The sequence below is a fragment of the Sarcophilus harrisii genome, chromosome 4 (genome assembly GCF_902635505.1).
Source record: "Sarcophilus harrisii chromosome 4, mSarHar1.11, whole genome shotgun sequence".
Taxonomy (NCBI): domain Eukaryota; kingdom Metazoa; phylum Chordata; class Mammalia; order Dasyuromorphia; family Dasyuridae; genus Sarcophilus; species Sarcophilus harrisii.
Genome location: NC_045429.1, coordinates 243087172 through 243231350, shown reverse-complemented (window position 1 = coordinate 243231350; position 144179 = coordinate 243087172).

The window sequence follows — 144179 nt, the reverse complement described above, 5'->3', positions numbered from 1 at the left end:
GAAAAAATTCAAAGACATGCTCCTTTTCAATATTTAGGATATGAAGGTGCTTAAAATTCAAAAACTGTCCTTAAAAATAGAAAAGCTAAACACATTTAATGATTTTCAGAAATTGATAGGAGATATCCAATGGATGTGACCAGTGTTAGGTTTGAGTACCTATCAGTTACAACCGTTATATGACATTTTAAGGGGAGACGGTGCTTTAAATTCACCACGCCAGCTTACAAAAGAAGCTCAAAAGGCTTTGAGAGAAGTTGAACTGGCTTTATCCAATGTGGTTGAAAGAGTCACTCAAAAACCCTTGGAGATATCAGTTTTTTGTCACACAAGAGGCACCCACAGCAGTCCTTCATCAAGGAGACCGTGTGATAGAGTGGGTGAACCTCCCGGCACAACCAGAACTAAGCCTTACACCCTATCCAGTGCTTGTGGCTAGAATTTTATTAAAGGCCACTAAGCAAGCAGTACAATTATCTGGGACAAGACCTGACAAAATATACACCTTTTATACCAATACACAATTTAATGTGTGTTGTGAGACCATCCCAGAGTGGCAAATTTTATTAGCCATGGGTCCAAATTTTTTACATGGGTCTCCATTAAAGATAACTAGACTATTACATAATTGGCAATGGATTCTTGAAGAAAAAGTTTCTAAAGTTCCTCTTAAAGGACCAACTATCTTCACGGATGCATCCAAACATAATATTTGTGCTGTGTACTCTCATGATCTAACTATAAAGAGAGTAGTCAGAACTCCTTTTCAGTCCACTCAGCAGAATGAATTGTACGCGATCATTCTAGCTCTTACTTATTATCCAGGAGACATAAATATAATATCTGATTTGGCCTATTCAGTAGGTGTGGTACAAAGAATTGCCAGAGCCCAAATAAAATTTGTAGCCTCTAATATATATTACGTCTTTAAGAAACTTCAAGAGTAAGTGAGAAAGCATCCAGGTAAGATCTATATATTACATGTCCATTCTCATAGTGGACTTCCAGGTCCCATATTTGATGGCAATTCAAAGGCAGATAGCCTTCTAACTATGTTGGTCAATACCCCTTTGTTCCAAGAAGCTCAGGCATCTCATTCTAAATATCATCAGGAGAGGAAGCCCAGGCATCTCATTGTAAATATCATGAGGGTGCTCGAGCTTTTCGTTTACAATTTAGAATAACAAGAGAGGAAGTTAGGAGCATAGTAAAGGCCTGTATGGCTTGCCTTCCTTTCCACGCTCCTACACTGCCTCCAGGGAAGAACCCTCGTGGTTTGAGACCCAATGAAATCTGGCAAATGGATGTGACCCATTATAAATCTTTTGGTCATCTGTCTTTCATCCACGTTGGGGTAGACACATTTTTGGGATTCACTTTTGCAATACCAGCAGCAAAAGAGACAGCCCGAGCGGTCAATGAATTCCTCATACAAGCATTTGTCATTATGGGTGTGCCACAAGCAATAAAAACAGACAATGGTCCTGCTTATACTTCAAAACATTTTGTACACTTTTGTGCACAATATAAGATTTTACACACCACGGGCATACCTTTTAATCCTCAAGGACAGGCAATAGTGGAGAGGAGAAACAGAGATATTAAGACGCTCCTCCAAAAACAAAAGAAAGGGGGAGCCAAAGGTAACCCTAGAGAACTTCTAAATCTAGCCCTTTTTACTATTAACTTCTTGATTTTTGACAAAGATGCACTGGCTCTGGCAGACAGGTTTTATAACCCACCAAAAGTCAGTGTCCAGTGCGAGCAACTCCACTATCTTTAGATAATCGCCAGGTGATGTGGAGACACCCAGAAAGTGGTGAATGGAAAGGGCCAGATAGGCTTACTGCTTTGGGGAGAGGGTTTGCTTGTATCTCTACAGGTGCAGAAGGATTCAGATGGGTGTCAAATGAGCCATATTTGCCTTGTCCATCGCAGAGAGACGGAGCAGACCCTTGAAACAAAGGAGATGACCCAAGAAATATCGGGTCGTTCTGTTGCTGATTGTGCTCACCATTGAAAGAGCGTGGCAGTTATGGCGTTTGACTCATGGACATCAAAGATTGTTGGACTTGAAAACCCTCAGGAATAATTGGATTCTCTGAGACACAGGACTTGAAAACTCTCAGGAAACATTGGATTCTATGAGAAATGATAAGACTGTTACAGGACTTCAAAATCTGGTGGAATCATTGGATTCCCTAATACATAAAAAGACTTTTGCAGGAATTCAAAAACTCAGGGGGATCATTGGATTCCCTGACATGTGAAGCAATGGACAATAGATAGGATTTGGACTATCTCTTGGCTGCTGGAAAAGGTGTATGTGTGACTTTTGTTTGCATACCCTCCTTCTAGAACTTCCGGTGATCTTTTCCAACACCATGTTGATTTATATTGTTTGCTATCCTGCTACTTGTGTACAATTCATGTTTGTTACACCACATCGAGCCTGCACTGACTATGGGGAGAGTCATCCCTAATAGCCTCTGTGTTATTGCTATGTGCTTGTGTAATACCTCCCATGCTGATGGCTTTGTGCATAATAAGACCCTTCAGCCCAGAAACCCACTAGCACCCCCCACTTCCTTTTGGTGCTTTTCATCTTCCTTCCTGAGATGTCAGGGAGGGCATGATCATCTCCTTTTTAGTGCTTTCACTGCCTTTCCTGAGAATTCAGGGAGGCTGTGATCACCTCCTTTTCGGTGCTTTCACCTCCTTCCCTGAGAAGTTAGGGAGGCTGTGATCACTTCCCCTTGGGGACTCTGATCTCCCTGAGGAGTCAGGGATTGCATGACCACCTGTGTTCTAAAATAAAAGAAAGCAGGAGATGTAATGGGCTGAGGTTTGAGTTGATGCACTGAGGTCCCAAGTACATGAGGCTAAATAGTAATTGGGCTATACTCTATTAATATACATGATTAGATAAAGAAAGGTCCCTGCCCATTCTCTGTGCAAGTCCTGATGTGTTGTTTAGGAAATGACGATTTTGGTGGGTGGAGGTAGAGAGAGGGACAGGAAGAGAAGCTGGAAGAGATTGGGCGTGGGTTCCATACTCCTAGCTGCTGGTCATGTGGCTGCTGATCTAGCTAGCTTCTTGACTCAGTTGCACACATTGCTATTGCCGATTATCTTCCACCTCTGATCCTTCTTCACTGAGAATAAAGACTGACAATTTTCCCTAACCTGAATTCCTGACTCCTGCTGATTTAAAAATACACGGTCTTCACAATGAACAAAATTGAAAATGAGAAAAATATTGAATTAATAAATAAACCTAAGAGTTGACTTTAAGAAAAAACAATAACAAAATAGATAAACCTTTAGTTAATTTGATTAGAAACAGGAAAGAAGAAAATCAAGTTGTTAATCTCAAAAATGCAAAGGAAGAATTTCCAATAATGAAGATGAAAATAGAGCAATAATTAGGAATTATTTTGTTCAGCTTCATGTCAATGAATTTAATTATTTAAGTGAAATAGAGGAATATCTACATAAGTATAGATTACCCAGATTAACACAAGACAAAATAAATTTCTTAAATAGTGAAATTTTAGTAAAAAATAAATAGAAGAAATTATTAATCAAGTTGCTAAGAAAAAATCTCTAGGGCAAGATGGATTTACATGTGAATTCTACAAAACATTTTAAGAACAACTAATTTCAAAAGTATGAAAATTATTTGAAAAAAGAAGGAAGGAAGGATTTCTGAAAAATTCATTTTATGGGCGGAGCCAAGATGGCAGAGAAGGCACACACGACTTTCTACCTCTTCTCTTACCCTCTTTATCAATCTTATATCGAGCCTCAAAAATAGTCTTGGCTGCTACAATTCATAAAGATAAGAAGTATAACAACTCACCAGCTAAAGAAAATCTGCAAAAAGGGTTGTTCTGGGGCTATGGGGGAAATCAGCATACACTGGGAGAGAAATTAGGTTCCAAAGAGAGCCTCAAGCCGAAAGTGAATGCACAGATCTCAGCACAAGCTAGCAAGTCCCAACCTGCAGTACAGGGTTTTTCCTTGGGGCAGTTGCAAACCTGCACTGCAGTAGGGCACAGCCCAAGTTAGCCTCTAATCTGCACAGTGGGGGGCTCAGCTTGGGGCCATAGAGCTTTCCCAGGGTCAATTTGTTGGGCAGAGACATTGGGGCAGAGACTTTGGAGCAAAGACTGCCAGGCAGAATGCCGGTAGAATCTGCTGTTTGTGGTCAGCTGCTAATACCCAAAACGCCACAAGAGGCTCTGGCCTGGGGCAGTGACACTTTCACCTCTTAGTCTCTAGCCTAGGGCAATTGCTAACCCACACAGCCCTACTGGGCACTTCGATAGCTAGGCCAGTGCTGAATCCACCTCCTGTTGGGGGAAGGGAAAACTCTCACTCAGAGAACACCATACCTCAGAGCCGGAAACTGGTTTACATCTCTCCTGTTCTGCAGAGGAAGCTGGTAACCCCCTTGCCTAGGAGGCATACACTAAAGGTTTTAAAACATGAATAAAAAGATGAAAAGAACGATTGACAGCTTCTATGTAGAAAAAGAGCAGGTCAGCAAAGCTGAAGAGACAGCAAATAGCAAACATGCACCAGACTGTCCTCTTTTACATGATGCTCTCATAGAAGAGCCCATTAAAAGTCTCAAAATAGAGTTAGAAGATAAATGGGGAAAGGAAAGAGAAGCCTTACAAGGGAGCAACAACTTCCTGAAATATGAATTGGAAAAGATAAAAAATTCCTAGGAAGCGCAGGGAAACAAAATTTGTGAATTGGAAAAAGTAAAAAAAATCTAAGGAAAGTAAGAATTGTGAATTGGAAAAAATAAAGATTTCACTACAAAGTAGGATTTGTGAGTTAGAAAAGACAAAGAACTCCCAAGAAAGCAGGATCTGTGAATTGGAAAAAGAAAATAATTCACTAAAAAAAAAAAAAATTAGTGAAATGGAAAACAATTCCATAGATAAAAACAATTCATTTAAAAACTCAGTTGGACATATACAGAAATAAATTTAAAAAGCTAATGAAGAAAATAATTCTTTAAAAATTAGACCTGAACAAATAGAAACTGATGATTCATTGAGACAGCAAGAATCAATCAAGCAAAACCAAAAAAATGACAAACTGGAAAAAAACCATGAATTATCTACTTGCAAAAACAACAGAGTTGGAAAATAGATCTAGGAGAGATAATCTGACTATTATTGAACTTTCTGAAAATTATGATGAAAAAAATAGCCTAGATACTATTTTACAAGAAATCATCAAAGAGAACTGCCCAGATATAATAGAATCAGAAGGTAAAATAGGCATTGAAAGAATTCATCGAACACCTTCTGAAAGAGACCCTAAAATAGAAACCCCAAGGAATATTGTGGCCAAATTTCAGAACTATCAAATTAAGGGAAAAAAATTTACAAGCAGTCCAAAAAAAAAAAAAAAAACAATTTAAATACCAAGGTGCCACAATAAGGATCACCCAAGATCTGGCTGCCTCCACATTAAAGGACCGAAGGGCCTGAATCTGATATTCCAAAAGGCAAAAGAACTTGGAATGCAGCCAAGAAGAAACTACCTAGCTAAGCTGAGCATTTTCTTCCAGGGAAGAAGATGGACATTTAATGAAACAAATGAATTCCATTTGTTTCTAAGGAAAAAAAACCAGAACTAAATAAAAAATTTGATCTCCAACCATAGGACTCAAGACATGCAGAAAAGGTAAAAAGAACTCTTGAGAATTGTATTTCTGTTGTGGATATACAAAAAGAATACATGTGTAATTTGATTTTACTGATATAACATAAAAAAGGGAAGTAGATATGGAAAAGGTATGATGGCAGAATGAGGTGGGAAGGAGGGATAAAAAGAGGGAAACCACATCACACAAAGAGGCAAAGGAAACTTATCATATCTAAGGGAATTTAGAGAAGGGGAGGAACATTGTATGAATCTTACTCTCATCAGAGTTGGCTCAAAGAAAAAATAATTGACATTTATTTTAGAGAAACTTCTCTCGCGCCTCATTAAAAAAAAGGGGGAGAGGAAAAGGGAAAAGAAAAAGAGTAATAAGGGAAGGAAGGGGAAAAGACCAAAGGGGGGAAGAGGGATTATAAAGAGGGCAAGCATTGTGAATCAAGTGGGGTACATAAGTTCAAAGAGGGAGGCAAGAAAAAGTAAAGCATAATCTGGGGTTATTAAGATGGCAGGAAATACAGATTTAGTAATTCTAACCATAAATGTGAATGGGATGAACCCCCATAAAGAGGGAGGCAGATAGCAGACTGGATCAAAAAGTCAGAACCCCACAATAGTTGTTTACAAGAAACACATTTAAAGCAGGAGATACATATAGAATAAAAGAAAAAGGCTGGAGAAAATCTATTATGCTTCAGCCGAAATCAAAAAAGCACCGGGGTAGCCATCCTTATCTCAGATAAGCAAAAGCAAAAATTGATCTAATTTAAAGAGATAAGGAAGGAAACTATATCCTGCTAAAGGGTAGCATAAACAACGAAGCAATATCAATATTAAACATATATGCACCAAGTGGTATGGCATCCAACTCTAAAGGAGAAATTAAGAGTTGCAAGAAGAAATAGACAACAAAACTGTAATAGTGGGAGATCCTCAACCTTGCACCTCAGAATTAGACAAATCAAACCACAAAACAAATAAGAAAGAAATTAAGAAGTAAATAGTATATTAGAAAATTAGGTATGTTAGATCTCTGGGGAAAATTGAATGGAGATAGAAAGGAATAACTTTCTTCCAGCAGTTCATGGAACCTATTCAAAACTGACCATATATTAGGACAATAGAGACATAATTAAAATGCAAGAAAGAAATAGTAAATGCTTTCTTTTCAGATCATGATGCAATAAAACACATTCAACAAAAGTTAGGGGTAAATAGACCAAAAAGTAACTGAAACTAAACAATCTCATCTTAAAGAATGATTGGGTGAAGCAGCAAATTATAGATACAATTAATAATTTCACTCAAGATAATGACAATGATGAGGGTCATTTGTGGATGCAGCCAAAGCGGTAATAAGAGGGAATTTTATATCCTAGAGGCTTACTTGAATAAAACAGAAAAGAAAAGATTAATGAATTGGCTTGCAAACTAAAAAAAAAAGAATAAATTAAAACCCCCAATCAAATACTAAATTTGAAATTCTAAAATTAAAAAGGAGAAATCAAAAATATTGAAAGTAAAAATCTATTGAACCAATTAATAAAACTAAGAGTTGGTTCTATGAAAAGCCAATAAAATAGATAAGCCTTTGGTAAATCTGATTAGAAAAAGGAGGGAGGAAAATGAAATTAGTAGTCTTAAAATGAAAAGGGAGAACTTTCCACCAATGAAGAGGAAATTAGAGAAATAATAAGGAGTTATTTTGCTCAACTTATGCCAATAAATGATAACCCTAAGTGAAATGGATGACTACCTCCAAAATATAGATTCCCAGACTAAAGAGGAGGAAGTAAATTGTTTGAATAGTCCCATTTCAGAAAAAAGAAATAGAAAGGCAATTAAACAACTCCCTAAGAAAAAACCCCAGGACCAGATGGATTTATACGTGAATTTTACCAAACATTTAAAGAACAATTGGCCCAATGCTATATAAATTATTTGATAAAATAGGGAATGAAGGAGTCCTACCAAATTCTTTCTATGACACAGACATGGTACAGATACCTAAACCAGGTAAGTTGAAAATAGAGAAAGAAAATTATAGACCAATCTCCCTAATGAATATTGATGCTAAAATCTTAAATAAGATATTAGCAAAAGACTACAGAAAATCATCCCCAGGATAATACACTATGATCAGGTAGGATTTATACCAGGAATGCAGGCTGGTTCAATATTAGGAAAACTATTAATATAATTGACCATATTAATAACCAATTAATAAAAAAAACATATGATCATCTCAATAGATGCAGAAAAAGCATTTGACAAAATCCAACATCCATTTCTATTAAAAAACACTTCAGAGTATAGGAATAAACAGACTTTTCCTTAAAATAATCAGCAGCGTCTATTTAAAACCATCAGTAAGCATCATATGTAATGGAGACAAACTGCAACCATTCCCAATAAGATCTGGAGTGAAACAAGGTTGCCCACTTACCGTTACTTTTTAATATTGTATTAGAAACACTAGCTATAGCAAAGAGCTGAGAAAGATTAAAGGAATAAGAATAGGCAATGAGAAGCAAATTATCACTTTGCTGACGGCATGATGGTATACTTAGAGAATCCCAGAGATTCTACTAAAAAGTTATTAGAAATAATCCACAACTTTAGCAAAGTTGCTGGTTATATAATAAACCCACATAAGTCATCAGCATTCTTATATATCACAAACAAAATACAACAATCAGAGTTACAAAGAGAAATTCCATTTAATTTAACTACTGATAATATAAAATATTTAGGAATCTATCTGCCAAGGGAAAATCAGAAACTTTATGAGCAAAATTACAGACCACTTTTCACACAAATTAAATATGATCTAACCAATTGAAAAATATTAAATGCTCTTGATAGGGCAAGAAATATAATAAAGATGACAATATTACCTAAATAATCTATTTATTTAGTCATACCAATCAGACTCCAAAACTATTTTATGACCTAGAAAAATAACAACAAAATTCATATGGAAAACAAAAGGTCAAGAATTTCATGATATTAATGAAAAAAAAAATCAAATGAAGGTGGCTTAGCTGTACCAGATCTAAAATTATATTATAGAGCAGCAGTTACCAAAACCATTTGCTATTGGCTAAGGAATAGTTTAGTTGATCAGTGGAATAGGTTAGGTTCAAGGGACAAAACAGTCAACAACTATAGCAACCTATTCTTTGACAAACCCAAAGACCCCAGCTTTTTGGATAAGAACTTACTGTTTGACAAAAATTGCTGGTAATTTGGAAACTAATATGACAGAAATTAGGCATTGATCCACACTTAACACCGTACACCAAGATAAGGTCAAAATGGGTTCATGATGTCGGCATAAAGAATGAAAATATTAAAAAATTAGAGGAACACAGGATAGTTTACCTCTCAGACCTGTGGAAGGGGAAGGAATTTATGATGAAAAAAGAACTAGAGATCATTATTGATCACAAAATAAAAAATTTCGATTATACCAAACTGAAAAGTTTTGTACAAACAAAACTAATGCAGACAAGATTAGAAGGGAAGCAATAAACTGGGAAAATATTTTTACAGTCAAAGGTTCTGATAAAGGCCTCATTTCCAAAATATATAGAGAATTAACTCTAATTTATAAAAAATCAAGCCATTCTGCAGTTAAAAAATGGTCAAAGGATATGAATAGAAAATTCTCAGATGAACAAATTGAAACTATTTCTAGTCATATGAAAAGATGCTCCAAGTCATTATTAATCAGAGAAATGCAAATTAAGAAAACTCTAAGATACCACTACACACCTGTCAGATTGGCTAAGATGACAGAAAAAATAATGATGATTGTTGAAGCGATGTAGGGAAACTGGGTCATTGATGCATTATTGGTGGAGTTGTGAACAAATCCAACCATTCTGGAGAGTAGTTTGGAACTATGCTCAAAAAGTTATCAAACTGTGCATACTCTTTGATCCAGCAGTGTTACTACAGGGCTTATGTCCCAAAGAGATTATAAAGAAGGGAAAGAGACCTGCATGTGCACGAATGTTTGTAGCAGCCCTCTTTGTAGTGGCTGGAAACTGGAAACTGAGTGGATGCCCATCAGTTGGAGAATGGCTGAAAAAATTGTGGTATATGAATATTATGGAATATTATTGTTCTGTAAGAAATGACCAACAGGATGATTTCAGAAAGGCCTGGAGAGACTTACACGAACTGATGCTAAGTGAAATGAGCTGGACCAGGAGATCATTATATACTTCAACAACAATACTATATGATGACCAGTTCTGATGGATCTGGCCATCCTCAGCAATGAGATCAACCAAATCATTTCCAGTGGAGCAGTAATAAACTGAACCAACTACTCCCAAAGAAAGAACTCTGGGAAATGACTAAAAATCATTACATTGAATTCCCAATCCCCATATTTATGCCCACCTGCATTTTTGATTTCCTTCACAAGCTAATTGTACAATATTTCAGAGTCTGATTCTTTTTGTGCAGCAAAATAACGTTTTGGTCATGTATACTTATTGTGTATCTAATTTATATTTTAATGTACTTAACATTTACTGTTCATCCTGCTATCTGGGGAAGGGGTTGGGGGGTAAGTGGTGAAAAATTGGAACAAGAGGTTTGGCAAATGTTTTTTTTTTTTTTTTTTTTTTTATTAATAAAACATTTATTTACCCATAGAATGGGACAGATGTCCAGAGTAAGGAAGGGACATTATCATTCTAGATAAAACACATTGAGCACAGCACAGATATTGGTCCATGGGGTCTTAGTCTCTGCTGGTCTGAATATTTTGTATATAAGTAACCAGAAAGCTGTATCAGCGACATAAGCCTTAGTCCCATGAGCCAATGAAATCTCAAAGACAGTCACAACTGTCTTTTTTTAAAATTTATTTATTTATTTATTTTATTATTATAGTAACTTTTTATTGACAGAATCCATGGCAGGGTAATTTTTTTTTTTTTACAACATTTTCCCTTGCACTCACTTCTGTTCCGATTTTTCTCTCCCACCCTCCACCCCCTCCCCTAGATGGCAAGCAGTCCTATATATGTTGAATATGTCCTAGTATATCCTAGATACAATGTATGTGTGCAGATCCAAACAGTTTTCTTGTTGCACAGGGAGAATTGGATTCAGAAGGTAAAAATAACCTGGGCAGAAAAACAAAAATGCAAACAGTTTACATTCATTTCCCAGTGTTTTTTCTTTGGGTGTAGCTGCTTTTGTCCATCATTGATCAATTGAAACTGAATTAGGTCTCTTTGTCAAAGAAATCCACTTCCATCAGATTACATCTTGATACAGTATCATTGTTGACGTATATAATGATCTCTTGGTTCTGCTCATTTCACTTAGCATCAGTTCATATAATTCTCTCCAAGCCTCTCTGTATTCATCCTTCTGGTCATTTCTTACAAAACAATAATATTCCATAACATTCATATACCACAATTTATCCAACCATTCTCCAATTGATGGGCATCCACTCAGTTTCCAGCTTCTAGGTTTGGCAATTGTTAATGCTGTAAACTTACTCATACATATAACCTGTAAATAAAAGGCTATTAAGTAAAAAAAAATTCATTTTATGACACAGCTATGCTATTGATAACTAAATCAGGTAAGATAAAAACAGAGAAAGAAAATTATAGACCAATTTCCCTAATGAATATTAAAGCAAAATCTTAAATAAAATATTAGCATATCATCCCCAGAATAATACTATATGACTATGTAAATTGGTTCAATATTAGTAAAATTATTAGCATAATCAACTATATCAATAGATGCAAAAAAAAAAGCATTTGATAAAATCCAATACCCATTAATATTGAAAACACTGGAGCAAGGAATAAATGGACTTTTCTTTCAAATGATCAGTAGCATCTATTTAAAACCACCAGCAAATATCATATGTAATGAAGATAAACTAGAACCACACCCAATAAGATCAGGAGTGAACAAGGTTGCCCACTATCACCATTACTATTGAATATTATATTAGAAATCTTAGCTTTGGCAACAAGAGAAGAAAAAGACATGAAAGGGATTAGAGAAGGTAATAAGAAAACCAAATATCAGTCTTTGCAAATGATATGATGGTATACATAGAGAATCCTAGAGTATCAACTAAAATCTCCTAGAAACAATTCCTAATGTCAGCAGACTTGCAGGATACAAAATAAATCCACATAAATCATCAGCATTTTCATATATTACCAACAAAGTCTAGCAGCAAGAGATACAAAGAGAAATTCCATTTGAAATAACTCAGTAATATATAATAGTTGTAAGCCAATCTGCCAATGCAATATCACAAACTATATGATCACAATCAAAAAATTCTTTGTTCATACATACATAAAGTCAGATCTAATCAAATGGAAATTGGTATACTGATTTAAAATAACAAAAATGAGAATACTACCTAAATTATTCTATTTGTTCAGTGTCATACCAATTAAACTCCCAAGAATTTATTTAAAATATCTAGAAAAGAATAACAAAAGTCATCTGGAAAAACAAAAGATCAAAGATTTCAAGTGACTTTATGGAAAAAATGTAAGTGAAAATGATCTATTTGTACCAAAACTAAATTTATATTATAAAACAGTGGTCATCAAAACCATTTGATACTAGCTACAAAATAGAGTTTTAAATCAGTGGAATAGGTTTGGTAGCCAGGACTAAATATTCTATAACTATAGTAATCTAGTGTTTGACAAACCTAAAAATAACAGTTTTTGGTTTAAGAACTCATTAATGTACAAAAACTTCTTGGAAAATTAGAAACATATATGGGAGCTTTTCTTTAAATTATAAGCAGTATCGCTGGGTGGATTCCTATGATCAAGGTTGAGACAAGGCTGCTCATTATCAACATAATTATTTAAATTATTACATTAGAAATTTCTTCATGAGAACATTGTGCTAGAAGTGTTGAGTTTATCAATAAGGAAATAAAAAGAAATTAAAGGAAATAGAACAGTTTCTAAAATATATAAAGAACTATGTCAAATTTATAAGAATACAGGCCATTCCCCAATTGACAAATTATCTAATAATATGAACAGACAATTTTCAGATGGTGAAACTAAAGCCATCTATAGTCCTAGGAAAACATGTTCTTCTCAGTGATTCATTGATTCAAAATAATCCTAATAGACTTTGTATAGAAAATGCCATCTGCATCCAGAAAAAGAATCATGGAAATTGAATGTATATCAACAAATTTTACATTTACTTCTTTTTTCTGTTTTTTTTCCCCATATTCCATTTCTGACTTTTGATCTGATTTTTCTATCTTGTCATGATTCATAAATTAATATGTGTATTAAAAAAAACAATAAAAAAACAAATTGATTGAGAAAGGTTAACCAAAAATAAGAAACATTTGGAGCTGAGAGATACATACAGAGTAAAGGTAAAAGGTAGAATCAGAATATATTGTACTTGAGCTGAAAGAAAAAAAAAAGGAATCAGGAGTAGCATTCCAGATTTTAGATCAAGTAAAGGCCAAAAAATAGTGTGTATGTAATTTAAATATTCTTATCCAAAAAATTAATGAATCAAACAATAAGAGAAACAATCAACAATTTCAATCAAGAAAATGACAACATCAAAACAACAATCTAAATTTATGAGATTATGAGAACAGCAAAACCAGTTAGTAAAGCAATTTTATATCGCTAGATGATTATTGAATAAAATAGAGAAACAGGAGATGAACAAATTGTCCATTCAACTGAAAAGCCTAAAAAAAGCACAAATTTTAAAACCCCAACTAAATATCAAAGTAACTAAATATCAAAGTATAAATTCTGAAAGTCAAAGGGCAGATTAATGAAATTGAATATAAAACTACTGAATTAGTAAAGAAAATGTCATTTTATGAAAAAAGTCAGCAAAATAGATATGCTTTTAATTAATTTGATTAGAAAAAAAGAAGGAAATAAACAAAACAAACCACCTGTATTAAAAATAAAAATGTTGAATTTACCAATCATGCAGACAAAATTTCAGCAATAATTAGAAGCTTTTTTGCCCAATCATATGCTTATAAATCAGAAAACTTAAATGAAGTTAATGAATATTTACAAACATAGAATTCCCAGATTAGTGAAAGAAATCAAGTTCTTAAATAGCTTCATTTTAGAAAAATAAATTTAATAAGCCATCAATGAATCTCCTAAGAAGCAAAACTAAGAGAAATCATGATTATCTCAAGGCATACAGAAAATGCATTTGGCTAAATACATTTTCATTCCCATTAAAAGCATATGGAGTAGGAATGAATGGAACTTTCCTTAAAATTTTAAATATCCAAAACCATCAGTAATATGTAATGGGGATAAGTTAGAAGCATTTCCAGCAAGATCAGGTCTTAAACAAGGTTGCCTATTATCACTACTACTTTTAAATTTTGTACTAGAAATATTAGCTATAGCAATTAAAATAGAAAAAAAGAAATTCAAGTATTTAGAGTGGGTAACGAGGAAGCAAACTAATAATCTGAAGATGATATGATGGTATATTTAGAAAATTCTAGAGAATCAACTAAAAACTACTAAAAACAATGAATAATTTTAGCAAAGTTGCAGGGTTTAAAATAAACCCATATAAATCATAGGCATTTCTATACCAAGAAAGCCCAGCAGGATAAGAAAAATAAAACCCATTTAAAATAACTGTAGCAACATAAAATATTTGGGAATATATCTAGAAAGATAAAACCAGAAAATATATGAACACAATTAAAATTTTACAAATCAAACTAATAAAATTATGTCTAAACAGTTGGAGGAACAGCAAGTGCTCATAGATCTGAAATTAATATAAGAAAAATGACAATTATTTTAATTTAATATACTAAAAAAAATTGTGTCAGCTTTTCTTGTATGGGCAAATAACTGGAAATTGAGTGGAAGCCCATCAATTGGAGAATGGCTGAATTAAATGTAGTATATGAATATTATGGAATAGTATTACTCTGTACGAAATGACCAGCAGGAAGATTTCAGAAAGGCCTGGAGAATCTTACATGAGCTGATGTTACGTGAAATGCGCAGGACCAGAAGATCATTATATACTTCAACGATAATATTATATGATGATCAATTCTGATGGACATGGCTCTCTTCAACAATGAGATGATCCAAATCAGTTCCATTTGTTCAATAATGAATAGAACCAGCTACACCCAGAAAAAAAAAAAAAAAACCCTCAGGGAAATGTGTGTGAACTACTACATCACATTTCCAATCCCTCTGTTTATATCTCCTTGTATTTTTGATTTCCTTCTGATGTAAATTTTACCTTATTTCAAAGTCCAATTTTTCTTGTGCAGCAAAATATCTATATGTATATGTGTGTATACTATTTGAGATATATTTTATTTAATATGTATTGGTCTACCTGCCATCTGGGGGAAGGGGGGGAAGGTGGGAAAAAATTGGAACAGAAGCTTTTGCAAGGGTCAATGCTGAAAAAAATTATACATGCATATATCTTGTAAATAAAAAGCTATAATAATAAAAAAGAAAAATCTAATAATAATAAAAAAACTAGTCTGCTGATCTACTGTCTTGCAGCCAGGACAGAATTGCCAACACTGCTGCAGATCCCTCCTGGTAGTTTCTTTGCCAGAGGAGCACAGACCATCCTGGGTTTGTGCACTTCCTGCACTCCACACTTGTGCTCAGCTGCCTTGTGCTCAACCCAAGTGCACTTGACCTGCTTCCCTCTGTACCTGATTGAAACAGACCTTTCCTGTAAATCTGCAAAGTTATCTTCTGCTTGTGTTTCTACTGGACTTATATCCCAAAGAGATCTTAAATAAGGGAAAGAGACTTGTATGTGCAAGAATGTTTATGGCAGCCCTCTTAATAGTGGCTAGAAATTGTAAACTGAGTGGATGTCTATAAATTGGAGCATGGCTGAATAAATTGTGGTATATGAATGTCATGGAATATTATTGTTCTGTAAGAAATTACCAGCAGGGTGATTTCAGAAAGGCCTGGATAGACTTACATGAACTGATGCTGAGTGAAATGAGCAGGACCAAGAGATCATTATATACTTCAACAACAGAATTATAGGATGATCAATTCTGATGGACATGGTTCTCTTCAACAATGAGATGAACCAAATCAATCCTATTTGTTTAATAATGAACAGAACCAGCTATACCCAGTGAAAGAACTCTGGGGATTGAGTGTGAATCACTACATAGCAATTCCAATCCCTCTGTTTTTATGCACTTGCATTTTGATTTCCTTAACAGGTTAATTGTACATTATTTCAAAGTCTGATTCTTCTTGTGCAGCAAAATAACTGTACATATGTGTGTGTTTGTGTATTATTTAACATACACTTTAACATATTTTACATGTATTGGTCAACATGCCATCTGGGGAAGAGGGTGGGGGGAAGGAGGGGAAAAATTGGAACGAAAGGTTTTGCAATTATCAATGATGAAAAATTAATGTATCTTGTAAATAAAAAGCTATAATAAAAAAATAAAAATGAAAAAAATTATCTTCTGCTGGAAATTTGTGATACTATCAATATTCATGGTTTCTGTCACTCCAAAACCAGTTCAGAAGCTGGATTTGCTATTAATTTTAGGGTCACAGGGAGACTTCAGAAAAAGGTACGCTTCCTCTTTGCCATCTTGCCTCTGTACCGTCCCCCAGTTATAGTTTTAAAAAGCAAAAACAAGAAACAAAAGCCCAATAGTGTCAAGAGTAATCCTGTAATTTTAATTGATAAAATTAAATTGTTGAAGCAGCTCTCAGCAAATGATATAAGTATCTAGTTGAGTTGTTTGTTTGTTTTTCTTCCTGGAAATTCATCCTATGTTCCCTCTTTCTAAGTATATTCTTTCTTCTGAAGATCAGAATCATGAAGAATTTGTCTCAAGTTTTGTGAAATAAACTTTTTAATGCTCTGGAATTAAAGTCAATTTTACATTTTATAACTGATGACCCATGCCAGTTATATAGAGGGTAAAAAAAAAATTGTGTGTTTATCTGCTACACCTGACTTGTGAAATTCCCGGATTTGAACATTTATCTGATGTATTTTTTAAATTATCATTCACAATTTCATAAACATGGTCAAAGGTTCTGTTTGATTTTTACAATATATCAGGAGAAAAAAATCATTTTTATATACTTCTTTGGCTTTACAAATTACCTAGTATGCCTGCAGTGATAGAGACCTTGATAGGTTTTTATTTAATTCTAAATATGAACTAAAGTCTTTAAATTACATATTGGTAATTATATTGTGAATCCAGGAGAGTATGGTTTGATTTAGCATGGTTTAGAAAGGGCTTTTCATCCTCGATTATTATATTGATGTATTTTATTTCCTTCTTTCACAATGTTATGATCAAATATAAACTATAACTATCATATAATTTCAGCTGAAATAAATATTGGAAAGAAGAATGGGGTAGTATTTTCATAAGTAGATGAAGGCAAATGTTATAATTCTGAATAAATTTGTAATAAACCATTTGAATATATTTTGAAACTTCATGGGGAATAAAACATAGGAGAAACGAATGGGAGAGAAACGTTGGTTAAAACTCATTGTCAGAGAAAGTCTTATGACTGGCAGAACAACCTTTGGTTTTGGGTAAGGAGAATATGTGCAGGGATTTATGAATGAGCTGACAATCCCTGATTCTCATTATTGTATCAAGTAACCAATCAACACCAATATTTAGTGGTTGTTATCTGTTTCTACCTTGAATTCAGATTTTAGGTTGATTTCTATGTTAATTGAGATAAAAATAAAAGCATAACTTAAATTATATAATCCAGTGATATAATCAATAATGTAAGTTACTTTTCAGTGTAATACATTCTCCAAATAGATACTTTTATCAACAAAACAGTTACTTTTAAGATGTTTGCTGAACCTCCTAGGCCTTTTACCATATGTTTTTAAAAAACCCTATGTTCACAAAAAGTAATATAATTTTAAAATGCTATATTTTGTATATGTAGAAAGGGAAATTCCTCTAAATATACATGTCATATATATATATATATATATATATATATATATAAATTAATTAATGTCATAGATGCTATAATAAATACCCTTTGAAATGTATGTTTAATTCTATTTAGTTTCCAGAGAAAATAAACCTTAAGAAAAAAATTAAATATGTTTTACATATAGGGCACTGTGCTAGGCAATGGGGGTATAAGGACAAAAAACAAAACAAAACAAAAACAAATTAGTCTGCCCTCAAGAAGGTTACCTTCTATTAAAATAATTCAAACAACTCTGCAGTTGTAATAGTGAAAAGAGTATAGAGCAGGAAGTACATGCTTTCTTGTCCTTTGAAAGGATTAAAATAAGTCTAAGTGATGAAGTAAGGTATTTCTGACTCTGAGGACAGCACAGTCAAATGACAGAGAGGAAATGGAAAGGTATAAACAAAAATTAAGATTTTGACAATATACATTAAAATGTGATAAATGCATTTAAATGTTGTATCCCTTATATTCTTGAACTCAAAAAAAATTTTATATAAAACAAAATTATGTTAATTACATAGTTATGTATTATCTAACTAATAATAAAAGATTAGTCATGACAATGCAAATTCAACAAGATTTGGCAACTGATTGGAAATTGGAGATAAAAGAAAAATAAAAATCAAAAGTAATTATTGGCAGAAAGTGTATGAGATTTCCAGTGAAAATAGTCCAGAAATAAAAGAGAAAATACTCCTGGAACCCTCTTACTCAAAAGAAAGTTGGTTTTTCAGAATGGAGACTACAAAGGAATTTTATTTTTAATTTTATTTGATTCATTCTAATCATAACCTTAAAGACAAACTGTTGATAACTATGCCTTTAAATTTAACTGAATATCAAAATAATTAAGAAGTGGTTAATAGCACAGGAAGGCAGATGATGAAGGAATAGAAGAGTCAAAGGAACCAAGGAAGGATTCATAAGGTGGGGTGATCCACAAAAGCTACAAAGAAGACAAGTCAGAAGAGAACTGGAAAAAAAAAAAGCCAATGACTTTAGAAGTTAAAAGATCATTGATCACATTAGCAAGGGGATTTATCTGCAAAAGGGACAAGAAATTTCCAGGCAATTACTTAAGATTTGCAGGAAGTAAAAATATTTTAATAAATAGATTATGTTTATAGTTAAACTAGGTAGAAAGGAACCTAAGAAAATGTGAGGGCTTAATGAAGTCATATTTCACATATTTATAAATCAACTCACAATTAAATTATTTCTTTTATCACCTCCTGACAAATAAAATTAATGATTTTTCTGGACTGGCAAAGTAAAGAAGAATAAAAAGGCAAAATATGTTGCTGAAGGAAGAATCTGTCATTCAGACAGAAGGCAATCCAAATTTGCATGTTGACCATTTACCTTTTCCAATTCATTTTACACACAACAAACCAGGCTTTGTAATTAAAACACTAATAAAAAGTCTAATCAATTTGCCAACTCCATAATGATAAACTAATATTGAATTCTCTGATCCATGAATTAGAGACCAAGTTTCCAAATCAATCCTGGAAAGCTGTCACAAATATCGAATTCTAGTCACTTCAGTTTCTGGCTTGGGTAAAGAGGGGAAACAAAGGGGAAATTTCAGATATAAAGAAAAAAAAAGAAAGCAGAAGACTCTTAAATAAATTACCAATCAAAATACAATCTGAATAATCCTAAATAAAATAAGTCACAAAATGGGCCACAAATGTATAATTATATGACTGAGACTTGGAGCTGCAAGTCTTAAGAACAAGCTGAAATACTCTTATTAAATACATTTGTCTTATAGGCTTGAAATAGATTTGAGTATTGCTGTGGAGGCCAGTAAGACATCAACATAAATTATAATATGAATTAAGATTATAAATTTTCAGATTATATCATATAATATTTGGCATAATACTCCTTCTGCATCAATATTAAAAAGAAACATGATCTTCAAATAAACTGATATATTATTTCTAAAAAAAAGCATGTTGACTTCATGAAAGTCAGGGCTAGTTATTGACAAATTAATGAAAAATATTTTTCATACTTTAATATGACACTTTGCATCCTGCATTATTTGTATGATTGTAAACATTGACCTGATTGACAAAATAACTGACAATATGTTCTCATTTTGTAAATAGAATTTAGTCTTCCAAATATTAAATTGTGTATTAAAAAGTCACATACATACAAATATAGAGTTCCTTCATATTCTGAACATGCAAGAATAATATTTTAAAATACAAATAATAATAGTTTATACTTCTGAAATAAGAGTTATAAAGCACTTTAGAAGGAATAAAGGGCAACATGAATGGTGTGTGTATGTGTGTATGTATGTATGTGAGAGAGAGAGAGAGAGAGAGAGAGAGAGAGAGAGAGAGAGAGAGAGAATATATTGAGAGAAACAAGCAGGGAGAGAAAGAGAGAGGTGGGGGGGAAGGGAGCAGGAAGGGAAATACAGTAGCAGAGAACTGGAACCAAATGATCTGTATTCAAATTAAAACTAAAACTAATTAAAACTCCCTGGTCCTCAGATCTATGAAATACAAAAGTACAAAAATTTTCCCAACCTCTCAGAGACAGTCTTTCCTATTTTACCTCAGTCTTACATTAGAGTGTACTGAGATTGAGCAATTTCTAAATAATATAGGTAATGACAAGTTCAGGTATTCTATGACCAGTAAATGAGTCTTGTTTGTCTGAGTCCAGAATGTGATTTTTTTGCTCTTTGTTCCCATACTAGCTGTAAAATGAGACCTTAACTTGAACTCTAACCTTTCAAAATTCAAAAGTATAAAGTCCACTAGATTAATCCTCTTCACCTTAAATGTCAAAGAACAAATGGTGAGGCAAAAGCATCATGACTTATTTTCACAGGGATCTGCGATGAGAATAAGTCCAAGCCATAAACTTACAGCATTATCTCTCACCATGTAAGGAGATAAACCCAAACAGAACATCTGATTGGTCCTATTTTTTTTTTTTGTTTTGTTGTTTGTTTGTTTTTAAGACATTCCCAGTTATCCATGGCAGGATAGCATCAATAATATATATTTTTGTATATTCTAATGTCTCTCCTGACATCACAATTCTCTCAAAAGTAGGCTGCCCAATATCTCTGTGTAGGAAGACACAATCAAAGTGGTTCTATACAAAATATGACCCTTTTACACTGCAAATGAAGATTATGTTCTGAGACTTTAAGAGTTTTACTTAAAGTCAAATAACTTAAAAATAGTAATGATTTGTACCCAGGACTTAACAAATTTTCTATACCATATTGTCTATCAAGATTATAATATTGTAATATTCTGGTTATTATTGCAATGTTTTGCTGATGGCATTTATATGAAAGCAGTCATTACAATTTATGCATCATATATGGTAATAGTAATAACTTTCAAAAATGTGAATGCATCATATAAGAATTGAGAAGAGAATGCTTACAGATTCCTTTTTAGTAGATGCCTAAAATATAAGTTCCTTGAAATAGGAACTAATTACTTTTACTTTATATTCTCAGTGACTAGCAGTAAAAGAAAAGGAACAGACAGTGTAAAGTTGAACTGATTAAATATAGCATAGCATAGCAATACATGGATTGTAAAACATTTAATAAAAAAGTTCACATGACTTCAGAAATTACAAACTTTTATGTGATCAAAATAATGACTGAGAAAAGAAAAATAAATTAATATTATTTTAAATATATTTATATATAAATTACAAGATTTATTTCATTACAAATAGCCATATTAATTATTGTTTTGTCTTTACTATTACCTCAAATTAGCATATTTTAGAGTTAGTATATAACATGGCATATATGAAATGTCACTATTTTGAACAATAATCTACAAACATTCCCAAATTATAGGACAAAATAATATATATTTATTGAAATTTTGTCTAAACAACTTCCAATGTGTTTCTTTCATATTCTTCTGGCTATATTTCTGAACTAAAAATTCAAAGACCTTGTGAATAAGACCTCTTTTCTTAGGCTTTGTTCAAGGATAACACTCGTCAGTTAGGAGTTTCAAATAGCTTTTAATTCTTTTCTCAATGAGTTAATGTGACTACCTACCAAAAAACAACAAGAATAACAACTAAGCTGTTGTAAACTCTATTAAATAGTAAACTCTATTAAATAGATTCCGGTATCATTAATTTTTTGGCTTTTTTGTTTTTAGGGGAAAAAAAAGGTCAACTACTTTCACTATTATTACTTTTAACTATATTAGGGAAAAGTTTCTTGCCACCCCTCCCCAATATTCTCAGAATTTTTTGGAAGGTGCTTGAAGCTATCTCATGCAAACCATATCTCCAAATAAAGTTATTCACTAATAATAATATAAATGTAATTAACCAGGTTCTCCTTGAAAAACAGTGAGATGCAATGAACGTAGATATTACTCAGTCCTGAAATATCTTGTTTCATTTCCAGATAGTTCTGTTTGTTCATTTGCTTTTCCCCCTCACATCTCTAACTTAAATTTGTTCATTTATAATTTCCATTTTCTCTAAGTTGTTTTTGTTTGTTTTCAATTCTGAGATAAAAAAATATATATATATATTATTTCTTTTTTATGTGCCTAGATCAAATAGTTCAAGGCAGTTTTCATTTTCTTCTTGAGTCCTAAGATTTTTTTTTGTTTTCTTTTTATAATTATTGTTACTTTTCACATTGAATCCAATGCATTATAGATACAACAAAATTAATATTCCTACTGGTTTCCTATGGACATTTTTATTCATGACAATATTATTCTTTAAATTGAATGTTATGTTCCCAATATGGTCTGACCATAATCATACATATGTGATCAAATTTCAACTTTAAAACATTTGCAGATCTTCAATTCCTTATCTTTTCTAAATAATTAATTCGTATAACTTTCTAAGTTGCTTCTCTAATTTTCTAAATTATGAGTGCTAAGTACAAGTTAGCAAATTATCAGGAAGAAGTACCACTGAGGTTTCCCCTGAGGGAATTACACAATTCTCTAAAAAGTATGGATATAGATATAGATATTGATATATAGGTATATGTGTATATATGTATGTAAATGTATATTACATATGTGCATATATAAATGTGTATATATGTTTCTCTATATGTGTGTATATGTGTATAGATAGATAAAGTGTGTGTGTATGTTTAGTAGTTTAGCCTATATAGAAACATACAGAGGAGAAGTCTTTCTGGTTAGAAGTATTTAGTGAAAGCTTTGCAGTTTAGGAAGTAAATGAAGGTTTGCCCATGGAAGCCATCAGGTCAATGTCTCAGACCAATACATAGTGATATGACTTAGACATGAAGCTGGAACACATGCAAATTGTGTGAGAAATAATGAGTTATGCACCGTACACCAAGATAAGGTCAAAATGGGTTCATGATCTAGGCATAAAGAATGAAATTATTAATAAATTAGAGGAACACAGGATAGTTTACCTCTCAGAGCTGTGGAAGGGGAAGGACTTTATGACCAAAGAAAAACTAGAGATCATTACTGATCACAAAATAGAAAATTTCAATTATACCAAACTGAAAAGTTTTTGTTAAAACAAAACTAATGCAGACAAGATTAGAAGGGAAGCAATATACTGGGAAAATATTTTTACAGTCAAAGGTTCTGATAAAGGCCTCATTTCCAAAATATATAGAGAATTAACTCTAATTTATAAAAAATCAAGCCATTCTCCAATTGAAAAATGGTCAAAGGATATGAACAGACAATTCTCAGATGAAGAAATTGAAACTATTTCTAGTCATATGAAAAGATGCTCCAAGTCATTATTAATCAGAGAAATGCAAATTAAGACAACTCTAAGATACCACTACACACCTGTCAGATTGGCTAAGATGACAGGAAAAAATAATGATGATTGTTGGAGGGGATGCGGGAAAACTGGGACATTGATGCATTGTTGGTGGAGTTGTGAACGAATCCAACCATTTTGGAGAGTAGTTTGGAACTATGCTCAAAAAGTTATCAAACTGTGCATACCCTTTGATCCAGCAGTGTTACTACTGGGATTATATCCCAAAGAGATTATAAAGAAGGGAAAGGGACCTGTATGTGCACGAATGTTTGTGGCAGCCCTTTTTGTAGTGGCTAGAAACTGGAAGCTGAAGGGATGCCCATCAGTTGGAGAATGGCTGAATAAATTGTGGTATATGAATATTATGGAATATTACTGGTCTGTAAGAAATGACCAACAGGATGATTTCAGAAAGGCCTGGAGAGACTTACACGAACTGATGCTGAGTGGAATGAGCTGGACCAGGAGATCATTATATACTTCAACAACAATACTATATGATGACCAGTTCTGATGGACCTGGCCATCCACAGCAATGAGATCAACCAAATCATTTCCAATGGAGCAGTAATGAACTGAACCAGCTACGCCCAGAGAAAGAACTCTGGGAGATGACTAAAAACCATTACATTGAATTCCCAATCCCTATATTTATGCCCACCTGCATTTTTGATTTCCTTCACAAGCTAATTGTACAATATTTCAGAGTTCTTTTTGTACAGCAAAATAACGTTTTGGTAATGTATACTTATTGTGTATCTAATTTATATTTTAATATATTTAACATCTACTGGTCATCCTGCCATCTGGGGGAGGGGGTGGGGGATAAGAGGTGAAAAATTGGAACAAGAGGTTTGGCAATTGTTAATGCTATAAAGTTACCCATGCATATAACCTGTAAATAAAAGGCTATTAAATAATAAAAGAAATAATGAGTTATATTCCCATAGTCGAGCAAAGCCACAAGTCTGGAGCCAGAAATTGTCCAGAGAAGAGGGTCAGGGAAGCTCATTAAACCAATTGAAATTAGGTAAAAGTGCATAAAATTGGTTAAGTATTAAAAGTATGAAAGTAGGATAAAGGCCATAGCTTAGCTCATTTTAATCATCATGCAATATTTGTATCAGGAGGGGTGACATATAAAGGGGGTTGTATGCTATAGGAAAGAATATGTCGGGAAAAAAATGTTAATCTCAACTCCCCAGCCGTTGAAGAAAAAGAGAGGTGGCAGCATTGCAGCCAAGATAAAGAATAAAATACTATGATCTTGCTCCTGAAAACAATACCAAAAAAATTTGCTCATTGTGTGTTTTCACACTCATTTACTGCAGGAATGTGTTAAAAGTTTAAATTGCTTCACTCATCCTGAGGTTGTCCATTTACTATACCATTTTTGGATGCTCAGAATTTTGTTTCGAACAATTGATTATAATACAGGGAATAAAGAGGAACAGGCCACTGCATATGGATAGCAGTTCTACACAAGAAGAGTAGTATATCCTGGGTTATATATTAAGTGAGGTTAACATTATATACAGGTAGTAGTCTGACAGTTAAGAGGATCTTTTCCTAGTTCAGTTTGCATTCTGTAGCAAAATCACTTGGATAGGAAGCTTGAAACAAATAAGATCTTTTTTTTTCTGTCATTTTTGACAGACATTTTTGAGACATCAGAACTTTTTAATAAAAAAAAAAAAAGACAGTCACTGCATCACTGTTTATTGAAATGACCATCAGCTTCAAGTCTGTATTTGAGTGTATTTGACCAAAACCCAAATCAGGAGTTTTCAGTCTTCAGACAACATTCTTCTGTTTGATTAATCCCTTTTAGGTCCCTTAACATCCTGTATTAATAAATATACAATACCCAAACAACAGAATTACAGGATCCAACAGTTCATGAAACAGATACAACCACATATTCTAGCAATAGCACAAGCCTAAAGTCAGGAAGAAAGGTTAAAAGAAACAAATAAACAACAACAACAACAACAACAACAAAACCCTCTACTATAAAAAGACTATTACATTTACAGGAGTGAATAAAACCCAAATCATGAAAAGAATTACTGTAAAATTTCTACAAACTATGTTTAAGAGAAATAAAAGTTTGGATACAAATCAAATTTCTGGAAAAGATAAAGAAAACTTAAAAAAAAAATACTTTTTGAAAAGTGGTTCAGTGGATAGAGCACCAGCCCTGAAGTCAGGAGGACCTGAATTCAAATGTGGCTTCAGACACTTTCTGGCTGTGTGACCAGCCAAAGGGCAGGGAAGGTCACTTAACCCCAGTTGCCTCATTTAAAAAAAAAAAAAAAAAAAAGGCAACACCAAACTGTGGTAGAATGAAGAAATGCAAGAAAACACAAAAAAGGGGGGAAAACATTAAGAAAAAAAAAAAGACTTTCTTAAAATGATTTTAAATGAGATGTAACTTCTTGTTATTAGAGGATAGTAAACTTTGCTCAAGGAACAAAATCATTGAAAAAGTAAATAAGTAAATGGAAATGATATTTTCCATGTGAGTTGAACTATTAAAACATTGTCATTGGATTTTTGTGTCATAATGACATTGGTAAAACAATTGACCTGGAAAACATTTGAAGGAGCAATAGTTTCAGAGTCACTGGACTACCTGGAAATAATTACCAAAAGAAAAATACTTAGACATCTCATTTCAAGAAATCATAAAACTACTCCAAATGACTAGAACCATAGGAAAGATCCACCTGCTACTTTCTGAAAGAAATCCCAAAATGTAAATTCTTGGGATCATAATTGCCAAATTTCAAATTTCTGGTCAAAGAAAAAATTATTCAACTAGCCAGAAAGAAGCACTACTTCCTGAATCAAAATTTATGAGCCCCTGTTGTCAAGAAGCAAAGAACTTCTGGTAGACGTGGCTCTTTTTTTTAAAACCAAGGTGATTCAGAGGCCAGCTCTTATGATCTTGTAATTGCACCCAGATAGAAAAGGGGCAACTTTAGGTAATGGAATCATAGCTGTCTATGGGCATATGAAAAAAAAATGATTTTGCTTAGAGAAATGAAAATTAATTAAATAAAACAACTCTAAGATACCAAATAACACCTGCTGGATTGGCCACTCCAAAAATAAAAAAATAGGGGACTAAGCATGGAACATGACATAGCATTTTGACTTGTTTTGTTGTTTGTTTGCATTTTGTTTTCTTTCTATTTTTTTCTTTTTGATCTGAATTTTCTTATGCAGCATGATAATTGTAAAAAAAATATATAGAAGAATTGCATAGGCTTAACATATATTCCAATATATATGTTGCTATCTAGAGGAAGGAGTGAGAGGAAAGGAGGGAGAAAAAATTGGAAGACAAGGTTTTGCAAGGGTGAATGTGGAAAACAATGCAGATATTTTGAAAATAAAAAGCTTTAATTTTTTTTTTAAATTGCATGAAACAAAAGAAGCAAAGAACTTGTAACATGATATTTCAGGAGGAAAGACGTGCACTCCTGTAAGAAAGAACTTAATTGTAATCTGACATGATAAAAAATGGTTCTTTAATTAAATAGAAAATTTTCAAGCATTTCTAATGAAAAGTCCAAATCTCCATGAAAACTTGCTCCTACAAACAAAAGTGGAAAAACATTGAAAATAATAAACAGGAAAATAACATCAAGGGTCTAAGTAATGCTACACCATTGGTAATGTAATAGGCATACATGACATAATTTTTTTTAGAAGATTATCATCATCAGAGGATATACGGGAAGACTAGAATTTTTATCTTTTGATAACTTCAAGTGAACAAAATTAACCAACTGGAAGAGGGAGAAGATTTTAATGAGGAAAAGAATGGAAAGATGGAGAAAATTATCTTACAAAATGCCTAATAGGGAACTGATATATAAACTACCAAAATAATAAGACAATACTTTGAAATCAACTAAGCCAAGGTGAACTTATTTTATGAGATGGGGGAAATATTGGCAAATATGATTGAATTTTCACTGTCACTGATTGAAAGCTATACTTTCTAAATTGAGGAAATGTTTCCTTTAAAAAACACAGGACATCTGGAAGCTACAACTCAGTGAACTTTAATCTTTACTTAGAATATCAAAATATATGTGTGTAACATGAAATAAATTCCCCCTAGAATCTCCTGCTCAAAAGTCAGATAGGTAGCATTTCATTATTTCTTCCCCCTTCCACTGTTCAGTAGTATTTTTTTAATTATATTTATTTATCCCCATATTTTTTTCTATATTAATCACACTTAGGAAAGAAGAAAAAGATAAAAAGGAAACAAATGAAAAAGATTAAATAGACAAAAAGTTACTTAAGTCTATAATCAGAGTCCATCAGTTTCTTATTTAGTTAGGGATAGGATTTCCCTTCATGAATACTTTGTATTTGTCCTGGGTCCTTTCTCCTCACTCTAATGATCTCTTTGGGATAGAGATCTAGTAGCAGTATTGTTGGGTCAAAGGGTATGCACTGTTTGGTTTTTCTTTGGAAATAATTCCAAATAGCTCTCCAAGAGTTTTGGATTTGTTCACAACTGTACCAACAATTCCTTAGTATAATGATTTTCCCATATTCTCACTATCAGTTTCCTATTTTTTTTTTTTTTTGCCAACTTGGCCAATATAGTAGGTATTAGTTTGTATCTCAGTGTTGTTTTATTTAATTAATTTTCATTTCTCTAAGGAAAAGTGATTTAGAGCATTTTTTTCATATGCCTATAGACAGCTATGATTCCTTCACTTAAAACACATTTATTTATATTTTTTGACCATTTATCAATTGGGGTATGGCTTGCATTCTTGTAAATTTGATTCAGTTCTCTATATGTTTGAAAAATAAGGCCTTTATCAGAGAAACATGCTGTAAAAAATTGTTCATCAGCTTGCTACTTTCCTTCTAATCTTGGATACATTGATTTTGTTTGCACAAAAGCCTTTTAATTTAATGTAATCCAAATTTTAAAATTTGCATTTTTAATGCTCTCCATCTCTTGTTTGATAATTTTGTTTTGTTTGTCCCAAAGATCTGACAAATTTTTCCTTGATTTTATTTGTTTCTAAATCATGGATTCATGTTGAATATATTTTAGTATATGATATGACATGTTAGCCTATACTGAGTTTGTATACTTTGGTTTTCTAGTTTTCCCAGTATTTTTTGTCAAAGTGCTTTTTTAGACCCCAAAGCTGGTTATTTTTTTTTGTTGTTGTTTACTTACATCATTGACTACTGTATCTTGTGTAATAAGTCCCTTCCACTGATCCACTACTCTATTTCTTAGCCAGTACCAGAACGTTTTGATTACTGCTTTGTATGATAGATCTAGACTTAGTAGACAACCTTCCCTTAAAAAAAATCCCTTTAGATTATTGACTTTTTGTTCTTCCAGTTGAACTTCATTTATTTAGGCAGAACTGTCCTTTTAATTATATTGGCTCAGCCTAATTGATATAATTGATATATTTCCAATTGTTTAGATCTAACTTTCCTTTTTGAATACTGTTTTATAATTGTGTATATGTAGTTATTGGGTTTGTCTTGGGAGACAGACTGACAGATATTTGTTATTGTTTACAATTATGTTAAATTTAATTTCTAATTTCATCTCTTGTTTAAAGCTTTGTTGATCATATAAAGAAATGCTTATGATTTTGTAGATTATGTAGATTTATATCTTGCAGCTTTGCTAAATATTTTAATTATTTTTAATTAATTTTAATTGATGTTCTATGTCAATAGTATGTCAAACAGAGATAGTTTTGCATCCTCATTGCCTAACCTAATTTTTTGATTGGCTTTTCTTTTCTGATTGATAAAGCTAACTTTTCTAGTGCTATAATAAATGCTAGGGGTGATAATGGACATCAATGCTTTATCACTGATTTTACTGAGAAGGCTTCTAGCTTATCACCATTTGGACTTTATTTTGGCACGGGGGTGCGATATAGGTCTATGCCGAGTTTCTTACATAGTGTTTTCCAGTTTTCCTAGATATTTTTGTTAACATTTCTAGTACAATATTGAAAAATGGTGGTGATAAGGCCATCCTTGTTTGATCCCACATCTAATTAGTAGTGTTTCTTTCTTATGCTTATTATATATGAATTTGGCTGATGTTTTAAGATAATTTCTACTTAACATTTTAAAAGAAAATGGCATTGATTTCTATGCACTCTATTGTTTTTATTAGAAATGGAATGATATTTTGTCAAATGCACTTTCTACATCTATTGTGATAACTATGATTTCTATTAGTTTTGTTATTGATATGGTTAATTAAGCAGATGGTTTTCCTGATTTTGAGCCACCTGTACATTACTAGTATAAATTTTGTTTGATCATAGTATAGTATTATCATGATAACTTGTAATTTCTTTGCTATTGTTTTATTTAAGATTTTTGCATTAGATACTAAGACATTGTTGGTGGAATTGTGAAATGATCCAAGAATCTTGGAGAATAATTTGGAACTATGCTCAAAGCTCTATAAAACTGTGTATACCCTTTGACTCAGCAATAACACTACTGGGTCTATACACCAAGGAAATCATTTTCTTTTCTTTCAATAGAATACACACTTATGGAGGCCAGGGAATAGTTTTCTTTTGATTCTTGTATTCCTAGTGCCTGACACTTGGCAGATATTTAAATAAATATCTGTTGACACTGATTTTGATGTTTTTCAATTATTTTATTCATTTTGTCAATTATCCTTCTCAAATATTTCATCCCAAATATATGTCTCCATACAAATCAATATGCTTCTCAACCATTCTTTTTATTTTATTTTTTTACTTAAGCTTTATTTTCAAAACATATGCATGGAAAATTTTCAACATCCTCACTAGCAAAACCCTGTATTTCATTTTTTCCTCTCCCTTCACCTTTCCCCTTTCCTAGATGACAAGTAATCAAATCTATGTTAAACATGTGAAATCCTTTTATAAATATTATAAAATAACTACAATTTAAAAACCCTCAATGAAATAAAAATATGAAATTCTGCAAATAAAAGGGGAGATTAATAAAATTGAAAATAAGAAAATTATTGAGTTAATAAAGCCAATATGAAAAATCCAACAAAATAGAAAAACCATTAGTTAATTTGAATAGAAAAACTGTAATGTCTGGGCTAGCTCCCTGGAGGGCCTCAGAATCAGTCAAAGTCAGGATAATTCAAAGTTCTTGGTCTTCAGAAAGAGAAGTGAAAGAGGCAGGCAAGTTGCCATGCAGCTTGCCAAATATGCATCCTGGATTCTGGAATCCAGATTCTCCAGCCTCTTGTCCTGCAGCCAAGTAAGACTGACTTCTTCCCCCCAGTTTTCCAATCCTTGCCTAAGATTACTTTACCACCAAACATTCAGCAAGCGCCAATCATAAGGAGAGCCATCACATTACCATATAGACCCATTATCTCACATCGAATAATTAGCCTTAAGTGTTCTGCTGTCTGATTCAAGCATACTTTTTCAGAGTTTCACTCCTCTACATCTCCTGCTTTATTTTGTTTTAAAACACAGTGGTCGTGCCCTCCCTGAGTTCTCAGGAAAGCAGGTGAAAACACCAAAAGAAAAGATGACCATGCCTCCCCTGAATTCTCAGGAAGGGAGATGAACACTAAAAAGGAGATGATAACGCCTTCCCTGACTTCTCAGGAAAGCAGATGAAAAAAAGCACAGGGAAGTGGAGAGTCAAGCCAGATATTGTTAGTAGGTTTCTGAGATGAAGGGTCTTACTAAAAAGAGGTATACATAAATCCACCAGCATGGGAGGTATTAGCCAAGCACATAGAAATAAAACACAGGCTGGTAGTGAGACTCTCCTCACAGCCAGATCAGGAGTGAAACAAGTGATAGTAATATCACTATTACTATTGGTAATATAGAGAAGAAAAAACAATGAAAGGAATTAGAATAAGTGATGAGGAAACCAAATTATCACTCTTAGCAGATGATATGATGGTATACTTAGAGAATCCTAGAGAATCAATTAAAAACTACTGGAAACACTTCTGAACTTTAGCAAAGTTGCAGTATACAAACTATATCCACATAAATAATCAGCATTTTTATATATTACCAACAAAGTCCAACAGTAAGAAATACAAAAAGAAATTTCATTCAAAATAACTGTCAATAATATATTTGGGAATCTATCTGCCAAGGGAAAGTCAGAAGTCATACAAATGCAGTTACAAAGATCATTCCACACAAATAAAATCAGACCTAATCAGTTGGAAAAATATCAAGTGCTCATGGGTAGGCCAAGAAAATATAATAAAAATGACAATACTACCTAAATTAATCTATTTAGTGCCATTCCAATCAAACTCCCAAGAAATTATTTTACAGATTAGAAAAAAATAGTAACAAAGTTCATACAGAAGAACAAAAAGTAAAGAATTTCAAGGCAATTAATGAAAAAAAAAATGGTCATGAAGGTGACCTAACTGTGCCAGACCTAAAACTAAATTAGAAAAGGGGGTGGTCATCAAAACCATTTGGTATTGGCTAAGAAATAGAGTAGTTGATCAGTGAAATAGGTTAGGGTTACAAGACAAAATAGGCAATACTATAACAATGTAATGTTTGACAAACTCAAAGACTCTAGCTTTTGGGATAAGATCTCACTATTTGACAAAAACTGCTGGGAAAATTGGACATTAGTATAGAAGAAACTAGGAATCCACCCATAACTAATACCATGCACTAAGATAATATCTAAATGGATTCATGATTTAGCCATAATAAATGATATTATAAGTAAATTAGAGGAACATAGGATACTTTGCTTCTCAGATTTGTGGAGAAAGAAGGGATTTGTGTCGAAAGAACTGGAATTCATTATTGAACAACAGATAGATAATTTTGATTATATTAAGTTAAAAAGTTTTTGAACAAACAAAACTAATGCAGACAAAATCATAAGGTAAACAATAAATTGGGAAATTATTGTTACATTTAAGGGTTTTGATAAAGACCTCATTTCTAAAATATATAGAGAATTGACTAAAATTTATAAGAATTTAAGCTATTCTCCAATTGATAAATGGTCAAAGGATCTGAACAGACAATTTTCTGATGAAGAAATTAAAACTATTTATTCTCATGTGAGAAGGTGCTCTAAATCACTATTGATGAGAGAAATGCAAATTAAAACAAATCCCTACCCTCACAGTGATAGGTTACTGTTGGAGTTTAGTGACTGAAGATTTGACATGGTCAGACTCATACTTTATTTTTCTTTTGTTTTTTTCCCATACTTTAGAAAGAACATTTTACAGCAGCATGGACATTGGCCTGGCATTGGGATACACCAACTAACTGGTTATTTTAATAGTACATATGTGGGCTGAAGGTGATGACATCCTGCCAGAGGACAAAATGGAGTAGAGAGAGGCTAGAACAAGTTTTATCAAATGCCTCTAAGATTTGCTAAGTTGATAGGAAAAAAACAAGGATGAATATTCGAGGGGATGTGGGAAAACTGGCACGCTGATACATTGTTGGTCGACTTGTGAATGGATCCAGCCATTCTGAAGAGCAATTTGGAACTATATTCAAAAAGTTATCAAATTATGATCCCTTTGATCCAGCAGTGTTTTTATTGGACTTATATCCCAAAGAGATCTTAAAAGAGGAAAAGGGATCCAAATGTGCAAAAATGTTTGTGACAGCCCTTTTCGTAGTGGCAAGGGACTGGAAATTGAGTGGATGCCCATCATTTGGAGAATGGCTGAGTAAGGTGTGGTATATGAATGTTATGGAATATTATTATTCTGTAAGAAATAATCAGCAACATTATTTCAGAGAAGCCTGGAGAGGCTTACAGGAACTGATGCTAAGTGAAATGAGCAGAACTAGGGGATCATTGTACACAACAACATCAATATTATATGATCAAATCTGATGATCGTGACTCCTTCCAATAATGAGATGTTTGATGCTAGTTCCAATGTTCTCATGATGGAGAGTCCCATCTACACCCAGAGAGAGGATTGTAGGAACTGAATGTGGATCACAATATAAAATTCTCACTCTTTTTGTTATTATTCACTTACATTTTGCTTTCTTACTCATTTACTTTTTTTTATCTGATATGTTGCATATTTTTTTTCTGGTTTTGCTCACTTCACTTGGCATCAGTTCATTTAAGCTTTTCTAGGCTTTTTCTGAAATAAGCTTGCTCATCATTTCATATTAAAGAATAGTATTTTATTTCTTTCATATATCATGACTGATTTAGCCCTTCCCTACTTGATGTGCATCTATTCATTGTCCAATCCTTTGCTAACACATAAAGAGCTGCTACAATATCAGAAGTGTCATTGTTGCATCAAAGATTATGAGCAGCTTTATACTCCTTTGGGCATAATGGAACTAATTTTTAATCTAACCTTTAGTTTCCTCAACTAGAAAAAGGATCAGTGATATCCCTTTACATGACTTTTGTGTCTTATATAATAATATTTATAAAGCACTTAGCATAATAACAAAAATAGAGAATATTTCATTCATGAAAGACTGCTAGTGAAATTGCTTGTAGTTGGAAGATGGAATATCTCCTTTTGACTAACACAATAGAGAAAAATATCCCTCTCTTAGACAGAATTTTTGTGTTGGGCAGGAGGTTGGTAAGTTGGAAAAAGTCTGAGAAACTTAAGGGGATGGAAAACTATATAGGATTTTAAATACTGAATTAAGAATTTTAGATGTGATCCTCATAGTGATAGGGAACTGCTGGAGTTTAGTGACTGAAGATTTGACATGCTCAGACTTGTACTTTATTTTTCTTTTGTTTTTTTCCCATACTTTAGAAAGAACATTTTGAGAGCAGAATGGATATTGGCCTGGCATTGGGATACACCAACTAAATGATTATTTTAATAGTCCTTATGTGAGCTAAAGGTGGTGACATCCTGCCAGAGAAGAAAATGGAGGAGAGAGAGGCTAGAAAAAGTTTAATCAAGCTAGGCAACAGATAGGATATCAAGTGGGACTGGAGAGTGATGATGTAAGAAAGGAATCTTGATTAATGGTCTCCTTATGGTCCTTTAAGGTGTTTTTTGTTTTGTTTGTTTGTTTGTTTGTTTACTTGTTTGTTTGTTTGTTTGGTTGGTTGGTTTTGCATTCTTTATGCAGAATGCATTGTTTTGCCAAATATAGCATCTTAGAATTATTATATAGAGTTAGAACTCATTCTACGTAAATCTAAGGGAAAACAAAATGAGTCAGAGCAACATGATATAGTGGGCAATTCTTCCCTAGATTACATGTTTTCCCAAAGCTTTTAATTTGTTTGTAAAACCTTTTGCTTTTACAAACCAAAAGTTTGAGATACTGTGTCATGGAATACATTCATCAAATGTATTAAATTTTAGTTATAATTTTTATGATTGTTTAGAATTTGGAGCAAATCACACATTTTTTTATTTATCCATTTCAATCATGCCTGATGCTTTGTGACCCTATTTAGTGTTCCTTTGGCAAAGATACTGGAGTGGTTCCTCTTTTTCTTCACAGCACATGTTATATATGAAGAAACTGAGACAAACAGGGTTAAATGACTTGCCCTGGGTCACACAACTCTCTCAATTGGGTTTGAACTCATATTTTCATAACTCCAAACTTGAAACTCTATCCACTGGACAATGTAGCACTTTGATACACACATGTCCATACATATATTGTAAATTGACTAACATAAACATATATAACATTAAAATATTAATAATTAATAAATCATGCTTCTTTATTAGTATTTTCTTTAGTACAACTGAAGCATAGAACCATTATACAAATGATTACAAGAAAAGCAAGTCAAATGGCTTTGTCTTATTTTTTTAAGGTTAAAATTATTATTCTGAATGGTACAAGAGGCATATATTAGAGAGGATGGTGAAATTCCAGATCAAAATAGTCACTAATACTTAATAGTTTTCTTAATTTGGGTAGTTTGGGCAGATGGGTAGTTTGTCTACAAGGAAAAACTTTTTTAGAGTAAGTAAAAGATAATTTATTGGAGGGCAACACATCTCCTTTGGATACTCATGAAGAAGGAGTTTTTCTTTTCTTTTTTTTTTTCTTGTCATTCTTTTCTATGAGGGTGGGATAAATCCCTCTAGATATTACCTTAAAAAATATTGAAGCCTACAGAGGTTATCTTCTATCATGGTTACCAGAAGAGCTCTTTTTCATCAATGTTATAAAATAGTTTAAAGCACTGGTCCCTCAGCATTCAGCAGTTGAAAGTTTAGAGGCATAATCATTTTTGTTCTCTTCCAAAAGAACTGCTTTCATGCTAAAATATTGCCTTTCATTGCTATTATCTCTTGAGTATTAATTGTATTGTTTTGTTTTGTGTTTTTTTTCCATGTTCACAGAGATTGGTAGTTGGAGAATTGAATTGTTCATAAGATTGAGTCTCCCAGGCTACATTATACAGGGACACATGCCAGTTTATTTGTCTTTGACAGGAGCAATTTCTGAAAAGGTTTTTAATGGTGGTATCCAGTGGCTTTAAGTAAGGGTTATTGTGAAATCCCACCTGGTGTTTAGAATTATTCTATACACAGGAGTTTGTAATATAATTCACTGAATGTTTTTCCAAATAAATAATGATAAATTCCTATCAGCAGCCTTGATTTAAACACAAATTACAAATGTTTCAAAGTGAGACACCTCTCCCAAAAAATAACCCTAGAAAATGATTACAGTAATTCAAATAAATGCATTTGATGCCATAGTTTATTCATCTATGTTTGAGTAAATTATGCTTCATGTTTTAAGAGCTGTCTATCACATCGCTTAAAACTGGTAACAATAAAATCAAAAATTTGTTCTAAACACTCACCAAATTTGAACAGCAACCTTTTTATTAAGGAAAAGTAGTGCTTTGAATTATAAAATTGTAGATTGGGTATAAGAAAGAAGATCTAGAGTTATCTACTCAAACCTCTTAATTTCAATAATGAGGAAAGTGAGATCCAGGGACTTTTATTTATTTAAATTCACAAAGTTGAATGACTATTTGATACAGGGTTTAAACTCACATTCATTGACTTCCCTGTCAATGTTCTTTCCATTATACTGAAATCCAATTGTTCTATTACTTCATTTACCATCCTTGAGATTTTATAGATGAAGTATCTTGATTGATGAGAATCTTCTTCTTTTATCTTTTATTTTTAAAGAGAACCATTGATATGAAGAGGATCATGCTTTGACTTGCAGATGAATTGGATTTAAGTAAGGCAGGATTGTGCAAAGTCATCAGCCCCACCTTCTCCAGACTCATCAGAGTTCAGGGGCAAGACACTGTTGATTTGCTCCCTCTCAATAGAAAATGAGATTAGTGAAGGAAAGTACAGATTCCTCAATTTCTAACCTTAATGTATATAGTGCCTCATACACTGTAAGTAATCACCTCATAGATAAAGAATAATTGAATCTTCAGCAAGAAGCGAACTTAAAACAGACCTCCTATATTCTATTGATTTTATAGATGAAGAAACCAGTGACCTAGGTAGAGTAAGTGACTTGTCCAAGTTCACATGACAGAGTCACATGATGGGTTGAACATTTTTATTCAGACTTCAGAATAAATAATCCTTTTACTGCCTTTTCAATTTGCACATAAGTTGTAAATTTTCTATTAATCAAAATAGAGAGAAAATTTGTTTGGGTACTAAAGCTGCCAGCTTCTAAATCACTTCCTTGCTGTTATAAATTTGAAGTAGAAATTACAAATAAAGTAATGGATTATACCATGTAGATAGTGTCTAAAAAATTATGGAGAAAGCTTGGCATATTGTACAGGAGAAAACAATAACATTAAACCATATCAAAGAACAAAAGAGCAGTATCACAAAATGGTTTTCTGAATTAAAGTGAATTAAAAATTAGCAGAGTTAGCAATCCTGATTTCAGATGAAGTAAAAGCAAATATAGATTTAATTAAAGGAGATAAAGAAGGAAAGTATATTTTACTAAAAGGTACCATAGATGAAACAATGTCAATACTAAAGATATAGGCACCAAGTTGTATAGCATCCAAATTCCTAGAGGAGAAGTTAAGACACATGCAAGAAGAAGCAGACAGTAAAACTGTACTAGTGGGGAATCTCAACCTGGCTCTTTCAGAACTAGATATTTCAAAGCACAAAAATAATGAGAAAGAAGTTAAGGAGGTAAACACTATGTTAGAAAAAGTTAGGTATGATACCTCTTTGAAGAAAATTGAATGGAGACAGAAAGGAGTTTACTTTCTTCTCAGCAGTTCATGGAACCTATACAAAAATTGACTATGTATTAGCACATTAAAAACCTCATAATCAAATGCAGAAAGGCAGAAATAGTAAATGATTTTTTTTTCAGATCATGAAGGAATAAAAATCACTGGCAATACAAGGCCAGGAGAAAATAAACCAAAACTTTATTCGAAATTAAATAATCTAATCCTAAAGAATGAATACAGGAAACTACAAACCATAGACACAATCAATGATTTCATCCAAGAGAAAGACAATAATGAGACAACATACCAAAATTTGTGGGAAATTAAAAAAAAAAATTAAAAGGCAGTTATAAGGGGGAATTTTATATTTTTTTAATGCTTACTTGCATAAAATAGAGAAAGAGAACATCAATTAATTGGGCTTACAACTAAAAAAAGCTAGAAAAAACAAATTAAAAATCATTAAATAAATACCAAATTTGAAATTCTGAAAATAAAAGGGGGGGGGTGATTAATTAAATTAAAAATAGGAAAACTATTTAATTAATTAATAAAACTAAGAGTTTATTTTATTGGAAAAAAGCAATAAAATAGATAAACCTTTAGTAAATTTGATTAGCAAAAGGAAAGAAAAACCTCAAATTGTAAGACTCAAAAATGACAAGGCAGAACTTTTCACCAAAGAAGAGAAATTAGATCAAATATTAGAAATTATTTTGCCCAACTATATGCCAATAAATTTGATAATCTAAATGAAATAGAGTAATATCTACAAAAAGATAAATGGCCCAAGTTAACAAAAGAGGAAATAAATTATTTAAATAGTTCCACTTTAGAAAAAGAAATATAACAAGGTACTAATCAACTCCTAAGGGGAAAAAAAAATTCCAGGGCCCTATGGATTTACATGGGAATTTTACCAAACATTTAAAGAACAATTAATTCCAATAGTAGATAAACTATTTGAAAAAATAGGGAAAGAAGGTGCCCTACCAAATTCCTTTTATGACACAGACATGGTGCTGATAACTAAACTAGGCATGGTAAAAACAGAGAAAGAAAGTAATACACCAATTTCCCTAATGAATATCAGTGCAAACATTTTAAATAAAATATTAGCAATGAGATTACAGAAAGTCACCCCCAGGATAATATACTATGATCAAGTAGGATTTATACCAGGAATGCAGGGCTCGTTCAATATTAGGAAAACTCTGTATAATTGGCCATATTAATAACCAAATTAACAAAAATCATATGATTATCTCAATAGATGCAGAAAAAAAAAACATTTGATAATCCAGTACCCATTTCTATTAAAAACCCTAGAGGGTATGAGAATAAATGGACTTTTCCTTAATATGATCAGTATCATTTAAAACAATCAGCAAGCACCTTATGTAATATGGACAAACTAGAACCATTCCCAGTAAGATGAGGGGTGAAACAATGTTGTCTGCTATCATCATTACTATTCAATATTGTATTAGAAATGTTAGTTTGACAATAAGAGCAGGAAAAGACATTAAAGAAATTAGAGTAGGTAATGAAGACACCAAATTATCACTCTTTGCAGATGATATGATTGTATACTTAGAGAACCCTATAGAATCAACTAAAAATTTTACTAAAAACAATTCACAACTTAACCAAAATTGCAGGATACAAAAGAAATGCACAGAAATCATCAGCATTCTTATATATTACCCCAAAAGTCCAGCAGCAAGAAATACAAAAAGAAAACCCATTTAAGATTAACTGTCATAGTATAAAATATTTGGGAATCTAACTGCCAAGGGAAAATCAGGAACTATATGAACACAACTATAAAACACTTTCCACAGAAATGAAGTCATACCATATCAGTTGGAAAAATAATAGCTGTTCATGTAAGTCGAGGTAATGCAATAAAAATGTCAATTCTATTTAAATTAATCTACTTATGGGGTGCCTTATCAATCAAACTCCCAAGAAATTATTTATAGAACTAGAAAATTAGTGACAAAGTTCATCTGCAAGAACAGAAGGTCAAGAATTTCAAGGGAATTAAGGGGAAAAAAATTCCAATGAAGGTGGCCTATCTATGCTAGAGCTAAAACTATATTATAAAGCTGTGGATTAAAAAAACAAAATAAAATAAAACAAAACATTTTGTTACTGTCTAAAAAATAGAGTAGTTGATCTGTGGAATAGATTAGGATCACAGAACAAAATAGTAATTATATATATAATTGTATTGTTTTGGGAATAAGAACTATTTGCAAAAACTACTGGGAAAATTGGAAATTAGGAAGAAACCAGGCATTGACCCACACCTAATAGCACATACCAAGATAAGGTCAAAATTGGCTCATGATTTCAACCTAATGAGTTATATTATAAGCAAATTAGAAGAACATAGGATAGCTTACCTCTCAGATCTGTGGAGAAAGAAATGAATTTGTGTCCAAAAAAGAACTGGAATTCATAATTGAAAACCAAATAGACAATTTTGATTATATTACATTAAATTTTTTTTGTAGAAACAAAAGTATTGTGCTCAAGATTACAAAGGAATCAATAAATTGAGAAATATTTTTACATTCAATTGTTCTGATATAGGCCTCATTTCTAAAATATATAAAAGAGTGACTGAAATTTATAAGAATTCAAGCCATTTCCTGATTGATAAATGGTCAAAGGATGAACAGACAATTTTCAGATGAAGAAATTAAAACCATTTCTAATGATATGAAAAGATGCTCTAACTATTGATCAGAAAAATGCAAATAAAATTGCTTCTGAGATACAACTACACCCTCTCAGATTGGCTAAGATGACAGGAAATAATAATAACAAATGTTGGAGGGGATGTGGAGAAACTGGGACACTGATACATTGTTGGGGGAACTATGATCAAATCCAACCATTCTGGAGAGCAATTTGGAAATATGCTTAAAAAGTTATCTAACTTCACACCCTTTGACCCAGCAGTATTTCTCCCAAAGAGATCTCATAGGAAGGAAAGGGACCTATTTGTGGAAAAATGTGATAGCCCTTTTTGCAGTGGCAAAACAAAACAAAACAAAACAAAACAAAACAAAAAACTGGAAACTCAGTGGATGCCCATAATTTGGAGAATGGCTGAATAAATTATGTTATAAGAATGTTGTGTAATATCATTTTTCTATAAGAAATAATCAGGAGGATGATTTTAGAGAAACTTGGAGATACTTACATGAACATATGCTTAAGTAAAAGGAGATCATTGCACAAGGCATCAATATAATCATCAACATTATTGACTATCAATTCTGATGAATGTGACTCTTTCCAACAATGGCATAATGATGCCATTTCCAATGATCTGGTGACAAAGAGAGTTATCTACACCCAGAGACAGGACTATGGAAACTGAATGTGGATCACAATATAACATTCTCACACTTTTTGTTGTTATTTGCTTGCATTTTGTTTTCTTACTTTTCTTTCCTTTTTGACCTGCTTTTTCTTGTGTATGAAGAGAATTATATAAATATGTCTAGACATATTGGATTTAACATATATTTTAACATATATTGGATTGCTTGTCATCTAGCAGAGTGGGTAGAGGGAAAGAGGGAAAAATCTAAAACACAAAGTATGCATGGGTCAGTGTTGAAAAATTATCTGTGCCTATGTTTTGAAAATAAATATGATTTAAAAATAAAAAAAAAAACAAGGAAAGTAGGGTGGCAGTACAAGCAGAGAGATATGGTGAAATAAATGCTTAGATTAAAATAAAAGAATGTAGTTTCACTTTCTAGCTCCAATTCTCAGTAATTATGAAACTGTAGAATGACATGTCAATTCCCTGAACCTCAGGCTTTTCATCCATAAAACGAGTATATTTGCAATATCTATAGAACAAGAATATTATAGGGACAATATGTCATTGTAAATGTAAGCTACATTGTTATTCAGTCAGACCATCACTGTTCAAATTTCATCCCCGTTGTTTTCTACCTTTGTGACTTTGGACAAGACATTTTCTCTGAGCTCAGTTTTACCATACATAAAATGTGAGAGTTGTAATAGCTGTTTTGAAGGTTCTTTCCAGATCTACATGTATGATACTAAAATCCTAAATGTAAAAGCATCATGTATAGTTCATGCTGTTATTATGTATTAGGAGGTAGAAAGAAGGAAGGGGAGAAAAAGGAATAAGCCCTTTAAGTTCTTCCCTTCCACAGTTATCCTCAATGAAGACAAAATAGGTGCATAACAAGTGCTACTCAATTAATTCTGCCAATTTGTAGATGAGAAAATTGAGGACTAATACTCTTTCTGCTAAACCATGCTACCTAAATATTCAAGACCAACCTGAATTCCTTTTCACCATACCTTCCAACTTACTGGAATAAAGTAAGCAATTTCTTTTAAACAAACAAACAAAAAAGAATGAGATGAATCAGGCCAGTTCTAAGGATCTTGTGACAAAGAGAGCTGTCTGCATCCAGAGAGAGGACTGTAGGTCCTGACTGTAAATCAAAACAGTATTTTCACTCTTTTTGTGGTGCTTGCCTGAATTTTTTTTTCTTTCTCTTTTTTTTTTTCTTTGTCATTTGATTTTGTTTGTGCATCATAGTAATTGTGGAAATATGTATAGGAGAATTGCACATGTTGAACACATATTGAATTGCTTGCCATCTAGGGTAGGGGGTGGGGGTAAGGGAGGTAAAATTTTTGAGACACAAGGTTTTGCAAGAGTGAATGTTGAAAATTACAGCTGTATATGTTTTGAAAATAAAAAGCTTTAAAATGTTTTTATTTTTATCTTAAAGCAAATGAGGCCAAGAAACAACGGACAATAAAATCAATAACTATTCGTTTTTATCTCATTGATTTGCATTGTTCATAGAGTTATGTTGGGCTTTTTTATATATCATATTCCTTTGCTCAACATTGGCACCATAAGTATACAGTCTATGGATCATAACTGAAGAAAGACAGGCTCAGCAACCATGTTGTTGATGCAGCTGGCAAAAGGAGTGAATTATTTGTAGTCATCTGATTTACAATTTTAACTAACATTATCAGCATAATTTCACAACCACAAAATGATCAGATCAAGAGAAAACCATCAAAACTAATGATGACATTATCTATCATTTGTCAAGATTTTGAAATATAAAATTTATCTTCTCAATTTCTTTTAAAACTAATGTGAAAAGTAGTTATGTCCTATGAATTAAGTGTATTAATTAGGGTCTTGTCTTTTTTCTTTCTTTTCATTGATTTTGATATCTTTTGAATAAGATGGTCTATGGAGAGTGAATCTCTACTGTAATAGGATTTGATATTACTTTTCTACTCAATCTCTAAAAAAAATATCCTTTTAATGTGTATATTATCTCTATCTTTCTAATTAACAGGGTTTGTAACCTTGCAAAAAATTCTTTCCTGCTAAGTGTTCTTCATATGTTGTCTTGTGATCTCACATTAAGCATTTTATGGAGAACAATTAATTTTTAAATTTAATTCATTTCATTCGCACTCCCAGTTGCTACCAATAATTTATAAATCAGGGACAGTTACTAAATAGAGTAAAGCTATGACTCACCAATAAGCTGAAAATTAGAGCTCTTAAAAGAAATTGAAATCTGGGGAAACAATACCATTTAGCATTGTATTTTTTGTTGATCATTACAAAATTTAATCCAGTATCTATCTTTGTTTTAACTGCTTTAACATTCACATGATTGTCATCCATGTGACTATTCACTCTTATTATTGAGATCACTGTTCATTCTTTCCTACTCATCTGAAACTTCCTTTCTTTATGTCCTTTAAAGAATTCACGATTTGTTTTCTTTCCAATTTGTTCAAGTCCTTCCATGGATTTTCTTGACATTGTGTGTCACATTACTGATACAAAAATAAATCACCCTAATTATCTTCCTTCTCCTTTTCCTTCTTTGCTCTTCTTCTCTTCTTCATTTACTTGCTTTTCCTCCTCCTCTTAAAGATTTTCCTCCATCTGTAATCAAACGTTTTGTTGATTTTCAAGCCAGTTTTTACACTCTCCGTTTCTTCCCCCTCAACAAGAGGCTTCTTAAATTCCACTACATACTAACAGCAGAGTTGTAATCTCTGCTTAATTGAGATTGTTCACATTTTTGTGGCAACTTTAATTTTGGTTATTGATTCATCCAGGCTGTTATTTCATATAATATGCTCTGCATATGTTAAGTAAGTTAACAATATATATTCTTGCTATAATCTTTTTCCAATCTTAAACTAATTACTTACATGTTTTGTTCTAAGTGTTGCTTCTTGACCCAGATGGAGATTCCTCAAGAGACAAGTAAGATGATCTGATACTCCCATCTTTTTGAGAACTTGTTACATTCTCTTCTGATCAAATAAAAGGCTAGATATTGGCAATTGTTGGAATACACGGGGAGCTGCTGGAATACATAGGAGCCACCTGACAGTGTGACAGTATCACATCCTGTTGTGAGAGGATGATACAAGGAGACTGAGAGGCAGTTGCTGTTCTCTGACTTCTCTGACTGAGAGGCCGTTGCGTTGTCTGACCTCTCTTTTCTTCCCTCTGCCTCCAATTTAATCTCATTCCCAGTCCACAATACCTGTGTCAGCAAAGACTGACCTGCAACTCTTTCAGATGCTATGATCTACAGCTGTGGAGGCTCTTAGAGAATCGACAGAGAATCTTAGAGAATCCCCTAACACCTTTTCCCATTTTTCTTTTCACTTTCTTTTAAGATTCTTTATGCAATCATCTAAGAAAGCTTTGTGAAATGAGGACCAGCTCATATCTCCCTTAGGGCTTCACTTGGAGTTGATTTGCCTTTCAGAACTTTTGGATTTGAGGTCTGTGCTTCTCTCTCTCCATAAAAGTTGTCTATGGTGAGAGGTGTTTTGTTTTTTTGTTGTTGTTGTTGTTGTTGTTGTTGTTTGTTTGTTTTTTTCCCCTCAATTTATTTAAACATTGAAGTCTGCTTTAGTTTGCCCTGGAACAGTTCTGCTGATTGACTTTCAATGCCAGGTAATCATGGCTAGGACTTTTGTTCTTCCAGCGTGGTTTACAATTTGTTTTTTGTAGCAAATCTGCCAAATCACCTACTTGCAACCAGTCCATAGTAGCCTAAGAGGCTCACAGAAGATTCCCTAGTGTTTGGAAGCTGCAATGCTCTGATTCCCTGTCCCAGCTCCTAGCCCTAGTTTCCCTATTGATCTGGAATCAGTGGACTCTCCTTCTGACCGTTAAAACAGACCTGTTCTGAATTCCTTCCAAAGTATCTTCTTTTGGAAATATGTTGCACTTCAAATATTTATGAGTTATTTGACTATAAAACTAGTTTAGAGCCTTAATCTACTGTTAGTTTGAGAGAAGACCAGAGGAGGAATGAAAGTCATGTTTGCTCTCTGTCATCTGGGCTCTGCCTCCTGTTTCATCTCATTCTTGAAGAGTCACATCCTTCAAAATTGATCATCACATAATCTTGCTATTGCCATATATAATGATTACTCATTCTGCTCACTTCACTTAGCATCAGCTCATGTAAGTTTATTTAGACCTCTCTGAAATTATCCTGCTGATCATTTCTTAAAAAACTATAAAATTATATCATGTCCATATATCATAACTTATTCAGCTCTTCCCCAACTGATGGATATCCACTCAGTTTCAGAAAAAACTAATTTTTATTGACTCCTAATTAAAGTCTTATAGATGTTTCAGGAACATTAAGTATAATTCCTATCATCATTAGCATTAGGGAAAGTAGCAAATTGAAAACAGAAGAAACTTTTTAAACTTTTGTGAAGGACCTCAATGAAAAAAAAATTCATCTTCATTCATCTCTCATAAACTTATTTCACTTCTCAAACAAATCTTTGTTTTTGAACCTTCTTTGTGGGCTAGTCACCCTGGTCTTCTCATGCCTTAGTGAAGTGATAAAAATGATTATAATTGAATATTCTAGCATACTAGTTTGTAAATGTCCCCTGGGAATAAGAATAGAGAAAGACGTTCCAAAAGGGACCAAAAGCAGGATAAAATTCCCCATGTTTGGATTTGATGGTTTGTGGGATTTTTTGCTGCTTCCCCCCCTAACACAATGAAATATTGTGAGAAAAAGAAAGATTTATCATACTATCCAAGGAATCTTGACTGTCCTTTTCTGAAGATATTAGTATGCCATACCAAATAAAAATACAATATGAAGAACAAGTGGCATGGACATTTCCTTTTAGAGCTTCTATATATTGTTTGGTTAAGATCCAATTCCTGACTTTGAATATAAATGTTACTTTTTAAAGAACTTAGGCTTGGGAATCAAATGTCCTAGATGCAATTACCTCTCTTCTTCCAACCTTCATGACAAATCCTTTAACCCTTCTGATTTTGTTTCCTCATATATAAAGTAGTTGGGCTATATAGTTTCTTGGGCTATATAATTTTCTACAATTGCTAACACTTCATTAAATGTTTTTCATGTAGAAGTTTGATAATCACTTGTTGATATCGTGATACAGGACAAAAGAGGTTTTGAGAGTTTGGGGATTGTCCAAAATACCCTTGGGAACCTCTCCTAATTAACATTACAAAAAAGAAAAGAAAAAAAAAAGCCCTTAATGGTCACAATTTTAAAATCTAACATTTATAACATACTTTCAGTTTTGCAAAATTTTGTACATGTTAATTCATTTGTTTCTTAAAGCAACTCTTTAAAGAAGGAGACATTTTAAAGAATTATGCCCATTTTACAGAAGGAAAAAATAACTGAGGTTAATAGTAGTGAAGTGACTTTTCCAGAATCATATAGCTAGTAAATACCTGAGTTAAAATTTGGACTTAAGCCTCCTCTTTCCAAGACCAGATTTTTCCCCCAATTTTTTAAATGTTTGGCATGTTCCTAATATTTTGTTAAGTATTATTGATATAGATACAAAAGATTATCAGTCTCTGCTTAAAGGAGCTTATTTTCAAATTTGGTGTTCTTGTTCTATAGTAGTTTTAGTTATGTCTGATTTTCATGACCCTATTTGGAGTTTTCTTGGTATAAAATACTGGAATGATTTTTCATTTCCCTATCTAGTTCATTTTAGGAGATGAGAAACTGAGCAGACATGTCAAAATACCCATTCCTCATTGTTACTCTCCTAAATGTATTACTTCTCTCTTATTTTTAAAAATGAAAAGCATGGATTTAATTTTAAAAAATTAAAATAAGGAGAAAATTAATTCAGGGGAGTAACAGCCATGAATTTTTTTTGATTTGTGAAGTCACAGAAATAGTGGGGCCAAAGGAAAATCAATGGACATAACCTTTACAGAAGCAACAAAATGTTTCAAATGTATATTTGCTTATAATTCTCAGAAAGAGAAATGGAAGGGGAGGGGTAACCTATGGCATATCAATAAAATGTCATGGAACTCAGCTTGATTTGTTGGTAGAACCTACATATATTTAATTCATCAGACAAAATAACAAGGACTCATAACTAGAAGCTGACATTCAGGGGATAGGAGGTAAAGTTGTGGGCAATAACAGGACAGTTTAGCTTGAAGAGTTATGTGAAGTTTTAGAACTGGGAATCAAACCTACATTTAATAAATTTAAATCTATGATTTTTCCCATTACACTTCATTGTCTCAGGAAAGACAAGCAAAATATTCTAATTTTTTTTATTGCTTCTATTCTCTTCTGATATATGTTCCTTTTCCTAGAATTAGTGATGATGGGAATTACATTAAAAATCATATTAAAACCAATGCTAAATATTTCCATGGTATGTAATTGGGAAAAATACTATGAAAATATTATATTGTTCTTGATATACTACACAAAATGCCGATTTAAAATTAGTTCAGGTGGTAGAGATGTTATTTTAGCACAAAGGGCCAAATTGTGATATTATAGCTATGAAAAGACTAGTGTTTGTATTTATGTTTTATGTTTTAACATGTTACATAAAAGAAAAAAGAGGATGAAAGAAGAGAAGCATAAATCAATTAGTAAATATTGAGGTTTTATTTACTTTAAACAAGTTGCTGAAATTCATTGTGATTCCATTATACCATATCTGCAAAACTAGAGTAGAAATTATCAATAATCACTAATAATAACTTTAGAACTAACATAGAGTTACAGATGAAAGAGTTACAGATATAATTTTCCTATCTAGGGTAAAACAGTTTAATATTAATAAATATGTATATATTATATTACATATATATTACACATGTACATATGTATAATATTCACATACATACTTTTTTTCCTCTGTTGACCTTTCTATGATACTCTTGAGTCCTGTGTTTGTAGATTAAAATTTCTGTTTAATTCTGCTTTTTTTTTCAATATAAATGATTGAAAGTTCCTTACTTTATTAAGGTCCATCATCTCCCCTGAAAGATGATACCCAATCTCACTGGACAGTTTATTCTTGGTTGTAACCCCAGGTCCTTTGCCTTCCAGAATATGGCATTCCAGGTCCTCAGGACTTTACTGTAGAAGCTGGCAGATCTCAGGTAGTCCTGACTGTTGTTCCTTGATATTTGAAGTGTTATTGTCTAGCAGCTTGCAATATTTTTTTTTTTTTTTGAGATTGTAGTTTTGGAGTTTTGTAACAATGTTCCTAGGGTTTTCATGTGAGATCTCTTTCCAAAGGTGATCAATGAATTCTTTCAATGAGTATTTCTCCCTCTGGTTTTAGAATATCCAAGAATTATCTAATTAAGATAATTAAGCTTTCCTTAATTATCTAATGAAGAATGAATGGTATCCTGGCTCTCTTTTTGTTCATGACCTTCAGGTAGGTCAATCATTTTTAAATGTCTTCTGGATGTAATTTTCTGTTTGGCTATTATTCTAATGAGACATTTCACATTTTCTTCCATTTTTAATTTGTTTTAGTTTGTTTGGCTGATTCTTGCTAATTGAGTTTTTAGCTACCATTTATTCCATTCCTGCTAACTAATAGAATCTTTAACTACCATTTACCCCATTCTAATTTCAAATCTGTGATTTTCTTCAGTTAGCTTTTGTATTTCTTTTTTTCCATTTGGTTAATTCTACTTTTCAAGTTGTTTGCTTCAGTGGATTATTATTATTATTATTTTGTATTTGGTCAATTGTATTACTTTTTTTTTGTAACTGAGACAATTGGGGTTAAATGACTTGCCCAGAGTCCCACAGCTAGGAAGTGTTAAGTGTCTGAGACCAGATTGAACTCAGGTTTTCATGACTTCAGGGCTAGTGCTCTATCCACTTCACCACCTAGCTGCCTCTGGAATCAATTGTATTTTTAAGGAGTTGTTTACTTCAGTAATTTTTTTCTTCCTTTTCCAAGCTATTTTTTTAATGCTTTTCTTTCTTTCTTTCTTTCTTTCTTTCTTTCTTTCTTTCTTTCTTTCTTTCTTTCATGGCACATATTGCTTTATGAATTATGTCAGGAGAGAAAAATCAGAGCAAAAGGGAAAATCCGTGGAGACATTAAAAAAAAAAAAAAAAAAAAAAAAAAAAAAACAGAAAAAAAGAAATTAACTTAATACATGTTGATTAACATTCAGTTTCCTTACTTCTTTTTCTGAATGCTGATGGCATTTTCTGTCCAAAGTCTATTGGGGTTGTTTGAATCACTGAACAACTGAGAAAAACCAAGCCTTTCATGGTTGATCATTGCATATTATTGCTGTTATTGTGTACAATGTATTCCTGCTTCTGCTTGTTTTGCTCAGTATCCATTCATGTATATCTTTCCAGGCCTTTCTAAAATCAGCTTGTTCATTTTTTGTGGAACAATAATATTCTATTACCTTCATGTATCATAACTTGTTCAGCCATTCCCCAATTGAGGGATGTCCATTTATTTTCCAATTCTTTGATACCACAAAAAGAGCTGCTACAAATATTTTTGCACATGTAGGTCCTTTTCTTTCCTTTATGATTTTCTTGGGATACAGACCAAATAATGGCACTGATGGGTCAAAGAGAATGTGCAGTTTTATAACCCTTTGGGTATAGTTCCAGTTTGCTATCCAGAATGTTTGGATTCTCCCTTTTGTTTTTTTAATTCTACCTCTCTTACTTGATATTTTTATGTCTTTTATGATCACTTCCAAGGAGCCTTTCTGGGCTTGAAACTAATTCATGTCACTCTTTGAGATTTCCTCTGTGGACATTTTGTCCTTGTTTGAGATTGTGTTTAGTCTTCCCTGTCACCATAGTAGCTTTTATGGTCAATGTTATTTTCTGTTTCTTGCTAATTTTTCTTTCCTTTGGATATTTACTCTTTTTAACTTTTATGGTTGATCTCTTCTCTTGGGGTGAAGGGGGCACTGTCCGAAGCTTCTTATGCAGCTCTAAGTTTTGACTTGAGCACAGGGGCCCCTAATATTTGCCAGGTAGCGTTGCATACTCTTTTTAGGAAAGTCTGTTTTCCCAGTTTGCCTTCTGACCTGGAACTGGAGGTGATCCCTCTTATCTACTCCTCTACTGAACCAGGACCAAGGGTCTTAGTTGCTGCTTTTCTGTGATTAATACCCTCTCACCAGCTTTCCCAGAGTCTCTCTGAGCTACATTGAACACCCTTTGTTAACCCAGTAACCAGTAAGACTGATATTTCTTGAAATTTTTCTAATTTATCTTGAACTGGAGTGTCTTCATTCCATCAGACTCTTTTTATAGGTTTGTTTTCATGTAGTTTTTGAGGGAATTTGTGAGAGCTCAAACATCTTCCTGACTTTACTCCACCATCTTGGCTCCACCCCCTCCCTTTGTTTGCTAATTCTTAGCAAAAGCAAAAAGAGCTATTTATAAATATTTTTGTACAAGCAAATCCTTTTCTCCTTGTACCAGAATATTTGGAATTATTTTTTGGGAAATCACTTTATAAATTTCAATTCAGAACATGCTGTATTATATTTCTTTCACTAAAAGAATGAGTCAAAATGTAAAAAAAAAAAAAAAAAAAAAAAAAAAAAAAAAAAAAAAAAAAAAAAGACATAAAGATATGAAGACAATACACCAATAATTTTAGAATCAAATTTGGATTGTACAAATACGTCCTTAAGAAAAAAATGCTTAAATCTGAATCGATAAATAAATCAATGAAATTGTATTGTGTCTACATTTTCCCAAAGCTGTATAAAGATAGAAAGAAAAGTAAAAAAAAAAAAGTTTCTGTCTTCAAGAAGCTTATAATCTAGAAGAAGAATCATCACACACACACTTGCACACATACAGTTATATACATATACATGTGCCAAAAAAAAGACAAAGAAAATACATATAGACTAACCTAAAGAAATTGTGTAAATTATTAAAAACAAGTTTAATGTCACAAGTAATGTTGTAACTAATATAGGTCAGTGAAGTGATTTTATTCTAATTTTTATTTTATTGATCCATGTTCTTTTTTATAGTTATTAGTGTATAAGCTCCTTAAATATAGGGACCCAGACTTCAATATCTTTATGACTCCTCTGTTATAGTGCAATTCATATGATAGACATTTAAAAATTGTGTCATGAATTGAGATTAATAGACACTTTAAATTTAGGGATGTCTGCGTGGCACAGTGGTTAAAGTACTAGTCTTGTAATTGCAAGATATAGGTTCTTATACATTTCCTGTATGAACTGCCTTTAGTACATATTTTCTGTATAATTGTAATCAAATCACTTAAACATTCTGTACTAAAGATAATTCACTAAAACTATAAACTATAGTTAATTGCAATTCTTGATTTATTAAAAGTGTCTTTATTAGAGAATTATCATCTTGATGAAATGATACCTCTGGACCTAAGTAGATAAAAATAATAACTAACATTTATATAGTGGCTGCTACTTGTCAGGCACTGTGTTAGACAGATAGGCAAAAATCAATAGATAGATGGATAAAAAGACAAATATATGATAGATGGACTGATAGGTGGTAGAAAGATCTATATCTTTACTCACCTATCTGATACTGTTTCTTCCTCTATCATCTCAATCACCTCTATCTCTGTCACTACATTTATATCATAGAAGTGTAATATTAAGCTTAAATGGAAGTCAGCAAAGATGCATTCCACTATATAGTGGTAAAAAATTTAAGTTGCATAAACACTTTCTATCCTTTGATTTACTTTTTATTTATTAATGGATTTATACACTCACTTAATTTATTAGCTTATTTATTATGTGCCAGTCATTGTGTTAAGCCTCTTGGATATATATACCACAAGCAACTAATAAGGCATTTGATCTCTCATATATGCTATGCATTGTGGTAGGAATGGTCACATAAATAGAAAGAACATAATCCCTATTTCCATGCCGCTTGCATGGACTGGAACTTTTATGTGTATTATACTTAGTTTTTATACTAAAAGGACTAATCAGAAAATATCTGAGGAATGTTGAACACATCTTTTAGAAGTTCATTCTCACAATACATTGACCCTCTCATGCTTTTTCAAAGTATAGAGATTACCCTGTGTTCTAAAAGTAAATGCTAACAAAGGGCTACAATGCTGGAAAAACTTCAAAGATGGGGCTGATGACAGACAATATGTCATCTGGGAACTGGCCTAGTTAGATGACAGAGAGACTGTCTTACAAGTGAAGATTTTTTATCCCCATCACAACAGCTTATTGGGGCAACATAGAACAATTATAAAAGGGATTGTGATCTTCCCTGGCAGTGGTATATAGATAGATTCAACTCCAGATGATTAACACATATTTTAGAACTTACACTGGAATCTCTGCATGTTTGAGATAATTTTTCCCCTGAGGCAGAATGGAGAGAACATTTGGTTTGGAATTAGGAAGATTTGTATTCAAATTTAGCTTCAATCATGTATTAGCCATGTGATTCTGATCAAGTCACTTAAAGGTTTATTTGCCACAGTTTCTTCACGTATAAAATTAGAAACTTACTTTAAAAGGCTTCTGTGAGGATCAAATGATATAATATTTGCAATTAATTAGCACACTAGCTGAACAAATGTTTGTTCATTTTCTCTCTTTCCTTTCCTAAAGAATCTTTGTAATTAAAGTTTATAATCTTTTAAAAATAACCCTGATTTTATCATGATTGTTCATTCCAATGATCCTTTTTTTTTTCCTTTTATTTTTCAAAATTGATTTCAATCAGGGGGACATGACCTTTCCATGGAAACAAAGACAAATGGTGGGGAAACCATGACATAGAAATATGTCATGCCTTTCTAAATGAAACAAACTTTTGAAAAGTAAAATTTTTCTAGCCTCCCAAAAAAGGGAATTGGAACAAATAATCTGTCTGTGTTATGCAAGTGTGTGTGTGATGATTCTTCTTCTAGATTATAAGCTCCTTGAAGACAGAAACTTTTTTTTTTTTTTTTTTTTTTTTTTTACTTTTCTTTCCATCCTTATACAGTTTTGGGATAATACTGTGTTATACTTTTTTAAAAGAATTCAACTTTTCGGAGTTTTAGACAAATATCTAAAATTACAAATTACAGAAAAGATGTCATTGATAGAAGAAAAGTTTCCTTGTCCACAAGTTCATGATAACAATATAACCACAGTTCCATTTCCTTTTCCTAGTTTCATGTGACAGAAGTGAATCCAGAAGTTTCAGAGGGTCTTTATTTATTTTTCTCTCCCAGTCAAATTGCTTTGTCCATAGACACAGTTTAATAATCATTGGTTTATTCATATTTTTCCTGTTCTGTTATCTCAATTTATAGATATAATTCTTTTTTTTTCCTATGGGAGTATGAGAAGCATTGACATTTTGTGCCTTGTTATTCAACAATACAGGGAACCAAATCATTTCAGTTATTTTGACAGTAGAAGTAATTCTCCTTCATTATTAAACTAACAATAAGGGGGAGGAAAAAATGCAACCTTTTAGCCTGAAAATTAAGTATAATGAAAATTTCCCAGATATCTATTTGGAATTATAGAGTTTAGTTTGCAGATATTTAGTTCTCATTCACTTTTAATGAAAACGAATGGCAACATTTGATATTCTTATCATTATAAATCAAAGGTTTTCATTTATTGCTCCTAAGGACCGTGTGAAATACCTTTAGTAGAATCAAATTAAATTCATGACTTTTCAAAAAAATTTCTAATTATTAATATTAAATTAGAATTATTATATGTGTGATATGTTTGTCCAATTTCCTAGTTTTAAAAGTATTTTTTCTTCAAGTTATAGTCTTTTTTTTGGAATTCTATATCTTTTTCATTCTTCATTCTCAATACATCCACCACTTAAGACATGTTCCTTGGACATAACCTTTCTCTCTGTTAAAAGGGAGTCAGGTTCATTTTAATTCTCTGAATTTAGTCTATTATTATATGCAAAATTATCTAATTTTTGCATATATTGTTATAACCATATTCGAAAGAGTCTGCCATATAATTCACAGAGAGTGTATTCTATTAATGTGGACAGAAACCCTTGCATGCCTCACCATCACCTTTGCTAAATTTTACAAAATTACCAGTGGCTTACCACAGTGAAATGAAAGCAAGAAAACAAAAGGGTATAAAAAATTATGTTTTAACCCATTTTTATACCATATTTGAAATCTGTTGCAAAATCATTTCTTTACTCTTGGACATAGGTATCCCTTATAATTTAATCTGTAAACATAGATTCTAGTACATATTTTTATAATGGATTAGAAGGATGAAATTAAATGTGTCTGTCTAGTCAAATGTTGGGAGTGTATTGTTGGATTGAGGATATTTCAAAACAAACTAGGAAAGTTACCTTAACTTTCCTGGATTATAGCAGTAGAAATGGTCAACTGATCTAAGAAAGGCACAGGGCAATAAATGTTAAGTGTGCATTTTAATGTCATATTTATATAAATTGCTCCTCTGAGATTCCACAATAGTATGTATGTAGTTTTTAGTTTTTAAAAATATGCCAAAAGAATACTAGAAAACTAATAATGATTGCAAATACAGGCTTAATGACAATGTCATGGTTACATTGTGCTGCTTTGAAATATGGAGTGTTTGGTTCAAATCATTTGTTTTCCTTCTCCAACAATTTATATGAACTTGATATATTTTTTTCTAATTTTAGCATTCTTAGATTATTCAACTCAAAAATGGGTATAATAATAGCACTCTCACAAGTTTGTTTTAAAGGACAAATGAGATAATAATAAAACATCTAGAACAGTGCTTAGTATACAATTGTTGATTGCAAGATACTTGTTGCCTCTTATCTCACTATAATGTGTCATCTTCAGACCAGATTGGTTAAATTCTGATAGAAAATATAGCCATGTGATGTAACTGATATTCAATTTAGGCCAGGGGGAGTGGCACAAAACTATACTTACCACTACCAGGGAGACTGAGTCTGGTGGATCATTTGAGCTTAGGAGTTCAGAGCTTCTGTCAGATAAGCTGATATGTTGTTCATAATAAATCCAACACCAATGAGGTGAATTCCCAGCAATAAGGGACTACTAAAATCTCTAAGGTGAGAGAACAGGAGGAACTTATTGAGTTTAGAGATGGAACAGATCAAAGCTTCAGTGTGTTAATCAGTGCAGGGATGGGACTGTGAGCAGCAGCTAATCTTTCAAGCTGGCCTGAGTGAGTCAGAGAAATTTAGTCAAAAAAAAAAAAAAAAAAAGAATGAATAGATGAATGAATGAATAAATACATAAATAAGTAAATGGATAAATACAAAGACAGGATGAAGAAATGAAGAGGAGGAAGGACAGAAAGAAGGAAGGAAGGAAAGGAAAGGAAGGAAGAAAAAAGAAAAAGAGAGGGAAGGAGGAAAGAAAGGAAGGAAAGATGTCAAAGAAAAGAAAAAAAGACTAATTCTGGATAACTATGCTATGATTCAAAAATATTAATCCTTTTTACTAATATTGGATAAAATTAGCTCTCCTCATTAGATTATGAACTTCTCAAGGACAAATATTGTGTTTTGCCTCTCCTTGCATGTTAGCACAGTGCCTGACACATTCTTGACAATGCTTGATAAATGTTAATTTAATAATGTTTTTCAGAACTCCTATTTCTAAACATTATGCCATTTCAGGCTAGAGCACAGAATATACTAGAAGAGACAACTATTACTAAGATGCTTTTCTCCTCTGTTTCTTCTATATAGTCTATTAATATATTAAGAGCAAAGGTAGTAATTCAATAAGCATGAACTAATTATCCAGGCTGAAAGGAATTCCTATAGTCTGCTAGCTAAGGAAGCCCATATATAAGGAAGATCAGTAGCTGCATGAAGGACTAGAGTCAGGAAGTGTCTAAAAGAAAAGGAAATGGTAATAGAAGATTGTAACTCACATCAGATACAATAGTATGAGTACTCAGAATGACAAAGGCCTGGCCATTATCGTAAATCCTTCTTCAACAACTATTTCAATTCAATCTAATCTAATGGGAACATATCTCTGATTACAAAGTAGAGATAAATGAAAAAATAATATTTCCTTTGTGGTCAACTTTTTTTTTTTTTTACAAGATCCTTTTGAAATATTTAAGCTTTAGTAATGACTAAATAAGAATGAACCCTGTGATGTATAAATAGCTGCTATGATGGGTGGAGATGCAGCTTATGCTGTGCTGCCAATGGGGAATTTAAATATTAGCATAATAGCATTATAGTTTTAGGTTGTCTTTCCTAAAGACTACAATAGGAAATTAAAAAAAGAAAGGTCTTTTTTTTCTTTTGGGTAAAAAGTTATATCAGAATAGAATGAGTCAGGTGACATTACCAATAGACAAAGAAGATAAAGCATAAAACATCTATTAAGCACATATATATGCCAAGCACAGTGCTAAATATGTTACAAAAATTCTGTGAATCAGATACTTTTATGATCCTCATATTACAGTTTAGGAAATTGATGCAAAAAAAAAAATGTCAAGTGATTTTCTCAGTTAAAATTTGCTAATGGAAGCTGCATTTGAACTTCCCTTTCTGAATACAGGCCCTGGAAATCTGCTTAAAGGCTTCAAAGTGAGAAAGGCTATAACAGTATACAGAGAGTTATACTGGAGGATATCGAGAATTTGAGAATGCACCAAGGTATCTATGAGTGGAGGTAAAATCTCACAGAATATATGAGTTACTTAATGATCAATGCATGCTATTTTTTATCAATTTATCAATTATTTATTTATTTATCAATTATTTATCAATGCATGTCATATTTTGGAGGTACCCTATTTGTGAGTTTGTCTGATATAGTTATAAAAGCATAGTACTACATTCACCAAAGAGTGCTTCACCAAATCATATTGATATAGTAGTTGTGCGGTATGATCTAGTGGTTATAACAAAAGATGCAGAGTCAAGGTAAAGACTGAACTCTGCCTTTTTTGTGTCTATATTATCTTGAATGATTTATTTAACTTTTTGCTAAAAAAGTGAGTTGGACTTGTTGACTTTTAGCATTTTTTCCATTTCTAAAATCTATCACCTTATGAACCTTAGTTTAAAATATGAAATGGATTATTACTGACTGTATGGTCCTAAATGATTCTCTTTTCTCTGAGCCTTAGTTTTTTTTTTTTTTTTTTTTAATGTATAAATTAACAGCTGATGACTTAATGATAGATGTTGAACTGAGTTATTCTAAGATTTCTTGTAACTCTAAATTAACATTCATCTACTTGATCAGGTGCTGAACATGGAATTTAGAAGACCAAAACTCACTGTTCTTCTGATACTCAGTAGCTATAAGAACATAAACAAGCAAATTTGCTTCATTAATATTTGTTCTCAAAAAAGAGATATTAACATATATGCATGATAGTTTTGTTATGAGTTTTAAGTGAGATAACTCATATAATATTTTGTAATTTGTAAAGTACCATATAAATGTCAATTATCAATCAATAAATATTAACTAACTTGTAGATCCTTAAGATACAATAAAAAACAGAAACAAAAATAAAGCAAAAAAAAATCAAAGTCTTTGACCTCAAGGAAATTATATTTTATATGGGAAGTTACATTTATAAGGGGAAAAGTTAATTTGTGAAGGGGTGACACTAGAAAAATGTTGAGGATGAGAAAAGAGTTCCCAGAAGATAAGGTGCTTGAACTGAGTTTAGAAATGATGAAGAAATTCTAAGAGGTAATGATGAATAGAGCATGCAATGTAGGCATAGTGGATAGCCTTCAAAAAAAGTATAGAGTTAGGAAATGGACTTAATGTCCTTTGTGGCTTTAGGCTATTTTCTCCCTTAATATGCACAATACAAATATTAATTGGATTGAAACGATTGGAACCATGTGGATCAAATATATTTTGTGTGTGATTCATGGAATAAACCAAGATGTCATAACTTTAATTGGCTACTCTCCTCACTTCAAAGATCTTAAAGGAATTAGTTTCATAAATCATTGAAAAGTGGGAAAATACTGTTACAGAACCCAAATGGCATAACATTGTACTCATAATATCTGTGCTATATTTGTACTTTTCCATTTAGCACTGAATTTAAAGTGTGATGTCTGTGTCTTACATCCAACTGATGAAAATCTAAGAATCCTTGTGGCTCTTTCTGTGGACAGAGATTGTATTGATAACTTGGTATGGTTGCCCAGTCTGATTTTTCCACTATTCTAAAGTATAAACAATCCTAGCTCTCTAGTGGAGGATGTGTATGTTTAAATGAACTTCCTTCACATGCTATATGGGCTCAAAACTCTAAACAGGTCAAAGAATCCAAGTATGCTAGCAGCATAGTACCAAATGGAAGTTACAGACAGAATGTTGATCTAAGAGCAAGATGAACATTATGCTGGTGGTGAGCCAATAGATTTAACAAGTAGTGAGGAAAATGACTGGTTTGTTTTTGGCTTTTGCTTTTACAGTACTGAATCACTGAATTTGAAGGTGTTCTGCTGTTAATTCAGCCAAATTGTTCATAACATAAGGGCAATCTTTACAACTCAAGATCTATGTGAAAAAAATAATTATCGGTCAGGCATATGGTCAAAGTTTCCTGATAACTGGGTACACAGCTCTATGTTTGATGTGGTTCTTCTTAATAGATGTAATATCCTCTTGCTTTTTGGAACATTTGCTTTACTTCATGATGATTATCCCCTTCAGTATTTCTTTACTTCTCCACTATTATTGTTTCTTCTTAAAGATTATATCAACTATACTTTTTTTTTTATGATTCTTGGTTATCCCTACATATGTATATGTTGTCTACCCTATTAACATGTACTTTCCTTTGAGAACAAGAACTGTTTCATTTTTTTTCTATATAACTCCATTGTCTAGCACAGTGTCTAGCCAATAATAGGTGCTAAATATATAATTGATAAATTGGATGATGAGCTATGAATTTATTAAAATGTGTATTTAAATAAGGCTATTCTAATTTTGTTTATTATTTTTATTTTCCCCAATTATATGGAAAACTTTTTTTTTACATTTTGTATTAATTATCTTTAATAAACATTGCTTTCTGAATCATATTGGGAAAGACAAATCAGTATAAAAAGGAAAAAAAATGAAAGATTAAAAAAAAAAACAGAAAAAAAAATGTGAACATAGGATGTGTTGATTTACATGCAATCTCCATAATTCTTTTTCTGGATACAGATGGCATTTTTTATCCAAAGTCTATTGGGGTTGCCTTGGATCACTGAAACACAGAAAAGAATCAAATCTTTTATAGATGATCATTGCACATTCTTCCTGTTATTGTGTATAATGTATTCATTATTTTGTTTGTTTTGCTCAGAATCAGACTATGTATGTCTTTACAGGCTTTTCTAAAATCAGTTTGTTTATCATTTTTATAGAACAATAATATTCCATTACCTTCATATAACACAACTTGTTCAGCCATTCCCCAATTGATGGGCAGCTACTCATTTTCCAATTCTTTCTTACTACAAAACGAGCTGCTATTAATATCTTTACACATGTAGGTCCTTTTCCCTGCTTCATGATTTCCTTGGATACAGAATTAATAGTGGCATTGCTGGGTCAAAGGGTATGTACACTTTGTTAGCCCTTTGGGCATAGTTCCAAATTGCTCTCCAGAATGCTTGGATCATTTCACAACTCCACCAACAATGCATCAGTGTCCCAGTTTTCCCACATCTCCTCCAACATTTATCATTATCTTTTCCTGTCATCTTAGTGATCTGAGGGGTGTGAGGTAGTGCCTCTGAGTTATTTTAATTTGCATTACTCTAATCAATAGGGATTTAGAGTATTTTTTTTTCATATGACTATAGGTGGCTTAAATTTATCACCTGAAAATTGTTTTGTTCATATTCTTTGACCATTTATCAATTGCAGATTGACTAAATTTGGCATGGTTCCTAAAATATTTTAAAATGAGACCTTTTTCAGAAACACGGGCTATAAATATTTTTCCCAGCTTTGCACTTCCTTTTTAATCTTTTTCTGTTGATTTTGTTTGTGCCAAAACTTTTTTAACTTAATATGATAAAAGTTGTCCATTTTGTCTTTCTTAATGTTCTCAAATGGTTTTGATGATTGCTACCTTGTAATATAGGTTTAGGCATGGTACTGCTAAGCCACCATCCTTTGTATTTTTTTCCTTTTATTCTCTTATATCCTTTTTTTTTTTTTTTGTTCTTCCAAATGAAATTTGGTATTATTTTTTTTCTAGCTCTACAAAATATTATTTGGCAGTTTGATTGGTATGGCACTGAACACATAGACTAATTTAGGAAGAATTGTCATTTTTAATGTATGATCTTGTCCTACCCATGAGTAATTGATATGTTTCCAATAGTATAGAACTGACCTTATTTGTATGAGAAGTGTTTTGTAATTTTGTGCTCCTATATTTTTGTGGTTTGATGTGGCAGGTAAATGCCCAAATATTTTACTTTCTCTTCAATTATTTTAAATGAAAATTTTCTTTGTATCTCTTGCTCCTGGGCTTTGTTAGTAATATATAGAAATGTTGATGATTTGTGCGGGTTTAATATTTATTTTTAAAACATTGAGTTCAAGATTCTCTCCTTTCCTCCCCACCTCCCCATCCTAAATGAGATGTCATATATGAAGTTATACAAAGCATTTCCATAAAAGTCACACTGGGAAGACAACATAGATCTTCCCCCACTTTTCCCCAAAAAATCCTAAAATTAAATTATAAAAAGTATGCTTTAATCTGTATTTAGACACAATCAGTTATATCTATAGGTATGGATAACACTTTTCACTATAAGTCTTTTTAGAATAGTATTGGATAATTGTATTGCTGAGAATAACAAAAATTATTCACAACTGATTATCCCACAACATTACTAATACATTGTAAACAGAACTATTCACTTTGCTTAGTTTTTCTGACAATATCTTTGGTCATCATTTCTCATAGAACAATGATATTTAGTCGAGATCACATACCAGAGTTTATTTAGCCATTTTTCACTTGAAATGTTCAATTTTTTGCCCAGAAAAAAGAGCTGCTATAAATATTGTTGCACAAACAGGTGTTTTTTCATATTTTTTAAAAATTAAATCTCTTTTGGGATTCATGCCTAGTAATGATATTGTTAGATCAAAGGTTATATGTGATTTTGTAACCCTTAGGACATAGTTCATATCTTTTGATGATTTATAATTTTGGTAATGCCTCTTATTTATTTGTTCATTTATTCATTCATTTATTTATTTGTTTATTTTCATTTCACTCATTTCCCTATATATTTGAGAAAAGAGGTCTTTATCAGAGAAATTGGCTTCAAATTTATTTTCATAATTCCTATTCTTAACTGTATATCACCCCCTTTATTCTATTTTCTTTATCTTTTTACCCTGTCCTTGTTTTGGTATGAACCTCCCCTTCCCCAAATATGTCCTCCCTTCTATTACCCTTTCCCTTCTTATAACCCTTTCCCCTCTTACTTTCCTTCAGGATAAGATAGATTCTATGTTCAAATGAATTTCTGTATTATTTTCTTTTTGAGTCAAGTCTGATGAGAATGAGATTTACTCACTCCCCTCCCAACTCCCTCTTCCCCTCCACTATAAAAGCTTTTTTCTTGCCTCTTATATGAAAGATAATTTACAAAATTAGACCTCTCCCTTTCAATCTCTCCTAGTACATGCTGCATTCAATTTGTAATTTCATTTATTCATTCATTCATTCATTTTAAATAGCATTCCTCTATATTCAATTGACATCTGTGACCTCGGTCTATATACACTTCTTCAAAATGCCATAATAATGAGAAAGTTCTAATGAATTACAAGTATTTCCTCCTATATATGACTGTAAACGTTCAATTTTATTATGTCCCTTATGATTTCCCTTTTGTGATTACCCCCTTATGCTTCTCCTGAGTCCTATATTTGAAAATCAAATTTTCCACTTGGTTCTGATCTTTTCATCATGAATGCTTGAAATTCTTCTGAAAGATTATTCTTAGTTTTCTTGGGTAGGTGATTTTTGGTTGTAGTACTAGCTCCATTGCTCTCTGGAATATCATATTCAAAGCCCTCCAGTCCTTTAATGATAAAGCTTGTCTTATGTTGACTGTGGCTCCACTTTATTTGAGTTGTTTCATTCTGGATGCTTTTGCAATATTTACTCCTTTGGTTCCAGAATTTGATCATAATATTCCTGGCAATTTTCATCTTGGAATTTCTTTCACAAGGTAGTTTCTTTCTATTTCTATTTTACTCTCAGGTTCTAAAATATCAGGACAGTCATATTATTGATATATAAGAAATTGATAATTTCTTGAAAGATGTTGTCTAGGTTCCTTTTTTTTTTTTTTTTTGATTGCAGCTTTCAAGTAGACCAATAATTTTTCAATTATCTCTCTGGATCTATTTCCCAGATCAGTTGTTTTTCCAATGACATATTTTATATTGCTTTCTAATTTTTTTCATTATTTTGATTTTATTTTATTGTATCTTGTTTTTCATAAACAAGTTAAAATTTTTGCTCAGTTATAATTTCTGATGAATTATTCCTCTCTGGGAACTTTTGTACCTCCTTTTTTATTTGGCCAATTTTGCCTTTTAAAGCATTCTTCTCCTTATTAGATTTTTGTATTTCCTTTTGTATTTCTCTTCCCATTCTTCCTCTATCTCTCTTACTTGATTTTCAAAATTCCTTTTGATCCTTTTTTTTTTTTTTTTTTTTTTGATCCTCTTCTTTTCCTCAGTGTAGCTAAATATGTTATGAATTGTCCTGGGCTTTGCTGACCAGCCTCTGCTCTGTTAACATTATTCTTACAGGACAATACCATCCTTTGTTTGTCATCTTCCATCACTTTCCTTTTTTTCATCTTCTATTTTGGTTAGTCATTTCAAATTCTTGTTTTTCTTAGAGGCTTTAGAAGTAGTAACTTTGACTTTGTTAATTTCTTCAGAGTGTGTGTCTCCTTCTTCCTTGTCACCATACTAATTTTCTATGGTCAAAATCTTTTTTCCCTGTGGTTTGCTCATTTTTCCAGGCAATTATTCAGTTTGTAAATCTTTGTTGCAGTAGGGGTCTGTTTCCATTGTGAAGCATGTAATTTCCCAAACTTCAGGGATTTTGTGCAGCTGTTTTCAGAAAACCTTCTAGTGACCTTACCACAGTCACTCTTTTCTACCCTGAAACTGTGAGGAAAATCCCTTCTCGATAAGTTCTAGGGTAGTGTGCTAAAGCAGGAAAGTCATTCCATAGAGTTAGTAATGTGACCTACTTCTGCTCAGTTCTACTCTCTTACCATCTGTGGGCAGAGGAATGTGGAAGCTGTCACTACCTCTGCTGCTTCCCAGCTTTGATAGTTTTCCAAAGCCCTCTCATCCCACTGAGATGCCAATCCTCCAATAATGCTGCTGATTCATAGGTCCCAAGACCTGCTCCTGGTTGGCTGGTGCCAAGGCTGAGGCTGGGGTTGTGCTGGCATGATCCATGCCAAAAAAGAGCTGAATTCCCACCCTGGTGTATCATACCTTTCCTGCTGACCTTCCAAGTTGTCTCAAATGCAAAATTGTTCCATTCCATATTTTTGTGTGTTCTAATGCATTAAAATTTGTTTAGTTTACTTTAAAGAATTTAGAAGCATTTGAGAGAGAGTTCAGGAAAATCTCTGCCTTTTCTCATAAATCTTGACTCTTCCTCCAAAGCTTTTCTCTTAAACAACTTTTTTTTAAAATACATAGTAAATTTAACAAAATAGTAACAACATGATTCTATTATGAAGGATTTTTAATTTTAATTTTATCATAGCTCCCTTTTGGAATCTTGTAAAGCTACAAATATCATTTCAGAAATATGTTAATAAATCTTCAAAGTATGTGAGATTATCAAGTAAAAAGATCATATAAAAAGATTTAACAATAAAAAGTATAAACATTCTAGATTAACAAATAATGTATTTATATATATATATATATATATTTCCCTTTTATGCTTCTTTTTGTTTGTTTTTCTGTGTACCTTCATTGTTTTACTAATTATCTTTTTGATATCATTTTCTATTTTATTTCCTCTAAAAATAATCTTCCATAGTAAATATATATATATATATATATGTATGTATATATGTTTAGTCAAAGAGAATTAATAAACATTCTGACCATCAATGAAATTGTATATCTCACTCTATATATTTAGCCTAACCCCTTTCTACCAAGAGATGAGAGACATATCTCATTATTAGATTTATCAAGTCACAATTAGTTACTTTATTGATCCGAATTCCAAATTCTTTTAAAATTTTCTTCTTTTGCATTTTTGTGGTAACTAGGGTTAAATTGTTCTCCCAGTTATGGTGTTTTTTTTGTGTAACATTTCCTATAGAGTTCCCCATGTGTCTCTGAATTTATCATTTGTGTTATTTTATGACATAATGATATTCTATTATGTTCATTAACACAGATGGCTAATCCATTCACTAAATAATGACTTCTTTCTCCTTGATCTGTTTTTAGCTGATACATGAGATTGGTATCTTTTTTCAAACAAAAAAAAAAAGGTACATGTTAGTACTGGAGCTTTACTTTCAATGGTTACTATGCCCTAGATGAGGCTTCTTTGTCCTTCTTGAATGTTCTGAAGGGGAAGATTGTGGAAATGATAATATTGTGGGCTGCACAAGATTTGATTAAGATCAATCTAAGAAATGAGTATATACAAGTGAAGTTTTCTGAAGATTCAGAGATCTGTCTAGAACTCCAGAACTCAATTAAGCCTTATTTTTGACAAGTGAGATTATAAATAAAATGAGTTAATTAACCAACAAGTATTTTTTGTATTTGTCTACTATGTGTCAGGAACTGCATTAAGCAATGAGGATGAAAAGACAAAAATAAAATAGATCCTGATATCAAGTTGTTTACTTTCTATCCAGAGAAACAGCTACTGTATGTCAACATATATAAAAGAAAGAAAGCAAATACCAGATTTATTAGGGTGGAATATAGAGTACATGAGGGATAACTATGTACAATACCAAGATATTGGGAGACACCCCTGTTTTTCAGAGACAAGACCCAGCAAGCAAGCTAGAGATTGGCAAAACAGCACTACTTTGTTCACCCTTTGGGTAACCTCACCTTCTCGCAAAATGACACAATTATTGTATTTCTTTGACCAGCACCAGTTGTTTCTTGATCTGGGACAAGTAGCAGACAAATCTGGACAAGTTTAGTCATGAAGCCCTGCTATGAATCAAACTTGTCAGATTATTGCTGTTATTCCTCATTGTCAGGGCTGCAACTCCCTGAACAAATATTGGTATAAGTATTGAGATATTTCAGCATTCCTTTAGTTCCTACCACTAGAGAGAAGGCCTTAGCATATATTTTATTTCTATCATGCCTTCTTGCTTGCAAGCCATTTCTCTCACTTTGAAATTAAACTTTTATTTTATTCCCTATTTTTTTCTTTCTCTAGCTTGCTCTATTCATCTTTAGCATTCACAGGTTAGTGGCTGGTTCAGTCTGACTGACAATAATCATGTACAAAAATAAATCAGGGAAGCAAAGGCAATTTCAGTGGGAATCAGAGGACTGGTTCTATAAGTACTATGTGAAGATTTACAGGAGAAAATAGGAAAGGTAGAGGATATAGAGAAATTAATACAACAAAATTAGGTAATCAAAAACCACTGATTTTGGAACCCAATGATCTCTGTTTTAAACAACAAATCTGCCATTTATTAGCTTAGGCAAATCATATCCCTCTCTCTAAACCTTAGTTTCCTCATCTGTAAAATGAAGTAATAGAACTAGATAATCTCTAAGATTCTTTTTGTCTGTTAAAGGCTGTTGTCCCATGATACAAACAGAAATGTCCGCAAAGTAGAAGGGAATTGTTCAGAGAAATTAATATCATAGACTTGGCATTTTCAATGATAGCCAATTCAAATGTACATTCATAATTGATGGATGGATTGATGGATATTTTTAGAACCAAGAACTACCTACTTCCACTCTTACCCCTGAAATATTGAACTACAAAGTTTTCTATGATGGTAGACAGAGGAGCTAAAAAAAAAGACAGAAAGTAGAGTCAGTATTAAAGAGTGATGGCTCATCATGCATCATACATTTTTCCTTTCAGCTCCCTTCATATGTGCAGAATAATGCTATTGGTAGCAGCTGCAGCTCTTCAAACATAAAACATGATCATAGAGATTGAGATGAACAGAAGAAGAGAGAGCAAAGCCTCTTTTTAAGTCAGAAGCTAGAATTTTTGAGTTCTACCATGTTTATAGGGGTTTTGGCACCTGTTCAGAAGCCTTTTTTAAATCTCTGAGAGTTTGGTACATTATCTCTTGAATTCTATCATGACACTTCTATCAAACAGCTTTGTGTGGTTGATGTCCCAAAGGGATCTGAACCCTAATATGAAGATTAATGCATGCTCTTCCAGAAAGTAGAAGTCCACAGTAGTCTTTGAAATAGTCATGGAGGAGTTATTACATGCTGACATCTGTGCCCTGGAGGCATACGCTCAGGGGGAAATGCAGTTGCTATTTGATTGTCTTTAAAAAAAAAAAAAAAAAAAAAAAAAAAAAGAGTGCACTGAGTGGAATGTGAGAGAGAAAGGTTCATGTCTCAGCTTGTACCAAGCAAATTGGTCTTATACCAAGTCTCTCAGCAGTGCTAGTCAGGAAAAAGGTATTACTAATTTTGCCACTTCTCTAGGCATTATCATTATAATATATCATAAGTCATCATGTGAAATATATTGTAATACCAAGTGTGTAAGGCAAGAATCTCATTACAATAAATAAGTACATGGTGAGTGGGTCCAAATGGAAGAAGAATGAACCATGATGGAAATAATAAATGTATTCCAAACCATAATTTAATTTACTTCAACAAAAGTGATGGACAGTCTGGTATAATGGAGAGCACTGGGGCTGAACATAAGACGAACTGAGGTTGAAATTCAATTTCTAAGATTCATTTTCTGTATAGCCCTGGATAAGTCACTTAACATCGATAGTTTTCAATTTCTTGATATGCAAATTAGGAGGTTAGGCTAGATGACTATCAACATTTCTTCCAGTCTTATATGTACGATCCTATGATCTTCTGAAACTCCTAGAAGTTCTTTTCTCATTAGTAAAATCTACCTGTAGTCCTTATCATGTCAAGTTGATAGAAATATCTTATAGGATACTCTAGACAAAATATTTTAAAAATCTGAAGCATAACAAATTCTAAAAATAATAAACAAGATGATTATGCATTTTCAAACTGAATGGGATACAATGGATCATATACTCCAAACCTTTATTTTTTTCTTTAATGAGATAATTGAGGCACAAAAAACTGAAAGGACTTTCCTAAGATCACCAAGGGGTTTTGTATAAAAAATGGAACATAGTTATTTCCTATCTTCTACTTTACTTCATCAACATCATCATCAAAGCTGTCATTTTCATCAGTATTATTACAATTATTATCACTACTTTCATTATCAATGACCATTAAGTAAATACTATTCATACATATAAACAAAGTCAATATACAAGTAGTCAATATTGTTATTATCATTTGTCCCTCATATTTTGACATAGGTTATATCTTTATTTGTGAATGAATTAAATTTAAATGAGTCAAAGTTATAGAGTCATTAGCCTTACTCTATTTTACTTAGTCATTGAAATCCAGTGGCAGGGTGGGGGGGGTGGGGTGGAGTCAGGATGAATTACAATACCCTTGGATTGTGGTAGATAGAACAGTCTTTGTGCCTAAGGCTAAATTGCTCCACATTGTTCTTATACATCTTCACATGTATGAGGTTGACATTGGGCTAACTCAGCAACAGGTTTGAAATCTGTTAGTAACTCTTAATCAAGTCTCAGCCCTCTGTCAAAACAGTTTCTCAGGGTGAAAATGCTGAACATACTAAAGGTTCTTGGAGCCACAGCTGAGAGTTGAGTGAAGATAGATGACAAGATGGATATAAGCAACACTGAAATGTGCTCAGCAAACTCTGGAACCAGAGTTATTTGTTCTCCTTGAACACTCCATACATATACATACGCGCGCGCAAGAGAGCGCGCGCACACACACACACACACACACACAATAAGAAATAAATACATGCAAATGAAGGGATTCCTTGTAAGGAAGTATCCTCTGCCAATAAAAAATTATTACTGCTCTGTAATTTCAAATTCATGTGGGTCTCTGAGAGTTTTAAATGATTTGTCCTAGGTTATAAGTTACTCTGTTCCAGAAATTCAACCAGAGTTGACTCTATCTCCCTTTCTCTGAGGCCATTTTTATATCTTTCTGATGTACTACTTTTCAAAGGAACAAGGAGATAAAGACTGGAGAATTTTTGTGCACTATAGTGCCTGTTCCTCTTGTATCATCTGACATAGCTGCTAGATTCTTCAATTTTTCTCAAGGTATTGGAGGGCCTGGATTCTTTATGAGTCCAGACAGTTACATTTTGGATAATTTCTTTTTAGAAGTATCCTGTTGCATACATATATAACTTTTTATGTGCAATATAACATCTACCTTTGTGTATCACTGTTTATATATATATATATATATATATATATATATAAATTACATTATTTTACACATATTACAGATATATATCCATATTGCATATTGTTTTTTTCTAAGATAGTTAGATGAGTCTTAGGTCAAGAGTTAACTAAAAAACAGGTAATATCAACCATAAAAACCACTTAGATCTAGAGATCTGAAATCTTATGGATTTTAATATCAGCAGAAGAAATGTGTTTTGTATAGATTGAGAAAGCCATTACACTGGGAGATGACTAAAAACCATTACATTGAATTCCCAATCCCTACATTTTTGCCCACCTGAATTTTTGATTTCCTTCACAAGCTAATTGTACAATATTTCAGAGTCTGATTCTATTTGTACAGCAAAATAACGGTTTGGTCATGAATACTTATTGTGTATCTAATTTATATTTTAATATATTTAACATCTAGTGGTCATCCTGCCATCAGGGGGAGGGGGTGGGGGGTAAGAGGGGAAAAATTGGAAGAAGAGGTTTGGCAATTGTCAATGCTGTAAAGTTATCCATACATATAACCTGTAAATAAAAGGCTATTAAATAATAAAAAAAAAAAAAAAGAGAAAGCCATTACAGCATTGGTTTCTTCCAGCAGGGGGACTAATCATTTTTGAAGGATTGGATCATTCTGAAAAGAATTATTTGCTACTCAAATATGAAATTTTTCTGCTATCTCATTTCTTTTCAGAATTGTAATATGTTATAACAAACATAACTTTTGATTTTATTGTAACTGGAAATATTTGTTTTGATATAATCAAACTATAAGTGCTAAATGAGATTGTTCTACTACTAAAATTCTTCTGGGAAACAAATGAAATAAATTATGGATCATGCATTGACTTTCTTAACGATGCTTTATTAAGGATATAGTGCTATGTTAAGAGGACTAGCCATACCAAAAAGTTGTTGGAAAATACATGTTCCTGTTGCTAATTTAACATATTAATTAGTTGGCCTTGAACAAAGTTGTCCAACTGTAAAATAAGAGAAATGGATGAAAGCACCTTAAAAATATCTTTTAGCTCTTATATGCTACGTGACACTGACCAGAAATAAATAATATGAAGATGAAATCCCATATTTGAAAGCTCTTAGAAAAGCAGGAAGTTATATACAAATACAAGTAAGATGTCTTGCTTTCATGACATGCTAAGGATGGGTCTGACCATATCAGTTTCTCTGCTTATAGACCACAAATCTCCAAATTAGATTGGAGGATTCATGAGTTTCAGGCAGATGTTTACAGAGAGGCAATATCACAGGTTGTTAGTTCAGTGTTACAGTTGTGTGACTTGACAACCATATGGACATTATCCCTGGAATTTTCTTGGCAAAGCTAATAGAATAGCTCACCATTCCTTTCTTGAATGCATGCCCATTTTATAGATGTGGAATTGATAAATATAGATTTATCATTTTGCCTAGATACATATGACTTTTTAGTTTCTGAAGATAGATTTGAACTCAGATTTTCCTGACTCCAGGCTCAGTAATCTATTCATTACACCGTCTAGCTTCTTTTATCCATTGAATTGAGGCAGACAGATTAAGTGATTTAGCCAGGATCACACATCCAATAAGTGCCTTACATCAAATTTGAACTCAGTCTTTTCTGACTATAGGGCCAACAGGCTTTCACTGAGTCACCTGGCTGCCTCAATATTATCTTCTGTTACTATAACACATTTTAAATGATATTTATATGTTGTACTATTATTTTCATCCATTTTACAAATTCCACATGTTTCACCCTCAATCAGAGAAGCTTTTAACAATTATTTGCATTCTGAAAGATCAATCTTCCAATATGAGGATGAACAAATCAGGTGTCATCATGGGTTCGGGGGTTATAAAAATAGGATTGAGCCATTTTATTTCTTTTTTTTTTATTTCCCTTTGTGTCTTTTGTTCATTAAGGAGAAGTGGAACAGTGTGGAATCAATGACCAGTGCCACTAATCATGTCAATATGATGCTGGGCATCATTGGAGAAGATCTACAGCAGACCAAACCCCTGGTGGAAGCTTTGTATTTGGCAATTTGCCTCCTACTCCTGTGTTGGCCTATTATCTCTCTTCATAGAAAAGAGAAAACAATAACTTATATGTATGGTGACAGCTACTCCTGCCTGCTGGTTATCATGTCACAAATTATTATTTCTTTGTCAGGTTAAAAAGTTATGTGGTTTTTCATATCTTATGAAAGACAATTCAATGCAAACTTTTTTCTTTTCCTGGTTTTCTCAGACAGGCAAAGATAGTCCCACATATGATATAAACAATGCCAAAAGCCTTTACTTACCTAGAAATATGCTCCCAACTAGTCTTGGTGAATTTCCATGTTAGTTCTTCTTTTGGACTATATCATTGAAGGACTCTTCTAAAATGCAATGTATCAGCCAGTGATTTCCAAATTCAAATTATTTCATCAGATTAGCTAACATGTCATCAAGAGGCAACTAGAAGGAATGGAGCATGGATGTGGTAACATCTGATAAATCAGAGATATCAGGAAAGGTCACAGTATGAATTATTCCCCAAATAGGACAGTAAGAATACCATATAAGGTAGCCCTAGTACAGTTAAATGGACATATCATGGAAAGGGTGTAGAAAGTGTGGTGATGGGCTTGCCCACAAGTGTGTGATTGTAAATTAACAGGTCTGGGAAAATGCATTATAGCCATTTCAATAAGTTAACCAAACACATAAGACAAAATATGTAATAGAAACAGCTGTCCTTATATCTACTCAAAACATCCAGAGTGATTAAACTTCCTAGGAGGAAGGGAAGAAGGGAAGAAACAGACACACACACACACACAAACACACACACACACACACACACACACACAAAGAGAGAAAGAGAGAGAGAGAGAGAGAGAGAGAGAGAGAGAGAGAGAGAGAAGAGAGAGAGAGAGAAGAGAGAGAGAGAGAGAGAGAGAGAAGAGAGAGAGAGAGAGAGAGAGAGAGAGAGAGAGAGAAAGAGAGAAGAGAGAGAGAGAGAGAGAGAGAGAGAGAGAGAGAGAGAGTTAAAGTAGAAAGCACACAAATAGAAAAAAAATGGTTCAGGTGCTCAAATTAACCTGAATAATATATCAGTACTACTTTTCATTTAGTCTACAGAACAATAAAATAATGTATTCCAACAATAACAGGAAGAGAGGAAGATTAGGGCATAGAGTCATGATGTACTTGACACAATACCATTTTTAATGAATAGAAAATTTAACTCCATAATCTTAAAAAGCTTCATGAACAGTTTTCATTTTGACACATTTGATAAACGAAATGAAAATAATGGATTACAGTGTACTAAAAACTACTTCTTTTGTTCTTTATGCTGTTTCTCTTTTATCATTGAATAATTATTATGATATCTATAGTTCAGACACATTTTTAAAATTTGTGTTCAGACACAAAATTTCTTCCAAATTTTGATAGCACTTAAAGGTTCTGCTTATAAATTACGGAATGAGTTGTATTCTTATACAATTGAGTCATTTCTCTATACATTTAGAAATGAGGATTTTATCTAAAACATTGGCAATAAAATGTTTTCCAGATTCCTATTTCCCTTCCATTCTTGATTTTACTTGTTTAGTTTACAATTTTTTAAATTTAATGTAATCAAAATTATCCTTTTGAATTTCATAATGTTCTCTAATTCTTCTATGGTCATAAATTCCTCCCTTCAATATTCTGATGTAAATTATCCATTGTAGTCTAGTTTACTAAAAGTATTACCCTGTATGCCTAACTCATATATCTATTTTGAGTTTATTTTTGCATGGATATGGTATGTTGTTCTATACTAAGTTCCTGACACACTCTTTTCCAGTGTTCCCAACAACTTTTGTCAAACAGTAAGTTCTTATCTCACAAGCTGTAGTCTTTTGGTTTAATCAAACAGTAGATTACTATAGCCATTGATTCTTGTATACTTAACCTCTTCCACTGATACAGCACTCTCTTAGCCAGTATCAGATGATTTTGATGACTGCTGCTTTAAAATAGCGTTTTAGTTCTGGTAATGCTAGCCTACCATCCTTTGCATTTTTTTTTGTTAATGCTTTTAATTTTATTAACCTTTTCTTTTTTCAGATAAATTTTAAAATATTTTTTATAGATTCATAAAATAATGTTTGGGAGTTTGATAAGTTTTTTATTATATTTTGGTGTATTCTTCATTAAAGCCTTTCATTTTTCAAAACATATGCATGCATAATTCTTTGAAACTAACCCTTGCAAAACCTTGTGTTCCAACTGCCCCCTTTCCCTATCCCCTCCTCTAGATGGAAAGTAGTCCAGTGTATGTTAAACATGATAGATATATATGCTAAATCCAATATATGCATGCATATTTTATACAATTATCTTGCTGCACAAGAAAAATCAAATCAACCTGGAAAAAGTGAGAAAGAAAATAAAATGCAAGCAAACAACAACAAAAAGAGTGAAAATACTATGTTGTGGTCCAAACATTCCCACAGTCCTTTCTGGGAGTAGATGGCCCTCTTCATCACAAGATCATTTGAACTGGCCTCAATCATCTCATTATTGGAAAGAATCATCCATCAGAATTGATCCTCATATAATCTTGTTATTGCTGTATATAATGATCTCCTGGTTCTGTTCATTTCACTTAGCACCAGTTCATGTAAGTCTTTCCAGGCCTCTCTAAAATTGTCCTCTTGATCGTACAATCATATTCCATAATCATACACCATAACTTATTCAGCCATTTACATGGCTTATACAGCTATGGACGATGGGCATCCACTCAGTTTCTAGTTCTTGTCACTAGAAAAAGGGTTTCCACAAAAATTTTTGCACATATGGGTCCTTTTGGGAGGTTGATTGTTAAGACAACTCAATAAGTCTACTAATTTAGGTAGAATTATAATTTTTATTATCTTAATTCAACCTACCCATAAGCACTTGATATTTCCAGTTATTTAGATCTGTCTTTGTTTGCCTGAAAAGTATTTTGTTCTTATAATTCCTAGATTGTAAATAATTTTGTTATGTTTCTTATGTCAATGAATAGATATGAGAAATAACATATACAAACACATATGCATGCACGTGTGCATATATGTACACATGTGTTTTATATATGTGTACACATATGCATGTGTGTGTGTGTGTGTATATATATATATATATATATATATATATATATATACACACACATATATATATGTAATGTCTGCACTAGATTTATTTATTCATACTACAAGACAGAGACTAGGCTTGAAATCATAGGCTTTTGATTCTCTGAAGACAGCTCTTACTCATTGTTTCACAGTCTTCTAATCTGTGATGTATTTACATAGCTAAACTCAGTCTCCTGGTGGTATTCCATAAGTGGTGTAGGATGCCAGAATTTAGTGTTTTGTCTGAAATGAGGACTTCTATTTCCAAATAACCTTTAGTTAAAGAGATAATTCATAGAAAGCTAAATAAGAAGCAATTATTTTTAAGCTCATGAATGTGATTAATATGACTTTTGCTATTTTATCTATGAACTTAAGAAAACATTCACTGTAGTCTATGATGCTTTTGACTTCCATTCTTTGCTTCTTAAATCTGACCTCCATTTTTAACATGGTACTCTTAATCTTTCCCCACTAAGTAAAATGTCATCTAATTTCAATTCTAAATATTTTTAATTTTAAAAATTATTCTGATTTTATTTTTTTCTTTCAATCGCTTTGTCCATACATTCATTTTTTAATAACTGGAAAATCTCATTACCTAAAATCTTTTAATTCTTTGGAATTCTTACTCTTTAAATAAAATGTCATCATTACTTATACCTCTGTGTATATTTTTCTGTTTTTGTATCTATTGATATACACAAAAATATATAGGCTATTTATATACCATCACTATCACTAACATCATCATTTTATCACCATCATTTCCATGGAAGCAGCTTATGTTCATGTCCCAGTAAATCTCTTATATTCGTTATATTAATAATAATAATTTAAGTTTTGTAAAGTGCTTTATATATAAAACCATTTGACACTCACTATAATCTTGTGAGGTAAATATTATTATCCCAGTTTCACAGATGAAGAAACTGAAGCAAATAGAATGGCTTGTATTGAATCATATATCAAGGGAATATCCAAGACACGATTTGACCTCAAGTCTTCCTGCTTCCAAGTCCTTCAGTAAATTCAATGAGCCACCTAGCTTCCTAATAAGCAAACTATCTTGAAGACTACATTTTTTCATTCTTTTCAGGTACCATTTATCTTCAAATGAAATACCTCCTCAATACACAATGAATGAGTTCATAATATGTTCAAGATTATAGGAAGGGGTCATGTTCCAATAAGCCTTTTTGCCCACCTTTAGGTCTCTGGCAGTTAATGCTTCTTTTCAGTCAGAAGTTCTTGAAAAGAAAATAGAACAAAACAAACAAGTATTTCCTCATTTCTACAATCTGCAAGGGATCAAAATTCTAAGATACAATATATCAAATCTCCTATATTCTTTTTGAAAGAAATGAAAAGCAGCTACTCAGTTTTATCTATATGTTTCCTTACATGAAGTGAAAATTGCATTTGATCATTATAATCATGTCCACTTACTATTAGATTTCCTCAAAAAGAAGACAAAATTTCTCCTTAAGGCAAGCATAGACAAGTGAAGAAACAAATAAAACTTGGGTCACAGTTACTCCTATGAAATTCTGAGAAGACCCAAAGAAAGATCCCAGAATCAGGGTTTAACTGAAGTGAAATGTAAACAGCTCTAAGCAAGCTCCTTAGAAATGACCAGCTGGGATCCCTGAGACAAACTGGATTCTGAGATACTCTCAGCCAGGACTTCAGGAACTTTCACTCTCTCGGAAAGTGTGGGAAATCAGAGGTCTGAGGGAAAATTGAGGGAACTTATGTTGAATAGGAACACCTGGTCCATTTGTACTGCAGAGACACATGCCTAGCTGAGAAGAAACCAGCACACTTGGTGAGTGCAGAAGCAGTGCAAGAGGATGGAGTTTTTAGTTTGGTGATCAAGCTAAAAAGGGAGAACTGAAGTGAAACTGGAAGCACCATCCCATCCATCACAGGATTGGAGATGTTTCCATTAAGAGTTCTAATTAGAAACCAAAAAAAAAAAAAAAAAAGAACAGGGCAAAGAAGAAAGGATAAAGTAATAACAACTTATTATGGGAATAGAGAAGACTCAGATTTATTTTCAAAAATTAAGAAAAAAAGCCTTTGCTAACCCAAAGAATAATCTTAAATGTTTACCTCCTCAGAATGAATGCATATAACCACAAAAATACTTTAAAAATCAAGTGAAAGGTGAGGATTTGGGGAAGATGATAGAGGAGGTTGGTAAATTTCAAATTCCCACAAATAGAACAGATTTGCATTTTAGGGCAAACAAAGACTGATGAAATATCGTGAAGACTTGGGGCAGAACAGGGCCCTCATGACATAACTTCAGAAGATCTGAAGAAAAGCCCTGGACTGGTCAATAATCTGTCTAAAATGCAAACACCTGTAGAAACATATAGTGAGGGACTGTAGTGACTTCTGGCCAAGATGGCTGACAGGACACATACATCTATCTAAGGTCTTTCTTGCCCTCAGATTTTTTTTTCATGACAACGCCTTGAAATTAGTGCTTGACTGAAAAAAAAAAAAACAAAAATTCATTACCTCAAAATTCACCAGAAAAGATCTATTTGGGCTTGTGGGCAGGGACAGTTAGATGAGGTGCAGAATAAAAGCAAGCAGGGAGAGCATGGAAGGCAGCTCACACTGAGTAGACCAGAATGGGTGGGGTGTGATCTCAGTCAGCAGAAAATCTGGGGAGAGGACTTTACCACAGTGTGACTACTTTGTCCTTGCAGCAAGCTAGTAGAATAGCAGAGAAACTATAAACACAGTGGGTAAAGACTATAACCTCACAAAGCTAGAGTCTCTCATGACCTGGCCACACCCACCCAGAGTGACCCAGCACACTCTCAAAGGCTCAGAGCACAGAGGCAGTGCAGCCATTGCTAGTCTGCTTCTGCCTCACTGCTGCTTCCCACAGTCTGTAGAGGAAGCTTTGTAATACCATACAGCAGAAAAAAGCAGATCACATTTTATTTATTTTTTTGTTTGTGTTTTCTTTTATTCTTCTTTGATAAAATGAGCAAAAAATTAAATGCACTTTAAGTATAGATAGCTTCTATACAGATAAAGAGCAGACTTCAAAACCTGAGGAGACTAAAAGCAGACTGTCTCCAGATGAATCCCCAAAAGGGGATATGATCTGGTTCCTATCCCACAAGAATCTCATAGAAGAGATTAAAAAGGCTTTCACAAGAGAGCTAGAAGAAAACTGGGGAAAGGGAAGCTTGGCAAGAGGGTCTGGATAATTCATCCCACTCATGTAAAAATAGAGTAGATAAAGAAATCAAATCACTGAAAATCAGAATTAGTGAACTAGAAAAGGTAAACAATTCCAAGGAAAACAGAATTAGTGAATTGGAAAAAAATAGCTCTCTAAAAAATAAAATTGGCAAAATGAAAAAAAAATCCATAGAACAAAGCAACTCACTTAAAAACTCAATCAGACAATTAAAAAAAGAAAGAAAAAAGTAAATGAAGAAAATAATTAATTAAAAATCAGAATTGAATAAATGGAAATGAATGACTCAAGGAAGCACCAAGAATCAGTCAAGCAAAACCAAAGAAATGAAACAATGGAGGAAAATATCAAATATCTACTTAGGAAAACAACAGATCTGGAAAATAGAGCTAGGTACATAATCTGAGAATCATTGGGATTCCTAAAAATTATAATAAAAAAAGAGCCTAGCCACTATTTTCCAAGAAATCACCAAAAAGAACTGTCCAAATGTTAATAGCAACAGAGGGTAAAATAAACATTGAACGAATTTATTGATTATCTACTGAAAGAGACCCCAAAATCAAAACTCCAAGAAATATCGTGACTAAATTCCAGAACTATCAAACCAAGGAAAAAACACTAAAAGTAGCTAGGGGAAACATAATTCAAATACAGAGAGCCATAATAAGCATTACTTGGGATCTAGCAGCATCCACATTAAAAAATCAGAGGGCCTGGAGGATCTTATATTCTGAAAGGCTAAGGAACTTGGTATGCAGCCTAGAATAACTTACCCAGCCAAAATGAGAATTTTTTTCCCCAGGGAAGAAGATGGACATTCAATGAAATAGGTGAATTTCATCTATTTCTGATGAAAAAATCGAAACTCAACAAGTTTGATCTCCAAATACAGGGCTCAAGAGAAACATAAAAAGGTAACGAGAAATCTTGGGAACTATTGTTTATGTTATGAATTTACATAAAGAATGTTTTTTATGAATATACATAAAGAACATATGTATGATATGATTTTACAGTTATAACATAAAAAAGAAACTAGAGGTGGAAAGGAAATTGTATGAGAAAAAGAGTAAAGTGGGGGGTACTACATCTCATGAAGAGGCAAAAGGAACCTATTATATCTAAGGGAAAGAAGGGAGGGGGATGAACATAGTGTGTATCGTAGACTCATCAGAATTGACTTAAAGAGAAAAAATATTAAATATATTCGATTTACAGAGGAACTTCTCCCACCTCATTGAAAAGGGGGAGGTGAAAAGGGAAAGAGTAAGCTAATTGGAAAGGAATACAGAAATTTTGAGGAAAAGGGGTAAGATGGGGGAGGAACTCTCAGGCAGGTAGAGGGATCCTAAAAAAGGGGAGGTTTGTGAGAAGCAAGCAGTGCTCACAAGTTTAATACTAGAGAGGGGAGTAAGGGGGAATGAAAGGAGAAAAGCATAAGCAGGGGTTAACAAAATAACAAGTAATAGAGAATTAGTAATTTTAACCATAAATGTGAATGGGGTAAACTCATGCATAAAAGGGAAGCAGATAGCAGATTGGAATAAAAGTCAGAATCCTACAATATGTTGTTTACAGGAAACACACTTGAAGCAGGGCAATACATACAGAGTAAAGGTAAAAGGTTGGAGCAGAATCTACTATGCTTCAGGTGACGTCAAAAAAGCTGGGGTAGCCATCCTGATCTCAGATCAAGCAAAAGCAAAAATTGATCTAATTAAAAGAGAAAAGGAAGAGCACTACATCTTGCTCAAGGATAGCATAGATAATGAAGCAATATAATGAAGCAATGAAGAGGAAAATAAAATAGTCTTAAAAATGAAAAGGGAGAACTTGCCACTAATGAAGAGGAAATTAGAACAATTATTAGCAGTTACTTTTCCCAACTTTATGCCAATAAATTTGATAGCTTAAATAAAATGGAAGAATACCTTCAAAAATATAGTTTGCCCAGATTAATAGAGAAAAAAGTAAATTGGATAAACAGTCCCATTTAGAAAAAGAAAGAGCACAAGCTATTAATCAACTCCCTAAGAAAAAATCCCCAGGACCAGATGGATTTACATGTGAATTCTACCAAACATTTAAAGAACAGTTAACTCAAATATTATGTAAACTATTTGAAAAAAATAGGGATTGAAGGAGTTCTATCAAATTCCTTTTATGACAAAGATATGATAGTGATAGTTGGTTGAAAACAGAGAAAGTTATAGACCAATCTCCCTAATGAATATTGATGCAAAAATCTTAAATAAAACATTGGCAAAAAGATTTCAGAAAAAGCATCCCCAGGATAATACACTATGACCAAGTAGGATTTTTACCAGGAATGCAGGGCTGGTTCAATATTAGGAAAACTATTAGCATAATTGATTATATCAATAACCAAATTAATAAAAACTATATAACCACTTCAATAGATGCAGAAAAAGCATTTGATAAATCCAACATCCATTCCTATTAAAAACACTTGAGAGTATAGGAATAAATGGACTTTTCTTAAAATAGTCAGGAGCATTATTTAAAACCATCAGTAAGCATTATATGTAACGGGTAAAACTGGAACATTTCCAATAAAATCAGGAGTGAAACAAGGTTAACCACTATCACCATTACTATTCAATATTGTATTAGAAATGCTAGCTTCAGCAATAAGAGTTGAGAAAGAGATTAAAGAAATTAGAGTAGGTAATGAAGAAACCAAATTATCACTCTTTGCAGATGATATGATGGATTCTACTAAAAAACTATTAGAAATAATTCACAACTTTAGCAAAGTTGGAGGATACAACATAAATCCACGTGAATCCTCAGCATTTTTATACATCACCAACAAAATCCAACCAACAAGAGATACAAAGAGAAATTCCATTCAAAATAACTGTCGATAGCACAAAACATTTGGGAATCTATCTACCAAAGGAAAATCAGGTATATATGAGCAAAAATACACTTTCCACAAAAATAAAGTCAGATTTAAATAATTGGAAAAATATAAAGTGCTCTTGGATAGATCAAGAAAATATAATAAATATGACAATATGACCTATACTAATCTATTTATTTAATGCTATACCAATCAGACTCCCAAGAAAGTATTTTAATGATCTAGAAAAAATGACAACAAAGTTCATATGGGAAAAGAAAAGATCAAAAATTTCAAGGGAACTAATGAAAAAAAAATCAAATGAAGGTGACCTAGCTGTACCTGATCCTACTAAATTATAAAGCTATACTATATACTATATTATGCAGCTGGGGTCACCAAAACAATTTGGTATTGGCTAAGAAATAAACTGCTGGATCAGTGGAATAGGTTAGGTTCACAGGACAAAATAATCAATAACTATAGCAATCTAGTGTTTGAGAAACCAAAGATCCCAACTTTTGGAATAAAAATTCATTTACAAAAAAATGCAGGGAAAATTGGAAATTAGTATTGTAGAAACTAGGCATGGACCCATACTTAACACCATACAACAAGATAAGATCAAAATAGGCTCATGATTTAGGCAGAAAGAATGAGAGTATAAATAAATTAGAGGACCATAGGATAATTTACCTCTCAGACTTGTGGAGGAGGAAGAAATTTTTCATCAAATAAGAAGTAGAGATCATTATTAATCACAAAATAGAAAACTTTGATTATATTAAATTTAAAAAGTTTTTGCACAAACAAAACTAGTGCAGACAAGATTAGAAGGGAAGCAATAAACTGGGAAAACATTTTTACAGTTAAAAGTTCTGATAAAGTCCTGATTTCCAAAATATATAGAGAATTTACTGTAATTTATAAGAAATCAAGTCATTCTCCAATTGATAAATGGTCAAAGGATATCAACAAACAATTCTCAGATGAAGAAATTGAAACTATTTCTACTCATATGAAAGGGTGGTCAAAATCACTACTGATCAGAGAAATGTAAATTGAGACAACTCTGAGATACTACTACACACCTGTCAGATTGGCTAAGATGACAGGAAAAGATAGAGATGAATGTTGGAGGGGATGCAGGAAAACAGGGACACTGATGCATTGTTGGTGGATTTGTGCAGATCCAGCCATTATAGAGAGCAATTTGGAATTATGCTCAAAAAAGTTATCAAACTGTGCTTACCCTTTGATCCAGCAATGTGACTACTGGGCTTATATCCCAAAGAGATATTAAAGAAGGGAAAGGGACTTGCATGTGCCAAAATGTTTGTGGTAGCCCTTTTTGTAGTGGCTAGAAATTGGAAAATGAATGGATGTCCATTAATTGGAGAATGGTTGGGTAAATTTGGTATATGAATGTTATGGAATATTATTGTTCTGTGAGAAATGACCAGCAGGATGAATACCGAGAGGTTTGGAGAGACTTACATGAACTGATGCTGAGTGAAATGAGCAGAATCAGGAGATCATTATATACTTCAACAACAATTCAGTATGAGGGTGTATTCTGATGGAAGTGGATATCTTGGACAAAGAGAAGATCTAATTTAGTATTGATCAGTGAAGGACAGTATCAGTTACACCCAGAGAAGGAACACTAGGAAATGAATGTTGATGATTTGCATTTTTGTTTTTCTTCCCAGGTTATTTTTACCTTCTGAATCCAACTTTTTTTATGCAACAAGAGAACTGCACGGGTATGCACACATATATTGTCTCTAGCATATACTTTAACATGTTTAACATGTATAAGACTGTCTGCCATCTAGGGGAGGGGGTGAAGGGAGGGAGGGAAGGGAAAACTTGGAACAGAAGTGAGTGCAAGAGGCAATGTTGTAAAAATTACCCATGCATATGTTCTGTCAATAAAAAGCTATAATTAAAAAAAAAGAAAAGAAACCTCCAGTGGGTACCCCTCAGGATCAGCTAGCTATGGCTGAAGATTTTACAGGGAGTACAGAGATTTTTACTCCCCAACTTTTGTGGAGCTGAGGTTTGAGTCCTGGGAAATTGAGCAAACCCCAGCAGATTAGGAATACCAGATTTAGCTATGCTGCTGAGATAGGAGAAAGAACCAGAAACAATTGAATGCAGATTCAAGGGCAGGAGGCAGGGATGTTGCTGTTTGTAGGCACTTGAAGGTAGGTAGAGCTTTTAGCTTGGGATTTGTCCTCAGAGTGGAAAGCTGAACAGAAGATTGAGTCATCATTGCCCCACCCCAAGATCAAAGGTGCTTATACTAATTACTCTCTTAAAATAATAATAATAATAATAATAATGACCAACAAAAAAAGAAAACATTGAAACATATTATAAGAAAAGCAGACACTTTACTTCATATTCATATTCATAGGAAGATACTTTAGTTAAAAAAAATAAAAAAATAACACTTCTACCCCAAAAAGGTGAAATGGCTTCCTGCTTAGAGAGAATTCATAGAACTCAAAAAAAAAAAAAAAAATCAAATGAGAGACAAGGAGACAAGGAGCAATTAAAAAAATACATAAAAACATCCAAGAAAAACAAGAAATTAATGGAAGACAAGAGTTAACCAACTTGAAAAGAAGATAAGGGTCTCAAATATGGAAACAATTCTTTGAAAATTAGAATTGGACAAGGGGAATGCAGTGAAGCTTTGAGAAGCCTATAAATAAAGCAGATTATTAAGAATGAGAAAATAGAACAGAATGTGAAAAATCTTATGACACTAGTTCCGAAAAAAGATCAAGAAGAAAAAAAAAAAAGAATAATTAGATGGTCAGAAAGTTGTGTCCAAAAAGAGAACTTTGACATAATAATGCAGGAAATAAACCTAGAAAATTGTCTTGGGGGTAATGCAACATGAGAAGAAAGTAAAAAGCAAAAAATCCACTGACTACCACCTTAGAGAAATCTTTTGCATAAAACATATAGGAATATTATTGTTGAATTTCAAAGTTCAAAAGAGAAATTTTGTAGGAAACAAGGAAAAATTAATTCAACTACCTTGGAGCTACAGGTTGAATTTTTACAGGACTTAGCAGCAGCTACTATAAAATACCACAGATCCTTGAATCATATCTACCAACAATGAAGAGAACTAGGCCAGCAGCCAAAAAATATCGTGTCCAGGAACATTATCTATGATTTTGAAAATAAAAAATGGATCTTCAATGACATTACAGATTTTCAGGACTTTCTATTAACCAAACAAAATTTAACATATAAAATCCTATATCAAAGATTAATTTTAAAGACATAGACAAAGTTAAATATAGGCAAATTGTTTATGATTTTTACATGAAAATGTATATTTTATTTTTAAGATTCACATGAATAATATGGCAGCTCAAAAGAAAGATTGACAGAGTCAAGATAAAAGTAGGAATCGGGTTATACAAATGAGGTACAGAGGAAGAATAGAGTCAGAGGCATCAGAAGTGGGAGGAAGGCTCAATGTTTTGAATATGTACTCACACTGGGAATGGGATTAATAGACAACAGTACATATATAACATGAAGAATATAACACCCTTCAAATTCTATAAAAAAATAAGTGTGTATGGATGGATGAACAGGAAGCAAAGAGCGAGAGAAGATAAGGGACAGATCCTTGGATGGGAAGAGTTTAAATAATAATAAAGGAAGTTATAGAGAATTTAATTAAAATGTTAGCAAGGAAACATAAAAAGGGTGAACTTTCCAATAATGAATAGGAAAAGAAGAAGTCCTGTCAAATTCTTTATATGACACAAATATGGTACTAAACCTGAAATAGCCAAAAGAGAGACAGAAAATAACAGACCAATTTCCCTAATGAATAGTGATGCAAAAATTTTAAATAAAATATTAGCAAAGAGATTACAGCAACATATCAACTGGATAATATACTACAACCAAGTAGCATTTATACCAGCAATGCAGGGATTGTATAATATCAGGAAAGCAATTACCGTAATTGACCATAACAATAACAAAATCAACAGAAATAATACAAGAATCTCAACAGATGCAGAAAAAGCTTGACAAAATATAGCACCCATTCCTATTAAAAACATTAGAGAGAATAGGGATAAAAGGAGCTTTCCTTTAAAAAAAAAATAAGCAGTATCTTTCTAAAAAGTATTATATGTAATGGAGAGAAAATGAGTGTATTTGAATAAGATCTGGAAGTAACAAGGATGCCCATTATGATCAGTATTATTCAATATTGCACTAGAAAACTTAGCTTTAATAAAAAGAAAAGAAAAAAGCAATTAAAGGAATCAGAATATACTAGGAGGAAATAAAACCACCATTAGTTGCAGATAATATGATGATATATTTGGAGGAACCTAGAAAATCTTCCAGAAACCTATGAGAAATTCTTAACAGCTTTAACAAAGTTTCACGACATAAAACAAACAGAAACCATTAGCATTTCTATATATTGCTGATAAAGTCCCTCAGCAGGAGATACAAAGAAAGAGAAATTCCATTTAAAATTACTATAGATAAAATAAAATATTTGGGTGTCCAGCTGCCAAGACAAAACCATGAGTTGTAGGAACACAGTTGCAAAACCCTTCTCATGCAAATGAAATCAGATCTAAACATTTGGAAAAATATAAATTGCTCATGAGTAGGCCAAATTAATATAATAAAAATGATAATTTTGCCTTAATTGGTATACTTGTTCAGGGCCATACCGATCAAATTGCCAAAAAATATTATTTTATGAAACTAGAAAAAAAATAATAAAATTTATCTGGAAGAACAAAAGGTCAAGAATATCAAGGGAATTAAATAAAAAAATACAAAGCATGATGTCCTAGCAGTACCAGATGTAAAAATCCATTATAAAGCAGTAATCATCAAAATCATTTGATACTGGCTAAGAAATAGTGTGGTGGATGAATGGAATAGTTTAGTTACACAAGACAATAATCAGTGCCTACAGTTGTAATAGGCCAGAACTCTGAAACCAAGATTCTTATCAGCTGTTAACTAAGTAGAACTGATAAGACAAGGGTTATATAGGTTAGCATGGTGATTAATACTTTTCTACTTCAGTATGATTGATTTAATCTTACAACATTATTACAACAAATAATGGTTCCCTAGTGATATAATGATTGATTTATACTTAGTATAAAGTGGGACAAACTCAGCCAGAAACAAACTTGGAAGGGGACTGGAACAGACAGGGAAGACAGTAGCTGCAGGCTGGAGCACAAGCTCTTGGACCGAGACAGACTTTAAGACAGAGTCGTGGTGGTCCTCCTGCCTACCTCACAGAAACTAAGACACATTAAGGAGGACCTCAAGAAAGCTAGCCCAGGCCCCCAGGCAAGGAAATTAGACTGTGAAGGAGATAATAAAGAATTTGGACTTTATCCCTGACTATTCTAGTGGTGATTACTTTGATGAAATGAAGGCTGGTCCAGAGACCTCCAGAAAACCAACCAGAACACTACATACAGTAATCTAGTATTTGACAAACCCACAAACTCCAACTTCTGGGATAAGAACTAATTATTTGACAAAATTGTTGGGAAAACTAAAAAATAATATGTCAGGGGGTAGCTAGGTGGTGCAGTATTTGTAGTACCATCCCTGAAGTCAAGAGGACCTGAGTTTAAATCTGGTTTCAGACACTTTGCACTTCCTAGCTGTGTGACCCTGGACACATCACTTAACCCCAATTGCAGCAGAAAAAAAAAAAACCTCAGAAACTTGGCATAGACCTACCTCTCATACCATAACAACATAAGGTCAAAATAGGTACATGGGTTGGGTACAAAGGGTGATACCATAAACAAATTAGGAGAACAAACAATTTACCTATCAAGTCTGTGGAGAAGGGAGGAATTTATGACCAAAGAACTAAAGAAAATTATGAAAGGCAAAATAGACAACTTTGATTATATTCAATTAAAAACAGCTATTGCACAATTAAAGCCAACAGAAAAAATGATTAAAACGAAAGTACAAAGCTGGGAATTTTTTTTTCAGCCAGTGTTTCTGATAAAGGTCTCATTTCTAAAATATATAAATAACTGTCAAATTTATAAGAATGGAAACCATTCCTCAATTAATAACTGAACAAAGGATATTTTCAGATGATAAAATTAATTAGCGTCTTTCAGAATCATATGAGCATATTTTAAATCAGCTTACTGGTAAAACATCAATTTATGCAATGTAATTGATTTGGATTTTAATGTTTTAGAAGAATTATAGGTTCTCTCAAATACAAGATGTATTTCATATGGATGGGAGAAGAGTATATTTCAAAAAGCAAAAAATAAAAAGCAATAATAATTCTAAAAAATTAGAAAAAGAAATGATAAGATGACTTTTTAAGAAAAGCTTGGAAATATTCAAATGAACTGATACTGAGTGAAGCAAGTAGAACCAGGAAAATATTGTACCCAGAAATAAGATTGTATGATGATCTACTATGATACAGTTGACTCTTCTCCATAATTCAATGATCCAAAGCAATTCCAATAAGTTTTGAATGGAAAATGTTAGCCTCTTTGGAGCCTCAATGTAGATGGAAGGATACTATTTTCACCATTTTTTTTTGTTTTTGTTTTTGTTTTTGCTGAGGCAATTGGGGTTAAGTGACTTGCCCAGGATCACGCAACTGGGAAATGCTAAGTGTCTGAGACCAGATTTGACCTCAGGTCCTCCTGACTTCAGGGCTGGTGCTCTATCCATTGCACTACTGAGCTGCCCCAACTTTTGTTTTCTTTTGTAGTTTTTCCATTTTGTTATATTCTCAAACAATGTCACTTATATGGGAAAAATACATATATATATATATATATGTGTAAATGTACATGTATAACTTTAAAAACAAGTAAAAATAACTTTTCACTAAGCTGAGTTTCCTCACTCTGAGTTCCTGGATCCATTCAATCAATCAATCAATAAAGAAAAGATACTAAAAATTAACTACTCAATACCAACTTCTCTATCCCTTAGTGCACAATAACATATACACAAAAAGAGACTTCAATTATGCTAGAATTGCAAAGCATACATGTTTTCATCAGAAGTACAGAGAATCAAAGTTCTTTCATGACAAACTCAGATCATTAGAAAAGCCCAGAAAAACTTGCAGGAATTGATGCTATGTGAAATGCATAGAACCAAGAAAGCATGGTACATGTTGTACGACCTCACACCTGTTACACTGACCATGATGACAAAAAAAGATAATGAAAAATGTTAGAGAAGATGTCAGAAATCTGAAAATTTAATGTCTTATTGCTGAGAACCTTGCATAAAGTACTACCAAGATTAGGTGATAATAAAATATGATAGATTAAACTTTTCTTAGCATTATAGTCATCCAAGACAATCCCTATAGATTTGGGATGGAAAATGCTATCTACATTCGAAAAGGGAATAAGAGCAAATGAGGATCAAATGAGGATCATATTTTCACCTTTGTTGCTTTGTGGTTATTGCTTGTTTGCTTTTTCTTTCTCATGTTTTCCCTCTTTTGTTCTGATATTTCTTTTTCAACATGATTAACATGGAAATATGTTTAAAATTATTGTGCATGTCTAACACATATCAGATTGTCTTGAGCAAAAAGGAGACAAGCAAGGGAGGGAGAAAAAATTTGGAACTCAAAATCTTATGAAAATGAATGTTTCAAGCTATCTTTCATGTAATTAAAAATAAAATACTGCTGGGGAAGAAAAAGAAAATTTGACTTTCAAATATAACATTCAAGGAAGCATAAAAAAATTAAACAGGAAAGGAAAATAATAAGGGAATTAATAAGGTTAAATTATTTACATTTTTTCATGGGAATATCTTAATTGTTACTCATAAAAACCTTTCTCATAATTACCAGATAGGATGAGTACATATAGACAAAAAGAACAGTTGTGAGTTGAATATGAAGGAATATTATACAAAAATAAAATTAAAACATGCAAGAGGAATATACTGGAGGTATTGAATGTTCTGAGAGACAGGTAAAGGAGAGATAGAAGGGTAAAATATCTCTTGTAAAAGAGGCAATAGATATATAATTGGAGAGAGGAGCTAAAGAACAGTGTGTGTACCTTTTTTCATCAAAATTGTCTCAGAGAGGGGATAGCATACACATTCAATTGGATGTAGAAATCTATCTTTTTCAACAGGAAAATAGAAGGGAATAAAAGAATTGGGGGTGGGTGATAGAAGGAAGGGTGAATTGGGGAACAGAGTAATCATAATCCATATACTTCTGAGGAGGGCTATGTGAAAGAGAAGAGAGAAAAAGATTAAATGAGGAAAAATAGGCTAAAAGGAAATACAGCTAATTGTGTGTGGGGGGACAGAAAATGAAACAAGTTTCTCTCATAAATACCTTATTTCACCAACATATAAAGAGTTGAGTTAAATGTTTAAACATAAGAGCTATTCCCCAATTGACAAATGATCAAAAGACATTAAATTTCAAGATTCATTAATCAAAAGTGTATATATAGCCATATGTAAAATGCTCTAACTCACTAGTCATTGTAGAAATACAAATTATAACATTTCTGAAGTGTTACATCATACCTGTTGGATTGGCTAATAGTAAAAAAAAAGGAGAATGATAAATGATGGATGGGATGAAAGCAAAATGAGACATTATTGCATGCTTGATGCATTTTCTCTCATTCTAGAGAAAAATTGAAAACTATACCCAATATACTATAAAATTTTATAGAGCCTTTGCCTAAGCAATGCCACTTTTAGTAATGTAGCACAAAGAGATCAAAGGGAAAAGGGAAAAAAGATCTCTCTATATAAAATATCAATAATAACACTTTTTATTTGTAAAGTATTAGAATTTGAGTTGATGCCCATCAATTGTGGAATGATTGAACAAATTTTGTCATACTGTTTTGTTTACGTATTATTATAGGAAATGACAAAGAAAATGAGTTCAGAAGAAAATACCCAAAAATCTAAAGCAAAGTGAGAGGTACTGGCAGATCACTACATAGTAAATAAAAATGTTGTAATGACCAATTGTGAAAAACTTGGCTACTATGATCAATAAAATCATCTAAGAAAATTCAAAAGGATTCACAATGAAAAAAATTCTATCCTCTACCAGAGACAGAACTAATGAACTCTGCATAAAAATTGAAGCATAACTTCCTAACTTTTTTCTTGCTTTAAAAAAATATGACTGAAAAGGAAATATGTTTTAAATGCTTTCAAACATATAAATGATATATTGTTTGCCTTCTCAGTGGGTGATGGAGGATTGGGTGAGGCAGATAATTTTGAATATAAATTTTAAAAATAATATAATGTTTAAAATAAAAAAATTAAATAAAAATAAGTGCTTATTATATGTTAGGCACTATACTAAACACTGACACTACAAATTATAAAAAGTAAAAGAGAGAGAAAAGCAAAGCGAGAGAGAAACAAGGCAGGAGAGAGACAGACAGAGACAAAGACAGAGACAGAGAGAAAAAGAGTCAGAAACAATGGCAAAGGCAAAGACAAAGAGAGAGAAAAACAAACAAAACAAACAAAAAAAAAAAACAAAAAACAAAACAAACAAACAAACAAACAAAAAAACAAGCTTCTTTCTTTAAGAAAGCTTGGATTCTGAAAATTCCTGTGGTGAGATAGTGTAATGATGCAGGAATTCCTTGAAACCTTTCCAGACTTCCCTAACTTGAAAATCAGCTCAGAATTTAAGAGTAGGAAAACAGTTTATGAACTCAGCAGAAAAGTTCTTTCTCATTGAAATGACAGAATGAAGCGGGTTGTATTCCCTTTAGAAACTAGTCTTTTCAAAAGTTTATTCCTTTCTGACTCCCAGCTCCTCCTGGCTGATGGATTATCATTCAAGAAGCTTGGACCTTTGATTCACAAATCTTGGTCAAAAGCAGGTCAAAAAGTCAAAACCTTTGAATTCCAGTAGGAGATCTGGGGTTGTCCCAGCCCCCACCAGATCTGAGCCAACTTTGGCTCTCACAGCCCGCATTGGCTCTGAAGTAATTTGGGACTCCACCCACAGGCCCCTTTAGCTAAATCTCTGGTTATAAAAAGAACCAAACTAAAATCCTCTCTTTGCAGAGGTTCCAAACATACCAGCACCATGGTTGTCACCCCAAGGAGCTTCTGCGCACTGGAAGACTGTTTCCAGTACCCTCCTTTCTTTAACCATGCCTATTTCCTTAAGTAGACTTTAACCAGATTTTAACCTTACTTCCAATCCCCATAATAAACCTTTTTTTTTTTTTTAAATCAATCTAGGTTTTTGGGTCTGTAAATTCCTTTACAGAGGACCTTGTGCTGCCACTAGACCTCATTTAACTCCCTGACCACCAGTAGCCCTAATTTCATTTGGGTACCCCAAATCTAAACCTCATCAAGAGGATTAGGAGCATGATCCTAGTGCAGCAGTAGCTTGAGCCTGGAGCCCATTCTTCCTCCAGGTTAGTAGGCTTTAACATAAGTGGGTTGTCTATACAGCACAGGAAAATCTCATCCATTTCCCCACTCCAAGACCAGGCCACAAGCAAGACCTTGTTCTTAATGCTGAGTAGTAGTGAGATGCTATTCCAAGAGGATATCCATCAATGGAACAACACAGAGTTCTCATCTACCAGTAAATAACAGAAGGGAGGTCTCCCCCCAGTACAAACCAGCAGTTAGGCCCTGAGATCCAGTGAAAATAAGTAACAAGATCCTGAACCCCAGCATAAGAAATCTGGTACAAAGCAAAAGTAGAGCTCAAATTTCACATAAAAATACCAAGTCAAAAAATAGACAGAAAAAATGGCAAAAAAACCAACAACTTTGACTACCGAAATTTGCTATTTCAAAAGGGAGGACCAAATTTAAAATGTAAAAGTTTAAATTTAAATTTAAAAGAAATGTAAATATTTACATGTAAATTTAAAAGAAAACACCAGTGTCAGGAAAGCTATATGTGAAGTATCAAAAAACAATGTAATTTGGTCTTTGGCACAAAAAGAATTCTTGCAAGGCTTGGAAAGGATTTTAAAAAGAAAATTAGAGAAGAAAAAGAAAAAATGGAGAAAAGACACTAGAGTAATGAAAGAGAATCATGGGGGAGTAAATAACATAGAAAAAGATATACAAAAAATCACTTTTTCAAGTAACTTCTTGAAAAAATAGGACTTGTTGTAGAGGACAGAAACTGGAAGCTGAGTGGATGCCCATCAATTGGAGAATGGCTGAATAAATTGTGGTATATGCATAATATGGAATATTATTGTTTTCTGTAAGAAATGACTAGCAGGATGATTTCAGAAAGGCCTGGAGGGACTTACATGAACTGATGCCGAGTGAAATGAGCAAGACTAGGAGATCATTATATACTTCATCAACAATACTATAATGATCAATTCTGATGGACATGGCCCTCTTCAACAATGAGATGAACCAAATCAGTTCCAATAGAACAGTAATGAACTCTGGGAGATGACTATGAGCCACTTACATAGAATTTCCAATCCCTCTATTTTTGTCTGCCTACACTTTTGATTTTCTTCACAGGCTAATTGTACACTACTTCAAAGTCTGATTCTCTTTGTACAGCAAAATAACTATTTGTATATGTATACATATATTGTATTTAACTTATACTTCAACATATTTAACATGTATTGGTCAACCTGCTATATGGAGGAAAGGGTAGGGGGAAGGAGGGGAAAAGTTGGAACAAAAGGTCTTGCAATTGTCAATGCTAAAAAAATACCCATGTATATATCTTGTAAATAAAAAGCTATAATAACAAAAAAATAAAGAAAAAAATAGGATTTGCAAAATGGAAAAGAAAAATTTAAAAGCTTACTAAAGAAAATAATTCCTTAAAGTTAGAATTGTGGTAATGACTCTGAGACATCAAGATAAGATTTTTAGAAATCAAAAGAAGAAGAAAATGGAAAGCTTCTCATTGGAAAAAGATCTGACCTGGAAAATATATTCCTAAGGGATAATTTTAGATTTATTGGAATACTTGAAAAGTCATAATTTAATAATAATAATAATAATAATAGTAAACAATAAATCTGTACATCTTTCAATAAATTTAAGGAAAATTGGCCTAATATCTTAAAATCAGAGACTAAGTAGATATTGAAGGAATTCATTGATCACCATCTGAAACACATCCCAAAATATAAACTCCCAGGAAAATTGTAATTATATTCAAAGAGAAACTACTACATGTACCAAACACAAACAATTCAAATATTGTGTTCCTACAGTCAGATTTGTACAGGTTTTGGAAGCTTCCACATTAAAAGAATGTTGATCTTGGAATATTAACTTCCAAAAGTCAAAGGAGTAAGAACTGCAACCAAGAATTATCTACACAGCAAAACTGCTGTTTTGAAGGGAAGTCCTTCTGGGGAAATAGATTTTTTTTTAATGGAATAGAGAAGTTTCAAAAATTCCTAACTTAAAAAAAAAAAGACCTGAAGAACAAAATTACTTTTAAATACAAGATTCAAGGGAAACAAAAAAGAAGGTAAAACAAAAGAAAAAAGAAAAAAAGAAATACAAAATATAAAATAAACAAGCATAAATATTATATTAGGTAAGATAGTTTATATTACTATATAGCAGTTTTGGACAAATAAAAGTTACTTATAGTCATATAAAATACTTTAAATCCTTATTTATTAGAGAAATACAGATTAAAACAATTTAGAGGTAACACTTATTGACTATCAGATTAGCTAAAAGGACAAAACAAAAAGAAAATAATAAATATTGGCGATGGTAGATGTGGGAAATTTGCAGTAATAATTCATTTCTAATGGAGTTGTAAAGTGATCCATCCATTCTGGAGAGCAACTATAAAATTGTGCATATCTTTGGATTCAGCTAGGGTATTCTAAAAAATCAATTAAGGATAAAAGGGCCTATTTGTGCAAAAATATTTATAGCAGTTCTTTTTGCAGTGGATAAGAAGTGGATATTCAAGAAATGCCAATCACTTACATAATAAGCTGTGGTTTGATTGTGATGGAATGTCTGTGTCCTTTAAGAAATGAAAAGCAGGATGATTTCATAAAAAGCCTGGAAATACATGAAGTGATGAAAAGTGACCTGAGGAGAGGCAAGAAAACTTTGTACACCAAAATAGCAATATTGTACAATGAAGAACTATGAGTAACTTAACTGTTCTCAGCAGTACAATGATGCAAGATAATCTTAATGGACTCATGATGAAAAATGCTATTTGCCTAAATAGAAAGAACTGATTTTCTCTGAATACAGGCTGAAATATGCTATTTTTCTCTTCTTTAGTTCCTATTCTTTGTCTTATTTCCTCCTTTCCTCTCTTCCTCCCTTCCTCTCTCCCTTTCTTCTTCCTTCATTTTCTCTCTCCCTCCTTCCTTCCCTCCCTAAATTCTTTCCTTCCTTACTTCCTTCCATCGTTCCTTCCTTCTTTCCTTTTTTTTTTCTTTCTTTTTAAGTGTTATACAAAATGGTTTATCTGGAAATGTTTTACATAATTGAATACCATTATGTATATCAGATTTCTTGATGTCTCAGGGAAAATGGAGGGGAAGGAAGGAAGATCAAATTTGGAACTCAAAATCTTTAAAAATGTAAAAAAAAATGTTTTAACATGTAATTTGGGGGAAGTAAAATATGAATTAAGAAAGAAGTATGGACCAACAAAATACTGGCCCATGACATGGAAGACCAAAGTAGTACAGCCAGGTAGAAAATGAAAAAAATGACTAACATATATTTCCTAAAATACAAATGGAGATCCTGGGAAGAATTCTCAACTTTCCAATAAGGGGGAGAAGGTATATGTTTAGAAGATAAGATGTGAATTCCACTATTGAAGTGAACGTCCATGAAAATGTGAATATTAACTTTGGCCTTGAATTTAAAAATAGAAGGAAAGCATGCTTGGATTGAATTTCATACTTTGATCTAAAATAAAAAGGCTTCTCTTTAGCACAAAAATCTACACCTCACTAATTATTATGAAACATGACTTTTAAAGAACCAAAAATAAAAGTAATTCAAAACTACCAGGAAATCTGTGTGTAGAACATAAGTGGCTATCATATTTTATAGGAAATAGTTTAGTCACATACTGGGAATAAGAGACAATAAATATGGCAGTAGCTGGGACATGTTAAAAGAATAGTCCTCATAGTTTGTTAGGTGTAATCTCTTTGGAGAACTTATAGAAAAAAAATAGAAAGAGACAGTGTAGCAGGATAATGGTCTGTATTGTTAAAGTGGTTTAATTTTTTACACTTGTTTTTGTTGTTCAGAAAGGCACAGCGTGTAGTTTGCATTCTGAAAGAATCTTGCCTATTATGTACTAAAAACATGTTGCACAAAAGAGCAAAATTAAACTACTAAATGATTTACTTTTTTTTTTTTTTGTAGGAGAAAAGCTATGGACTAATCTTTTGAATTTAAAACAGAAAATTGAAAAATAACCTTGCAATCAATATATCAAAGTCTCTTAACTTAACCTTGAAAAACATTATTTTTAATAAGCAAAAGGAATGAAATAAACAACTTTCATGCCCAAATGCTTTGTTCATCTATATGAATCTCAGCACAGAACAGAACAAAGCTGCCCAGTGAAAAGCTTCTATAAAGTATTCACATTACATCTGATACTGCCCAAAAGAGAACAATTTTATATTTCATTACAAGAGCAAGCCTCATTGATTAATAACAGGAAACTCACTCCAATTTGAATATAATTTTCCATAATTATTATTCATTACCCCACTGTTCTGTTAACAAATTCATAGAATAGCAATTCACAAAACTCGCTAAAGTACAAGTAAGTTTTTTGGTGATAAAATTAGGAATGTTATTAGTTAATTACTTAATATATTTAGAAAACATTTTGTATAGGCACAATGAAAATGGCTCATTTGCTTTCTTGCTATATACTTTTAAAAATTGTACAAAGTACTTCTTGAAAAGCAATGTGAATAAAAAAAACTGAAGGTCAAGGTTTATAATGAGGAAAAATGCAAAAAAATTATAAGGATATATGTAATAGTTATATGAAATTACAACTTCAGTATTTAAGTTACTGTAATTGCCTTTGTAAATAAAGGGGGGAATCTAAGTCTAAAAAACATTAAGTGGTATAATTGTCTTCTAGAGACAAACAGTTTCAAAAACAAATGAAGAAAGCTCATAATCTCCTCACTTTCCTAAATTTTAAGTCACATGAGCCAAGTAAATAATTACCACTTAAAATTAATCTAAGGGTGTTAACGAGTATAGATAATCTAGTACAATTTCCCACTCCATTCAGGAATGTCATCTAGGAATCCTTACCTTACTATGAGGCAATTCACCAAACACTTCTATTGATAAGAAGCTCATTACCTATTAAATTCTTACAGAACTCTAATTCCTAGTAATTCTTTAAATTAAGCTGAAATCTATCAACCTATAGATTTTTGCTTATTGATTCTATGTCTGCATATTGATCTAAAATAGAGTAATGCATTTTTTTCTTCCATGTTAATTAGGTCTAAATGTAGGGAACCAAAATGAGATTAGGGTTTCTAGTGGTCAGGGTGTTAAATGATAAGGTCTAGTGGCAGATTCAAGGTTCAGGGAAGCAAATGGAGAGGTTTGGCTCCCCTGCAACCCCTTAGGATTCGGTGCAAGGGTAGGGAGTTTTGGGGACTCCCTTCTGGAAGCAGAGAGGTTCTCTGTAAAGGAATTTACAGACCCGAAAACCTAGATTAATAAAAGAAGTTTATTATAGGGAAGGTTAGAAATCCTGTCAGAGAGGCATAAAGTCTGGTTAGGGAAATAGGTGTAGGTAAAGAGAGGATAGCACTGGAAAAGAATATTCCAGTGGACAGAGGACCCTTGGCATAGCAAGCTCCATAGAGGTTTGGAACCTCTGCAAAGAGAGGATTTTAGTTTGGATCTTTTATATTGTCTTAGACGGGGCTGGGACAGTCCAAGCAGATCAGACCCAGTGGGGGCTGGGACAGGCTGGATCTCCTATTGGAATACAAAGGGATGATTTTTGACTAGGATTTTTTTTTTTAATTTAATAGCCTTTTATTTACAGGTGATATGCATGGGTAACTTTACAGCATTAACAATTGCCAAACTTCTTGTTCCAATTTTTCACCTCTTACCCCCCACCCCCTCCCCCAGATGGCAGGATGACCAGTAGGTGTATAAATTAGATACACAATAAGTATACATGACCAAACCGTTATTTTGCTGTACAAAAAGAATCAGACTCTGAAATATTGTACAATTAGCTTGTGAAGGAAGTCAAAAATGCAGGTGGGCATAAATATAGGGATTGGGAATTCAATGTAATGGTTTCTAGTCATCACCTAGAGTTCTTTCTCTGGGCATAGCTGGTTCAGTTCATTACTGCTCCATTGGAAATGATTTAGTTGATCTCGTTGCTGAGGATGGCCTTGACCAGGATTTGTAATTGAATCAAAGGCTCTGGCATCCCAGAAAGACAGCTTGTCTGGGGAGGATATGCCTCAGCCAGGAGGGACTGGGAATCTGAAAGGAATCACAGTTCAATAGGAAACAGTTTCTTAAAGGGACTACAACCTGCTTCACATATGGCATTCTTTCAAATATTTAAAGATGTCTGCAATATGTCATTTTACTCTTATTCTTAGTAAGTTATATTTAGAATAAATATTTGGATTTCCTTCATCTTAAATGATCTGGTTTGCTACTTCCTGCCATAGATCACCTCTTGCCCATGTCTTATTCTGTAAGATTCTTGCCCTCATCTTACCAGTTCACAAGAATGTTTCTATTCAGCATTCTAGAAACCTTATTTTCTTTCTCCGATTTAATAAAGGACCAGTGGAGGATGATCCCTGTGCATTTATAACCTTTCATCCTTATCATATGAGCAGATACTTTTCTCTTTTTAGTATACAATTGCTTAATGACAAGTTTAATTAATTTACGACCTTCTTCATTGTGTATAACTGTTCAGTCATGTCTATTCCTAACACCATGGAACATACTATCCATGATGTTTTCTTTAAAAAAAATAGTGGGTTTTGTCATTTCCTTCTTCAATGAATTAAGGCAAAAAGAGGTTAAGTGATTTTCCCCAGTCACACAACTAATCATCCTGACTTCAGGCCCATCCAGATCCTATCCGCTAAGCCATCTAGTTGTCACAATTATGTGACAGTTGTAGTCATTTCTTAACAGATTTATATTTCTTGTTATATTGACATATCTCTTTCTGCACATATATATATAGAGAGATAGGTAGATACATAGATATACACACCCACAGATAGATTTAGATATATTTCTCTGTATGATATCAATATCCATATACAGGGATACATACATTTACATATATACCCACACATATGAGTGTATATTTGGCATGTACATGTGTATGTATGTGTGTGTGTGTGTGTGTGTGTGTGTGTAGCCTTATATATTCTCCTTTTATGTGACAGTTGTATCCATTTCTTTATATACTTGTGTTCCTTATTATATTTACATATATGTATCTCTTTCTATATATATATATATGGGGAAAGAATGATAAACACACATATATATGCATATATATGTATACCCATGTATTTATAAATACCTGAATATAGATATATATATGTATATACAGAGATAGAGACAGAGTCCCAGAACAGAATCCTATGACATTATATTAGAGAGTTTATTACATCCTTTAAAGCTGACATTGGCATTGACAGAGCTCTGCTTTTTGAACATTGTCAACTATTAATAGAGTTATCACATTTTCAAACTTAAGAATTCTTTAAAATCTTATTCAAAAACATTAGACCTTACCAATAATTTTTAATTAAGATAGAGCATATATTGATATTCCTATGATGCTCACTTTTGAGAGAAAAACTTATAAAAAAAGGAAACTAATGTGGCATAACTTGTTCTTAGTGAAATCATCATAATAGTTTTTGTTTTGCTTTTTAAGAGTTTATTAAGTATTTTAATATTTCTTAGTTTTTTTTTTCTTGAAATGAGTTACTGACATCAAACAAAATGATCTGCAATGTTAGTGATCCATCCATACTTGAAGATAAAATAATAGCAGTTTTAAATTACATCTAAGATGCAATTAATTTGGGTCTGCAATTTATCATTTATCTTTTCATCTATTTTTGGATTTAATCTTCTCTTTATGAAGTTTTTTTTTCTCTTTCTTGTCTGAAGACTTTTCTCCTTGATAATGAATATAACTGTAAAATAGTTGTATTTTTTTTCCATATTAGTAGCTTCAGTTAACACTGAATAAGTCAAAATATTTATTACATGTCTATTATGTACCAAGCACTGTGAAAACTGTTATTAGGCCTGTGACTCTGAGCCAATTTTTATATTTCAGTTAATCTACAACAAAAGAGACCAATGGAGAGAAAGTAGATATTCCTGGTTTGTGTGTTTTGTCATATATGAGAGACAACAGAAAAAAAGAAGACAGGAGGAAAAGGGAAAATATGGAAACATTTAACTATAGTGAGGAGGAAAATAATAGTAAAGGGATTCTTTCAGATGAAAATCTATAGTGAGGGTCTACTTCTTAAAGGAGAAGAGTAATATCTCTACAAAAAGTTATACACCAAGTTTTCTAATAATTAAGTCAATTAAATGGAAATCAAGAAGCATAGATGTTTTCATTTAATACCTTGGAAATAAGAATTTTGTATTAGAAGGGGGGAAAAAAAAGACCGGGTCAATGAAAACATCTTCTCAGTAATTTATTCAAGCTTAGGCATAATTGTGTGGGGATATCATCATTTAATTTAAAAGAAATTGAGAGGTATTCATAATCCAATTAGCAAGAAAGTTCTAAGTTAAGGCTGAGGAATGCTACTGTGAAAAATAACATTAGAATAAAGTACATTGCAGCTATTTATCTTTCAGGGATAAGAAGTATGCATAAAGATATTATTCTATAGGTAATTTTTGCTTAAGTTATCATCTTTCACTATGTAATCAGGACAAGTCATTAGTAATTTAGGAGTGAAAAACATTTTGCAGCAGTGCCTTCTGTGAGAAGACACTTTTGTAAAAACATTGTGATTTAAAAATACATATCTTTGAAAACTTCTTAAAATTAAATGATAAGCAAAACTGAAATGGTTTTGAGAGCATAAAATACAAAGGGAAGAAAAAAATTATTTTATTAACATCTGATTAAAGCAAGAAGAGAAATTGTCTTTGGACATTATAGGATTAAGAAATAATAGAAGATTTCAAGTCATAATGTAGAAAACGGCAAGAAAAAAAGAAAATAACTTGGAATCAAGAGACTTGCCCAAACAAACAAATATATAACTTTCATAGAGTAAGTATTGTAAAACCATAGCTCAAGACCAGGAAGGAATATCTGAGATGAATCTTTATTTCAAATTGTTTGCTACTGGAAAAGATATATAATATATTTGAAGCAATTATTTTTGGATCTCTCCCCCACTTGTCCCATCTTCCAAACTAATAAATATAGTCAAGTTAAATTACATTATTAATAGATTATATCCAAAAATATATTTCTGAACTTTGGTCCCATTACTTCTTTGACAGGAAGTAGATAGCACATCTCATGAGAGATCCTTTCCAGACTACTTGATGAAGAGCTTTTAAAATTTTCAAAATTATTTTTCTTTACAATATCCTTATCATTGTTTAAATTGTTTTTCTTGGTTCTGCTTACATGATTGTGTGTCAGTACATACTATGATTCTCTGAAATCATAATTTCTGCTGTTTGTTTCTGTTTTTGCACTAAGATCTTTTTATATTTATGCATTAATTTGTTAATCCATTTTTATTGCCTGACCCAAATCTAAGATTCTTCCTCATATTTTATTTTCTTCATTTTTCTTTAGTTCTCACTTGTAAATAATTTCTCTTTTAGAACCAGAAGTTTGTTTTGATTTTCCTTCATTCCTGTTTTCCTTCTCCCCACTTTTTTTTCTATATTGCTTGTGATAGGCTTCTACAACAAACTATACTTAAGTTTGTGGATATGGTATTTTGAGTGTTTGTGTGTGTGTGTGTGTGTGTGTGTAATTCTCTTTTGTTAATTTCAAATGAATGAGGCTCATTTGGTGTTTGCTTTCCCAATCTCTCCTTCCATGTGTGAAAAAAATTTCTTAATCATCTAAATTATGAAAAAAAGCAATTCTGTTACCTCTGCCTGCTTTCTATATTAGTATATTTTTTCTGTTAACCTTCCTTCTCTTGAGACCTTTTCTTCTTTAAACCATCAGAATAAAATTAACCAATAATGCAGTTTTAGTTAACTTCCTCAATAATGAAAAATTCTGAAGAAACAGTTAATTCTTTCAGTCTATTAGAATGTTAGTATATAGCACCTCATCCTCTAGCATTTTCCAATTCCTCAAATAAATTTACCTGTTTAGAAATATTTTTTTGAGATTCAGTGTTTGTATTTCAAAGTTCTTACGCAGCTCTAGTCTTTTCATTAGGAATACTTAAAAGTACTTTATTGCACTAGAGGTACTTTTCCTCCAAGTACTTGCTTTTCAGGTAGGAATTTTTTTTTTCTTGTACTATTTAGTAAATTAAGATGTATAGTGTTTGCATATATAATTTTATCACAACAACAATCTTTCAGTAGCAATTCTATTTTAGCTTCATTTCATAGATAAGGAATCAGATGCTGAGAGAGAAAAATCAGCTTTCCTAACTCAAAATTCAATGTTCTTTTGACTCTGTCAATCAGCTACCTCTACTCTTGATCTTAGCCTTTTTTTCTGTCTCCTATGCCATCTATTATCATTATACTTTATTTTATAATATTCTATTTCATTTCTGTACCAGAATTTGTATAGCTACTCCTAGGTTGATTAATACCCTTGGAGTGTTTTCCTAGTAACTGGAGTATTGAATCAAGGAGTATGAGATATTTAACTATTTCAAAGCTAATTACATGTCAGCTGTGATATTTATGCAGTGTTTGTGGAGAAAAAGATTTTTTTTTGGTTAGAAAATAAATAAATATGAATTAGAAAAGAGTTGTAACTCAGAAGGATTCTCTCCCCCTTTAGAATGCCAGTCAGCCATGAGGCAATTATTTTTTCCAAACTTGATATTAAAGAGTGCAAGGTCAATGGCTTCAAATATATTAATAGATATTTAACTTATCTTCTCAGATTTTAAAAAAGGTGGGATGTGGTACATAAATAGCAAGAGAAAAAATTAAAGAATTTGGAGCAGAAATACTAAAAGGCAGAGAACAATTTAGAGAGTTCCTTATAGATAGGGTTGAAGTGTTGAGAGTAAGAAAGAAAAGATCAAATAAGAATAAAGATGTTTTTACAAATAGACATCCTAGAGTGTACAATAAAAAAATAGAAAGTGGTCATAGCTTAAGAGATGAAAACAACTCGATGAAGATGGAATTTTGGTGGATAATGGAGTGGTTCTTTAGAAAACTGTTTCAAGAACAAGAAAAGCCACTTAGAGAAGAGGAAAGGATGTGAGATAATGTAAGGGTATCAAAGGATGAAGAGATAAATGATTTAAGATCTGACATTAAAGCTCAAGAAGTGAGTAGCATGATCAAGTTGTTGAAGAAGCAAAGTGCTCCTGGGTCTGATGACCTCACTTCTGAACTCCGTGAGACATTTGAGAACTGCCAGAGTGAACCTGTATCTTCTATTTTCATGGGCAGGAAGAAGAAAGCTAAAATGGCCAGCAAAATGAGAATATGTGGTAACAATGGTGATCTTTTAAAAAGATACTAGGGAGATATTTGGAAACGGAGGTCAGTGACATTACTAAATATCAATTACAAGGTTTTTGCAAGCATTCAGCTACAGAGGCTCAAGAGACTACCGGATAGTAAAATGCACAAGATCCAGCTATATGTTCTAATAGGACAGAAAATAGCAGTTAGGTGACTTTAAAATCTATGGAAAATGAAAAGAACTGTATAGATAAATTTGAATGACATTTAGATGCAGAAAAATGTTTTAATTAGAGAATCCATGAGGTTTTTTTCTTTTTTTCCTAACCTTTGCAGACATGATATGTGCCCAGGAAATTGCCTAAGTATGTGAGAATGTAATATCTCCTTCATTGTCCTACTGAATAGATGTGAGAAAAAAAAAAAAGAAATTAAAGTGACAGAAGCATGAAAAAAAAAATAGTCCAAACAGATACCTACTCTTTTTTTTTTTAACTTTTACATGCATTAACAAATTTACCTTAGTAATAGAAATTATGCCTCAAATTTGAATGTTGAGAGTAGTTAAAAAGCAAATTCTGATATGCAGACTAAGGTCATTTATAATATATGAAGATGACATAATCTGGCTGAAATGGATGACAAAGAACAAGGTGTGTATATATATATATATATATATATATATATATATATATATATATATATGTGTGTGTGTGTGTGTGTGTGTGTGTACACATATATATTTGTTTATGCATATATATATATATATATATATATATATATATATATTTAAAGAACCCAGTACATCAGAGAAAGAAACACGAATTTAATAAAAATCAATCCAAGGACATCAGAAAGAGACAAATGAAAGAAATGATAGACTTGAAAATATAAAAATGCAAAATGGGCTGGTTAGAATCCTTAGTTTCCAATAGTATTTATTGTTATAATAAACACCATTACTTCACACCTTGATTATTGCAATGAACTTCAGGTGACTATCTGCCCTAAATGTTTCACTACTGCAATGCATTCTCCATTCAAGCACAAAAATGATTTTCCAAAATTACATATTCCTTCATGTCAACCCTTCCTACAATCCTCCTCCTCTCAAACTGAATAAACTTCAGTGCCTTCCTGTTGTCTTCAGGAGCAAATGCAGGATGATCTATTTGCCATTCAAAGCCCTTCATAACCTGGGCTTTTTATTCCCTTTCCAGTCTCCCTGCACCTTATTATCTGGCATATTCTTTGATCCAGAGACACTGGTCTCCTAAGCCAGTTTCTGTCACAAACAAAACACTCCATCACTTGAGTCCAATCATTTCTCCCATTTTACAGTTGAGGAAATAGAGGCAAACAAAAGTTTAATGACTTTCTTAAGGCTACATGGCTGTATATGTTAGATTTGATCTCAAGTCTTCTCACCATCAGACAGTGCTATTTCTATTATACCACCTAGCTGCTCAAGAGATGAAGAGATTGGAAGATAAAACTAAGAGAAGCAATAAAAAAATAAACATGGGAAATATCCTAGATATTAAAAAATTATAAATGCCTTATTTGTACCAACATTCTTATCCTATTTCAATAAATTATAAGCTCTTTAAAAACAAAGGCTATTGTCTTTTTATCTTTATATTTACAGAACCTAATTCAGTCAAATACCTTCACTTGTCAACAAAAGTCACTTTATAGACTTTTAATGAATGCCTTTGAATTGATTAAACAAAATGATGAGGAACAGTGGTGGATAGCAGGAAAAGAGATGGTTAGAAAATTAATTTTATATTCAGGAGGATTTGAATTGAAATCTTGTCTCTGGCCATGTCATTTTTTTTCCAAGTCATTTAGCTACTCTATAGTGAAAGGGACTCTAATTCTAATTCTAAACTAAAGACAACTTGCTGATATATCATGGGATTTTATTCTTTCATCTTTGAAATTCCCACCTTAGTAAAAATACGTGTGTGGAAATACATACAAACAAGAAATAATGTTAACAACTCAAACTTATGCGGCCTTTTGTCAAATTTTACGAAGTGCATGCCTTACAAACTCTATGAGGTAATTATGATAAATGTTAATAGCCACATTTTTAATTAAAAAAAAAGATCCAGGAATTAAATAATCCCTCTCATCCTAGCTCAGTATTGAAATAAGGATCTGAATTTAGGTCTTCTAATGCTATTTATGATGGGGTCTCCATTTCTTTTTATTCTTATTTTTTACAAAACTAAATAGCGCATGCAGTCTTGTTGTTAAGTGTTTTTTGTCTGTTTGTCTTGGGGATTTTTTTTTGCTGTGAAATAACAGTGCAAATGTAGAAGGATATTCCTATTTTTGTTCCTAGAAAGAAGGAGAGTTCAGCATGATTATCACACAATTACTTACATTTAAATATCTGTATCTTATTAAGAAAGTAGAGGGAAGATGGTAAGGAAGTTAGCCAGTGAAGTGAAACTATATTCAGATATGAAAAGGAGCAACCTATTCAATGTCTATAATGAAGAAGGGCAAGGTTGAAAATAAGGTTCTTTTAAAAGAATAAAATAGCTAGTATATTCAGCAAAACAAAAACAGTGAATTTCTACTTTAATAACAGCTGAATTTGAGAATGAAGATTTTTTAAAAGCTGAAGAAAATAGGGGACACATGGCCATGTCAATTTTTTTTTTACAAAACAAACTCTTATTTGAAGTCAGAACACACACACACACACAAACCTAACAGCCAAGACACACAATGGACAGACAGAAAAATAAAGGGAAAGAAACAGACAAAGAGAAACATAAAGAGATTCATCCCATGAGAAAGCTACTAGTTTCTGGATAGATTGCAACAAAATACTGTTAGTGTTTATTAACAAAAAGTCATGCATCACAAGGTAAGCAAGAAAGAATGGGCCAATCAAAGTGACAGAAAAAAGAATATGTGAGATTTTATTAAAAAGGAAGAGGGACAAGAAAATAATATATCATTGGAGGTAAAAAGGGCTTTATGCCATAGGATGAATGTGGAAACCTTTAAAATAAGCGGAGAAGAAATAGTCTATGAAATTAAGAAAACCATTTTAGAAATGAAAAGTGTAGACCAAGCAAATGATGGAAAATGAGAATATAAGCTTATTGAGTATTTGAGAAATGGCTGTGTCATATTTATAGAAAATTTGAGATTATATTTCAGGAAAGAAAAGAAAAAAATGTATAAATATATACATATGATACATATATGTAAATGCATATGTATGTGCATTCACATATTGCTCTCAACATATATAAAAACTTTTGTTTCAAATGAGATAATGTGCATGTTGCATAATTATAAGATATTATACATACACATTACTATATAATTGATATATCATCATATGTACATGTAGATACTCATTTCATTTGAGATATTAACTCTCAAAATATAAAATGAAGAAGTATAAGATATTACTGAAATGGCAAAGTCAAAATTTATCTTCATGAGTTTAAATCTGGCCACAGACACTTACTAGCTGTGTGACCCTGAGAAAGTCACAACTTTAATTTCCTCAGTTTTCTCATCTGTAAAATGATCTGGAAAAGGAAATGACTACTCCAGTTTTGTTTTGTTTGTTTTTTTCCCATGAAAACCCCAAATAGTTTTTTTTGTTGTTGTTGTTGTTGTTGTTTTTGTTTTTGTTTTTATTATAGTAACTTTTTATTGACAGAATCCATGCCAGGGTAATTTTTTTACAACATTATCCCTTGCACTCACTTCTGTTCCGAGTTTTCCCTCCTACCCTCCACCCCCTCCCCTAGATGGCAAGCAGTCCTATATATGTTGAATATGTCCTAGTATATCCTAGGTACAATGTATGTGTGCAGATCCAGTTTTCTTGTTGCACAGGGAGAATTGGATTCAGAAGGTAAAAATAACCTGGGAAGAAAAAAAAATGCAAACAGTTTACATTCATTTCCCAGTGTTTTTTCTTTGGGTGTAGCTGCTTCAGTCCATCATTGATCAATTGAAACTGAATTAGGTCTCTTTGTCAAAGAAATCCACTTCCATCAGATTACATCTTCATACAGTATCGTTGTCAACGTATATAATGATCTCTTGTTCTGCTCATTTCACTTAGCATCAGTTCATGTAATTCTCTCCAAGCCTCTCTGTATTCATCCTGCTGGTCATTTCTTACAGAACAATAATATTCCATAACATGCATATACTACAATTTACCCAACCATTCTCCAATGGATGGGCATCCACTCAGTTTCCAGCTTCTAGCCACTACAAACAGGGCTGCCACAAATATTTTGGCACATACTGGTCCCTTTCCCTTCTTTAGTATCTCCTTGGGTATAAGCCGTAGAAACACTGCTGGATCAAGGTATCACAGTTTGATAACTTTTGGGGCATAATTCCAGATTGCTCTCCAGAATGGTTGGATTCATTCACAACTCCACCAACAATGTATCAGTGTCCCAGTTTTCCCAATCCCTCAGCAATCATCATTATTTTTCCTGTCATCTTAGCCAATCTGACAGGTGTGTAGTGATATCTCAGAGTTGTCTTAATTTGCATTTCTCTGATTAATAATGATTTGGAACACTCTTTCATATGAGTGGCAATAATTTCAATTTCATCATCTGAAAATTGTCTGTTCATATCCTTTGACCATTTATCAATTGAAGAATGGCTTGTTTTCTTATAAATTAGAGTCTGTTCTCTATATATTTTGGAAATGAGGCCTTTTCTCATTTCCAAAATATGTAGAGAATTAACTCTAATTTATAAAAAATCAAGCCATTCTCCAATTTAAAAATGGTCAAAGGATATGAACAGACAATTCTCAGATGAAGAAATTGAAACTATTTCTAGTCATATGAAAAGATGCTCCAAGTCATTATTAATCAGAGAAATGCAAATTAAGACAACTCTAAGATACCACTACACACCTATCAGATTGGCTAAGATACAGGAAAAAAAATGATGATTGTGAGGGATGCGGGAAAACTGGGACATTGATGCATTGTTGGTGGAGTTGGAACAAATCTAACCATTTTGGAGAGTAGTTTGGAACTATGCTCAAAAGTTATCAAACTGTGCATACCCTTTGATCCAGCAGTGTTACTACTGGGATTATATCCCTAAGAGATTATAAAGAAGGGAAAGGGACCTGTATGTGCACGAATGTTTGTGGCAACCCTTTGTAGTGGTAAAACTGAAACTGAATGGATGCCCATCAGTTGGAGAATGGCTGAATAAATTGTGGTATATGAATATTATGGAATATTACTGTTCTGTAAGAAATGACCAACAGATAATTTCAGAAAAGCCTGAGAGACTTACACGAACTGATGCTGAGTGAAATGAGCAGGACCAGGAGATCAATATATACTTCAACAACAATACTATATGATGACCAGTTCTGATGGACCAGGCCATCCTCAGCAACGAGATCAACCAAATCATTTCTAATGGAGCAGTAATGAACTGAACTAGCTATGCCCAGAAAAGAACTCTGGGAGATGACTAAAACCATTACATTGAATTCCCAATCCCTATATTTATGCCCACCTGCATTTTTGATTTCCTTCACAAGCTAATTGTACAATATTTCAGAGTCTGATTCTTTTGTACAGCAAAATAACGTTTTGGTCATGTATACTTATTGTGTATCTAATTTATATTTTAATATATTTAACATCTACTGGTCATCCTGCCATCTAGGGAGGGGGGGGGGTAAGAGGTGAAAAATTAGAACAAGAGGTTTGGCAATTGTTAATGCTGTAAAGTTACCCATGTATATATCCTGTAAATAAAAGGCTATTAAATAAAAAAAAAAAAAAAAAGGAAATGAGGCCTTTATCAGAACCTTTAACTGTGAAGATGTTTTCCCAGTTTGTTGCTTCCCTTCTAATCTTGTTTATATTAATTTTGTTTGTACAGAAGCTTTTTAATTTGATGTAATCAAAATTTTCTATTTTGTGATCAATAAAGGTCTCTAGTTTGTCTTTAATCACAAATTTCTTCTGCCTCCACAAGTCTGAGATAAACTATCCTATGTTCCTCCAATTTGTTTATAATCTCGTTCTTTATGTCTAAATCATGGACCCATTTTGATCTTATCTTGGTATACGGTGTTAAGTGTGGGTCCAGGCCTAATTTCTGCCATACTAATTTCCAGTTATCGTAGCAGTTTTTGTCAAATAATGAATTCTTATCCCAAAAGTTAGGATCTTTGGGTTTGTCAAATGCTAAATTGCTATAGTTGACTATTCTGTCTTGTGAACCTAACCTGTTCCACTGATCAGCTAATCTATTTCTTAGCCAATACCAAATGGTTTTGGTGACTGCTGCTTTATAATATAGTTTTAGATCAGGTACAGCTAGGTCACCTACATTTGATATTTTTTTCATTAATTCCTTTGAGATTCTTGACCTTTTATTATTCCAAATGAATTTTGTTGTTATTTTTTCTAGATCATTAAAATATTTTCTTGGAATTCTGATTGGTATAGCACTAAATAAATAGATTAGTTTAGGGAGTATTGCCATCTTTATTATATTCGCTCGACCTATCCAGGAGCACTTAATATTTTTCCAATTATTTAAGTCTGACTTTATTTGTGTGGAAAGTTTTTTGTAATTTTGCTCATATAATTCCTGACTTTCCTTTGGTAGACAGATCCCCAAATATTTTATGCTGTCAACAGTTATTCTGAATGGAATTTCTCTTTGTATCTCTTACTGTTGAATTTTTTTGGTGATGTATAAAAATGCTGAGGATTTATGGGGATTTATTTTATAACCTGCAACTTTGCTAAAGTTATGGATTATTTCCAATAGCTTTTTTGTAGAATCTCTAGGTTTCTCTAAGTATACCATCATATCGTCTGCAAAGAGTGATAGTTGGGTTTCCTCACTGCCTATTCTGATTCCTTGAATGTCTTTCTTGACTCTTATTGACGAAGCTAGTGTTTCTATTACAATATTGAATAATAATTTTGACAGTGGGCAACCTTGCTTCACTCCAGATCTTACTGAGAAAGATTCCAGTTTTTCCCCATTGCATATGATGCTTACTGATGGTTTTAAATATATGCTCCTGACTATTTTAAGAAAAAGTCCATTTATTCCTATACTCTCAAGTGTTTTTATTAGGAATGGATGTTGGATTTTATCAAATCATTTTTCTGCATCTATTGAGATGATCATATGGTTTTTGTCAGTTTGCTTATTGATATAGTCAATTATGCTAATAGTTTTCCTAATATTGAACCAGCCCTGCATTCCTGGTATAAATCCTACTTGGTCATAGTGTATTATCCTAGGAATGATTTTCTGTAATCTTATTTTTAATATTTTATTTAAGATTTTACCATCGATATTCATTAGAGAGATTGGTCTATAATTTTCTTTCTCTGTTTTCAGCCTACGTGGTTTAGGTACCACGTCTGTGTCGTAAAAGGAATTTAGTAGAGCTCCTTCAATCCCTATTTTTTAAATAGTTTATATAGCATTGGGGTTAATTGTTCGTTAAATGTTTGGTAGAATTCACATGTAAATCTATCTGGTCCTGGGGATTTTTTCTTAGGGAGTTGCTTAATAGCTTGTTCTATTTCATTTTCTAAGATGGGACTGTTTAGGATATTTACTTCCTCTGTTAATCTGGGAAAGCTATATTTTTGAAGGTATTCTTCCATTACATTTAAGTTGTAGAATTTATTGCCATAAAGTTGGGCAAAGTAATTCCTAATTATTGCTCTAATTTCCTCTTCATTAGTGGCAAGTTCTCCCTTTTCATTTTTAAGACTAACAATTTGATTTTCCTCTTTCCTTTTTTTAAAATCAGATTTACTGAGGGTTTGTCTATTTTGTTGGTTTTTTTCATAGAACCAACTTAGTTTTATTAATTAATTCAATAGATTTTTACTTTCAATTTTATTGATCTCTCCTTTTACTTTTAGAATTTCAAGTTTAGTGTTTGACTGGGGTTTTAATTTTGTTCCTTTTCTAGCATTTTTAGTTGCAAGCCCAATTCGTTGACCTTCTCTTTCTCTATGTAATGCAAGTAAGACTCTAGAGATATGAAATTTCCCCTTATTACCACTTTGGCTGCATTGCACACATTTTGGTATGATGTCTCATTATTGTCATTTTCTTGGGTGAAGTTATTAATTATGTCTATGATTTGCTGTTTCACCCAATCATTCTTTAGTATGAGATTATTTAGTTTTACAATTATTTTTGGTCTATTTCCCTGGCTTTTGTTGGTGTAATTTTTATTGCATCGTGCTCTGAAAAGGATGCATTACTATTTCTCTTACTGCATTTGGGTTTGAGATTTTATGTCCTAATTAATTCTATTTTGTATAGGTTCCATGAACTGCTGAAAAGAAAGTGTGATCCTTTCTGTCTCTATTTCGTTTTCTCCAGAGGTCTATCATATCTAACTTTTCTAGTACTCTATTTAACTCTTTGACTTCTTTCTTATTTATTTTGTGGTTTGATTTATCTAATTCTGAGAGTGCAAGGTTAAGATCTCCCACTATTATAGTTTTGCTATCTATTTCTTCTTGCAGCTCTCTTCATTTCTCTTTTAAGAATTTAGATGCTACACCACTTGGTGCATATATTTAATATTGATATTGCTTCATTATTTATGCTACCCTTTTCACAAGATATAGTGCACTTCCTTATCTCTTTTAATTAGATCAATTTTTTTTTGCTTGCTCTGAGATCAGGATGGCTACCCCTGCTTTTTTTACTTCACCTGAAGCATAGTAGATTTTGCTTCATCCTTTTACCTTTACTTTTCCTGTATCTCCCTGCTTCAGGTGTGTTTCCTGTAAACAACATATTGTACAATTCTGGCTTTTAATCCATTCTGCTAATCACTTCCTCTTTATGGGGGAGTTTACGCCGTTCACATTTATGGTTAAAATTACAAATTCTGTATTACTTGCCATCTTGTTAACCCCTATTTATGCTTTTCTCCCTTCTTTCCCCCTTACCCCCCTTCCCAGTATTAAACTTGTGAGCACCACTTGCTTCTCACAGCCATCCCTTTTTAGTATCCCTCCTCTCCACCTTAGAGTTCCTCCCCCATCTTACTCCTTTCCCTCACAGTCTCTGTATTCCCTTCTACTTAGCCTATTCCTTCCCTTTTCACTTTTCCCTTCTCACTTTTCAATGAGATAGGAGAAGTTTCACCATACATTGAATATGTCTAAATTTTTTTCTCTTAAAGTCAATTCTTATGGCAGTAAAATACCCACTATATTCATGCCCCTCCATTCTTTCTCTCAGATATAATAGGTTTCCTTTGCCTCTTTGTGAGTTAGTACCCCCCACTTTCCCTTTTTCTGATACAATGTCCTTTCCACCTCTAATTTCTAGAACAACATATACATGTATTTTTTATACATCTTTACAGCAGAAATATAGTTCCCAAGATTTCTTTTTACCTTTTTAGGTTTTTCTTGAGTTCTATATTTGCAGATCAAACTTCTTGTTAAGTTCTGGTTTTCTCACCAAAAATAGGTGAAATTCACTTATTTCATTGAATGACCATCTTTTTTCCTGGAAAAAAAGATGCTCATTCTGGCTGGGTAAGTTATTTTTGGTTGCACACCAAGTTCCTTAGCCTTTCGGAATATCATATTCCAGGACCTTCGATTTTTTAATGTGGATGCTGCTAGATCTTGGGTGATCCTTATTGTGGCTCCTCTATCTTTGAATTGGGTTTTTCTAGCCGCTTGGAGTATTTTTTCCTTCGTTTGAGGGTTCTGACATTAGGCCACTATATTTCTTGGTGTTTTGATTTTAGGATCCCTTTCAGTGGGTGATCGATGAATCCTTTCTATGTCTATTTTACCCTCTGTTTCTATGACTCCTGGGCAGTTCTCTTTGACAATTTCCTGGAAAATAGTGTCCAGGCTCTTTTTTTCATTTTATTTTTCTGGGAGTCCAATAATTCTCAGATTGTCTCTCCTAGACCTATTTTCCATGTCTGTTGTTTTCCCCAGAAGGTATTTCACATTTTTCTCCATTGTTTGATTTTTTTGGTTTTGCTTGACTGATTCTTGTTGTCTCCTTGAGTCATTCAATTCCATTTGTTCTATTCTGATTTTCAATGAAGTGTTTTCCTCACTCACTTTTTTAACATATTTTTCTAATCATCCAATTTGTTCTATGGAATGTTTTTCCATTTCACCAATTTTATTCTTTAGCAAGCTATTTTCTGTTTCCAGTTCACTAATCCTATTTTTCAAGGACTTGATTTCTTTATCCACTCTGTCTTTAAATGAGTGAGATGACTTCTCCAGACTCTCTTGCCAAGCCTCCCTCTCATTTTCCCATTTTTCTTCTAGCTCTCTTGTGAGAGCCTTTTTAACTTCTTTTATGAGATTCATCTGTGCTGAGGAACAGATGATCTCCTCCTGTGGGGATTCACCTGGAGACAGTCTGTTTTTAGTCTCCTCAGGGTTTAGAGTAGGCTCTCTGTCCATATAAAAGTTGTCAGTTGTTAAGGTCCTTTTCAACTTTTTGCTCATTTTGTCAGAGAAGAATCAGAGAGAAACTAGCAAAGAAAAAAAAAAAAAGGAAAAAAAAAACCCAAATGGAATCTGCTTTTTTGGGGAAGGGGCTGGGTGGTGTTTAGGAGCTTCCTCTACAGACTGTGGGGGCAGCAGGGAGGCACTAGCAGGACTGTATTGTGCCTGGGCTCTGAAACTTTGAGAGTGTGCTGAGATGCTGTGGGGGAGGAGTGGCCAGGTCCCAAGGAACTCCACCTGTGTGGGGTTGTATTCTTCACCCCCCCCCAGTGTTTTTAGCTTCTCTGCTGGGCTACTGACTTGCTGCAGGGCAAAGTATTCAATCCTGTAGCAAAGCTCTCCCCACAGAGACCACCGAGATCACACCTCACCCCCCTCAGGTCTCCTCAGCTGTGGAGCTGCCTCCCGAGCTCCCGCTGCCGCTGCCCTCAACCTGTGCCCGATCTAAAACCATCCCGCCCTCGAACAAAAACAGACCTTTCCTGGCGAATCTCAAGGATGGCTTCTCTTGGTAACTATTTGTGGGTTTTTTTTTTCAGTCAGGCATTAATTCAGAGGCTTGTAATAAGATGGATTCTGAGAGAAAATGCAGAGCTTACATAGCTATGTGCCTCCTCTCTGCTTTGGCCCGAAGTCCAAAACCCAAATAGTTTTGTTGTTTTGTTTTGTTTTGTTTTACTGAAAAACAACTGAAAAAAAAAATATTCTTGCAAAGTGAGATCAAGAAGCATGAATGATGAAGTCTATTCCATGTTCCTATGTTTCTAACCTGAAATCAAAAGTCTTTAGATGTAGATGTTTATGGATGTGGAGATGGGAGTTTATGGCATGGAGAAATGGAATTGGATGTGATAAAAAATAAATCATCTAAACTGAGCTTCTAAGTATATTTAATAAAAAGGCCATAGGTTACAAACAGGATTCCCAACATTGGGTAAAAACATGTTTTTTTGAACTGGTTATATTAACCAGTGTAAAATTTTTGACATTTAGTGTCTACAGAAATAACTCATTCTGAGATACGGATTATTAAAATGTTGCTGGTAAAATAGGGCTTATATATCTACAGTAATATAAAAGTAATATTCAGCTTATTTCTAACATAAATGAGAAAACAAGTTTGGAGAAACTAATGGAATAGCCTAAATTCACATGGGGTTTGCAAGCCGGAATTCACACCTTGATTCTCTGGCTGAAAATTCAGGGTTTTTCTAGCTATATCATACATCTGAGATTTCAACAACTGGACTTGGGTAAATCTCTATAAATGAAGGCATAGACTTTTAAGAAGTAATTGATGTAAAATTGCTATTGTTTTGAAGATATCACTAATGAGACAATTTTATAATAATATGTTGGTTATAGAGTTAAAAATGAAATATAAATGTAAATCAAATGGCAAGAATTTGTCAATCTTCACATGCCCTGAGTATAGGAGCCTTCATTAAAATTTAAGTTTTACAAAATCTAATTTTGAGATCTCTCCATAACCTGGTAATAATTTAGGATTCTCTATTATTTTATCAATGGAGGGAAAGTGTTAAGATGTTTGGAAGGCTTCATATATTGATCTAGTGAGTGATTTCTGAAGACAAATTTAATTAAGTTTGGAAAGGCTGAAGACTTAGTGGCTGAACACCAGATAAAGAACATTTTACCTCACTATAACTCAAGTATATTAATTACAAATGAAGGAAGAGGTGGCTTTTAGGAAAGGTAGAAGGAATTACTCATTCAGATGAAATCTTTTATCATTAGAAGTATTGATATAAATTAAGAGAAGAGAGTGCCTTAAGGCCATCTAATTTTCCTTGTGTTCTGACACTATTCTATCTTAAGAATTCAACTATTATTGACGTGACTTCAAAATTTTAGGAAAAGAATATGGAATTGCTCTTCTGACAATAAGTGACATCTTGGATTTGGAGACAGAAAGACTTGAATTCAAATCTTGCCTTATTTGCTAACTTAATTTTATGATCCTGGGCAAATATCTTGAAATATGTCAGCCTCATTTTCTTCATCTATAAAATGAAGATAATAATACTTACATTATTTTTTTCTTGAGGACTACGGAAGATAATATTTTAATTGGTTTTACAAACCTTAAAACAATCAATTATTCAGTAAATAAAAATTAAATTCCTACTGTGTGTTAGTTAGGCACTATGCTAAACTAGTGTTATTAAAAAAGGCAAAAGACAGTAACTGCCCTCAAGAAGCTTATCAAATATATGTTTACTGCTATAAAAATAATTATATTATCACCCCTTATATATAAAACAACTATTTGAGTATGGGGAAATCACTTAATCTTTGAGATTAAATTGTCCCATATGTACAATAACTATAGCAGAAAAGCTTTTGAATTTTTATTATATTTTTTCAAATTCTCTTATTGTCTCCTTTTAAAAGAAAGGGGATGAGAAGGTAATGAAGAAACCAAACTATCACTCTTTGCAGATGATATGATGGTATACTTAGAACACTGAAGAGATTCTACTAAAAAGCTATTGGAAAGTTGCAGGATACAAAATAAACCCAAATAAATTCTCAACATTTTTATACATCACCAACAAAATCCAACAGCAAGAGTTACAAAGAGAAATTCCATTCAAAATAACTATCAATAGCATAAAATATTTGAGAATCTATCTACCAAAGGAAAGTCAGGAATTATATGAGCAAAATTACAAAAAAGTTTCCATACAAATAAAGTCAGATTTAAATAATTGGAAAAATATTAAGTGCTCTTGGATAGAATTAGCAAATATAATAAAGATGACAATACTCCCTAAACTAATCTATTTATTTAGTGCTATACCAATCAGACTCCCAAGAAAATATTTTAATGATGTAGAAAAATAACAACAAAATTCATATGGAAGAACAAAAGGTTGAGATTCTCAAGGGAATTAATGAAAAAAAAAAATCAAATGAAGGTGGCCTAGCTTTACCTGATCTAAAACTATATTATAAATTAGCAGTCACCAAACTCATTTGATATTGGTTAAGAAATAGATTAGTTGATCAGTGGAACAGGTTAGGTTCACAAGACAAAATAGTCAACTCTAACAATCTGGTGTTTGACAAACCCAAAGATCCTAACTTTTGGGATAAGAATTCATTATTTGACAGGAACTGCTGGGATAACTGGAAATTAGTATGGCAGAAATTAGGCATGGACCCACACTTAACACCATATACCAAGATAAGATCGAAATGGATCCATGATTTAGGCATAAAAACAAGATTGTAAATAAATTAGAGGAACATAGGATAGTTTATCTCTCAGACTTGTGGAGGAGGAAGAAATTTGTGACCAAAGATGAACTAGAGACCATTATTGATCACAAAATAGAAAATTTAGATTCCATCAAATTTAAAAGTCTTTGTACAAACAAAACTAATGCAAACAAGATTAGAGGGAAGCATCAGACTGGGAAAACATTTTTACAGTTAAAGCTTCTGATAAATGCCTCATTTCAAAAATATATAGAGAATTAATTCTGATTTATAAGAAATTAAGCCATTCTCCAATTAATAAATGGTCAAAGGATATGGACAGACAATTTTCAGATGATGAAATTGAAACTATTTCCACTCATATGAAAGTGTGCCAAGTCATTATTAATCAGAGAAATGCAAATTAAGACAACTCTGAAATACCATTACACATATGTCAGATTGGCTAAGATGACAGGAAAAAATAATGACAAATGTTGGAGGGGATGTGGGTAAACTGGAACACTGATGCATTGTTGGTGGAATTGTGAATGAATCCAGCCATTCTGGAGAGCAATCTGGAATTATGCCCAAAAAGTTATCAAACTGTTCATACTCTTTGATCCAGCAGTGTTACTACTGGACTTATATCCCAAAGCGATACTAAAAAAGGGAAAGGAACCTGCATGTGCCAAAATGTTTGTGGCACCCCTGTTTGTAGTGGCTAGAAACTGGAAACTGAATGGATGTCCATCAATTGGAGAATGATTGGGTAAATTGTGGAATATGAATATTATGGAATATTATTGTTCTGTAAGAAATGACCAGCAGGATGAATACAGAGAGGCTTGGAGAGATTTACATGAACTGATCCTGAGTGAAATGAGCAGAACCAGGAGATCATTACAACAATACTGTATGAGGATATATTCTGATGGAAGTGGATTTCTTCAACAAAGAGAAGATCTAGTTCAGTTTCAATTGATCAATGATGGACAGAAGCAGCTATACCCAAAGAAAGAACACTGGGAAATGAATGTAAACTGTTTGAATTTTCCTTTTTCTTCCCAGGTTATTTTTATCTTCTGAATCCAATTCTTCCTGTGCAACAAGAGAGCTGTTCGATTCTACACACATATATCCTATCTAGGATATACTGTGACATATTTAACATGTATAGGACTGCTTGCCATCTAGGGGAGAGGGTGGAGGGAGGGAGGGGAAAAGTCGGAACAGAAGTGAGTGCAAGGGATAATGTTATAAAAAATTACCCAGGCATGGGCTCTGTCAATAAAAAAAATAATTATTTTTAAAAAATAAATAAAAGAAAGGGGATTAAGTGAAGGAGAGTCCATGCTGAATAACTTCAGGGTAAGCAACCAGTATTAAAAATTAGAAATTTCTGAATTCTGAGGGATAAATATTAAGCAAAGGGTCAGATAGAATAGAAAAGTATGAGTGTAAATGATGGTGAAAACTGGGGACAAGAATTGATATGAACTTCAGTACATGATCAAAGCAATGGGAATTCATCCCTTTTTACAAGAGACTGCTAAAAGAATAGATATCAAAGGCAAACGAATGGCAATCTGAGCAATGCTGATGACAGTGTTTTAATGTTCCTTAGCCCCAAAACCAAATTCAGAGAGATTTTTCTTAGTCTTTCTGATTTAAACACATGTGAATTTAAATAGAACAAAACCCTAATGACTATGAAGAGAAGGGGATAAACTTTCTGATAGCTTACTTTTTGTATCTAGTAATTATTTAATTATTATTATTTAACAGAAGAAAGAATCATATTTTGTAAACTAGAAATTTTTCCTAAAGCTTTGAAATCTGTGTTGGGACAAAATAAGCAAAAGAGAGAATTACTTTTTGAGAACCACTGTGTTAGGCATCTGATCCAGCTGTCAGAGTTTAAAGTCTAACAATCATATTACTCTTACCTAGGGCATATTAAGCCCAGGGCTCATGTCTTCTCTATTGCATCCTTTAGAGAATTCTACATCATAAGGAAATGCAAAGCTAGGAAACTTCAAAGACATATCTACAATTTGAGTTTTTCCTCACGTGACTCAATTTAGTTATTCCATCTGGAAATGTCATATACTTATTATCCTATTCAGTACCCAAAGGCAATGCCAGACTTATTTTAGCTTATTTCTCTAAGATGAACAAAGATATCACCCCATTCAACAATACTTAAATTATTTCTCTGCCCTAACCCCCAAATCTCTTACCAAAAGATTTTTACCGTAATGTGGGGATATTCATTACAGAGGCATATTTAAATTTAAGGCTCCCATAATTCATTTTCAAGCCATCTCTCAGGATTCCAACTTTCTAGTTTTATTATTTGACTATAACTGCAATTCTTCCTCAAAAGTTCTTTCCTTTTTTTTTCCCCCTCTCTTAATTAATCTGCCTCATTCCAAGTTAATTGTTATCAATATTTATAATATTTCTGTATCTTTTATCCTCAAAGGGCCAGGTAAAAAATAACAATATTTTTAGCTCGTTTTTATCAACTATGTAGTTTATCAACTATGTACTATGCAGTACCTCCCTTATAAGGTTGTGGTGAAAATCAAAAGTAAAGCACTTTATAAACCTCAGAGCTATCTCTATGTGAGCTTGTTTTTTTAGTGTTGTTTTTGTTATAATATAAATTAGTAGAATAATATTCTGATTTATTAATAATATTTTGTTATCAAAATTAATTTTAAAAGTCTGATCTCCCAATTGTCTAGTAAAATCAGAATAAGAATCAATAGAATTAAATATAGATTTTGGAACAGAGTTGACCTTATTAATGCAATTCAGGAAACACAAACCAAATCATAATAGCAACCCTTTCTCTTTATCACCTCAATTAAAAACAATGTTTAAAAGTCATTATCCAGCCATCTAGCTCCCTTTGCTTTAAAGTTGAAATGTTTTAGTGCACATGGTCAATCAAACTCAGTTAAATGAAAAGTTACCACTACTGTTATGCCCTCCAGATGGATGCTGCCATCAGATCTAGAGATATACATTGAAGAGCACAGGACATTTCAATTAACCTTTTAGGTGAATGTACATGTATATTTTGTCCCTCTCAATTAGAATGTGAATACAATTATCATAGATTTAGATCTATAAGTGACTTTATTGTCCAGTTAGTACAACTTTCTCATTTTATAGATAACAAACTTAAAAAAAAGGGTTGAATAGCTTTTTCAAGGTCATATAACTAGTAAGTATTTAAATTAAGATGTAAACAAATATCTAATTGATTCTGATGTCAGGGTACTATCAACTAAATCATGCTACCCTTCTCATATCAAACTAATCAAATTATTGTGAACAGGACCAATTCCATTTGAATATTATATTCCTAGAACAGTACTTGGGACATCATAAGCACTTGATAAATGTTCATTCATTCATTCCTTCATTTAATTCTTTCCTATAACTGTTTTTTGGCATATACTGCTATAGTTTCTGCTCTACTCCAGTACAAACTAATTCAAAGAACATATATTAATCATATCATATCATATGTACAAAGCACAATAGTAGACAAAAGGGTTGAAAAGAAAAGAGGGGGAAAATCCTTAGGTTCTGAAACTTGTTTATGAATTGTTCAAAGTCAGCAATACTCCTACTTGTCTTAAGTCAATAGAGTTTTATCATATTGGTAGATATATGAAAATTGTGTTTTTTTTTCTTTGTTCTGAAGAGCAATTGAACTTTGAATCCATCAAAGGTAATATTATCATTGTGGTTGAAGACAATGAATTTGAACATGGTCCAAAATAAACAACAACAACAACAAAAACAAACAAACAGGGTCTCCCTTCCCTAAAGAAACTTTTAATAAAGAACAACAACAAAAAGAGAGGAAGCAGAGATATGGATCTGTTAACATTTTATGCTCTGTGTAACCTAAGTCCAAACTTTCTTTCAAAAATGATATAATTTGGATAGTCTGTTCTCTAGTCATATTGGCCTTTTACTCCCTGACACAAGATTATTTCCCATCTACTCTCTTTCATGCCAGCTGTACTCCATAACAATAATAATCTTAATTTCCCCCCTTACTTTCACCTCTTGAGGTCTCTATTTCTCTTAAAAGTTCAGATTCAGGTATCACATTCCTTAAAGGAATATTTATGTATTCCCCCATTATTAGTATAGGTCAACATATGTAACTCCCACACACAAGATTATTCCCCTCATTATTAGTATAGGCCAACATATGTAACTTCAAGGGTCAGTGTGTGCAAAAAAAAAATGAACTATTAGTTGTAAAATACTTTGTAAATCTTAAAGCACAATATTAGCTATTATTATTTAAGCCTCCACTTACCTCAGTTTTCTCATCTATAAAATGGAAAATAATAGGACTTATTTCCTGGGATTGCTGAAGATAAAGTGAGATAATATTTAAATTCTTAAATATTTAAAATCTTAAAATATTATATAAATGATATATTACCATTGTTATCATTCCTAACATATTTTTTGAATATCCTAATGTTTATTTTATTTCCTGTTTATTCTTTGTATAATAATGTATATATTATTTAGCTATCTGTAAGCTGTAAACATGTCACATGCCCTCTCTTCCTCCCCCTCCAAGAGTACTATTTCATTTTTGTATCTATATCTCTTACACTAGCATAATGCTTTTCATGTAGTAGACACTCCCTCAATATATGTATATTGATTGACAACTGATTAAAAAAAACATTTTGTAAAAATTTAAAATGGAGTACTATACAAATAAAAAATAAATCATAAAAAGTAAAAAAAATCTGAATAGTAGAAACTAAACATATGTTTCAGATGCCCAGCCACAGCAACTCAACAACATTTAAAACTGGTGATTAGACAGTATAAAGAATCCTGAATTAGGAGGCAGGGAAAGTGAGTTTGACTTTTGACAGTGACCTCCTGAGTTTTCTTAAACAAGTCATTCATGCTCTTTAGGTTTCACTTTCCTTATGTGCAAAATGAAAGGTGAGAGTGAATGACATGAGCCTTAAAAATGTCTTTAAGAAATTTTAAATTCTATAATTCTTTAAAATTATCATTTGCCTTCAACTTAACTGGACAAGTTAAATGTAAGAAATAGAACTTCAGGAGCTCAGTGTCTTTAATGTAGTTTCTTTCCTAGAATTTGATGAAACACATATTACACACTTACAGTTTTGTGAGATATCAAAAAACTCCAGCCTTCATCTTTTAAAGAACAGTTACATTCCTCTACAATGTTCCAATATAAAATATACCAGTCTCAGCAAGAAGTTGATATAAAAAGTTGCTGCACAGCTGATCACCCATCTCCCTTGAAATCAATTATTTAAAATTTTTCAATCTGGGCCAAGGCGTACTCATAGCTCCAAAGGGGCTTTCAATAGGGCTTGTAATGACTTGTTACTGGTACTTTGACTGCTCAGGCAACTTTGATTCACTCTGATCTATTGTTGCATTTGATTTTATAGATCACCAAGGAACTAGAGACCATTTCTTTCACCATGTGTAACTCTAGCATTCTAATGTCACTTCCTTTCTCACAACATTACATTTGGGCTTTACATTTCACAGGATAGTTTTTCCCTTGCAGACTCAGGATGCTGTTGCTGCCTAGCACATGCAATGAAAGGTACCTCTGCTAAATAAATATATTCAGAATAAATTGGGTTAGTATTGTTTAGAGAATAAAAGTGTTGCTCCTTGGCCATAAAATGCTTACCAGCTGTTTGCTACTGCCCACTCTTTGCTTTGTTGATAAATAAATTGCTGCTGTTTTCATAGTTAAAAACCTGGAGGTTCCATTAGATCACACTTTTATGAAGCATAGTAATGCATAACATCTGTTTTGTAATCTTTTCTCTATCACCAAAGGTATAAGGAATGTGAGGTAAGTTTGTGCTTCTTTCTGACTCATTAGTTCATTGATGTTGATGTCACTTTGATGTTGTATATGAGCATGTCTACTGCCAAAATTGTAATTTAATCATTCCTTAAAAATTATTTAAGGCAATGATTTACTAAGAGACTTTGGCTTCACTACAAACCCTACATATTGATAGTAAGTAGTCTAAATATTTGCTTCCCTTCCTAACTACCACTAGAACTGTTATCATACTCCTCCCTGATCCATGATCTAAATCATTATGTAGTAAGCAACATGCTGAGGATCTCTGAAGATTTTCTTCCTCGTTTCAAGGCTATAGTCCAAGAAAATACTGGCAAAAAATGTGAAGTGGAAACAGGCAAAGCAGGTATTCCTAAATTCTCTCTTTACAAGAATTTTCTAATCAATTCAATTCAGTTTGATTTGAAATAACTTACTTGAACAAATAATGAACAAGATACTGTGTTAGGCAATGGGAATATAAATGAAAAAGAAATAGATCTTTTCCTCGAGTCTAACATTTTATCCATATAGCATTTACAATAAATGTTTAAATTCAAAGTAGATATGTGTAATATAAAGTAAAGTAATTTTTAGAAGAAGAGAACACTAAACCCCTGAGAGATCAGGAAAGGGCCTATGCATTGAATTGCACCAGACAGAATAACAGGGCTTCTGTGAAGCAAAGAAAAAATTTTAGTTACCCGGACTATACATACAAAGGCACAGAGGCAAGGCAAGTCAATTGAAGAAGCCTTGACTAACATCTGCTATGAGTAAGGCATTGTGCAGTAAAAAAGAATGTAATGTGGAGTGCATATTTAGCAGGCTAATTTAAATTCAATGGAAATTTGTGTGAAGCAAAAAAAAAAAAAAAAAAAAAAAAAAAAAAAAAAAAAAAAAAAAAAAAAAAAAAAAAAAAAAAAAAAAAAAAAAAAGAAGCAAGAGTTAATTTGAAATGTGGGAGGAAGAATTTAAATGTTATACTGAAGATTATTTAGTTGTACCCTTGTTTTCTCTTCCTTCCTCTTCAAACCCCATTCTATATTCAACACAAATACTCTATATAATTCTTATATTTACTTGCTCCACTCAATTATAATTGCTCATCACTCTAATACCATAGTGAATAAGAATTGCTTGGTTTCCAGAAGTATTTCATTTTATAGCCAAAAAAAAAAAAAAAGTTGAGGATGAATTGATTTAATCACAGATGAATACATTTACATCAGAGGAAAAAGGTGAATCCTGATCCAGATCTCCTAAATAGAATTCTGAAGTCAATAATGGTAGATAGAAAGAACAGAGTATTAGATCTCTGAGCATATACACACATACATATTCATATATACATATTCGCACACTTCCTGCCAGCGCAGGAAAAATATCCCATGTCCAGTTACCTGAAATAACACTCTCTTAAAGAGACAATAATTTCCCATCAGACCAGAACCTTCTGTAATGTGAGTTCTGTCTTAAAAGTTCTAGGGAAATATCACCATTCTGCTCAAACAATAAATCTTTCTGAGTACTTACAAAAAAAAAAGGCAAAAATAGACCTACTTAAAAAATATTGCATGCCAGCAGTGAAAAATTTAATTTTCAGTGAAATAAAATATACTCTCAAAAACAGACATATTTTAAATTATAATTACCTATATTTGACAAATTCATTACAAGTTTTTTTTGGTGATTATATCAGTTTAATTCTTTAATACATTAATGAATGAATATAAATTTGTAAAACATTCTGATTTAATTATTTGAATTTTATGGGTTTAATAGTTATAACAATTTAATGGCAAATGATTATCAGATGTCTGCCATTTGTCAAGCAATTATGAATGATCTCTTGTCCATAGCTCCTAAAATAACCTCAGTCTATTTTAAATGAATGAATCTTGTATTGGTAGAAGAACCTCAGTCATAATACTGAAGAGATATAAAATGAAGAGATTTCATTAACTTTCATGAATATGAGTAGAAGGAAAATTAAAAGCAACAGAGGAAAATATACTCTTTGGTTAGTCTCTCTAGTAAGATCAAATTGATTGACTGAGTCAATTAGTCAAGATAAAATTAGTTAATCCCTCAGTTTAAAGTAGACAGTTTCTCCTCAGTTTCTCACTCTGATTTTAGAACAAGTTATAACAGTCCTTTAATATCTAAACATTTCATGTGCTAGAAGAAGTAGTATGGATAATAGAAAGAGTACAGGACTGGATCACTGATATATCTGATTTTTATCATTCATTCTTTATTTGACTTACCTGTACTAATCATTTGGCCTCTTAAAGTCTTGATTCTCTCCCTCAGACTTAAAAGATTCAACTGGATAATCTCTAAATCTTTTCCATGATTTCTAATTCTCTTGCATTTACAAATTTATATGTATATAGTTATGTCTGTGGTGTTGATCAAGTTATTTGAAATGGTACAGATGATCTTGCATCTTTGGACCCCAGAAGACCATATGAAATTTTCTGTGACCTAAAATTTATGAAACATATACAAATATTAATCCTTAATTAAAGATCACAATATATTTAGAAATTATTTAATCTTACTACTTCCAAAAATATGAAAAAAAATCCCACTGCATGAGAAACAATGAAAAATGATAAATTTTCATTAATGTAGAAATTGTCCACAGTAATGAAATCACAGTCCACCAAAATGCCAAAGAAATCTCAGTGATTATTCATTCCAGTATTTATATACTCAAGTAAAAAATTATTACTATCTAATCCTTTTTGTGAATATAGGGCACCATTCTGTATATATTTTATGTTAGAACAAGTGACTTTTTCTCTTTGACCTTTTGAGTGCTTAAGCTAACTTGAATTTTGTTTCTTCTTCGAGAAGGCTAAAGGTATCATAGATATTGTCTTCAAGAATAACAAGTTGCATGGTAATCTGTACAATTTAAGATATTTTGCTCTAGCTATTACAGTGTAAATTTGTAATATTCAAGTTCCCATATTAAATGTAAGTTAAATCTCATTTATGGATGGGATAGGAACACAAGCATACAACTGAGAAAATATTGCTGCATTTAGAATCAGAGAATTTAGGTTCAAATCCCAGCTTTTCTAGTTGATATGTTGTGACTGGCAATTGACTTAAGCATTGCTGAGCCTCAATTGCCTCATTTAAAAAATAAATCATGGGTGGACTAGATGATATTTTCACTCTCTTAAAGTCTACTCAACATTAATCTATGGTTAAATATTATTAAGGCTTGATGAACTGCTTCAAGGTGCTATTGAGAGTATTTAATTTGTAACATTCCTCTCTAAACATTTATAGTCAATAACTGGCTTTAAATAGCTTGTTAACAAGTGGAAGGTATTTCAGTATCAGACTAAAATGAAAAAGAAATATGAAACAGAGAAATGTCTAGTACAGAGAAAGAATTTGGTGGGGAATAAATATACCACTATTTTTTAGAAACCAGAAAAGTATTTATTCTGAAGAAGGATGGTAATAAACAGAATAAAAGTATAATAAGAACCCTATACATTTTAGGAAATAGAAAATTAAGCCATACATCAACAGAAAAAAAAATCAAACATTTATATGTTTATCTCAAAGATGCTGCTATAACATGTAATTCTGAACGCTGTCATATTTGATCACTGCAAATAAAGAAGATAAGTTGTTGGTTGTAATAAATCCAAGAAGTCAAAAATAAAGTAATACATAAAACTTTGTTCTATCATATTGTTTTCCAGTGTTCTGTGCCTTTAATTCAGGATTTGCACTTTATATACAAATGCAAATATGGCTTTATTATGCATTTATCAATGCATACATATAGATATGTATTCAATAAATCTTACAATTTTGTTCTTATGTGTAATAAAATTCAAGAGAGAATTCTAAAGTTGAAAATAAGAAAAACTTATATGAACAGAAACAGAGTGAATTAAGAAGAATCAATAAGACAACCATGATTCCCAATCACTGGTGGTGAAACATATTGTCTACTTCCTGATAGACAGCTAATAGCATCTAGGTGCACATATGAAATATCTCTTTGTATAAGACCAACGTGTGAATTAACTATGACTAAATATGCATATTTTTGATAAGGGATTTTTTTTTTCTATATGGCGGGAAATGGTGGGGAAGAGAGGAGGAATTGATGGAAACATAGGAAATAGGGAAAGGAAGAAAGTAAAGGTGAAAAGAGAAAAAAGTGGAAAGGAAAAGCTAGCTATTAAATCCATTGTTTTTTAATGTTAAAGAAATAAAAGGAAGTAGGTCAGAAGGAAATATGTACAAGTGTCAAAGTTTAGAAAGCTATCTTTAATATCTTCCAAAAGCTTTATAAATATCATGTCATTTGTTTCTCATAGCCTTGTTAGTTAAATGCCATAATTATCTCTATTTTAAAGTTGAAAAAAAAAAAAAAAACTAAGGCAAACTAAATTATATGACTTGCCCAGGTTCAATTAGCTAATAAGTATCTGAGGTGGAAATTGAATTCTGGTCTTCTGGGCAGATTCCAATTCAAGAGTTCTCTCCACTGTACTATCTAGATGCTTAAGAAAAGCTAATTTACAGACTATAGAGTCATAATTGTAGAGGGCTGGAACTCTGGAGAAGTATACTTGAAACAAGGTGTTAACTCAGTGGAAGTCATGAGATAATGGTTTTCTAGTTCACATATATACTGAGTACTTAGTAAGGTGATGTAATGGTTCTTTAAGTTCACATATAATCAACATGCTGTAATGATGTAATTGCAATAAAGTATATAAGGGTTAAGAAAGACTGAAGATACACATTCTATCTTTGACCAGCCTCATGGTGGCTCTCATGCCTCTTGCACTAAGATCAAGACTGGGCCGGAATAAAGAATCTAGACTATGCTTGACCATTATTGTGGTGTCTATACTACTGAGACCAAAGCCCGTCTGAAGGACCTCCAGAAAGCTAGCCTGTACATTACAAAAATTAACCAAGCAATTATATTTTTCTGTTATATCAAAAAGTGTAGACCTATATTTTTGTTAAAAATATCACTTGATTATGAAATTTGTACGGATATAGCAATGTAACAGTTGTTATCTCTGCTCTTTGCCCTCAAAATGTGATTACTTTAATAATGAGTGAAACTGAAAAGAACATCATATATTGGAGGGATGAGGAAAGTTATCCTCTATTGAATAAGTTTGAAATGCCATGTCACATAAAAATATCACAGAACTGAAGTGACTCCCTCAATCACTGTTTTTATTAGCTTGCATATAGTACAAATGTAAGCTGTCTCTGCAATCATGTAGTGTTTATTGCCTAGATCTTTCATCTGACATTCCTGTAACATTCTGGCCCTCCTCACAAGTGCACATGTATTTGCAAAACAATAAAACAAAACAAATCAGTTCCATACACAAATAAACATACAGCAATAGTATATGTGAAATGGAATCTTAAATAAATTACATGCAATTCTTATCCCCCTAACAACAGATAAAACAATTTTTAGGAAAATATATTTGGGAATCAAAACTATCTAAATTGTTCCTAACATCTTTTGGCTGCTTATTTTAAAAGTTTTGGGGATATTGTTATTAGCCATGTTTTAGTAACCTATATCTTTTGTGAGATTAAATCTGTCTGCTAGGAATACTCCAGCATGGATAAAATAAAGAGTTCTGCAAACTTTGGAAAGGAACAAGTTATCTTTATTAAAGTATTTATCATTTTTACTGCAGAAATTGGTATTAATATTTCAACAAACAATACCAGTAAGCCTTATCATCTTTGTGTTGACTTTAGTTAAGCACTGTCAGCAGTAGGCTGGTTAGAGCAGCCTGCCATTGTTTGAGTAGGATAATTCATCTAGTGTTTTTTTTTTTTGTAAGATCACTTTTAATATGTCAAAGCTATGCTCAGAATTTGAAACACAAGTGAACATGGAAGATACTGAAACTCTTTAATTGAGGCTGACACACTCTTTCTAGACCTTGGCGAATCTTATTCAGATGAGAACTAGTTACTGTATCTTCTCTGACAAAACTTGGATAAATCCAAAGTTTAGAGCTCATGTCCTCCCTTTCATCTAAATTGTTAAATATATTGTGAGTTTGATTAAAGCCATTAATAACTTCCTGGAAATTGGTGATAAAGAAGAAGAACCAGAATAGAGGGATATTTTTTTTAACTGAGAAGTTTTCTATAATACTTTGTCATTTGGCTCTGAAATATAATTTTGAAAATGTGAACTATTCTAGGATACAAATGGATGTAGAAGTAATTGATGAATATATTATAAGAAGGGTATGGTATAATGGTTCTACAGGCTCCCCAAATCACAGATTATTTTTATCTTTATATATGCACAGATGATGCTATTTTTTAAAAAGAATTTTATTTTTAATAATAATAATTCTAATACTAATTTTTTAGAATTAAGATGATAATGATGATAACAATTACAACAACAGCAACAATCAAGCAATTAGAACATTTTTTAGGCCCAAGTTGCTGAATTTTTGAGTAAAAAGATCTGAACTCTGCAACCTACTTCCTGTGTGTCTTTAGCCAAATCTCTGATTTTCAGGTCTCAAGTTTTCTTATTTATAAAATGTTCCAATTGTCATGGGACTCAAATAAGGTCCTCTCCAATTCTAAATGTTTGTTCTGAAGTCTCATCCCTATTTCCATGCAATAAACACTGAAATATTAAAATATATTAATCATGTTCCCTCTCAGTCTTCTATTCTTTGGACTAAATATAATAAGTTCCTTAAAATAATAATTCAGGATGAAGATGAGCCCATTCACCTGGTGTATTTATCTGGAAGCTCTCCAACTTATAAATGTTCTTTTTAAAATGTAATACTCAGAACTCAGCATAATATTCCAGAAATAGTCTGATGTTGGCAAAGTACAGTAGAACTGTCCTCTTCTTATTCCTGGAATCTAAATCTCTCTCAGTGCAGACAAATCTTACATTAGTATTTTTTCGACTGGCAGATCTTTCTGTTGACACATATTATGCCTACAATCCATTTCAATGCAGATATCTTTTTAAAGAGAAATTTATTTCTAAATATTGATCTTTATCTTAAACTTTTGTCACTAATTGTAAGAGTTTACATTTGTCATTATTAATTATATAATATATAATTATATGATAATTAATGATACTATCATATTATGATTGCAATGGCTAAATTCACATTTATTATTTCAATTTATTCTTACAGTGATGATGGAAGATAAGTATCATATCTTCACTTGATAAACAAGGAAGCTGAGGTATAGGTTAAGTGACTTGCCCAGGATCACACAGTTATCAAGTGCCTAAGGTAAGACTTGAACTCAGTTCTTGATGACTCTGGATTCAACACTATGATAGAATCTAGTTACTTGTCATTTCATCATATTCGATTAGCTTAATTCTCTGGCTTGTCAATATCGTCTTGAATCCTAATTGATACCCAGAGTATTAGTAATACCTCATTTTTGTGGCATTTGAAAAGTTATTAAGAATGTTATTGGAGACAGGGCCCTAAAATAGTACTCTTTTACTTCATATTCATTGGTGGGAAGAAAGGACATTTTCAAGTCATTGAACATTGGACATAAGGAAGTTTGCCTTAATACAGTAAGGATGTGCAACAAGAATAAAGAGGTACTTAATTTCTGATGATTTGGCCTCCTTCATCTCTGGAGATAAATGTATGTGGTCAGCAGGGCAGAGTAAGGTTACTCGTGTATGCTTTAGAGGTCCACTATATATTCTAACTGTGTTTTTTGGAGAGGTTGATGAGATGAGGGAAGGTCATGAGGGAGGCACAATATAACAAAAGAGTGAGTGAACATTCTTTTAAAACCCCAAATATTTTATTTTCTGAAAGGGTTCATATAACATTCATATAAAATACTTTTTGTAATCTGGGAACAGTTTTCTTCTTCATATGACTGGAATTTCTCTACTCAATATTAGCAATGATCTTTTAATAAAGAAATCCAATATTTTTCTTTTTTTCTCAATTGAAAATTTCTTAACTTTAGAAGCTTCTGACATCATTTAGCCCCATCTTTATCCTCAATACTCATCTCTAAGTTTTCAGGTTATTGCTGTCTTGTTGTTCTCCTCCTCCTACTTCTCTGACCTCTCTCTCTCTCTCTCTCTCTCTCTCTTTCTCTCTCTCTCTCTCTCTCTCACGTTTTCTCTCTCTCACACACACTCTCTCAGAATATATATATATATATATATATATATATATATATATATATATATATATATATATAAAATGAATAAATCTGCGAGGGGAAGATTTTCAGGGTTTCTCCCAAAAGGAGAAATGATTATTATTTACATTCCATCTTAGTCATTCAGAAGCCAAATGATGACCAAATGTGTCTTGGCCTAGGACTCATTGGTAGCCAATTACAGTCCAATAAAACACACACATATATATGCTCACAGACACATACACATATGCATATGTGCATATATATTTATATTACATATATACACAAATATATGTATAAATATATGTATGTATATATTATATACATATTTTAATTTATAATGATCTATCATTGGCATAAATTTATGGAATATATAAATAGATAGACATGTTTTTTTCTGTGAAAAATATAGATGAAACATCCAGGAATAGCTCAAAGGTGTTATTAATATTCATTTATTTTCATTCTTTTTTCCTATCTGTATCTTCAGCATCTAACATCAGAACTGTCACAGAATATGTATTTATATTTGTTAATTAAACATGCCCTTACTAAACACCTAATATGTGCAAAACTCTATGTTAAATGTCAGGTATACAAACATAAAATAAGAGTCACTGCCTTTAAGGAGCTGATATTTTAATAAAAGGGAAAGCATGAAAAGATATAAACCTGTGAAAAAATATATACAAACTAAAGCACAGAATGACTATGATATCTGGGATCTACAAAAATAGACACATTCCATGATTCTTTCATCTACTTGAAACAATGATTTTTAATGCATATACATATTAATGTGCTCTTCTTCAAGTTGAGCCTATGTTGCTTGTGTTATTTGTATCCCTTGTACCTATCATTGTACCTGTCACATTGTAGATACTTTAAAAAATATTTATTGAATTATGAGGAATGAGATCTAGAAATAACTTGATCTATCAGAAGTAGTACATTAGTACTACTTCTGATATTCAGACACTGAGGCTCTCATTTTAATTCATTTTTTTCCTTTTTTATTGTTGCAGTTGTTTTTTTTTTTTATTATTATTACTCTAAATCACATTCCTCTTCTTCATTCTTCTTACACCAGGTAACTTAGTGGCACAGTGCAGGGCATGGAGTCAGGAAGACTGAATTCAAAGTCAGACTCACTAATTTATGACTCTGGATGGATTATTTAATCTTTGTTCCAGTTTCCTCATCTGTAAAAGGAGATAATAATAGCATCTTTCTCCCCACACTGCTGTGAGGATCAAGTGACACAATAATTGTAAAGCACAGCACTTGGCACAGAGTAAGTCTTCTATAAATGTTAGCTATTATCCCCCCTCCCCCAATTTATTGAATTTTCCTAAGAAAGTAGGATTTTAAACTCCAACTTGCTATTTGGACATAATCTACTCTAAATATTTATAAGATTTTTCAGTCTGCTTTTATGACCAGCAGACTGAAGATGGTTAAGGTAGCTAAAAACACATAGAACCCAAGCTGTTTCATTAGCTTTATTTTTAGAACTGAAGCACATATACTTACAGTATATTTTTATTTGCTACTAAACTCTTTAACATTACCTAATTATAAAGGTTAAATTACACTTTTAATAAAACAATTGTAGGCTATCAGGCAACACAATGTACCATTACCTCCAGAAGGTCTAATCTAGTTATTTGGGCATTCACCAGTAAAGTAATAAATGAAACGTAGGAAAGAGGAAAGAGAGAGGAAATGCTCAGCAAAAATATGGAGAAACAAAAAGGGAGTAGAATGAAGAAAGGAATGAGAGTAATTGATAGAGAATGTTTTAGTCTGGGGGAGAGAAGACAAGGCCCGAGATAGCTGTTTTTATGTATTTCAAGGATTATTATGTGAAAAAAAGGGGGGGGATTACACTTATTTTGACCCAAGAGAACAAAGTTAAATACAAAGATGACATATTGAATAGAAGCAAAGGAGCTATAATGAATTTAGGACAGAAAATTTTAAACGTAATCATTTGAAGTCCAATTAGTTTCCAACTGATACAGTGGGGGAAAAAACAATAATATCAAACAACAAAAGGCAACTTGCCTTTCAAATCAGAGAATATGGATTCAAAGCTTAAATACAGTGTTTACTATTTATATGGCTTTGAACAATCATTTTAGTTCACCACATTTCTGGTTTATCATCTTTAAAAAGTATGAGGTTGAGGACAGGATTCTGGGAAGATGGAAGAGTAGACTTGTAAATTTTAAGCTCTCCAGATTTTCCTCACAAAGAGAAGAAATTTGTACCTCAAGACAAACATAGACTGGTAAAAAATCATGAAGATGAAGCAGAACAGGGGTTCTTCAAACACAATTCAAGTAGATCTGAATAAAGATTTCAGGTTTGGGATTAACTCATGTAAAGTACATATATATCTAAACTAGCTCCACAGAAACATCAAGTGGGAAGCCCTGGGGAAAGCTGGGGTTGGCTGGAGGCTTAACAGCAACTATAGAAACTTTCACCTTTGGGAAAGCATGAGGAGTCAGGTTGTGAGTCGGAAAAGATTGAGGGAATCTGGGCAGATTAAGAATACTGGGCCCACTTGTGCTACAGAGACACAGCACTAGTGAGATAGAACCAGCACAATCAGTGGGCACAGAGTGAGTGGAGCAGGGGCATTGTTGGCTGAGGGAACTTGCTGGAGGGTGGAGCTCTTGATTTGAGGGTCCAGGTCAGAAGAAGCTAGAGGCACTATCCCCCAGTCCAGAATTAGAGATGCTTTAATTAATACCTCTTATAAAAAAAAATAAAGAACTGACTTAGAAAAAAGAACCCAATGATAGAACCTTACTATGGGAAAAGGGAAGACTGGAGTTCTTCCTCAGAGGAGGACACTGAAATAAAAAAAATTTTTTTTTACCCAAGGAGTAATGTGAAATGGCTCCTTGCCCAGAGAGAATTTGTAGAATTCAAAAAAGAATTTAAAAATCAAATTAGAAACATTAAGAAAAACTAAAATCAACAAATAAATAAATAAAACATCCAAGAAAAACTAGAAGATTATGAAAAAAAAGTTAACCAATAAGAAAAGAAGATACAGAGTATTGAAAATGAAAATAAACCTTTGAAAATTGGAATTGGACAAGAGACAGTCAGTAGAGCTATGAGACCAAGAAATAACAAAATAGATTCTAAAGAATATATATATATATATATATATATATATATATATATAAAACAAAATCTGAAACATCTTACCAAAACAAAAAAAACCCGACAGATCTGGAGAACAGTTTGAAAAAAAATAAAAATATTGGACTACCTAACAGTTGTGACAAAAAAAAAAAAAAGAGTCTTGACACAATAATATAATAATCCAAAAAAATTGTACTGAAGTGATAGAACATAAAAAGAAAGTAGGAATATAAATTATCTATGGATCAACACCTCAATGAGATGCTTTGTGGAAAAACACAAATAGGAATATTATTGTTAAATATTGCAACCCCCAGATGAAAGGCTAAATATCTGATGTTTGACTGCCTTCCTATCAAATGTCAGTTCCACAATGAACACACATAGCAAATATCAAAATAAATAATTTGGACTAACTTTTTTATTTTTCAAACATGCAAAGATAGTTTTCAACATGCACTCCTGCAAAACAAATGTGTTCCAAATGTTTCTCCTTCTCTCCTTTCCTTCCCCTCTCCCAGGGAGCAAGCAATACAATATGAGATGAACATGCAATTCTAAATGTATTTCCACATTTATCATGCTGCATAAGAAAAATCTGATCAGCAAGGAAAAAATAAGAAAGAAAAAAAGCAAGCAAAGGACAACAGCAAAAAATGTGAAAATACTATGTTGTGATTCACATTCAGTACTTGAATACTAAATGCAGATGTCTCTCTCCATCACAAGTCTATTGGAATTGGCGTGAATCACTTCATTGTTGAAAAGAACCATACCCATTACAGCTGATCATCCCATAATCTTGTTGTTTGTAGTGTACAATATTCTCTTGGTTCTACTCCACTTAGCGTTCATTCATGCAAATTTCTCCCTGCTTCTCTGAAATCATCCTGTTGATCATTTCTTATAAAACAATAATTTTCAATTACATTCATATACCATAATTTATTCAACCATTCTCCTACTGATTGACATCCACTGATTTGCCGCTACAAAAAGGGGTGCTACATTTTTGGACATGTGTGTCTGTTTCCCTTTTTAATAATCTCTTTGGTTTACAATTCCAGTAGAGATACTGTTGGATTAAAGGGCATGCACAGTTTGATAGCCCTTTGAGCATATGGACTAGATAATTTCAAGTGACCCTTCAAACTATAAATCTATAACCCTATAGAAATGGCAGTATTTTTAAGTCATTTTATCATAAAATTCTTTTGAGAAGGGTACTTTATGTATTTCATCATTCTGAATTATTTTCATATATATTTCAAATGCAAAAATATTTTATATATACTCATTTTTTCTTTCAAAGATGTTTTTTTAAATGTGATTATACTCTGCACTACCTTATATTCAGATTATTTATCAAGTCTTATGAAATAGAATAACAGAATTTGATAGTTAGAAGAGATGCCACAGGCCAGCTTATCCAGTGTAATGAATCTCTACAATAACATAACCAAAATTTAGTAGTCCAGACTCTGTTTGAACACTTCCATTGGGGAGAATTTATTACCTAGCAGGGAAAATTAGTTTTGTTTTTAGTGTTTGTTTTTGTTTTCCCTCAAACTTTGGTCCTAATCAGGTTTTTTTTTTTTTCTGTTGTTGCAGTTGTTATTGCTTTTATTCATTGCTCCTAATTCTAGTGTCTAGAGTAAACTGAAAAAAAAAAAAGTCTTGTTACTCTTATACATGCTATCCCATCAAATATTTGAAGATGTTGATATACCTATATACAAAGATATCTAGACCTTCCTAAGCTACCAACTATATTTTCCCCCTTCATTCATTCATCATATAGTATGATCTTAAATTTTTCTGCATCCTTATTTACTCTTTCCTGGATGCATTCTAGCTTATCAATGTTTTCTTTAAATCATGAGATTCAGAACTGAACAAATGAGTTCTGCTGGGTTTAGAGTATGAAGTACAAGATTATCCTATCCTTATTCCTAGAAGTCATGCCCCATCTCTTAATGTATGCTCCTGTTCCTCCCTCCCAAAAAAAACTAAGATTACATTAGCTATTTAGAAGAACATCATACTAGAAATATCCATTTTAAAATCTTTAAGAACTTTATTTCTGTGTTCATGTCATTATTTTATTCTATTTATTATGTTTATTCCTAAAGGAAATGATTTGTGTTTATCCCCTTTTAATTTCATAAAGAAATAATCAACTCATTCTAATGTTTTAGCCCATCAAGATACTTCTGAATGCTGACACTGTCGAACAAGGAAACTACATGATATAATATTTTGAGCTTTTATTAAATTTTGTCTCATATACTTCTTAGCTATGTGACCCTCTGTAAGTCAGTTAACTTCTGTTTCTTTATCTATCACAATAAGATAATAATATGTTAATTCACAAGGTTGTATTTTTTAAGATTATGTTTACACCACTTTGCAAACCTTAAAAAAAGCTAGCTTTTTTATATACATATATACATACATATATGTATATATATATATATATTGCTATTTCCCATTATGCTCATTATTCCTACCCAATTTATTGTCTTCCAATTTGTGGGCACCAATTTGTTCAAGTTATTAATGCAAGTATTAAATAGCAAAAGAGATAGCACAGAAACAGAAGGTATTAACCATATTAGAGATTTTTGTCATTCTGGCAGTTAACTCAACAATTACTCTTTGAGTATGGGCAATAGACCAGTTCTGTTCCATTTGATTGAATTATTTTCATGCATCTCTCACCATTTCATTCTTCAGAACAATATCAACAATGTTTGATTAAATATTTCCCCCAAATCTAAGGAAATATATTTATACTATTCCCTTCATGTATCAGATTATTAATCCTGTCAAAAATTACATGAGTTTATACTAGCATGACCTGTTCTTTATGAGGCCATGTTTGGTTTTTTTAATCTCTATTTTTTTTTTCAATTACCATCTCAGATTTTTTTCCTAGGTCCTTTTCCTCTTTCCTACCCAATAGTTTGTGATCTTCTGTTCAGTTCTGATTCATCTCTCCTCCTTTCCCTCTTCTTCCCCCACTCCTCCCCTCTCCTCCTCCCCCTCCTCTTACTTCTCCTGCTCCTGCTCCTCCTCCCCCTCTTACTCCTCCTCCTTCTTCTTCTCCTCCTCCTCCTTCTCTTTCTCTTCTTCTTCTCTTCTTCTTGTCTTTCTTCTCTTCTTCTCTTCTTGTCTTTTTCTCTTCATCTCTTCTTGCTTCTTCTTGTCTTCTTGTCTTCTCTTCTTCTTGTCTTTTTCTTCTTGTCTTCTTTTCTTCTCCTTCTTCTTCTTCTTCTTTCCTCATCCTCTTCTCCTCATCCTCTTCCTTCTTGTTGGGACATTTTTCATTCTCATTTTTACAATTCTTTTGTGTTTTCTATTGTCTTTCAAATATTACTGACAGTGACTAATGAATCCCATCTGCAAAATCTATCATAGATCTATCAATCTGACCAAGTGACTTGAATTCATTGAGGGCATCTAGGTACTGTTATAATATTTTTTTTATTTATCTTGGCCATAGATTTCCTTTTAGTTAAGGTTATTCTGTCATTTATGGTGTAAAGGTCATATTTCTTAGTAGAGAAATTAGTTATGAAATAATGTTGCCTTTTCTCTGAAGTTGATTATCCTCATCCTATTTGCCTAAACTTAAGGTCTTATGCTTTGTTTGATCCTCCTTTGTACTTCAAGAAGCTTCCCTTACCATTTCCAATACATTATATATTATGTGTTTATGTGTTTATTTTTCTTCTTTAAATACAAAGCCATAGTTGAATTCTTTGTGCATTCTCTTCGTTGGAAAAGTGTTGGACTTGGAGACAATGAATAACTAAATTTAACTGCAGCCTGTCATGTACTGACTAGTTGACCAGTTTATTGATCCCTCTAAGACCCCTGTTTCCAGATTTCTAAAGTGGAGGTGATAATTATTGTTGTACCTATGTCATAGGTTTATTGTAAGAAGAGCACTCTACATAGATTAAGTGCTATAACAATATGGATCATTAATTTTGCAGAGCTAGCAATGGACTGAAGGACAGCCTAAAAGCCAGTTCCCTTTCATTCTAGCACAGTGTTTTTCTTTCCTCTTTTTGGATTTCTTTCCTTCGTTACAAGATAGATGTCTCTAAGTGAAGTTCCCTTACACCTCATTCATCTTTTATAGCAACATTGTTCCATTTTCTCCTTTTCTTGGAATTGATAATCTAAGAGGACACTTTAAAAAGTAGTAGAAGTTTGTTTCTTCCCCCTCCCCAGAAATAGGCCTTTATTATTAATTCTGAAACCAGAAGTGCTTAAGGTAAAACAAAAACAAAAACAAAAACCTTAATGACAGCTACATTTTACTTTTAATTAAAATCAATTTTAAAATATTTTTCTCCATTTAGATATTAAATGTCATAACATGCCAGATCTCATTACACATTCACTATTTTTTCTTGACTTCCATACATGATGTGAAGAAAAGGTCATAAAAACTAAATGATCAGCATTTCCTAAAGTCCAATTTAATTGTTTTGTTTTAGTCAAAGGAACTTATACAGAAATAAATAGTATTGCAGTTTTCAAGTTTCTATGCATTTTTACCATTCTAGAAGAATCATTGCTATTTCTAGGAAAAAAATAAGTTTTAAAAATAATGTTAAAAATTAGTTCAGTAACATCAATATTCAAATAAATAAGAATAAAAATCCATAAAATGATAAATAAATGGAAATATCAAAATAATTTTAGTTTATAGAATTCAAGATTTAATTTTGAAGTTGAATATAGTGAAGCTTTAAAAGTTTAGAGAAAAACATAGGAAGCTATGGGGCAATATGGTTTTATTAAGTTCCTTCTAGATGTCAGACACTGTGGTAAATGCCTTACAAAATTATCATATTTGTTACTCCCAACAGCACTGGAGTCAATTATTGAGGTATTATTATTTCCATTCACTGTGGAGGAAATTGAAGCAATAAAAGAAGTTTAATGATTTACCTAAAGCAAACATTTAGTTAGTATCTGAGGTCAGTTTTGAATTCAAGATTTCCTGACTTCTGAATCATCAATAGATCTACTGATCATCTAACTTGTATAATAAATGAATTTGTATATGAATTGGAAACTGTGTCCTCAGTTTCCTCCATATAGTTCTTCATAGCAAAAAGAAAAAAAAATCAAAATGTACTATGTTAAATTTATGTATGTGTAGTGGAAGTAAACTATATGAAAGAAGTCCCTTGAAAGTAGAGACTGTCTTTTACCATTTTATATCCAGAGTTCTTAGTACAGTGCCTGTCACAGAATAGGAGTTTAATAAATGTTTAATGATTAATTAATTGATAACTACTCAGAGACAGTGATAATTATAATTTATAATATCTCAGCACATATCAATAAAATGATGTGGAATCAAGATAGGTAAAGACTATGCATATATAGGAATCTGACTTAATGAGAGAAAATTTGTAATCCTAAGAGCCATGTAAATTAGCACAATGTAAAGACAATAATATACTCCACAAATCAGATAAAATCTGAAAAAGGGAAAGGACTTTCTTATCCATCAAGAAGCTAATTAACAATGGTAGAACCAAACAAATTCTAAATCATCTAAATTTACAAAAAAAGATGACGTGACATAATTTTTCAGCTCAGGACAACTTGGCAATTTAGTGGTTTAAAGTCTGTGGCATCAGGATCAGAGTGGAACTCTATCTTACTCAGATCAGTGAAAAGCTGTTCTCTTCCCTCTTGTGTCAAGAAAAATAGCACAAGAAAAATTTAATAAGTTGAATAGAAATGAGTTAGAAACCATTTATTAGGTCAGAAAGCACAAAAGTATGTCTTATTTCACTCTGATTCTATTTTATATTTATCTTTCTCACTCTTAAATTCTGTGTTTTATTCCAGGTTAATTTTAAAAAAAGAACATTTTTTTATGAAAGTATTTTTTTCTCCTTCTAATATTACTTTCTATGTCTGAAAATAGACTAAATAGTTCATTCTCATTACTGCAATTCCATAATTAAAATGGAAGCCTTATATCTTTTTTGAATGTTTAAAATGTGCTCAGATCTCTTGGAGAGTACTTTGCTTTGTATACAATAGACATTTTAGAAACTGAATTGGGAGAATGAATTTATTGGCAGCAAGGTTTATGATAAACACTAGGAGGAATGTTTATCTGAGTTAAATCTAGGGAATTGGAAGTCCCCTGACTGATTATTTGCAACAAGTTTTAGTGTTTCCAGATAATAAAGTACCATAAAGTTGAAATTCTAATATATATATATATTTTTTGCATTTTAACTTCTTTAGAATTAACTTTTGATTACTTTGTAGTGTACAAATTAGTTCCTTGAGTAAGTCAGAATGAAAACAGAATTATGGAAGACCAAAATTCAAGGTTACCTTTACAAATGGCATGTAGTTTTCAGACTCTTTCTTTAATGTAGTTGTTTCTACTGCATTGCTGCCTTCCCAGCTCTTAAAACTTCCTTTCCTCTAGTGCCATGTGTCTTCCATTCATCTTCTCAGGAATGTTTCCTGAATTGAGTGAACTGACTTTTTGTTATTTTTGTTTTTGTTGGTGGTGATGGTGTTTGTTTGTTTTGTTTCTAATTAACAATCTTTTATTTTCTTTCTCTCCTTATTTCCCCAAGGAGGGGAAATAATAACACAACATTTATAACTAATGTGCATTTCCAAGCAAAACAAATTCTCATATTAAACAAAAACATATGTTTCATTTTGCATCCTGAATCCGTTATTTCTCTGTCAGATATAGGCATTACTCTTCATTATAAATACTACAAAATTAATGTTTGGCCATGACACTGATCAGAGTTTTTAAATCTTTCAATGTTTTAAAATACTAAAAATTGTTGTCCTTATCCTGCTCACTTCACTTTTCATCATTTTATGCAAGGCTTTACACTTTTTACTGATATGATTCCCTTTTCTCATTTTACATAGCACAATAATATTGTATTGCATTTATTTAACATAGTTTGTTCAGACATTTCCCAAATGATATGCAACTTTTTAGTTTCTTGGTATTCATTCCTCTCTGAAAGATCTGAAGTCACCCCAATATTTAGCCAGTTACTCTTAGTATTTTTCCTGATTCCTTTATTCTGATTAGTATTTGGAGGAGAGAAGGAGGGAGAGAAAAGACAAGAGGGATTTAAAAAGTAAGGAATTTCAATCTCATAAAAAAAGATCTGGCTTTTATAGTCACTTTAATTCCTGGTTGTAGATCCAATTTCTAAGTTAAGATTCTGACTTTGAAGAAATACCTCCTTTTCAATTAAAATCAAATTTTAAGTCAAGCAGATTCTAAACCTTGAGTTCTTTTCAAACTTTTAAAATCTTAATTTTCTGTATCATAATTTATAAAACAAACACAGGAAGAAAAACTTTAATATTTATATCTTCTTTGTCATTTTTAGAGTCCAGTATTTCCTAACTTTCCAATTTGGAAGAGATATGCTAGCTATTTGACATTTGCATAGTGCTTTTAATTCTTTTCAGTATAACTGACATCTCATAGCCTCTTTCATCCTTACAACATGTCCTTGAGGAAAAAAAAAAAAATATATATATATATATCATTACAGAAGATTTTGCAGCTCAAAGAGATTAATTTTACTTCCCAAGGTCACAGAAGTAGTTGGATAATCTACAATATCATAGAATCATAAATTTAGAAAGACAGGATCTTAGAGGCCATCAGGTCTACCCTCCCTTATTTTTCACCTGAGGACACTAAGGCACAAAAAGGCTAAGTGCTTACACATATTAACATTTGTATTGAATGCTTAAGGAGATATTTAAAGCCTGACCCTCCTGATTCCAAATCTACTCCTGTATCTATTGTACCATGCAACTTCTTCATTCAATAGAGTGGCACTAGATTGATCTTCTTAGAGTTACAGAATGTCTGTCTATTCTTTATAAATCTAAAAGGATGACTCTCAATTACTTGTCATGTGTGGAAGAGAGAATAATGGGTGTGAAGTAAAAGTAAACTTGGGTTTTAGTGTCAGTTTTGCTGTTTATTTGTATTAAAGTGTATATGGGAAAATACTTCTGTACATCATTTTTTTATCCCCATAAATGAAGTATAATTCAGGTCTAAATTGTCTGAAATATAAATGCTTGATTCTGTCATTCAGCACCAGTCACAATAAATCATTAATTTAAATACACAACTTCAAATGCCTCTAGTTTATTTCCATTATCATCATCATTATCATCTGCTTAATCTAAAATGGAAAATATACAGTATGTCATTGATGAGGTTAGTAGCAGTTTGAAGAATTGTGAGAATCCCCTTCTGGTCAGTGCAGGTCCTTTGTGAAAAAATTCAGGGTTTAAGTGGCAAAAAGGGAAGTTTAAAGTAGGATGAGATGTGAGCTTTGCTAGGAGACTGACTCCTCAGTGGCAAAAAAATAACAAAAGATTTTTCCGCTGAGAAGATAATGTCTTCACAGCTTACAAGAGTCCTGGCAGGCAGTTATGCCTTATTCCAGTCTTCTGTAAGGATCAGGAATTTAGAAATATCTTTTATAGAAATCTGAGGCTCAAGCTTCAAGTTAAAAAGAAAGCCAATACCCATCCCAGGCCTAGATACTCATCTTGAAGTTTCAGTCACTCAATATCAGTGATAGAATTTGAATGGGGAGCCAGCTATCAATGGGGGAGGAGGGGAGTGATTTATCTTAAAAAGGCCCAGACTGGAGGATATGTTCTGTCTCATAGACTCTCTAGAGTCTGGGAGGCCAGGAATCAAAGGGAACAGACTTTCAGAGATTTAATTTTACAGATTGCAGTTTTTTACAGAGCTTACCTGCATCATCATTATGATTATTTTTAACTGTATGTTTCCTCATACTATTCTTCTTATTTAAAATGTGCTTCCTTATCTCTATCACTTAACCAAATTCTCCCACTTTAAAGCCTTCTTTTAAAAATCACCTCCAGAGTCAGCTAGATGGCATAGCAGATACAGCACCAGTCCTGAAATCAATAAGGCCCCAGGCACTTAATACTTCCTAGCTTTTTGACTCTGGGCAAGTCATTTAATCCTAACTGCCTCAGGAAAAAAAAAAAAATCACCTCCACAAATGTCTTAGAATAACTCCAGTCAGAGCTGACTTTTCCCTTTTTTGACCATATGTAAAATGCATCATTGCAAGTCTTAGAAATTGTGAATCTAATTTCACATATCATAATTTTAAATTTTATTTTATTCTTTAATTGCTTCATCTCTTTGACTTTGTCTTCTTATTTAGAATGTAAAATCTCAGTGGAGAGGAGTAAAATAAACATTTGATTTAAAGTTCCAAGATATTTTAGAGATTATATGATCTAACCTTTTAAGCGAATGATTGTTAAAAATTATATTTAGCTCTTTTTATATTCATCTTCAACAATCCCATATTAGTTAGCAAAGTAATAGGCAAAATGGGCAATATTCAGGAAATGTTTCTCGAATTAAGTTGACCATTGGAAAAAAAAAAGTTCCTAAGTCATTATCCAATTGGATGAAGAGGATTTTTAATTACTATTAAAGCTTTTTATTTAGAAAACATATGCATGGGTAATTTTTCAACACTGATCCTTGCAAAACCTTTTGTTTCAAATTTTCCCCTCTTTTCCCCCACCCCTTCCCCTAAATGGCAGGTAGTTCAATACATATTAAAATATTTGTTAAATCCAATATATGTATATATATATCCATACAGTTATCTTGGTGCACAAAAAAAAAAAAAAAATGGATCTAGAAATTAAAAAAAAAAAAAAAAAAAAAACACCTGAGAAGGAAAATAAAAATGCAAGCAAATAAGAACAGAAAGAGTATAAATGCTATGTTGTGGTCTGCACTACAGTCCTCTCCCTAGGTGTAGATAGCTCTCTTTATTACTGAACAACTGGAACTGGTTTGAATCAATTCATTGTTGAAGAAAACCACGTCCATCAGAATTGATCATCTTACAGGCTTGCTATTGCCATGTACAATGATCTTTTGGTTCTGCTCATTTCACTCAGCATCAATGCATGGAAGTCTCTCCAGACCTTTCTGAAATCATCCTGTTGGTCATTTCTTACAGAACAATACTATTCCATAACATTCATATACCTCATATAATTTATATAACATATAACTTATTCAACTATTCTCCAATTAATGGACATCCATTCAGGTTCCAGTTTCTAGCACTACAAACAGGGCTGCCACATTTTTGCACATGTGGGTCCCTTTTCCTCCTTTAAGATATCTTTGGGATATAAGCCCAGTAGTAACATTGCTAGGTCAAAGGGTATGCATAGTTTGAGAGTCGATATTGCTCTCCAGAATAGTTGGATTCATAATGAAGAGGTTTTTGTCTTTCCTTTTTTCTTCCCTTCTTCCCAGTTTCTTTCTTTTCTTCCCTTCCATCTCTTCCCCCTCCTTCTTTCTTTATACTTCTGTCTCTGTCATTCTTATCCGTCTCTCTATTTATCTCTGTTTCTACTTCTCTGTGTTTATTTCTGTTTGTGTTTGCCTCACTGATTCTGTCTCTTTCCCATTCCTCATATATAGAAAAGCTTTAAGAAAATTGCCTGGTATCTCCTGGAAGGCAGTCAAAGAATTTTTCGTAAATCCTTTGTTAATAATAAATGATCATGTCTAATATTAGTATGCTTTGCCTGGTACTGCAAAGAGTGGTCATCGGATCTTTCAAGCTCTGTATATTTGCTTTGATGTTGGGGATTGTTGTTTTTTAATCCTTATTTTAAATTCTGCTGATGAGGAATACTAAGATTTCTGTGTATATAACTCAGACAATTCTTATTTATTTTTATCATCTTTTCTAAAGTCATAATTTAAGAGTTGGATAAAGAATATTACATTTTACGGGATTGTTTTAAATGAACCATTCTAAATTTTGCTTGCTACAAAAAAGGTAAAATCTATTTTCTTCTAAATCATGGTACAGGCACAGTTTGAGTGTCTTCCTACTAAATTTTGTTCATATTTTGTTAATTCACATGGTATCCTGCTTTTGGATTAAAATCCTAATTATTACATAAAATTGGATAATCCAGATTGGAAAGTGAAATGGCCATCTCATTTCTCAGTGCCAATAGCCATAGATGACTTGGTTTCAGAAAATATGAACTATTAAGACCTCTCATTAATACTTTCTACAAGATGATGAACCAGCTTCTAAAATCTCAAAAGGTTATATGTTTTTGAATCTACAGCCATAATACTACAAGCAGTTTTTCTGGCTACAAAACAGCAGTGTTCTTCTAATTTTACGATATCTTTTCATTTCTCAGCAGACATGTTTTCTACTAATTGGC